Genomic DNA, 144,179 nt, shown 5'->3' on the forward strand with positions numbered 1-144,179 from the left:
TTCCACATCAATAATTGCTGTCTAGTGCATTCTACCCCCCAATTTATCTTGCCTCTATTCTCTTCTCTCCATTTGCCCTGCTACCACTTTAGTTTAAGCTCTCATCTCTTACTTGGATAATTTTAATAGCCTCCTAATTGATTTCTCTATTTCAGCTTCTTCCACCATCCATCTAATTCAGGATATAAAATAAACCCATACAAATCATCAACATTTCTATGTATTACCAACAAAACCCAGAAGGAAGAGAATGATAGAAAAATAAATTCCATTTAAAATAAATGCAGACAATATAAAATACCTGGGAGTCTACTTAGCAAGACATAGGACACAGGGACTATATAAACACAATTACAAAATACTTTTCACACAAAGATGGATCTAAATAATTCAAGATATACAAATTGTTCATGAGTAGGTTGGGTATTGATAATAAAAATGACAATGCTATCTAAATTTACTTATTCAGTGCTGTACCTATAAAACTATTAAAGATTTGCTTTATGGTACTATAAAAAAGTAATAACAAAATTCATCTGGAGGAACAAAAGGTCAAGAATATTAAGACAATCAATGAAAAGAAAAATGTGAAGGAAGATGGCTTAGTAGTACCAGATCTCAAACTATATTTTTGTTACTGTTGTTCAATTGTGTCTGACTTTTTATGACCCAATTTGGTGTTTTCTTGGCAAAGATACTGAAATGCTTTGCATTTTCTTCTCCAGCTCATTTTACAGATGAGTATCTGAGGCAAACAGAGTTAAGTGACTTGCCCAGGATCACATCCTTTATACCATAGTGATATTCCTAAAATACAGGTTTGATCATGGTACTCTTCCTTTAAGAAGATCCAGTGATTCACTCTCACCTTTGGCTTTCTGAATCTTTTACAATCCAGACACCTTTTCCAGATTTATTATTGATTACTCTTTCCCTCTCAACTCTACCTTGTAGCCAACTAGCTTGCATAGTAACTCTCTTTTGTACATATACAACTTCCCTCTCTCTGCTTATTCAAAGTCTATTTCCTATATCTAGAATGATCTGTTTCTCCCCTCTGCTTAATAAAATATTTACTTTCCTTCAAAGGTCAGCTTCATTGCCACTCCCTTCAGGATATGAAACCTGATATTTCCCTTTCCCCATCCCAGTTGCTAGAACTTTCCTCTTGAAATTTTTTTGGGGGGAGAAAATCATCTATTTTGTATTTAATTTTGTATCTTTTTTTGTACAGTGGTCGCTTCCAATAAAGAATCTTTGATTCATTTTCACATTGTAACTCCACAGTACCTAGTACAATGTCTGACACATTCTAGATTCTTTAAAAAAATGCCTTTATTAATTTTAAAAAATTTAACAAGAATTTTTCTTCTCCCCCCCTACTCCCAATTCAGAAAGAAAATAAGAAAAACAAAACCAAATATGCATAATGAAAATAAATTCCTTCATTAGCCATGTCCAAAAATATATGCTTCATTCTGTGTAATGAGTCCATTACACACCTCTATGTTAAGTAGTGGATCTCTCATTGCTGTTTCTTTGGAAACATCGTTGGTCATTGTGTTAATAAGAGTTCATAAGATTTCAAAGTTGTCTATTTTTACAGTGTTATTATTGCTTTCTCTTGGTTTTTCTTGATTCACTCTGCATCAGTTAAGACAAATTTTCCCTTAAAAAATGATAGAAAGGAATCAGAAAAGATCTTGTCCTACAAGGCAATTTTTAAGTTGAATGAAGGTTACTAGGACATTCAAAAGGTAGAAGAAAGAAACAAATGGCATCCAGGCATGAGAGACTGTGTATAAAAGCACTAAAGTTGGGAATAAAATAACCAAAGGACTCATATTCCAAAAATATTCATTTGGCTCTAACAACATTTGCAAGAGGGATAGTACTCACTATCTCCTTCCTCATCTTCATGTTTTGGAATTTCCTGGTTCCTCTCAAGATTCTACTCAAGTACCTCCTTCTGCATGAAATCCTTCCTGGTCCACCCCATGGATAATGTTATCTCACATCTGCTTTTCATCTGATCTATATATCCCTATATGTCTATTTATGGTCTCCATCTATTAGCATGTCAGCGCATTCGATCTATCTATACCTATATAGCCATTTATTATCTTCATTTGTTAGAATGTCAGCTCCTTAAACACAGGGACTCATTAGGTTTTGTCTTTGTATCTATTCCCAGTTCCTAGAAGAGTGCTTGGGGTCTTTTACAATCCCCCTTAATGCTAATGCTTTCTTTGTTGATTAGATGATTTAATCTATATATATTTTATCTGGACAAAGTTATTTGCATATTGTCTCCTCTTATAGATTGAACTCTAGACTTGCCCAAAATCACACAGCTGGTAAGTGTTTGAGGCCAGCTTTGGTCTCAGGAAGATAAATATTCCTGACTCCAAGTATGTCATTCTATCCTTTGAGCCACTTAGTTGCCCAATATTTTTAACATATCAAAAATAAAAGCAAGAATAAACTTACAGAGTAACCTCTATCTGCTCCCTCCTCACTCAAAACTCAGAGATAGATTATTAAATTGGATAATGGTGGGGGATTGGGTATTAGTGATAATCTAGTCAACTCCTGAGCAAGTTAAATGTTTTACTCAAAATCATACACACGGCAAATAATGGGACCTGGACTTGATTTTAAGTTCAGTGTCCTCTTCAGATCTGTTGATCAATAACTTCCCAGGACACTTTTCCATTAATGTAATTATTCCCGGTTTGTCAATTTTGATCCAGACTTAATGTTCTTGTCACTGAGGACAAACCTCTCTTTGAGTTTCATTTTGGGCACTCAAATGTTTTAAATTCAATCTCCTGATGCCATCTAACGTCTAAATGGTTGAACTGCAGGGAATATCAACTATGGAAGTCAAAGAATGGCCCTGGTTTATTGTTTATTTAAATTTGTGTCATTTGCAACTGAAACAACTTCTCTAGTATCTAGGAATGGTGTAGTGATAAATGTTTAACAAGCAGTTCTGAAGGAGGTAGAGGAGAACAAACTCACCACACACCTTTAAATTTAATCTTCATTTTTCCTCACAATCAACAAAATAATAAATCAAACTTTGACTTCTAGTTTGTTGATTTCTGAAGGGTAAATGCTCACATTGAAAATTGAACTATTGGCTTCAAAGCTGGCTAAAGCTGGATCCAGGGCATCCCTATGTGGATCACCCTTCCTAATGTTTTGTCTTTGGCCATTTCCTTTCTATCCTTTCTCCTCCATTAATCTAATCCATTCCCATAAGTTTGAGTATCATTCTCAAATTCATGATAAATTGAATCATTTATTCAAGGATAAATTGAATAAGTTTATCTTATTCAATATATAAAACTGACTTAATCCCAGTTCTAGTATTCTTTCAACTTCATTCCAAAATTCAATCCACTTCAGGAGAGCGCTCTCTATTATGCTTTTTGTTGAGCTTTGTTGCCAGAATACCAACCTTCTATTGGATAGCTTTATCTGTATATCTCACATTCATATTAAACTTACTATGTCCCAAACTGAAAGTCTTGTTTTCTTTATAAACTAACTACATCCTCCTATTTTTGTTTGTAAGATCCTTATTTCTACCTTCCCTGAGATTTTAGACCTCAGAGTCACTTCTGACTTCTCCTACCCATTTGGATTCCAGAGTTAATCCTTGCCTATAAACATACATTTATATTTACATAAATCCTATAAAGTAGACAATATAGATGTTATCTTCATCTTATTCTAATATACAAATGTAGCTATAATCTTATGGATTAAATACTTCCCTCCATTATTGTAGATCATAGATCCATGTCTTACCATAATTTCACCTATGGGGTCCCTTTCACTAGAAAATTTCCTCACTTTCTCCTGAAATCAAGTGAGTAACAGAATAATACTCTAGAAATCCATGTCATCCCTCAAGCTTATCTACTATATTCTTTTCCTAATATAAATATCCTCAATAACCTTTTCTATTCCTATTCTTCAAAGTTCCTATTTGGTTATATATTTATTGCAGCCTGCTTGCCCCCACTTACAATGATCCTTTCTATCAATCTTTTTTTAATACTAAAATGTCTGTTATAGTATATGTCTTACTGTCATATAACAGTTCTAGTAGAATATTGATATTTAAAAATAATTAACTTTACAGGGTCCTTTCTAGTGATTGTTTCATGTTTCTTATCTCCTAAGCAGAGGAAGCATGAAGCATTAGATACTATATTTGAAGTTAAGAAGAACTATATTTGAATCCCATCTCAGATACTAACTTCTTTGGGCATCAGTTTCCTCAGATGTAGCATGAGATAATTGGACTCAATGAATTCTTAGTTCCTCTCTACTTTAAAATGATAATCCTGTAAAATGTTTCTCACCCATACTTTACCCATATATCAAAGTCATTAAAAAAAATAATAGAAACAATCCTCTTTAAAATCCCTTGTTTCATAAACATTTGACAAATCACAAAGTAGGGAGATGTATACTTATGGATGGTATTACACATTGTAATAAAGAAGTTCTACCAAAAATTCCAAGTTGAAGAAGGTTTCTCTGTGAATGGTAAAGTCTTCCTTATGTCCAATTGGCATTATCATATTAATAGTACTGCTCATATTAAGCCCTGGAATATTGTCTCTGAAGAGACATATGTATTAAAAAGAGTTTGAAAGTCTGACAAAACAAACAAAAAAAAAAAAACAAAAAAAACCCAAGTGGATGAAGAATTCTTATTGGCCATATTATGACATATATTTGAATAAACATTGTTTAAAGTACATTTATAAATATATGTATATAGGACAAATAATACAGACAGACAACAATTTAGGTGTGAAATTGAATAGGAAGGAGTGAGCTGAATAGCTTTTAGCAAATTGCAAAGTTTCCTTAATTACCTCAAGTGTCCCACAAAAACAGAGTTCCACAGTCATTTTACAAATGATGAAATAGTTTCAAAAAGATAAAAGATCAATTGGATATAAGCATCTTAAGTTTAACACATCTAAAATAGATGTCATTATAGCCTTTTCTGCCCCCATCCCAATCTATCCTTTCTCCAAACTTCTTGATTTCTAGAGGCACCACTATCCTTCAAATAATTCTGGTTCACAATTTTAAATTGCTGTCATTGGCAATTTTTTAAGTCCTTCCTCCACCATCTCTATGACATATTTTTCTTTTTTTTTTTTTTTTCATATACTATCCTAGTTCAGGTCCTCATTACCTCTCAATTGTACCATTAAAACAGCCTCCTTATTGGTTTCCTTACTCCTAGTCTTACCTTTCTCTTAATCTATCTTCAATATAACTACCAAATTAATATTCTTAAAGCATTGGTCAGATTGTCTTAATCCCTTGTTCAAAAATATTAAGTGATTATTATCTTTGGGATGAAATTTAGGGAAAAATTCAAACTTCTCATCACACTATTAAAGTTATCCATATTAGGACACTGAACTTAAGTAAAGAAAGACTATTGGTTCCCATTAACCACGCTTCAGAGTTATATTATGTTTTACAAATATCTAATTTGAGCATCTTCTCAGACCTGTGAATTAAGATGTATACTAAGCTACCCATTTTATAGGTGAAAAATTGAGGCTCAGAGATTAAATGTGCTACCCATGGACACATAACTAGTAAATAGTGGAAACAAGATGTGAATCCAGATGTGCAGTCTTTTTACTCTCTACATTGATTCCCAAGAGACACAGGAATGGAGTATCTACTTGATAACCAAGAAACATATAGAAGTGGATAGAATCTCAGAAGTCATCCCCTCATCCATCAAAGGGAAAACTGAGGCTCAGAGGAGTTAAAGACTTGCTCAAAGTCACACAGAAAGTGAGTGGCAGAGCTGAGATTTAATCACACTGCAGAAGATGGGCAAGGCTTCACAAGTACTAAGTAGAATTCAGACAGATAGAAAAGAAGGGAAAGGGAATCCCAGAAAGGAAAAGAAGCATAAATTTCAAGCTCCAAAGCAGTAATGGGAACAATGGATCAAGAGAAAGGGAAGATAGACCTGGTTTCAACAATCAAATGACCATTAGTCAACAGCATTTATTAAACACAAGCTATCTATCTGCCAGTTATTACTTTAGAAAATGAGTATGTTATAAAAAAATAAAATTATAGTATGTCTTCAAGAAGTTCATATTCCAAGCAGTGAAGAGAAGAGATGCTTCACATTGAAGATTTGTGAATCATGACGTTAATCTATAATTAACCTGGGCACTTATGAGCCAACCCTCAGAATTAAACCCTAGGTCACTCTTCCAGAGGTTTTCCTCTTACATATATATGGGTTAATTTTCCTTCTGCCTGTTGTCTGTGGCATGAGGTGCTTTTTTTTTTTTTTTTTCTTCTTGGCTTTATTTATGTTAAATCTTGTCTCTTCAAAACACTCTAGGGTGATAAAGCTCAATCTCAGACAATAGCTTTATCAGTAACGAAGATATTTTAAATTTGAATTGTGTGTTATTAAACAACATATTAAATCCTTCCATAGACCCATTATTTTGGGCAAAGTAACCAAGTCAATATAAATACATAACAAAATAATAAAAATGTTTATATAGCATCTAACATGTGCTAAACACTTTATGATTATTATCTTACTTGATCTTGACAACAACCCTGGGAGGTAGATGCTATTATTATACAGACCTAGTCATGGTATTGCTGGATTAAAAAGTATACACAGTTTGTTTGCCCTTTATTCATAGGATCTGAATTACTCTCCAAAGTGGTTAGACAAGTTAGATAAGTGCACCTACCAATGATTCATTAGTGTCCCAATTTTCCCCATACCTTCTTCAACATTTATCATTTTCCATTTTTGTCATATTAGTCAACCTGAAAAATGTAAGATGGTGTCTCAGAGTTGTTTTAATTTGCATTTCTCTGATCAAAAATGGTTGAGAGCACTTCCTCCTATGCCTTCATCTGAAATTGTTTTTTCTTGTTTCTTTGTTGGCTTGATTTATTGAGTTCTGAGAGGGGGCAATTGAAGTCTTCCACTAGTATAGTTTTGTTTTTTTCTTCCTGTAACTCACTTAATTTCTTCTTTAAGAATTTGGATGTTATACCACATGGTACATGTATGGTTAATGTTTATATTGCTTCATTGTCTATGGTACCTTTTTAGCAAGATGTAGTTTCCTTATCTCTTTTAATTAGGTCTATTTTTGCTTTTGTTTTGTCTGAAATCATGTTTTTTTTTTTTTTTCTTTAACTTCAGCATAAACATAATAGATTCCAATCGATCCCACTTACCTTTATTCACTGTATATCTCTCTGCTTCAAGTATATTTTTTGTAAACAGAATATTGAGGATTCTGGTTTGTTTGTTTTTTTGATATACTGTTATTTGCTTCCATTTTATGGATTTACATTTATAGTTATGATTACTAACTGTGTGTTTTCCTCCATTCTATTCTTCCTCCTCTCCTTTTAGCCTTTTCCTCCTCACCAGTGTTTTACTTTTTTCTGTCACCTCCCGTGGTCTGCTCTACCTTCTCTCAGTCCCAACTCCCTTCCTTCCTTCTATTACCGATGAATGAAAATTAAAAGCTGAGGAGATTAAATAAAAGAAGTGAGGGAGTTTAGTCTTCTCCTTATGAAAGCTTGAAATCTCTCTATTTCATTGAAAGGCCATTTTATTTCCTTTGATGTATTATGCTTAATTTTGCTAGTAAGTGATTCTTGGTTGAAGTTCTTTGCCTTCTGGAATATCATGTTCCATGACCTCCACTCCTTTAGTACTACAACTGCCAAGTCCTGTGTAATCCTGATTTTCACTCCCCAACATTTGAATTGTTTCTTTTTGGTCACTTATAGTATTTTTTCTTGACGTGATTACTCTGAAATTTGGCTATAATGTAACTGGAAGTTTTTATTTGGGGATCTCTTTCCTAGATGATGGATGTATTCTTTCAATGCATATTTTGCCCTCTGCATCCAAGACATCATAGCAGTTCTCCTTAATAATTTCTTCAAGGATGCTGTCCAGGTTCTCTTTTTAATCAAGGCTTTCAGATGGTCCAGTGATTCTGATATCTCTCCTGGATCTATTTTCCAGGTCAATTGTTTTTTCCATGGGGTATGTTATATTTTCTTCCAATTTTTCCTTTTTTTAAATCTATTTGATTCCTGATATCTCATCAAATAATCAGTTTCCTCTTGCCCAATTCTTAATTTTAAGATGTTGTTTTTCTCATGTTAGATTTTGTACTTTTTTTTTTTCCCATTTGGCCAATTGTACTCTTTGAGCATCTGTTTTCTTCAGTGTATTTTTGTAACTCCTTTTCTATTTGGCCAGTTGTCCTTTTAAAGCAACTTTCTAATCTCTTGACTCTTTTTTTTTCACAATTCTCTTATATCACTTACATTTTTTGTACATACAAATTTACTTCTACTTCTCTTATGTGGTTTATAAGCTCCTTTTTCAGCTCTTCCATGAGTTATTTCTTAAAATCACTTCCTATTTTCCTTTGGGGTTCTGTCCACCAGTATTTTGACATTGTTGCCTTATTCTGAGTTTGTGTTTTGATCTTCTTTATCACTATAATAACTTTGTATGGACAGATTTTGTTGTTGCTTTTTGCTAAAAAAAAAAAAAAAAAAAAAGTGAAATGGGAGATGGCTGTTGCTGCTAGATGTTGTAGGGTTTTGGCAATTTATCCAGGGCTGAACTAGGGTCCTGATTGTGCTGGCTGACATGGGCTGAGGCTTGGTGAGGTATTTCTGGATTTGTCCAGTGCTACCCTGAAGTATGTAGTAGTCTGGCCTCTGAGGCTACCTGGAGCTATGCTGAAGCACATGGAGGTCGGACCATTGAAGGATGCCTGTTTGCACAGGGCTATGCTAAAACCTATGGAAGTCTGTTGGCTGAAGGATGCCTGTTTGCCTTGGGGCTATATCCAAGCCCATAGTAGTTCCAACCTCAACATTAGACTAATGAACGGATACTTTATAATTTTTTCTGCCACTGTCTTTCCTCCATACTTTCCAAAATACATCTTTTCAAGTTTGTCATCGTCCTAAGGAAGGAAAAATCTGAAACACAACTCTATGCAAGGGTCAATGTTGACAAATTATCTGTCCATATGTTTTGAAAATAAAAAGCTTCAAAATTAAAAAAAAAAGTTTCTCATCATCCATTGCAAAACCAGCATAGGGCCTCTTCTTTAGCCCTTCACAGAAGAGAAATCAGACAAAAATTATATTGAACACATTCGTAGAACTCACATTTTATTTAAGCTCTAGCCAACAGTTTAGTTATTGAATAATAATTCTTTCTTTAGTAGAGCATTATGATGTCTGATTCTGCATACTTCCTGTGAGAAACACTACTCCCCTCCCCCATCAACACATAAATGTCATTTAGAACAGAGGGACATTAGGTTACACAATCCATTCTTATTCCCTCATTAAAACAGGGAAAGGGAGATCAGTTAAGAGGAGAAACAGGTAGCAGAATTGTTTGCTTCAGTAAGGTTTTTTTTTTTTTTAAGTGAAAACACAAGATTAATAAATGAGCATTTTAATTTTGATTTGTGTACCCAAAGATCTAGAATTTTTCTTGATAACCGTATGAAATGATCAGAAATCTTTATATTAAATTATCTTTCCTACCAAAAGGAAAAAGATACATAAATTTTATTTGAATTAATCAAATCAATCAACAATCCAGGCATATATTGTCTTTCCTTGTCAGTATGAATGAAAATCATCTTCAGCTCTGATTAGGTTGAGAAATAAAAGGCATCAGATAGGTCTGAGAACAAAAGTGAGGAAGTCAAACTGAGGTTTATTTCTGAAATATTTCTGCCTCAAAACCTTGTGAGGAGATCATAGATCTAGGATAGGCAGTTACTTCAGAGGCCAAGATGTTATACTTCATCCTGAATTTATTTACCCAGCCTATTTGAAATGATAGTGAAGGGTATAATTAATTTTGATTTAAGCAAACAAAACAAAACAAAACAAAAATTATTTCTGAAGGTATGCCCCTCTCATTTCCTATTGCAAGATTATACTGCAATAGATAACCTTAAGTGGGCCTCCTAGCCTTTTAAACTCCAGTGGAAAAATACTCTTCCTTCTGTTCTTGTATCACCTTTACAATGTAGAATCTGTTCAGTAATAATCCTAAAATATAAATCAAATAAGGGAAAGTCTAAGCCATTGCTTGTTTGGGAGTCAAAAATTTTAACTTGCAATTTTCAAAGAAAGATGCTCCCCAAAGCTATAATTTTCCCATGTAGATCTCCAGGTAAAATCAAATATAAGTTTTAATGATCCCCAGTCTTAAGCCCACTGTAAATGAGCCAGAATTTATCCAGCCCCTAAAAAAGGAAAATTGTATAAGAAGTGCTGGGATTTTGTCATCAAAAATGTCTTTAAAGAGGATGTATTACCATCTGCTTTGCTGCCATACCTTAAGGAGCCTGAGACCTTTCCATTTGATTGCCGCGAAAATCTTCTGTATATATTCTCTTCCCAATTAGAATGTAAGGCCCTTGAGAGCCAAGGTATATGTTACTTTCCTCTTTGTATACTCATATACTTTGTATACTTATATATTTGTATATACTTTTTATACTTGTGTATTTGTATACTACTATTTTTTTCCTTTATGTATCATAAAAGAAAGCAAAAGAAAAGCTCCTTCATTATCATTAAGAGTGAGTATGATAATTTATTAGCACTTAACATGTGCCAATGGTAGGTTTGACCCTTCTGATACTTCTTTCCTGGAATAGCTGACAGCTTCATTTATTTCTCACATTAAACATTCTAATCAACCAAGCTGCTTCTCAAGAACTTCTCTCCCCACAACCAGGCTGTGTGTGAGCATGCTTAATAGTAATCAGCTACTCAGAAGAGTGAAATCTTTTATCAAAACTAGAAGTTCAAGGAGGTGGCAGCATTCTTTATTTCATAGCTGCCAGAGTTGAGAATACATTTTCTTCCCTTTCTCTCTTTATCTGCCCCATGAATGAAGGGAATATTAGGGAACAGGAAGCAGAGAGATGCCTTCACATCTTATTAGCCCCTAATAATAATTGATCCATTTCTGTGAGCATAGCAAATCTTTGATATTGTTGCATTTAGAAATAATAGAATGACAGAATTTTTATAGCCAAAAAAGGACTTTAGAGTTCATCCAATCACCTTACTTTGCAGATAAAGAGAGTGAGGTCTAAAGAGAAATGATGAAATGGATTGCCTGGATGGATAGGCAAGTAGTCAAAAAGACAAGACAAGAACCAGGGTCCCATGCATCTTAGAACTGTAATATGGAAGAGGAACTAGATGCAATATGTTTTATCCTCACAGAACAAAGCTAGGAGTGATGAATGAAGGCTTTAGAGGAAAAAGTTTAAGCTCAACATAAAGAAAACCTTTTTATAATTAGAGTTGTCCAAAAGTGGTATAAGCTGCCCTGGAAGATGGTAGGTTCCCCTTCACTGAAAATATTTGAGTGGAAACACCTGAATGATCATTTGGGAATGTTGCAAAGAGTATTCCTATTCAAGTACAGATTGGACTGCATGTTCTCTGAAGTTCTAACTATAGGATTCTGCAGCTTCCTTTTGTCTCTTCTTGCTCCTTTTGAATCAACAAGAATTTATTAAAAGTCGACTATGTGCCAGGAACTGTCCTAAATGCTAGGGATACAAAATAAAAATGAAGTTGTCCCTGCCCCACAACATTCTAAGAGTAGTCAGTTTAGAATGACCTAATGTAGTTTCATTTGAAAAAAGATGCATGAAATTACTTTCATTAACAATAACATCTTACATTTATGTAGCACTTGGTATTTTAAAATCATTTATACAAGGAAAGGCTAAAGCATTCTGAGCTTACATTCACTATGGAATAGGAAGGACTGACCACTTCTCCACAAGGAACCTTGCTACTTCTCCCACCAAAGTATTGAAGTTCCATGTTCCAAATCCAGGGCAGGGCTTTTCCCTCTGTCATCACACCTAGAAAAACCTTGGACAAGATGCTCTTCTTACATTCTCACTCTGGATCATTGAACTGAGAACCATAAGCCTTAGTTTTGGTTCTCGGTCATCACAGCACCTATTTATGACTTTTCCAACATTGCTAAATACAAGCTAGAGATTCCCCAATCCACTGAACACTTCCTATTTTAAAAAGGACTGAACTGAATAACAGTTGATCAGCTAATTAATGATTTCGAGCAGTTAAATGGCAATTAATTAGTAAGATCATCACTGATACTAAGGTTACTCTGAGGATGTTAAAAGATCTATGTAGTTGGCTATACATTCTACCAACATGTGTCACACACTCTACAACTTAGTGGCAGGTCTTTGGGAAATGTTATGGCTAAGATGTGCATCAGCCTTTGGGCAGCCTTGAAAAATCTCTTTAAATATAGTTCCTCCCTAAGGACTCCATACATACTTCCCTGCATGGGCCTCTACTCCATAGCCTTTGGGTTTTTTGTTTGTTTGTTTGTTTGTTTGTGTTTTTGAGACAATTGGGATTAAGATACTTTGCCCAGGGTTATACAACTTGGAAGTGTTAAGTGTCTGAGGCCAGATCTGAGCTCAGATACGCCTGAATTCAGGGCCAATGCTTTATCCACTGCATCATCTAGCTGCCCCTCCATTGAGCCATCTAGTCGCCCCTTCTCTCAGTTAGGTTTAACAGCTTTCTCTACTAACCATCTATAACTTAGTAAACAAGGTCCAGGAGTTATTTGAGATACTTAGACATTAAATGATCTACCAGGAGATTCACAGCTAGTAAGTGTCAGAGGCAAGATTTAAAATTGTTTTCCTACCCTCCAAACCCAGTATTTTATCCCCTATAGCATGTTTCCTTTCTTGAACCATGTAACTATACAAAATGAAGTCAAATCGACATGAACTTTATTTTTTTCTTTTTTATCAGCAAACAAAAGGCTGGGAGCGCCACTTTTTTTTTTTTTTTTTTTTTTTTTTTTTGCTCTTGCAGAATTTAGAACATCAATTCTCCATTATCCTTAAACAAAGGGGGATAGCTCAGAATTTCAAGGTCTGGTATTAGAAGAAGAATCTCTTAAAGGAAGATAAGTAGATTTCAGATAACTTCGGTCTAAACTGCTGGAGGTTGTAAGTCTTGACTGAAGAATCCAAGGAGGCAAACTTGTGAAGGTTGTCTAGAGAGATTTTGATTTTGGCATTAGTGATATTCTAAGCAATAGTGCTAAATTTACAGAAATTTTTTATAAAAGAAGCTATAGATTTTATATTAAATCTGATATAAATAAACATTACTAAATATTTAGTTACTACTATTGAGATCTTTAAGTTCTGAATTTTCTCATCACATCCGTTGTAAATCACATAGTAGATTAAAATCCTTTTAAATGTTCCATTTTCTTAATCCAGAGTTATGATGACCCAGGAATATTGTATGTTGTGCATTTAGAATCTTGGATCCCATGATAAATGTTTTCCTTCTCTTGGAGGCATCTTCTGCTCATCAAAGACTTTGCTCTGTCGACTTTCTTTTCAGACTCTCATAGACCATGGCTTGCAATTTGCTGGCACTTCTGTAACACACTACAGAGGAAAGAAAACAGTTGTTGACTAGCAGGGTCCTTGGTATGCCTCCTTCCACTTATCCTCACCCCCTTCACAACTAAATACTTCTCCTTTGTCCTGTCCTTTGGAACACAGTTCACACAGGCCACAGAACAGTGTGCTCTTCATATCACCAGATTTTTAGTAAATATCTGGATATTTAATATCACCAGCTATTAATCTGAATCAGGATTGGAAAATCTATATTCTATTGTATGGCTACCTCCCTGGATATGTTAAAATAACTAGATTAAAATGGATCCTTTAGAAAATGACCTATATGTACAAAAATATTCATAGCAGCTCTCTTTTCAGGGCAAAATTTGGAAATTGAGGAGATGCCCATTAATTGGGGAATGGCTCAATAAACTGCGGTATGTGTTTGTGATGGAATATTGTTGCTCTCTGGGAAATGATGAGCAGAATGCTCTCAGAAAAGAAAAACTCTGCAAAGTTCTCCATGAACTCAAACAAAATAAAATGTACTGAAATGTACTATTACAAAATAATAGCAATGTTCTAGGATGACTAACTGTAAATGATTTTATTACTCTCAGTAGTACAATCATCATAACTACTCTGAAAGACTTATGATAAAAAATCCTATCCATATCTAGGGTATATTAATAAATAACAAGAAAAAGAATGATTGAGTCTTAATACAGATTAAAGTACTTTCTTTTTCTCTTTCTTTTTCAACTTAGTTTTTCTTGAAGGTTTTTATTTCATTAAGGAAGGAGATCTATGTTTTCTTTCACAACTTGACATTTATGGAAATGTTTTGCAAAACTTCTCTTGTGGTTTCTTAATTGTGGATGGGGATAAAGGAGAGAATCTAGAACTCAAAAATTTTAAAAACAAATGTAAAAAAAGTGTTTTGAGTGTAACTGGGGAAATATTAAATAAATAAATCAAATTAAAATGGATTTCTTTATAGAGAATTTATGGAAGACTACAGATGAAAAATATGAGAAATTAGAGAGATCTTACAATCTTTATTAGTAAAGGGATTGTTGTTATCATCATCATCATCATTTCCCTATCTTTTTGATGGATTTCAGAAAAGATTCCAGCATTTATTAATATAGTCTTATTATTCTTCTACATGTATTTTTAAGGACTATTATGTAGATTGACAAAATGGTTGTGTTTTGTTATTGAATAAAACTACTAAGATAGAAGCCCATTTTCTAACTACTATTATTGCTGATGAAATGTACTTATGATTTACCTAGAGCAATCCGAGGGCTCTACCTACATGCAACTCCAGACAAACCCTGAAGTAAGACCTGAGTGCTGAAGTTCAGGTCAAAAAAGATGCCCTTCACAACCATCTTTTACAAGTTTTCTTTCAAATGCACCAGCACACAAATAGAATCAAATCAGCATTTCCCAAAGCAATGCCAATAAAAAGAACACTTTATGTATCATTTGTCTCTCTTCACAGAACCATGACATATTATGGTTTCTATAAATGTCGTGATTAACTCTGAAGACATGACTTTTCTGTGAATCTATTATATGTCTCCTTTATATATATCTATGAAAAGCACAGATTACATCCAGATATTGGAACTTTTTTCTTAGTTCTAAGAAGACTATCTAATATGTGGTCCTGCTACAAAACTGCTGTTTTGAGCATTAAATCATCATTTTATCACTCTTTCAGAGAGTCTGAGCCATCAGAGATAACTAGGGTGGGGAATATGGTACTTTGCTTCAAGGTAGGAAATTGGGAGAATACCAATAGACCCTGTAAAAGGTATTTCCTCCTCTGAAAGGCTCAACCTTTAATAGTGATATGTAAGGCCTTTCCCCCATACTGGTTAATAGTTTTAAAGTTGGAAGGGGATTCACAGGTTATTTGTTTTAACCTCCTAATTTTGGAGAGAAATAACATAAGGCCTAGGAAAATCAAATGACTTCCCCCCAATTTTAGCCCAGGTGAAAATATCACCAGTTATGGCTCTTTTTAGTACTATGTAATATAATATTATGTTATATTATATATAATTATATAATATAATATAGCTATAAACAACTACTCTCTCTATATAAAATAAATATATACATATATATAATACTCTATAAATAAAAATTTTTAGAGGTATAAAGGATCTTAGCTCAATGGAGGAATACCTTTTATTATCTTCCCAAGTGTCATCTAGTCTCTTAAACCCCAGTGGTAGAAAACTTCCCACCCAATGAGTCAAGCCATTCTACGTTAAGCCAACTCTCATTCACATCAAAAGCTTCCATGCGTCAAATCAATTTCTGACTTTCTATGGCTTCACAATTGGTTGTATTCCATTATATTGCTAATGGTTAATCACTGAATCTATGTTGTCCAACAGAAAAGGAGTTTCATAAAGCTTTCTCCTTGGTTTCTCAACCTTAATTTTCATAACAATTCACAGACAAGACTTCATTCCAAACCCTTTCCATTTTAGAAGTGTTGCCATTAATGCTGTGGAAATCATACCAGAGTGGTGAATTTGTCCACACAAGCATTACGGATTTTTTCTGGGGTGGCAGGGCTGTCCAGCCGGAAAAGCTCATTCTTCTTATAATCTGCATGCTGAACACGGGCTGCAGAGATGGCATCCTTGATGGCAAAGAAGATGGAGGAGGCCAGGAAGAGAGGGGGCTCTCCTACTGCCTGTGCAAACAGAAAGAAGGAGAAAGGAGTCACGCTTTATTTATTGTGCAAGAACCTGGATCCCATGAGGATAGAGAAGTAAGAAATGAGAGTCAGACCTGGAGCTTGAATCTCATCACTAGGCTATCATAAGAAGAATGGGCAAAGGATGAAGTGGATTGTTATTTGCCTTTAGAGTTCTATTGATCCAATTCTTCATTTATCTGTTTCCTCTTCCTGATAGATTTTTTAGTCAATGTCCTCCCCTTGAAAGGTTTATGTGTCATAGAAAACATTCCCATTTCCTTGTGTGTGGAGACACCTAAGGGAATGTCAAACTGTATGACAGATAATAAATTTGGGAAATGGGTAAACAAATTTTGATATAAGAATATAATGGAATATTATTGTGCTAAAAGAAACAATGGATATGTTGAGAAGAATAAAGCATAGAAAGATATAAACTGCTGTATAATGAAGTTGGCAGAGCCAGGAAAACAATATACACAGTGACTACAACAATAGAAATAGAAAGAACAACCTCAAAGCAATAAAAAAATGACTGTTGCAAAATTAGTAAGAACAAAGTTTCACCCTAAAGATAAGATATGAGAAGATAACTTCTCTGCAAGGGGAGAGGGTTGTCCACGAGTGTTAGACATTAAATATATTGTTGGATTTTTTTCAATGCATTGATTGGTTTTGCTGAATTTCTTTTTTTCCTATTTTTCTTTTAAAAAAATCTTTGTCATAAGAGATAGTTCTCTAAGAGGGATGAAGAAAGGCTATAGGGCAAATTGTAACTATAAAATAACAAAAGATATCTTTAAAATAATAATAGTTCATACTTATAGATCACTTTATAGACATTATCTCATTTTATCCTCACAATAATCTTGTGAGAGAAGTGCTATTAATATCTGCATTTCAAAGATGTGAAAAGCAAAACTCAAAAAGATTGAGGGACATGGCCATGGTCAGAGCAAGCAATTGAAGCTACATTGAAATCTATACCTTTTGATTCAGCACTCTATCCATAACACTAAGCTGACTAGTCTCTCATATCTTAGCCAATCCTTACAATACCCACTAGGAGAAAGTTGCCATGGATTATTAGCCACATCATTAACAAATAAGTAGACCAAGGCTTGCCTAAGACCAAAAACTGACAAAGTTGAGTCTACTTTTGTGTTTGGCACTTATGGAGTCAGACCAACTCAACTAGACTAATCTAGAAACCTTCCTAAACTGGTTCTAGACAAAGTGGATTCATATTCTTTTAAGACATTCCTTCAAACTCAGACTCAACTAAAAGCCTTGGGCAGAACACCATAGGACTAGCACCGAGAATTACTTGTTTCTGAGAGAACAGGATAATTTTAGACTCAAGTAATGGATAGCTGAAAAGACCACTATCTTTTACACAGACTCTGAAATATATATTTATTAAACCGAAATATACAGATCCCAAGTGATACCTTAGAAGCATAGATGGCTCTCTTGTTAGGACAATCCCGTAGAAGAGAAACCCTAAACTCAATAGGAATGTTGCCAAAAGCAGGGATCTTGTAGGTGCTGGGTCCCCGAGTATGTAGGCTCCCCTCAGGGGAATAATGCAGCTCTTCCAGAGTAAAAAGGCCAAGGCCTTGAACAAATGCCCCTTCTACCTGCAAGACAAATAAAGATCCCCTCATTTCTCTGGTTCTCAACACCAAGTATTAGATTTTTTTCAAAGGTGCTTTTCTTCCCATAACCAGAACCCAAATCTAATGAGACCTGTCTAAAAGATGAATGAATGGATGACAAGGTAATTTTATACATACATACATGCACATATATATCAACTTATCTAAAATATTCAGAGTTTAAACAATGGTGGATCTATGTTATCCCATCATTCTTCATTTACTTCCCACTTCCAGTCCTTATGGTGAATATTAGTTGTTGGCACTTCCACTAAGAGTTTGATCAAGAAAAAAAGATATAGAAGATCCCCAGTTATTACAATTATGTGGTTACTTATAAAAGCTTTTAAAGGGGAGGAATTTCATGCATTGATCAACATTTTTAATGACAATCAGAGTTTTGCTTTTATTAGCATAGGAAATGCTCTTTGAGAAAACTTTCCCTACCACTATATATTTGTAATATCTCTGTCCATCTTTTAGTTTTAGAGAATTTCTTGGGAAATTCAGAATTTTAATAATTTGTCCAGGGTTAATGCAACCTCTGTGTGAGCTCACCTCATTAGAGATGAGATTTGAACTTAGGTCTTACTGACTCTGAGACCCATTCTCTATCAGCTATACTAGAAATGTCAGATATGTAGCTCTGTAGTTCCATGGACCCAAATTCTACTGAATTGCTACAGAACCAGATTAAAATATAAATGGAAACTATTTAACAAAATAAACAAAAATACAAATGCACACAGATAATGTTAATAGGTTATTTTCTAAATAGATGTATGCTCTCAGAGATTTTTTGAATGGTTTTGTGGGATTGGTAATTGGTGTTTCTATTTGAGTTTGACAAAACTGCACTACCTGCTGCATTTATGTTAAAAATAAAGCCTGATGGGAAGAAGAAAAGGGACCTCCCTTTTATCTACGAAGAAGTGGAGATGTAAGGGAGAGAAATAGCTCTCTCAGCTTGCGATTCCCTACTATATAGTAAAAAAAAACAAGATTTCTCCCATATGGGGAGTTTCTGTTTCCCAGCTATGACATCACAAATAGGAGATTAATCTAGATGTCCTCCAAGGTCCCTTTAGCACTAGTGTCCTATTAATACACAAAGAGTCCCTTTGGATTCTATAAATCCACAATATCCTAAGGAGAAATGACCTGCTTCTTAGAATGCTGGATTTCTGCATGTTTTGTCACCACTGCTAATGTCCTATGAAATATGATTTCACTTCTAGCTTGCCTGCTTAATATTTCCATCTGGTCACTTCGTTTTGTCTTTCCCTAAATCCTAAATTTATCGATTTTACATAAATTGGTTACATCATTAGTTCTGAATAGGCAGAATTTTCCTTTCCACAATCCCCTCCCATTCTCCACCACCAGCTCTCTCAATGATCTAAACTTTCAATTCTTCAAATCTAATCTCTAGAATAAAATTTTTTAGTACTTCTTGAGGAAAGGAGGAAGCTATAATAACTTCTAAATATTCTCTGGGAATGGATCTGATGGCTTCCACTCCGTCTACATTATCTACTCCAAAAAGACTTTACTCTTGATATGTCTATGTATAAACAACATGTTTTATTGGTGACAGGGGGATGGATGTTAATCTAGACCAGTGACTCCATTGATGCAGAAAACTTCTTGGGGAAAAAATACCTCTATCAATTCAGGTTCATATTTCTCCAACTCATCATCTTAAAAAATTGCCTGAGGCATTTTAGTAGCTTATCTAGAGTCATATAGCCAATATATGCTAGAAGAAATATTTAAATCTATGTCTTCCTAATCCTGAGGCTAGCTCTCTATTCATTAGGCCATTAGACTTCTCACCTAATACTTTTTATTATCCTGAATTTATTTGGTTGTTTGTGTCACCTTCTAAAGTAGTTCATATTAGTGTTGTTTGTCTTCACTTATAAATGAACACTCAGCAGGTACCATATTGACCTAAAACTAAAACCACTGTACAATGCCTCATACTATGCTATGGAAAAAATGCAATTAATAAATAGGTGTTTTTATTTTTTTTTAATTGACAATAAACTTTTCCCCCTCCCTCCCATCTTTCCAAAGGAGAAAGAAAAAACAAAACCTTTACAACAAATATGCATAGTCAAATAAAAGAAATCCCTACATTAGCTAATTCTATACTGAATCCATCTACCTGCTTAGCTGGGGAGGAGGGGGAGTCTGAAGGTAATGACAATGAAGGCCATGGCAATTGAACCAGAAAATCAAAATGGAATAACTAGTATCTAATTGTTTTCCATAAGATCCTTACCTGTCCAATATCGATAGCTGGATTCAGGCTGGAGCCAACATCCATAACAATGTCTGTGCGGATGTTCTATAAAGGAAGGAAAAATTGAAAAATTGAAGAAGTTTGAAGACAGATCACTGTCAAAAATAGCACTCCGGATCTAGATTAGGTCAGGTTCTGGGAATTCCACTGTGAACACTGCCTTGCCACAACTCTACTATGATACACATGATACCCTATACCAATTTGATCCACAAGGGTAATTGATCTCTGAATTCTTCTATCCTAGCTAGTTTTACTGTTACAACCACCAAATTTAGTGTAGTAAAAAAAAAAGATTCCCAAAAATAAGTGCATATGATCTTACAGAATGATACCATTAGAATTATGTGATAGGGAACCAAGGTAATTGATTAAAAAAACATTAAAGAAGTGGTTTTCTATCATCTGATATTGACAATTACCAAATTGATATGCAAATAATGTATGTGGGATTATCATTTAGATCTATGAGAGGAGACTTTGGAAATCATTAAGTTTCCAAACTATGTCAATATTTAGTTGATTGAACCAACAAATCCAATTTTCTGGATAGTTTAAAATTTCAGGCACAATATGTGGACAAATGAACATATTCACTAAAAAATAAATGAACAGAGAGCAAGAAAAATGTGACTGAAAAATTAGTCACAACAACTTGATCTGATTTGCTTCCTTGAACCAGCACTTGGCTACTCAGAGACAGGATTTGAACCCACATCTTTAGTACTCTAAACCTACCATTCTATCCAAGCTACTTTTGTATTTCTAATAACTTCATGATGCTTAGCTGGCCCAAAGTAGGTACCAAATAATTAGTTAGTTAATTAATTGATTGATGTTTTTTGCTCTGCAGATATCAAATAATGAAGTTTTTAGAAGACAGAAAACTTAGTATTAAGAAATTAATAGTAATCTGTGATTACTAAGTTGCATTTTTTAGGTCATACAAAAGGAGTCTTGAAAATCAACTAGTCCAACCTCTTCATTTTACAAATGACAAAAATAGAAACCCTAAAAGTAATTTGTTCAAGGCCTATATGTAGTAAGTAGCAGAGCCCACTTACAAACCCAGATCTTCTCACTCCAGATCAAGTGTTCCTTCTACTATCCTATGAACTTAGGGTTCACTAAGTACATTTATTCATCCATCAATATTAATTGCCTGGTGTCCCATGGTATAGTTCACATTTTTTGAGTGTGCTAGGATCATGTAAAACTATCAAATTTTGAATCAAAAGATTTGGATTTGAATCTGTGACTTCCCTGTGACCTCAGACAGATTATCATCTCTATAGTTTCTTTATCTATAAAAGAAGGAAGAGGGACAGTTGAATTAGATTCTCTCTAAGATTCCTTCCATTTCTAGGAATACAATTCTGTGTTTTATCATGTTTATGGATTTTAAATCTCTCAATCCTAGGACTCAATAATTTTCTTAAACCAAGGATTTTTCCTCCTCATAGCATGTAGTGTTTGACTTTGGAGTAAGAGAGTTCCAAGTTTCTTACCTTATGATCACCTGTTAAACAGTCTATCTCAACCTCAGAGCAAGCTACACCATAGGAGAAGTAGTGGAAAGGATTTCCAGAATTGGTTTCAAAGTTATAGCCCAGATTGGGTGTTCTGAAAAGAAAAGATATCATGCATTTCAAAATGAATAGCAGAAAAAAAAAAAAAAGAAAAAACAAGTCTTCCCTCCAATAGGAATCAATGTCTACAGCACATTAAGTTCACAAAGCACTTCTTCCTCAATGACCTCATGAGATAGCGTTAAGTATTTTTATTGCTTCCATTTTACAGATGAAGAAACTGAATTTAGGAAAGGTCATAACTCCACAGACAGAGAACTAGAAGGAATCTTAGTCAGCCATCCAGAAAACTTTTTTTTTTTTTAAACAGGTTAGGAAACTTATAGATGTAAACAAAGCTAATAATCCAAGGGAGGTAAAGAGTCTTTCACACAGTCACTCAGAGAGAAATTAGTAAAGGTTGTGTGGAAACCTAAGTTCTTTGAGATTAAATTCATGACCTCCCATTTGCATCATACTACCTTCCAAGGAAATCTTGCTTTTCTCCTTGAGTTCACAAAGGTTTTCATTTTCCAACTATTCACCAGCAAAGTTCAAGTTGGACATTTTAGCTTGGCAATAATATATTATATATATATATATATATATATAACATTACTATATATATTATATTAATGTAATAATATATTATCTCTTCCAGCATAGAACAGACTGTTCTAATGGAGAAGATACGGATTTAAATGTAACCACTTTTTTTTTTTTTTTTTTGCTTCAATGACATGAGTCTATATATGTCTGTGACCCTTCTGAGTCTTTCTTTGCCTATGTAGAAAATAGGGGTGGATCTCAATTTACATAATGACTTGACTTATTAATTTTTATTTATTAATAGTAATATACTCATAAAATACATGATTATAATAGCGAGAAACAGAGATAATATATTATGAAATACCTGGCAAAACTATTTTTGAAAAAGTATATACATGTAGATAGAGACCCATAGGTTTCATACCCTAAAGAGGATATTAAAAGTAGATAAAACCCTATTGCCTATATTGCCTTTCAAAGAGGCAGTGTAGTACAATGAGTAGGATTCTAAATATAAGGGCCAAGAAAATCTGGTTTCTATCACTCTCAGCTGTGTGGACAAGTTATTCAACATCTCTAAACCTCAGTTTCCTCTGAAAAATGGGAACAATAAGGTTTATAATATCTACTTCACAGAATGGTTTGGGGACACAAGTAAAATACTATTTTATAAAGACCTTTGGAAAGTTTAAAGTCTACAAAAAAAGAATTCATAATGATGAAATTTTTCCAACAGTGTCTTTGTAATCAAATATGAATTAGAAAAGAATGGACAGTTACCTATAAAATCCTGTGGCAGACAAACTCACTGGTTCCAAGTAGGCAGCATTAACCTGAGGGAGAGAAAAATATTATGAGATATATGAGGAGGTTACATATCCAACTTTGAATCTTTGAATCATTAAGAAATAGCTAAATGTGCTATCAAGGGAGGCCATTTTTCCAATCATTCAAATTTCAGATCTCAACAATACATCACTGCCTCTTCTCTTTGCTTGTCACCAAATCTTTCTGAGTTTTCCTTTATAATGTTTCTACAATTATTCTTTTCAGTCTCAATGCAATTCTATTTCAGGATATCATTACCTCAGACCTAAATCTGCCTACTTAAAAATGCCATCCATTGCTTCCATTTCTGCCCCCTAGGCCCAAGGATAACATGACAATTTTTCCTTCCATGTGACAGTCTTTCAAATACTTGAAAAATATTCATCATATCTTCTCTCCACCCCAACTCCAAGACTTTTCTTTTTCCAACAAAAAAAAACCCAGTTCCTTCAATATAGCACAATCCTCAATCCCTTCACACAATTCTGGTCATTAATTTTTGAATTTGTTATTATTGTTGTTGTTGGGGATGGGACTGGGGTGCAGCCTACTGAGATAGAGAACTCTAAGTTGGGAAACTCTTAATACCAAATCCAAGACGGCTCTGATATGTTTAGTCTTAGAAAGTTGCCCAGGATACTGAGAGTGAAGTGTCTTGCTCAGGATCACATGGCCAGTATAGGTCATCAAAAATAAGCATGCCATAAATACTTCACTCATTCACTCCTCTACAAAATGTCTCTGATCTAAGAAAGGGAAATATCAGTCAACAATAATGATTACAATAGCTGACACTGATGTGACCTTTCTGGATTTACAAATCACTTTATTTACATCTTCCAATAGCTTCTCTTAAAATGAAGACACTCCTAAGAGGACATTATTAGTTAACAAATTAACACCTCATAAGAGGTTGACAGCCATCAGGGACAAAAATAGGGCCCTTTAGGATAGGAGGTAACTGCAAGGGTAAATGAGGACTTCAGGAATGAGGTATGGGAGGCAAAGAAAAGCTTGGTTTGTTTCTTTTCAGGGAAAGCCTAAAGGTCTTGAGGATGATGAGAGTATTGCCATAAATTTTAATGGAAATTGACTAAAATGAGAACAAAACTAAAGTTACAAAATTTCCCTTGGACCATTCTTCATTGGAAAAAATATCAAGAATAAGGGAAGTAAATCTTTTTGTTCCCTAATTATTTTTATCCTTTTTAGTTTCTATTTATTGATAAAATTCAGTTCAATTCCAATAACCTATTTATCATTTTTATCAGAGCATTTTGTCACAGCTAGAAAGAGATCTCAAAGGCCATCTAGGCCAAACTCTTCATTTGACAAATGAGAAGATGATGGGTTTTGTGAATTTTGTTGATGCCCCAAAATCTGCCCCTAGAATAATTCTCCAGTGAAGATCTTTGATGCTTTGACCAAGACTAGCCCATTATCAATGTAGATACACACAGTTCACTACTGGGGCTATGCCAGTGGCTTTCTAGCTTGGTAAGGACCTGCCAGAGCTTATTCCCTATTGGTATGGCTTTCTTGAGAACTTCAGTCACCATGAAAGTAGAGACCTTGCACAATAATAGGCACTTATAAGGGTTAAGGATTAAATGACCTGAATAAATTCATACACATCCCTCTATTATTATTCAGTAGTTTCAGTCCTGTCCAATTCATCATAACTCCATTTGGGGTTTTCTTGGCAAAGATATTGGAGCAGTTTGCCACTGCCTTTTCTCCAGCTCATTTTACAGAAGAGGAAACTGAGGCAGATAGGATTAAATGACTTGTTCAAGATCACGCAGATAGTAAGTGTCTGATGTCAGATCAGAAGGAAGTTTAATCTTTCTGACTCCAGGATTAGTACTCTATGTATTATAATACCACCTAACAGTCCCTTAGTAAATATCTATTACTATGCAAGGTCTCTCTACTTTTGCTGTGTACAAATGACCAAAGTTCTCAAGAAAGTCATGCTAGTAAGAGAGAAGCTCTGGCTTTGGGGAACCAATAAAATTTACAAAATATATCTACAAAAACATAAAGGAGGATGAAAAAAGTACCAATGGATGGAGCTCCCAGACCCGGGAAATCACAGATCCTGAGCATTTTGTACTACAAATATTGGCAAATCCTAAGTTTCACCATGTTTATCTTTAATGAGTGCAGACTTACCCAGTCTTCCCAGGAACCATTGGGATTTTTCTTTTTGAAGGGTTCCAGTCTTTGTAAGATGGTTTTACATGCTTCCTAAAGGAAAAAGCACATACAATGCCCCCCCCAACAAATTGGTCATTGGTCATGAGGTAAGAAATAGAACTAAAAAAGGACCCCAATGGTTACCAACTTCAAAGTGAGGCAAACAGAGGTAAAATGATTTTCCCAGAGTCACATAGCTAGGAAGAATCTGAGAGCAGATTTGAATTCAGGTCTTCCTGACTCCAAGACCAGTTATTCCTCAACTACACCTATAATAGTATATACATTTTTATTATTCTGTCTCTCTCCTTTCAGCATTTCCCAGAAACTACAAAAATACCCCCAAATCCTGGGCTGCAGACTGGAGTTGCCTGAAAAATAGGGACAAATACTGCTTTTCTCTATGAGGGGACACTCACAGTCCAAGGAGGCTATCTGAAATGATCACTATATAGAAGACAGGCTCAGAGATTAGATAATACTCAGAAAGCTGCTATATTGATTCCTCGTTCTCTTTTCCTGTAAATCTTTAACATGATTTAAGAAACACTTATTTCATTGAAATATATTTAAGGGGATCATTAAAGCTGTGTCTGAGATGATTTGCTCCTCATTTAGGTTAGGTCTCTTATGATAAGGATCCCAAAACAAACATCACATCTTTTGGCTTGATTATCTCACTTTGTCTCCACTGTCCCAGCTCCAGACATGCCAGCTAAATGCAAATATGTTAATGAAAGCAGTTATGAGTCTTGTGACTTTTCCTGTGCCCTTGAGCCTGGAGGAAAAGGGTCCTCCTTAATCACAGCATCAGGGAAATAAGAAGAGCTCACGATCAAATAGCCTTAGTAGGAAATTGCCACAGACATCCCAAAGAGACTGATTTGGCTAACAGGCCACCTCAGAGACCTATAGAGTCCCACAAGAATCTTACATAGACAGCCTGTCCATTGATGTCAGTGCTGACAGAAGCAGCTGTAGGAGAAGTGTTGGGCACTGTAGCCGTGCTTGTTTCACTGATGTAAATCTTGGAGGTAGGGATCTTCAAAGTTTTGCTGGCCACCTGCAAAATGAGGAGTCCGTGACTATAATCCATTGCTAGCAATACCCTGAGTCCTAATGGCACTGGGAAAGAATTTAGAGTCCATCTATTCCAACCTCCTATCCCATGCAGGAAACTTTGATAACACTTCTGGGGTCTGATTCAACTATGTTACCTTCTTGGGACTCCTCCCTCCCTGTAAATCAGTCCTACAATCAATATAATCAACTCTTGTGGAAAGGTCATTAGATATTAAAAAAGGACCTCTTTTAGACTGGATCCATGATTTCACTGTATAGAGACTATGAGAAGAGGAAGAATCTTCTACAAATGCAATGAGGCACCTGCCTCCACTACATCTCAGAGTTTTAGAGAATCATTTGCGGACACTGATAGTTTAAGTGACGTGATCATTATCACACAGCCAATAGGTGAGAGACTATAGGAATGAGAATGTCTTCCTGACACTGGTTCTCTATCCATTTAAACCTTGATGACTCTCAAAAGTCCTAAGAAATTATTTAATCCAACCCCTTTATTTATTTATTCAGCTGATGAAATTGAGGCCCAGAAAATTAAGATAATTTGTTCAAGGTCACTGGACCTTCATTTACTCATCTGTAAAATTAATGCGATGGATTAAATGATGCTAGCTAAACCCCATTGCTGTGTAACTTTTGGTACCCTCTCACTGCATCCAAATATTTCTTTAACATCAGAACTTGCAGGTTATATTTTTACATAGACTGTATCCTTCCTGGTGTTTTTCTATATTGATGAAATCACAAGTCCAGACATAACCCCCTCTTGTTTCCCCCCTGTACACAAAATATGTAGCACCTATCCCATGTTATGAATTCAAATGGGAGGAAAAGCACTTTGTGACACTTTTTATGACATATAAATATGTTATTATAACTACGAGGATTACCTGAGTGAGAATTTGAATGTTCAATGGATTACAAGGGATAGACTTCATCACAGATTATCATAGGTTAAGAACTAGAAAGGAACTTGGGCATCATTTAATCCATGTTATCTCTCAATATTGATATAATTCCCCATTTTACAGATGAGAAAACTGAGATTCAAAGATTTGAAATGACTTTTTCAGGGTCATACAGCTACTTAACAGGATTTTGAAACCAGGTCTTCTAGATGCCAAGTGAGGCAGACTATCCATCACGCCATATTGCCTTTCTAGAGGAAACTCCTTGTGCTGAGAGGATTATTCCCACAAAGTATTTCCCATAAAGTTATTGTTGTGCTCATTTAGGCTGCTTACTTGAATCATCTTGGTGTGAAGGCCTTGCCCCATCTCAGTACCACCATGGGTAAGAAGAACGGAACCATCTGTGTACACATGTATCAAAGCTCCAGCCTGTGGGAGGGAGATGAGACCACATCAGGACCACCACATGGGACCTCTTCAGTTTCGAGGTTTCTTTAGTCTTAGACCGGGTAGCAGTGCCCAATAAAGGACTTTCTGGAGACCACCATAAGCACCAGAAAGTTAAATACTATATCCTGGACCTTCTTTTCTTCTCTGTTTATATTCTCTCCCTTAATAGTCTCATTTTTCCTGAATGGCTTCAGTTACTACAGATGACCACTTAGCCAAGAGGAGCTCCATTTCAGCAACTCTAACATCCTACCATACATTTCTTTCTTGAAATCCTGCTGGAACCTCAAAATCAGAAAATCTCAGACTGAATTCATCTACTCTCCTCATCCCTGCCTCAAGCTTTCCTGCCTGCAAACTTCCCAACTATTGTCAATATTCTCCAAATCCCTCGAATTCAAAATTTAATCTTCAGTCTCTATATCCAATAAATTTCCAAATCTTGGCACTTCTCCCCAACATCTCACATTTATCCCTTCCTTTCCACATACACTGCCATCATCCTAGTTGGGGATCTCATCAACTTTCTGTTGGACTATGTGATAAATTCTTAACTGATCTCCCTCCTTCCAGTATTTGCCCTCTCAACTCTTTCACACAACTACCAAAATAATCTTCCTTAATGCATAGGAAAGACCTACTCACTCTCCATCTCAAAAATATTTACTTGTTCCCCTTCAGGTATAGGATAAACCTTGAAAATCTGGCTTTTAACCTACCTTTCCAGACTTATTTCACTCTTTTCCCTTTCATATCATCTAACTTTCCACCAATGTACACCACTAGGCATTCCCCAATTTTGTCCCTTTTGCCTTTAAACATTTGCATTGCCTATTTAATCATATTATCCTACTACATCCTTCATATTTATACCTGTTGAAAATCTTCTATGCTTTCAAGCTTTAATTCAGGGGTTCCATAATTTGGGAAGCCATCTCTTTTTCCCATCAGATAAAACAGAACTCTGCTCCCTTATATTTCTTAGAGTTCCTTAGTCTGGATCCTTCATCTCCTTTGTTATATTTCCTATTATTCCTTACTTACAATGTTCATCATGGTATCATCGGTACCTCACATAATGCCATAGCCATGACAGATACTTTATGAATGGTCATGGCAAACCCAGCTGAGAAAGATGTGCTAAAACCCATAAACCCCAGCTACTTAACTATATATATATATATATATATATATATATATATATATATATATCATAAAAACCTAAGCAACTCCTGGCTGTTCTCTCCAGTGAATTCAACCACCAACCAACAAAAATAGATATCATTCCTGGAACAGCTTCTAAACAATAAAAATGCAGGGATCACAGTCAAGTGGAAATTAAAGAGATAAGCACTTAATTACCTGATTCAGAAAGGAAACTGTGAAGCTGATTCCAAATTTGGTAGGAATTATACTCAAACCTCTCTTCTTCCAACAATTCTCCCTAGAAAAAAAGAGTGACATTTTTCCAAAGACCTCATTTGCCCATGTGAATCTTTTTTATTTTTTAAAAATTTTTTTGCTGAGGCAATTGGGGTTAAATGACTTGCCCAGCGTCACACAGCTAGGAAGTGTTAAGTGTCTGAGACCACATTGGAACTCAAGTCCTCCTGACTTCAGGGCTAGTTCTCTATCTATTGCATCACCTAGCTGCCCCACACCCAAGTGAATCTTGAACTTTTTTGTATATACGTTTTAACTTCCTTTTTAGACTGTAAGTTCCTTAAGGACTGTGACTATATATTTTCTGGGCCACCACATGGATTCATTTAGTCATTGTATCTCCCCCAGGTTTTTGGTATATTGACATATGTCTATAATATGCTTAATAAATATCTATTATAGTTTAAAAATTCATATTAAAAGATGATCAAGACAGAAATGCAAGATTATCAGTCACTGCCCTTTCCCCACCCTAACTCCTCTATGTAGAAAGTTCTTAGTTTCCTATTCTTTCTTTCCCAGGTCTTACTTGTTAAATTTCTCAACCTCTTTCCTTCTTGCATGATACTGTGAGCTTGCCATGCATTCATCCCAGCACCTGGGCACAGTGAACCCTTCCAGCTTCTGGTTAAAGTGAGTCAGGTCTCCTTCCTTGTACATGTTCATCCTTCGAACCTACCCAAACAGAGAAAGAGAGCTTGTGGGTGGTGATATATTCATCTAGATGGAGATTTCCATCTAACACTGCTCCTGGAGATAATTAATGGATCCTGAGCAGAGCAATGCAATATTTTAACCAGCAACAATAATCTTGATTCTTACTTCCTCTGGTGGAAGTTTACAGGTGAGGGCAACTTCACTCATCCAGTACTCAGCAATGAGCATGCCTTGGGGCCCCCCAAAACCCCTGAAGGCTGTATTGGAAGGCAAGTTGGTCTTGCATAGTCGGCCAGTACCCCGGATGTTGGGAATCTTATAGCAGTTGTCCATATGAAATAAAGCCCTCTCCATGATCTGAGGAAAAGATGCAAAAAGAAAGACATAATCCATTACTTTCATTGGCTGTTTCCAAAGATTTGTCCTGTTCAAATGTCCCAGCTTTAAATATGGGAAATCCTAATTTCATCAAGAATCTTGAATTTACTGGTCATGGGATATATAAGACCATAGATTTAGAACTCAAAGCAATCTCAGATGCTGTCAAATCCAATCTCCTCATTTTACATTTTACAAACTGAGGTGATTTGCCCAGGTTACACAGTTAGTAAGTGCCTGAAGTAAGATTTGAATTTTGTATTTCCTGACCACTTCACCACCAAACTTAGTAGATGACATATGAGAGGTATGACTAAAAAAAAATCAGCCTGTTGGCAGCCTGGTAAATTGAACTTAACTAGGCTAGTCTCCAAACAACAGGCATGCAGTCTGTCGAGATTCATATTTAAAACCTTTCCAGCTCCTGAAGACTTGTTAGAGCTTGTGTTCTCTTGAGATAGTTTTCAAATTCTTTTTGCATATTCGAATGGCGGCATTGTAGTAGGACTTAAGCTGAGAGTTATGTCATCTTATTTATGCTCATACTACATCTTTAAAAAATTGCCCAATATTTTTGGTCTCAATTAGTCCCCCAATTCTGCTTCCTTCACTTATCCATTCACCCATTGACCTAAGGGCTTTTGACTAATTCTTGAATTTTCCTGCCAAATCTATAGTTTCTCTGCTTACTCATGATCTATTCATGGTATAATTCAGGCACTGTTAAGAACAGCATCAAATGAACCCCCAAATTAAGTCAATTCAATAAAAGTAGGTGATTTCCCTCAGGGAATCTTTCCTCTGAGAAGCTGAGTTCATTTAACAGTTGATACTATTTTCTTATATGGTCATACCCCAAGTAATTTATTTCAGGTCAAAGATAAAGATAATTCAAGCTGTGTAGCATGGGAGATGCATCTCTATACTTATGCTCAGAAGCACTGTTAAACTTTCAGATAAGAGGAAAGGAGAAGAGGGGTTGGAGAAGATGGTGAGGCTGCATCTTACTTACACTCTCAGAGAGATCTAAAGTATTTCCTGCATTGCTGTAGTGTTCAACTTCAAGGGCCACAATCTTCCCAGTCTTCATGAAGCCAACCTAATCACAAAACAGATTTCTTAAGCCAAGGTACTTTTCCAATATCTCTTCTCTTTATACATCCCTTTGCCTCCCCTCTCTTTGGTCTTACAGGAGAAACACAGAGGAAACAATATACCAAGGATATAATACAATGAAGTTAATAGCCTTTTTTTTAAAGGACAACCAGAGTTTGGGAGGAAACTAACCTTGATTTCATAATCCATCACTCCAAGACTGTTTTTTAGACTGTTTTTGATTTTGGTATTTTTTTTACATCTTCAACACTCAGCACAGTTACAGTAGGTATTTAATCAAATGCTTATTGGATGTAAATGAATTATTTTCTGGTTTTCATGCAAGGGGTTAAAAAGGAAAAGTGACAGAGCAGAAAGATGTTGAACTAAAAAAGAAAGAAGTATAATGAAAGAAGAGAGAAGAAGAGATAAGGGAGGAGAAGGGAAGGAGGGCAAGGTATGACTTAGTGCTTCACAAAAGGCTTTGGTACACCAGGAGTGAGGATGTCAAATTCAATTTACTAAAAAATGAAAAATACACTCAACTAACTCAATTCTGTCTATCTGAAACATCCAGGAAAATATCCAAATGCTTTTCTAAGCATACAAACATGGATAAACAGGGATGGCAATGGCAGGATATATTGGAATTGATATAATACCATGAACTTTCTTCATGGTATTCAGCCATCAAGTAGTCACAATTAAACTTCTCCTTCATGCAATGTTCTATCCTTTTTAAAGCACATCATACCAATTTTAGGATTTGATCCTCACAACAGTTTTCTGAGGTAGTTATTATCTCTGAGGTAGTTATTATACAAAAGTATGATATGTGCTTAGCATACAAGCAGCTTCATAGCAGGGACTGATTCAATTTTGCCTTTGTATTCTCAGAATTTGGCATGGTGTTTGGCACATAATAGGCTTCTAATAAAGTTTGCTGAATTGGATTAAAGTAAATAGTGAAAAAGGAAGGATTGAAAATAAGATTACCTGATTCCTAATCCAATGTTATATCTACCAGAACATAACCAGGGCAGGGTGATCCAAGCTTATAATTAGGACACTAAAATTTAGAGAGTCTACTAGCATTTGTTTTAGCATTATAGAAACAATTCAGCTTAGCAATTAATCAGCAATAATAATAAATTAGAAAAGGAAACTATCAAATAGCATTGCCTTTCTATCATGTCCTTATTAATTCCCTGTCAATACAATGATATCAAAGAGGCTTCATCTCTGTCCTCTTCAACCAAACAATACTATCCAGAGAACTCTTCCCATCAAGTGAATTTTTCTTAAAAAGTTAAAGTGAAGACGTATTTCTTGTGGCTCACCATGGATATGTTTTGTGATGTTTTCTCTAAAGTCTGAAATCCTAGTTACAGTTCTGATTTATGGAATGCCATGCTTCCTTACACATATGGGGAAAACTTAAGAAATCTGATCCCATTCATACAATGTAGCCCATATATCTTTGAACTTCTGTCTTCTAATTATGTTACTAGACAGTGTAGCTATACCTGACTTTTTCCCTTTAAATTTGATACCTTATATCTGGCCATAAATGGGTGTCTCCCACCAGTTATCAACATGTCTTCATCTCGATCCAGCATGCAACGTACAGGGCGGCCAGTCCTGGGAGAGAGACCATTACCTTTACAGATGTAACAACCTCTTCCAAGGAAACTAGCTTCAGCAACAGGAAGCATCCTTCCCTCCCTGCCCCCAAATCTAACCCTTTGGCTTTGGAACTTACTTGTATGCAGCCAAAGCAACTGCTGTAGACAATACTGTGCTCCGGGTCTCCTTCCCTCCAAAACCTCCTCCCATTCTCTTCACTCGAACTACAATGCGATTTGTTGGGACACCCAAAACTTTGGCAACAAAACTCTAGAAAGAAAATGAGGCTGTGCTTCAGTATCATCTAGCATTTTGTTTAGGTTTAAATCAGTTCTAATAGACTCAGATCCCAAATGTAGCCAGTTCTGGTGACAACAACCTATTAATTCGCAAGCAAAAAGCCACTATATATCTATAACTGAAGTCTAGTTCAATTATTCAATTCAATTCAATTCAACATCTGGCACTGTACCTGGTTTTAGTGCAATAGACCAAATTTAGGCTGTTTTGTGCCTAATGGGATGTCAATAGATTCTAGCAAGACACAGGGGAATACTAACTCCATATTAATATGACACACAATAATCCTACTAGAGCAGATGAGGAATTCCACAGAAGAGTTTATTTATGTAAAAAAAAAAAAAAGATGGATCATGTTTTCAGTAGTGACCTCTGACTGAATTTAGACATTAAAATATCTTTATTTCTCCTTATATATTATACAACTCACTGGGAAACTAGGTAATACAATGGATAAAGTTCTGGGGCTGGGGTCAAGAAACCTCTTTTCCTGAGTTCAAATATGGTCCCACACACTTCCTAGTTGCATGACTCTTGGCAAGTCACTTAACCATAATTGCCTCAGTTTCCTCATCTGTAAAATAAACTGGAGAAGAAAATGGCAAACCACTCCAGCATCTTTGTTAAGAAAAACCTAAGTGAAGAGTTGAATACAACTGAAGTACAGCTGAACATCATCATTGTATAACAGCCAAGATTAAATTAGTGACATCTATTGTATAAGACCCAGTTGTTAAGCTCCATCTCAGAAAAAGAATATAATTTCATTTAGAAAGTATTATTCTGGCCTAACTCAGGGAGACTTCTACCAGGTTAACTAACTCATGATGCTGGGAGCACCCTCAGCAATGTTAATGGGAGAGGAAAGGGAGGGAATGTTCCTCCCTGCTATTAGAAGAATAAATATTTATGCCTCATTTATGTTTTCTATGGCTTTAATAAAACTGTTTTTGCTACTACATCATGGCTTTCATTGCTATAGTGTTCCCCATTGTCCCAAATTACACTCTACTCATTTTTTGTCCAGTATATTAGTTTTCTGCTTTCCCTCCTTTCTTCCTTTCTTTCTTTTTTCCTTTTTTCCCCTTTCTTTCCTTCCTTTTCGGTGTCTCTGTCTCTCTTTCTGACTGACTATCTTGATCTTGCTCAGGCTGAAAGTGCAATAGTCACTTATGAACCTAACTCCATTTGCTAATCGGTGTGGAAACTCTGAACTGTTCTATTTATACCCCTCACTGGTTCACTTCTCCTAGGCAGTCTAGTTCCCCTCCCTTCACTCCTATATTGGTGGTGAACTCTGAGCCAACACCTGAGCAAGCTGCTCAGAACAACTCAAACGATCTATCAGTCTTTTCCTCTCTTATTGGCAAGGACTATAGACGGAGACTACAGGCAAGACAAGGCTATGTTGAAACTAGTTTTTAGCAGCTGTTCAATTCTCATTTACACCATAGAAATTCTCAAAAGCTACACATCAGGGCTTGGTTTATTGTTTTGTTGATTGTGATGAAAAGTGATGAAAAGTGATGAACAAAATATTAAAAATGCAAATTAAATTTAAAAGTATGTTGTATATACATTTTTTCTGAGGGTGGGGAGAGACAGTTAAACATTTGTCAGTATAACCCTAGGCATTCACCATCCCATCTAGCCTCAACAAGGTTACCATTCACCTGAACGAAGCAGGTCACAAAATATCAGACCGTATAGGGACTTTAAAGGGTATTTACTCTGACCAATACTTAACCTTGACTTTGACCTTGAACAATAAGCCCTTCTCCAAATTACTTGCCTCACCATCATACATTCAAGTCCCATAACAAATAGACACTTACCAGTTGTGTGACCCATGGCAAGTCATTTCACCATTTGTCCCTGTTTTACTTTCCTCTTCTGTAAAATGAAGAGGAGGGGATTTGATGGCCCCCTCTTTTTCAGATCTAAATTGATGTTTCTCTATTTTTAATTCAGTGTTGCCTCTCAACAGTTTCTCTGCAAATAGGAATCTCAGCATTTTGCATATTTGTCAAATTCCCTTTCCTTATCCATTAACTCCTTAGTTGGTTACCTGAGTCTTCATTGTGTTCTGAGTGGACACAAAGAGCTCCATCTCTCCTGCTTCACCTTTTGGGACAGCAATGGTGCAGTGAGTCTCTAAGTAGAAGTGTTCCTGCCCACCAATATACAGCTCTCCTGAAAAGGCCACAGAAAGCTAAATGTTAGTAGTGCAAGGGAGAATAAAATCCTATGTAAGGGGAAACTATGTACAAACTAAGAAATCAGAAAAAGATCTCAGATTCATAGTAGACTGGGAATTAAGAAAATGAAACAGTAATAAAGTCAAGGTAAAGGGTTAAGGAATATAAAGAGATTAAAAGTAGTCCCTCCTTTCAAGGATCTCATAGTCTAATCAAAGAAACAATTATTTAATTTTCACTGTGAGCATTTAATACACCTAAGAAACCAGCAAATGCTACAAGTCAGGACTTGATTTATTATTTTATTCTTGCATAGACTTAATAAAGTGATAGAAAAACTATTAATGCAGATTAAATTTGAAAGTGTGTTGAAAGTGCATATAGTTTGGTTTTTTTGTTTTGTTTTGTTTTTTTTCTAAAAAAAGATGGCTGTTAAATATGCACTAGCACACTGCACAAGTCACTGAAGTTGACTGAATATGTAGGTAACATGGTCAGGCTTTCTCTTTAAGAAAATCAATTTTACAATTTGATGGAAAATGGACTAATTTAAATGATAATTTAATAAATTAAGAGGAATGTGTATACTGCAATCAGTGATGACAAATGAGGTCTTTGCTATTGTAAGATTATTGTACAATTCTGGAAAAGACAAAAGGAAATCAACAAAAATGATTAAATGCTATTAGTTAAATGACCTGAATTCTACTCCTTGTTCTGACAATAATTGGCTCAAATATTTCCCCTTTCTAAATCTTTTATTTTTTTCCTTATCTTTAACAAAGAAGGAAAATTCCCTTTAATTGTAAAATCCAGCAGTCCTATGACATACAAAGGTGACTTTTTTTTTTTTTAATAAGGAGGTTATAGAGCTTAGGAGGTTATAGAGCTTTTAAAAAGAGAAAACTAATCCATATTTAGTAATGTATAAGAGATCTAGAAAACAGTAGGAACATAAGACTACTGTAACAGGGACCTCAGAGTCCACCTAATTCAATTCCTTCATCTTACATATGAAAAATCGAGACCCAGAGAAGCAAAATGTTTTGAAAAACTATCATAAGTAGAATTTGAATCCAGAATCTTGTGTTCCTGAATTTGTGTTCTTCCCACTATACGATGATGCCACGAGACTATGAAAAGTAAGTAGCATTGCCCAAGTGTAAAGAATCTTATGTTCTGTTTTCAGGATTACTATAAACCCAATGTGTGAACTTAAGCAAATCTGTGGAATGAGTATAATAATCTTCTACTTACATTTTAGGCCTATTGGGAAGATCCAACAAGATTATGTGAACTGCTCTTCAAAGAAGTAAAAAATGTTATAAAATTTATTGGCTATTAGTTGGAAAAAATAGACTCCAATTGCATTAGGAGAGATTTAGTTTTTAACACAATGAAAATCTTCCTCATTCTAAAAACAGTAACTCACTGTAATATATGCCAAGATAGGGTAATGAATATCAAATTAACCCATAGCATGTATGAGGCTTTAAAAGGAAGAGAGATTCTAGAATATGTCACTAAACACATGGTTAGTGAATGCATAAGAAAGCAGGCACAAAGTACCATCAGGCCTTCAGCATTAACATTAACAGTGGCTCACATTTCTATACTGCTTTAAGATTGCCAAAAATTTACAGATATTATCTCATTTGAGTCTCACAAAATCTTTGTGGATTTTCCCCATTTTATTCATGAAAAAAACTGGATTGAGAAATCTTAAATATTTTTCCAGATTCAAATAATTAGTAAGTATATGAGGTCAGATTGAACCTTTTAAGGTCTTCCTGTCCTCTAATCTATCCCTCTGAAATAGGTGAAGCCAGAGAAATCATATTGCCTCCCTCTCTCCCTCCCTCCCTCCTTCCCTCCCTTCCTCCATTCCTTCCTTCCTTCCTTCCTTCCTTCCTTCCTTCCTTCCTTCCTTCCTTCCTTCCTTCCTTCCTTCCTTCCTAGGCAGCTTGGATTAATTCAGGTCCACCTGACTCTAGGCCATCTATTGCACCATCTAGCTGCCTCTATATTTACTTTTTTAAAGGCTCATTAAACTAGTGATAATAACAATAGCTAACACTGATGTCTGTCTCTTTGAACTTTTACCTATTATCTCTAATTTTGTCCTGTAAAACCAATGAATCTTTTTTAAAGAAATTATTTATTTTTATTCTAACTTTAACCAAGACCAAATAAAATGGACATATTAAAACTACATATTGTATATTTTCATATACATCAGAGGGATTTATACATAAAAATACAGCTCTATTATATATCACTTGGTTGCCTTTTAAAAATATAATAAACTCAAACTAAAACTTTCAAAAACAGAAAGAATAATTCCTTTTTCATATGATGACCTAATATTTGTACACAGTTAGCATATCTAATTTATAAATAAATTTGACATATGCTTATATAAATACATTGTATGTAAATTAAATAAATAAATCCTTCCAAATATGGTTGATTGGCAGAATTATCATTGCCTTTTTGGGGGGACACCATGCTTTTCTTAGTGAAGCGTGAGATGTTAGCTTTCTTGATAAACCAATCTAGCCTAAGTGCTTTTAGAGAAAGCTAAATGGTACAATGGACAGAGCACTATTTATAGAATGAGGAAGACAAGTTCAAATCCAGCCTCAGATAACAGTTTTATAAATTCTGGACAAGCCAGTTAACTTTGTGTCTGCCTCAGTTTCCTCATCTATAAAATAAAGATAATAACAACACCTATCTCTCAGAATTATCATGAAAATAAAATAGATAATACTTATAAAACTCTTTGTGAATGCTAGCTAATATATTAATAATTATTAAATCTTGAGGTTTTAAAAAAACATCCTTTTTGGTTATAAATCAAGATTAAAGCAATTTAATGATACCATGGAATCAAAATACCCCAAGATTCTGGAAATTACAAATCATCTTATTTGGAACAAAAATCTAATATTTAGTAAATATAGAGGCAACAAGGTGGTAGGGTGCATAAAGGACTGGACCTGAAGTCAGGAAAACCTCAAGGATTTAATATCTATGTGACCCTGAACATGCCACTTAATCTTTGCCTGCTTCAGTTTCCTCAATTGTAAAATGGGGATTACAGTAGCAAATACCTCAGAAAGTAGCTTCAAGGGAAAAAAGAAATTATATAAAATGTTTAGCAAAGTTCTTATCATATGAGACACTTCATAAATGTTTAATTCCCTTCTCTCCCCAAATTCTCCTTTGGTTTCTTCATCTTTTTTGTAATTAGTATTAGTATTAGAGTTTTGTAATTAGGGTATTAGAATAATTGACTATCTCTAGTCTAACTATAAACTGTGATATTTAGAAATAACAGAAAATTCTTTATGCCAAACTGTCATTTACTTTCTTCCCAAATGAGAGTGGCTACCCAATCCTCTCTAAGCACCATGAAGGGAAAAATTAGATGACTGTACCTGAAACAATATTATCAGCTTCAGCAAAACCTTTTTTCAGGTCTCCTTTCTCAATCTTGATCTCTGAACCATAGAAGGAATTGTTTTTTATTGCATCCTGAATGACAAAAAATAAGGCATAATACCTAAATCTTCAGGGAGTTAACAAAAGACAAAGAAGAGAGAAGAGGGGGGGTGTTTCTGACTTGGAATTGATGGTTGTTTTTTTCCCCCCAAGTTCATTTGGATGCAATCAGTAGATAGGTGATGGTGGGGAGGTATGTGACCATAAAAGTCAAGAAAATTCAAGAATTGTCTTCTAAATAAGCTATACAACATGTTGGAAGGTCTGTGTTTAATATCTGTATTTCAAGGACAAAGAATAACTCTACAAGGATACGGTCAGAGCTGAGGGTAGTTTGTGATAAAGGAGGGTTTTGGCAGGGGGAGGGAGAGTGCCAGGGTAGAGATAAGAAGACCATGGTCCAGCGGCAGTCACCTCAATTGTGATAATGGCTGGCAGTTCCTCATAGGTAATTTTAACAGCTTGAGCTGCTCTCTGTGCATGTTCTGGGGTATCTGTGACCACAGCCCCAATGATGTGTCCCACACAAGTGACCTAGGAACAAAGAACAATGCTGTTAAATCTAGATGATCTCAGTGAATCAACAACTTTACTAGCCATTAGTTGAACTTTCTATCCTCTCGCTGCCTTCCCTAAGCCACTGTCTCTATCAAAGATAGAGGGGCTGAGCAGCACAGAGAAGAGAGAGTCTCCCTTCCCCAGCTGGGAGCTAGGTCACGGGAGCCTAAATATCCAAGCTTTCAGTACTCTAGACAGCTCTCTGAGACTATAGCAGAGAAAGTCCTGACATGTATTCTTAGGAGTTTTATCACCTGCCTGGGAGATCCCTATATCAATGAAATCATGTCTAGTTAGTCCCTATAACTCAGAGAGAAAGAGAAAAGAAAGAATAAGCATACATAGCACCTACTTTACATATTTTGACTCAGTTATTTACAAATCGTTGTTGTTCATGCTTTATTCTTGAAGAAAACCAATGACATCTCAAGGATGAGGTCTTGATTCAAGAATGAATAAAATGGGAGGGAGGCAGAGCTGCACAAAATTGTCAATCTGACTCTCTCATCCAGTCATCAAAATCCATTGGCAAGACTACTAGTGATAGCCTGGAATGGAGTGGGTGACCTTGGCCTTTCTAAATATTGTTTCATTAGATTAAAGAACAAAGATCAGCCACAGTCACCCTGTAACTCGACTCTAACATAGTGAAGTCATTTTGGTCCTCTTCAAAAAGGTTTGTTCTATTTGTGATGAGTTTGTCTTTCTAATCTAATCTTTTATTATACTGGCACTAATATTATTACTATGATATTCCATTATAATACAGTAATGTTTTTTAAGTGATTATCATTGAGGGAAAAGGTATTCTACAGAACTGAAATTTCCAGATAATTGAATCTTATTAGCCTTTAAAGCACCATATAAATGCCAAAGATTATTGTTAGAGTTATCTTTGTGTCCCTGATAGCAGAGGCAGTTAGGTGGCTCAGTTATATAGACCACAGTTCAAATCTGATCTCAGATTTAACCCCAAGAAGTCATTTAATTGTTGACTACCTGATTCTTCATCTGTAAAATGGGTTTAATAATAGCACCTATATCTCAGAGTTATTATGATCAAATGAGGTAACAGTGAAAAACACTTAACATACACATAGTAGTCCAGCTTAATACTTGTTCCTTTTCTTCCTCTAAAAATCTATTTTCTGTTAATACTACATTTTATATGCAGTAAATAATGTTTCTTGCATATTAAAATGATAAGAGTATATATATGTACATATATATGTGTGTATATGTATATACATATCTTTGAAAGTTGTCTGAGCAATTTTTAATTTGGGTATTCAGATAGCTTTTTTTATTTTCTGCAAAGGTGAAGCTCTGCATAGTTGAAGTCACTAGAATATATATTTCCATAAATTGTGTTAATGTTGACTTACAATTTTATTAATTTCCAAGTAATTAGTGTATTTGTGATAAGATAAAATTATCATATTTATAAAGCACTTTACAAGTCTTAATGCACTATATAAATGTCTACTCTTAATAGTTTTATCATCATGCCTGAGATGGCATTGACAAAGTGTCCCCATAGTCTCCTATATTGTTTAAATAATTTCAGCCAATTAGTCTAGGCTTCTAGGATCCAACACAAATAATTCATCACATAACTTTGTGTCATCATCCTTCTGAAAGTGCTTGCCAAGATTTTTTTTAGTTTTCCCTAAGCTTGGAAAGAGAACTGAATGGTTAGAAATGGAGATCAATCAATCAATTAACAAATATCCGATGCCCTTTAGGTTGTGCAGGGTGCTTCTTTGTGAACACACAAATATGAATTGAAACCTCAACTGGCCAAAAAGGACCAAAATAATATCATTTGTTAGAGTCAAGTTATAGTGTGTCCAACTGTGGCTGGTCATCAGATTAATATAAGCTCATTATGCCCTGCCACAGGATGGATACAAATAGCCCATATGAACATTTGCATCATCATTATTAGCACTTAGATGATGGTTCCTGTTCTAAAAAGAGAAACTTAGAACAGTAAATATACAATTTTAAACATCATTGCTGTCTCTAGAAACTAAAGTGTAATTATAAGCACCATAACAAACCAATAATAAACCAATGAGAGTAGAAGTATAATTAAGGTAGCCCTACACATAATTCCTGCTTTCTGGTGGCATATCAATCAAAGGAATGTTGGCTATTCATCCACCTATGGAAAATGTGGAAACATGAACATTTGAGAAGACATGACAAAGACTGAAGTCATACCTTATGCTTAGCAAAGACAGTTTCATCATTAAATAATCCAGTTTCATTACTCCCAGGAATATCATCAGCTGAGAGAAAACAAACAAATCCAGGGACTTTCTGAGCTTCTGAAGTATCTACAGATCTAAAAAAATGAGCATCATGATTGAGAAGGCAAGGAAGTTAGAGCAAGCTTTGTCACTCAGTTGGGTCTCGTCTCCACGGATAAAATAAAAAGGGGAAATATTACGCAATGAATTTAATCACTGTTTTCTTTCATTTCAATACTTGTTTTTGTCTAAAATCCTTTACTCTGTATTTTTTCAAACATAATTACTAGATCAGTATGATTACATCCCCTCACCTCTACCCAGATATCAAGGGAATAGAAAATCACAAACACAACAGAGTGTGTTAAAAAGTTTGCAGAGTTGGAATTGGAAGATTTAGTTCTGTCACTTATGAACTATGTGACCTGTCCCATTCTCTCTTTAAGGCTCAATCAGCTCATCCATAAAACTGAGATAACAATACCTTCACTGCCTTTCTTAAAGCATCATCATAATTGCTATACTTTGGAAAATGCTTTAAGAAAAGCTACATAAAATTAAGTTACTATTATTGTTTCCCCAAACATGCAGAAGACTTTGCTAGACATTGTACTCCTGACACAACTGTGTGTCAGGGAAAAAAATGCTAACCCATTTTCTATTGCATTTGTGTTTTTCTCTAATATCACTAAAGTTACAATGTTTGGACCTCAAATGGTCCAGAATACTATGGGAGGAGAGCCAGATCCCACCAACCTACAGAAATTCTCTGGTCCTTTTGACCACCTCCTACATGGAGAAATGAGAAGATGTAAAAAGTGTTTCTGTTTTTTCATCCACACCTCCATTTAGATGTTATTTGACAAAAGAGAAAAATGCCTGAGATGGCATCGACAAACTGTCCCCATAGTCTCCTATATTGTTTAAATAATTTCAGCCAATTAGTCTAGGCTTCTAGGATCCAACACAAATAATGCATCACATAACTTTGTGTCATCATCCTTCTGAAAGTGCTTGCCAAGATTTTTTTTAGTTTTCCCTAAGTTTGGAAAGAGAACTGAATGGTGAGAAATGGAGATCAATCAATCAATTAACAAATATCCGATGCCTTTTAGGTTGTGCAGGGTGCTTCTTTGTGAACACACAAATATGAATTGAAACCTCAACTGGTCTTTAGAGTTCTCCAGCAATCTTACATCTAAAATTGGGTCCATATAACAATAAGATATTTGGTGGTCAGTCCTAGAAAAAATTCATCTAATTCCTAACTTCTAGGTCCAAGGGTCATTTCATTCTATTACATCTGATGCTATAACTCACTTGATTTTGGCATGAGCCTTGGTGCTGGTGACTAATCGAAGGCAAAGTTCGTTGGAATAAAGGGGGATGTCATCACAGTACACAGCTTCCCCTGAGGCCTGCATGGCAGCAGAAAGGTGGGGGATGGGCCGGCCCACCATGTCATCTTTATCCTGTCCCTTGGGAACTTCCTAGAGCAACAAAAGTGGCGGGTCAGACTAAGCCTCTGCTGGGGATGCCTTTCCAACCACTCAGGGAAAGAGGAGAAAAGTTTGAGCTAGGGTAGTAAAGGAGGCTGGAGAAATAAGATTGGGAGATACAAGGAGGCAAAAAAAGCTTATAAGGCACAGAATCAGAGAAGCAAAGGGAAGTGCAAAAGCCATTTAACCCAACCCCCTCATTCTACATGAGAACACTGAGGTCTAAGCAGGTTACATGACTCACCCCCAGTCACACAGAAGGCACCCGAGGAAGGCTTTGAACTCAGGTTTAGTTCCGCTTTATTATACTGCCTGCTAATAAGACTGGAGAAGACAGAAAGGCTTCAAGATTGAGTGCAAAAAAGAAGCAGATTTTGATGAGAAGTGAAAGCAAAACTGAGCATGATTAATCCCAGTTATGTTTACCAGCCCCAGAGAGGGACAGAAGAGAAAGGACAGTGGGGAGGATTTGACCATTATTTAAGGAACAGATAAAAAGTAGAAATTAAAGCTCCAGGGATAACATTAGGAGGAATAAAAAGAAAAAAATGTAATATTGATCTGAATATGATTCTGGGTTTCTTTACCTGGAGAAAAATTCTAGAATAATTCTCTGACTTTTTATTTTCAAAGGATCATTGTCCTAAAGACATTCAATGAGATTCCTATCTCTAACCCACATCAGTTCAGAAAGATAAAGTTAGGAGAAATCCTCTAGGTAACTCCAGGTGCTTTTCCACTTACTTGGAAGAGCTGAACATTGGTAGGAGGCTCTTTTTGAAAAAGTGCAGTGGCACTGACACAAGTTGGATCCAGTTTGTCACATTTCTGTGAAAGAGGAAAAAAAGAAATAAGCCTGACTGTACATGTTCACAATATTCCAGTCAGTCAGACAACATGCTAAGCACTATGAATACAAAAAGAGGCAAAAGATATTATTCACCCTCAAGAAATTTACAATAGAATTAGGGGAATAAAAACAAACAAATACATACAAGCAATGTGTAAACAGTCCAAAGAATAGGGGTTGAGAAAGACTTCTTGTACACAGGATAGAATTTTAGTTGGGATATATTGGTGGATACTCCTTGTTGGTCTTAATCAGTCCCCAGGGAAAATTTTTTCCAACTAGGAAAGGGGTCATCTCATTTTATATTCCCTTATATGCTATATAGGAATAGTCTGAGACAAGGTGATGAAGACATACAATCTGTCTCCCAGACCAGAGGTGTCAAACAAAGCTCCCACAACATGCCCAGGTGCAGAACCAGTTTAAATAGAATTGGGAAATATTTAACAAAATAGATAACAATACAATAGAACACAGATAATGTTAATATATGGGTTTCTAGGTCAATATATGACTGGCAGGGATCCTTATGCACAGTTTAGTGGACACGATTCTATTTGTTTGATGCCGTTATCCCAGACCACTATTCTTTGGGGCACATTAGCCAAAACCATTAGGAAGCCTTCCTATATAGTAGCCCTACCCAACTCAACTCGCCCACACTCACCTCTGTATTTTCTTCACTCAGTTTCTGAAGCACCGTCAAGTAGAATTTGAAGAAGAAGCTGAGAGTGAGCGTGCGTCGGAATTCTACCATTCCACCAGGGGCATCAGGCGCCAAGCTCAGCTCCTCGGCAAGGCTGGTACAAACGTCCTGAAGCAGCTCCTCATTCCATGCTCTGGCCAGAGGAAGAGCCAACCTGAGACCCTGGGACCCTCTGCCCTTTCTCACCCCTCCCCCTCAGCCAAGCCAATCTACTGTGGCCATTCTGTCCTTATTCTCTCACCTCCCTTGCTGCTTCCTCATGGTTTTCAGGGCTGGGATGGTTTTATCAGCCATGCCTCCAAAACTGATATCCAGCTCCTGGACTTGCAAGCTTTCTGGTTTGAATAAAACCCTCATTCCACAGGTTACTTTAGCGATGTCATCCTCCCTCCTAGAGGCTTGTTTGAAGGCTGAGAAATATTCCCCCTGAAAGCACAGAATATAGCACAGATCCTAAATAAGCTTACAGAATCCCTATAGACCAAATAGATTTTGATTATAGAAGAAATAATTGTTTAAAAACAAAAATTTATAAAGTCATTTTCCCCCTACCCCAATCATAGTATTTAAAATTTGCTGTTTCTCAAGGGATATGCAAAATGAAGTATCTCCCTGCCATAGGGACTGAGATACCAAATATGAATGGAAGAACAAATTGGGGAGGAAGAGAATAAAACAAAATGAATAAAATGTAATTAGAAAAGGGAGAGAATGATAGTAACTAGAACCATCAGAGAAAGCTTCCTGTCTTTCTCTGGAAAGTGAAGGAAGTGAAACCTGAGTTGGCCCTAGAAACAAGCTAAGTAGTGAGAGATGTAGAAGGAGAAAGAGAATATATTATAAGCATTCAATACTGTCTCATGAAATGAGGGATCCTTCCATCTAAAACAATGCATCAAATGGCATTACCCTCCCTTCCTTCTTTTCAGAGGATGTAGTCTTCCATATTCTGTCAAATTAAGTTGATATTCTGCATACTTTTGTTGATCTGCTTTCCCCTATTTTCCATTTAAATTTTTATTACAAGGGATGACTCTCTAGGAAGGAGAAACATGGAGAGAATACCTTGATTTCTGAATACAATGTAAAAATTAATTAATATAAGATTTATATATTAAAATTAATTCCTTTGAGAAAGAAATGACAAAGAATATCTTTGCCAAGTATCCAGTATCTTTACCAAGATAACCTCAAATGAGGTCTCAAAAACAATTGAAAGAATTAAACAAATAACAAAAATAATAACATATTTAAAAAACTAATAGAGAAAAGCTGTCCATTATTTCAAAGAACACTCATCCTATTCTCTGCTCTACATGGGAACAGAACAGTTTGCTCCAATCATGACAGGGAAATGAGTTCTTAAGTCAAAAAATTCATTTGCTAAGTCTATTTTAATGCCAACTTTCTTTTTAAAAAATTTTTGTATGTATAATTTTTCTTTTTCTTTGACCTCTTTGGAATACGAATCTAGAAATAGTATTGCAAAGTTAAAGAGTATGCACAATTTTATAACCCTTTGGGCACAGTTCCAAATTATTCTCCAAAATGGTTGGACCAGTTCACAACTTTAGCAATAATTCATTTTGTTATTGTTGCTCAATTGTTTCAATGGTGACTAATGCTTTGTGACCCTATTTTGGTCCTGGTTGGATTTTTAAAAAAAATACAGCTTTTACATTCCCATTCTTTCTGTTATTGTCTACTTGCATTTTTATTCTTCCTTTTAGGTTATTTTTACCTTCTTTCTAATCCAATTTTTCTTGTGCAGCAAGATAATTATATAAATATGTATACAATGTTGAAAAATTACCCATGCATAATTCTGTCAATAAAAAGCTATACAAAACCCCATAATTTTTAGGTAGTCCAATAATTTTTAATGTGTGTCTCCTCTATCTATTTTCCAGCTCAGTTGTTTTTCCAGTGAGATATTTCTGACCTGGCTTCTTTTTCCATTAGAATGCCAACTTTCAAAAAGGAAGTTGGTCCCTTTTTGAAACAGTAGCTGCTTTTATATGAAAGTACTTTTCTTTTAGGCAACCAAGCCCAGAGGCCATTACACAAGAACACAATATAGAGTGCTTTCCAGGAACAAAACACTAGGATTAAGGAAGCCCAGGACTAAATCAACACTGGAATGCAGCAGCAATGAGGCCTTCTTCTGCTGATTCTCCTTGTATCTTAGAAATTGACTTGAATTTATTCTTGGAAAGATTGCTAGATTTCAGTGTTTAGATCACCATATGTTAAAACCACATGGAAACACTAGGTCTAAGTTTCTAATTTAATTCTTTTATAGTATCTAAAAGTGTCAGAAAACAATGCTCATATACAGGTGTATACATATATGTGTATATGTATGTGAATATGTTTATATGTATGTATATGCATATATATGTGTATGTATATATGTATATATACACATATAATGTATATATATATATGTATATATACACATATAATGTGTATATATATATATACACATATTTTAAAAATGCTATATGGACATAAACTCTCTCTTAACCACACTATTGTTCAGTCATTTCACTTCTGTTTGCCTCTTTGTAGTCCGGTATGGGGTTTTCTTGGCAAAAATCCTGTAGCAGTTTACTATTTTCTTCTCCAGCTCATCTTATAGATGAGAAAACTGAGGTAAACGGAATTATTGACTCACTCAAGATTCAAACAGCTAGTAAGTATATGAGGCTGAATTTAAACTCAAGTCTTCCTGACTCCAGGTCATAGCACTCAATAATTGCATCAAAGGTAAAGGAAGAAGAAGAAATGATGGTTCTTCCAAACACTATTTAAATACTAACATTTCTAAAGCAAGAAATCTTCTTTATAAATTCCCAGGATCATAAATTTAAAGCTGAAAGAGAACTTAATAAGTCATCAAGACTCCTGAAGTAGTATTCAAACTCAGGTCTTCTTCACTCCAAAGTCAGCATTTTATCCCCCCCTGCCATACTGCCTCCTTTCCTCATAGCCACCACTTTTTAAAACTCAATCTAGGAAATTTGCTTTCAAATATCTCTTACAGTGTAGAGTTTCAGAAAAGGTGACAAATGGAAAGAAAGGGTGTCATGCTACCTGGAGCACTCAATCTCAGTGACCATCCTAAGGACAAGAAGAAACCACACTAAGCTTTCTGGACTATAAAAAAAAAATTTCTGGAAATGAGCCAACTGTGGGGAAAAGAAATTCAAATAGAGGATGGAGAATTATCAAATCAAGACATAAAGATTAGTGAACACTTGAATGGAAATGGACTACATGGACTATAGGAATAAGGATTAGCCTTAGAATTTCACTGCTATAACAAATTCCCAAACAAGGAAAACTATCTTTATTAATGCAAATTGGTCCTTTCATAGTTTTATAAAGTTGCTTAAAACAATAGTTTCTAATTCAAATAGAAATTAATTCCTGATAGCTGCATATTGACATAGAAAACCACAAATAAATGGTATGTACATTGTATTATATTTTTTATTAATTTTGTTAAACATTTCCTAATTACATTTTCTGGTTATCTCCTAGTTTTTGTTAGCTTTGCAGCCATAAGATCTAGAATACTGAGAAGGTACTGTCCAAGGTGCTGCCATGGCCAGTATGCTCAGAGATGGGATTTTGAACATTGGCTTTCCTGACTCCAAAGCTAACTCTTTATCTGCTCCTTGAAACCAAAACTCTACAATGTAGTCATAGGACTGTAGGAGCATAGATTTAGATCTGGAAGAAATTTTAGTTATCTGTTTTAATCCCATCTCCATAATTTAAAATCATCATCATCATCATCATCATCATCATCATCATCATCATCTTCATCTTCATCTTCTTCTTTTTCTTCTTCTTCTTTTATTCTTCTTCTTCTTCTTCTTCTTCTTCTTCTTCTTTTCTTCTTCTTCTTCCTTCTTTCTTCTTCTTCTTCTTTTTGGTGAGGCAATTGGGGTTAAGTGACTTGCCTAAGGTCATATAGCTAGGAAGTGTTAAGTACCTGAGGCCAAATTTGAATTCAGATCCTCCTGATTTCAGGGCCACTGCTCTAAGCATTGCATCATCTAGCTGCCTAAATACTTTTGTAAAAGAAAGACAAGTCTTTTGGTCTGACTCTAGAGGGCAGAACCAGAACCAGTGTGGGTGGAAGTTACAGAGAAACCAATTTAGGTTATGTATTAAGAAACAAACTTTCTAACAATTAGAACTACACAAAGGCAGAATGGGATGCTTTGTGAGAGCCCGTGAATCCCTTTATTGCAGATCTTAAAGCATGGGTTGGATAACCACTTGTTGGGTATCTCATAGGGGGTTCCTTTCTAGTTTATGTTGGACTAAAAGGCTGTTGACGTTCCTCCTAACTCTCAGATGGTGTTAGTCTGTCTTGTCAGAAAGTTAGTGAGTGGAAGAGTTGTAAGAAGTATTATATGGTCATTTGGAACATGAACTTTAAATGTGTTTTGCAGTAAATCAATGTATACTTGCAAATAACTGTCCAGGAGTGATTTGGGGTTTGTGTGATAGGAAGAAAGGAACATAGAAATAAATGAAAGAAGGAAAAAGAAAAGAAGGAAGCAGAGAGAAAGAAAAAAGAAAAAGGAAAGAAAAAAAGATATAAAGGAAAGAAAAAAGATATAGAGAAAGGAAAGAAACAAAAGAAGAAAGGAAGGAAGGAAGGAAGGAAGGAAGGAAGGAAGGAAAGAAGGAAGGAAGGAAAGAAGGAAGGAAGGAAGGAAGGAAGGAAGGAAGGAAGGAAGGAAGGAAAGAAGGAAGAGAGAGAGAAAGAAAGAAAAATTCCAGATGTCTTGGGTTATGAAGTATTCTATGCTTCCATGGAGATCATAGGATTTTAGATTTAGAATGGGAAAGAATTCTAGAGAATGTCTCTGGTCTAAGCCCCTTACTTTACAGTTGAAGAAACTGATGTTCAGGGAGGTAAAGTTACTTGCATGAGGTCATAGAGTTAGTATTTGAATCCAAGCCCTCTGATTCCAGAGTTAGAACTCTTTTTTTCTGAAGCATGTACCTCTAAGTATGGAAGTTAGACCCAGAATTAACCCCAACATCTCACCTTCCGGCTATAGGGAATCTCAATGGAAAGCAGTATCTCTTCCGGACTTAAAAGTGTCTTTCTGTAACTAGGAAAAAACATGTAGTCCATCCTAACAGTCCTCCTGGTCCCTGTATGGAGAGAAGGAGGAAGACTGAGTTCAGGGGCTATGTCAGAGGCCATCACCAACTGAGCACAGAAACATCTGGACACTGGATCTCTTCATCAGGTCAGAATTACTATGAGACTTTGAAACTAAAGGAAAGAGTTGGCATGGAGAAGGGGATAAAACTCAGACAGAATTTGGTCCATATCCTTTATCTAAAAATATATTCATTTGCTAAGAAATCATAAATAGGATCATGAACTTAGGGACAGAAGACACCTTAGAAATAATGCAGTCCAACTACATTTCACAAATGAAGATCACAGTTGTGATACTTTCGGTAAGTGTAGAACTGGGATTTGAGTCCTGTGATTTTAGATGTAGCATTCTTTCTACTGTATAATGACACCTTTAAAAAATTCATTTGCTCAATTTACCTTTTATCTTATTTATTTTTCATTCTTTTTTCATAATGAGAAGAGTGCACATTCCCTGGACATCATTCCAAAATTTTCCGTTACCATAATAATCCCCTTGACTTCAAACATTAGCCAGGCTGGATATCATGGTTTCTGAATGTCTCCCCACCCCCACCTTGACTCGCAATCAATCATCTGTTCTGTTTTCCTAGGAAATAAACTTTTTTGGGAAACACGTCCCTTTCAAATGCCTTCTTTCTCAGAATAATAGAAATGACAGCTTATATCTTAAGATTTGCATGGTCCTTGGCATATCTCTGAGTCTCAGGATAATCCTGTGAGATAGATAATTCTTGCTGTTCAATCATTTTAGTCATGTCTGACTCTTTGTAACCCCATTTGGTGTTTTCTTGTCAAAGATACTATATCAGTTTACCATTTCCTTCTTCAATTCATTTTATAGGGGATGTTACTTGCCCAGGGTTTCACAGCTAGTATGTATCTGAGGTTGGATTTGAACTGATTTGAAGATAAGTCTTCCTGACTCTAGACCTGGCCCTCTATCTACTGTTCCATCTAACTGTAGAGATAGATTTTACAAGTGTAAATAATCTAACCAATAAAGAAAATGAGGTCAAAGAATTGACATGAGTGCCATATCAGAGAGCTAATGATTTCTGGGTCTTTCTGATTCAGGTCCAGCCTTCTATCTATTTTATGTATACAACTACAGCAACTCACCTTTTGACACAAGAGTTGCTTTGGCTCCGCTGGCCATGAAAACGGGGTTGAGGTCAGAAATTGGGCTGGCATTGATGATGTTCCCCCCAATGGACTGAAAAGAAAGACATGTAACATGTAGTTAGAATTAGCCCACTCTCAGGAAACTTTTGCTCACTAATTCTTGGTCTTTGAAAAGAGAGCTGGTAGAGATAAGGAATTCTGATGATACCCCACTTCTATCCTCAACAGATGTACCTTCCACATTTCTTGGACTATCCTTCCATTAACTTTGAAAATGAGCAAGGCAAACAGGATAGCCAGTTTTATTTGAATCACCAAAGGGCTACTCTGAATAACCTAATTTGAGAACTAGACCAATGACCATTTGACCCAACCCATATCCCCAAAAGAATCCCCATTATATCACATCTGACAAATATTCTTCTCAAAGAAGAGTTCCAAAGGAATACTGAAATGGACCTTCCTATTTATGGATAGCTATAATTTTTAAAAAGTTTTTCTTATCAAGCCTAAATTTACCTCTTTGTGACTTCCCTCCATGGTTTCTAATTGTGCTGAATAAAACAGGCTTCATATCTTTTCTGCATAACTCTTCAAAGACCTGAGCACTGCTATCTTATCCTCCGGGCATTTTCTCTTCTACAATCTATATATCCCAAGTTCTTTCAACATAAACTCAAGGCTTTTTGATCATGCTGGTGGTCTTCCTCTGGACGCTTTCCACTTATCAATACTTTCCTAAAAACATGGCACTCAGAATTAGACACAGAATTTCATTTGTGCTCAGACCAGGGTGGAATTTAGGAGAAATTTCACTTCCTTATTCCTGGAAGCAATGCCTTCAAAATTCTCTTGGAACTTTTTCAAACTGTTCTATAATCATTCTTCTCCATAATTGTGAAGTTGTGGGGTTTTTTTTTAAATAAGTGTAAGACGTCACATTTATCTTTCTTATATTTAATCTTACTAGATTCATTCCAGTATTCTGTCCAACATTATTATGGGTCTGCTTGTGGAATTCTTAGCTTTCTTGGTTATTCTTTCTACGTTCATGTCAGGGGAGGAATGGGAAAATATCATTTATCTTATTCAAAACCATAGATCATAGATTTCAAGCTAGAAAGGACCATATGGGATCAATTCAACTCCCTAATTTTACAAATAAGAAAACTGAAGCCCAGAGAGTAACTAACAAAATTACATAGGTAGCAAGAAGCAGAACTAGAATTTGAACCTGTTTTATTAAGTGGAATTAGAAGAGCCAAGATGCAATGCTTTTTTTTTTCAATTTCAAGAAAACCCACACTCAAAGGGAAGGAGATGCAGTTGGCTGGAGGATGCAGTCCACATCAGCCGCAGAAACTAAAATACAATTATTCTAGTATCTCATAGAGTAACTTCTCCTACTTGATCAGCCTTTTCTGCTTTACCAAATGAATCTGACAAAGTGACTCACCGCCACAGACTTGACCTGTTTTCCAGCAAACCAGCGCAGTTGCTCCAGGACTCCTTTGAACACTTCAGTCTGGTAGGCTGGGAGCTCAGCTATGGCAGCAACTAAGGCTTTCTCCACTTCATTCAGAGGGCAGGCTGCCCCAAAGGAAATGCCTAGGAAAGAAACCTCTGGTATCCCTCCTATCAACTTTGACAACCACATACCCCTCCAAGATATCTATCTATCTATCCATCTATCTATATATTCATTTGCCATAGACTATGGCCAAATCCTATGAATACTCCCCCCTCCATTCTATATAGTTATTCATTCAGTATATCAGGTACCTGTTACTCATAATGCCCCTTCTTTCATCTGGTCCTGAGTCAATAACCTCATTAAGTGGTTTGCCCACCTCTAGTCTCTCCTCCTTCCATACTATTGACAGAAAGCACTGCATTGATCCTGTCATATCCGTCCTCAAAACTAAGAAAAATTTCCCCAGCCAATTTCCAACTGGCTGTTGAATTCCTTATACTAGCATTGAAAGTCCTCCATGATTTTTCTTGAGCCTACTCTTTCAACCTTATATTCTACTACTTTTTTGGTAGCTAAACTGAACTATTTTTTACTATTCCTACCGTTTTCAACATTTCTATCTCTGCACTTGTTCTTTCTTCCCCAGGAATACTCTCCCCCTTCGTTGTCAAAATCTTGTTTAGCTGAAATGCTACTACTTCACAAAATATTTTCTATAAACTTCCTACCTTCTATGATTAAAAATTAATCTAATATATATTTTAATAGCACTTATATTCTGCCCAGTTTTTAGTTATTTTTAAATGATGGGACATCCCAGAGAAGCTCTAGTCAGATCCATGGATAGTACTCAGATAGAAACATGCCTCAAAACATGCATGCCCAATGGGGGACTCCTTGTCTTTGCTTGAAGACATAGGAGGGGACACTCATTACCTTTCAATTCTTTCCATTTTTGGACAATAATAGTAGTAAGTAAATTGATTTTTCTACCTCTATATGATCCCTTCTCTCCACTCACACAGCTACCACCCTAGACTATTACCTAGTCTAATGAGATAGCCTCCTAATTGATTTCCCTGCCTCAAATCTCTCCCCATTCCAATCTGTCCTCTGTTCAGCTGCCAAAGTGATTTATCTGATCATGTCATCCATTCCTGTCCCCAATTCAATAAACTCCAGTAGTTCTCTATCACCTTCAGAAACAAATACAAAATTCTCTGTTAAGCATTTAAAGATCTATACAAGGTGATCCTTTCTATTTAGTCTTCTTACATTTTATTTTTCTACACACTTTCTACAATCCAACAATACCAATTTATTCATTTCCCTCATATACACAACATCCCACCTCTTGACTCTGTATTTTAAATGGCTATCCACCATGCCTCCTTCCTCTCCTCTGACTTCCACCTAGGTATCCTGGCTTCCTTCAAGACTCAGATTAAACTCATACCTTTTTCAGGAAACCTTTCTCAGTTTCCCCTGTTGCTGCTCCTTCCCTCTGGGATTACCTTTCAGTCTTTACCTGTCTTTACATAGCTTTTTCGCATGTTACCTCTCCCATTCAAATTATTTAAGGTCAGGAGCCATGTTTTGCTTTATATCTCCAGGGCTAAGCACAGTGTTTGGCCCATAATAAGTACTTATAAATAAGTGATGTCTTGACTTCTCCATACTCAATAAGGATCTCCCACTTACCTTCTGGGCCACGCTCCACAAAATTCAGTTCAGGAATCCAAGTCGGGCAGACTATTAGAGGGAATAGCTTGTTCTTAAATTTCATCTCAATACCTTTTTCAAAAAAAAAGTTAGAGTCAGATATCCAGTTATCATTGTCCTCATAATTATCACTGTCACTACTAGAAAAGTCAAAAACAACCTCAACCACCCTATCATTTTACTGACAACTCCTGTGGCTAATTAGACTAATTATGGAGTTTTAACTCCTTTTTCTGGCTAACATTTTTTGATAGGCTTTGGATCCTACTTTTAGCATTGTAAACTCCTTGAAGACAGATACGCTTTCATTTTTGTCTTTGTTTTCTCAATGTGTAGGGAAGTGCTTGGCACATAGTAGCTATTTAATGAATGCTTTACTTATCACTGACATGATGTGACAGAACCCAAACTAACTTTTCACACTAGATATTATTAAGTATCTACCATAATTATAAGGATAGATTCTAGACCTGTGCTTTTAATGGTCTATAGAATACTCTGTGAGGAAAATTCCTCTACCATTGCAGCTGCCATTTATAATATTAGAATGTTGACTAGAACAAAATTCAGATTTGTCAGCATGTTTCAGAGATAACACTTAATTATTGGTACTAGTACTGAGGTCATCTCTGTGCTCACTACAAAATGCTTCTTCTAAATAATACTTCACCACAATTCAACAAAAATTAACAACTATTATGTGCCAAGATCCATACAAAGGGCTAGGGACACAATTATAAAAATGATGCTATTCCTCTCCTCAGGGAGATTATGTTCTATATGGAAAGGTAAGATATTACTACTCATGGAAAGTTTGAATTCAACTAAATGTAAAACAATTTCCATTGGAAGCCTGGGTGGGGAGGGAAGAGGTGGCCACAAACAGGGATCCTCTTTAGCAACTATACATCAGGAAAAGGTATCAATTACCAGCGACCAATCAAGGGTAGCTCTCCCAAACCTGAAATATAGTTTTTGCTAAGGCACAAATCTCTAGTCGCTCTCCAAAGTACTATTTCATCAATGGGTGAAATGGTTTTGGTGAAAAGGAACATCCGATAATTTCCCTCTCTAAAATGTTACTACCTAAAGCAAGTTGTCACTTATTTCTACAAACCAGATTCTATATTTCTAAAATTTTAAATTTAGAAACTGGCCATCCATGATCCATCTTCATGCCTTGTGTGAGCATCTGAACAGACATTGTCAAAACCAGGTGAAGCCTAAGATGCCAGGGATCTGAGGGATCATGAGGTGTGAGTGAGAAATATCCTTAGAATTCAGTGTATTTCTAGGGTCACAAAGTTCTGAACAGTAAGGCAAACTAGAGTTTCACTTGAGCATCTCCTCTCCTTCCTATCAAAGTACTTCCCCAGGTACAAGATATTAGAGAGCACCTGCCCCTCTCAACCTATGGCTTTTGACATGATCAGGAAATAACCTGATAGAATAGAAGTTGCCAGAGGCTCCTCTGAGGCATCCAATTGATAAATCCTTGTAGAAGGACCAAAAGGAATTTAAAAAAACACCAGCTTTGGACTGTGCTAAAAGCAATAGAATGTTTACCTGACCCTGTGACTCCCCCTTCCATAGCATTCCCATTTACCAATCTCAGTGTTCCCCACTACTAGCTTGGCGTCTGGATGCTGGGACTTCAGTTCCAACAGTTCCTTCAGGCTGGCAACCTGGATCCATTTTACTCGCTCCCCTTGGAAACACAGCTGCTTCTGGGGCTCATCTTTCAGTCTCTAAGAATATAAATTTCAATTGTTTCTCTCTGGATTGGGGAAAAAAAAAACCTACTGCCACATCACCTCTTCCCTATTCCTATTTTCCTGAAAAAAAGTCATTTTTAAATGCATTGGAGGAATTAGCTGATTATTCTATGCTTTCTTAGGTATAGGAACTAGACCCTTAATTTCCCTGGTGTGGGGAACCTAGTTCTCATCTAGATGAGATAACTCTATCACAACAGGTACCAATGCCCCTTCTCTGTTTTAGTGAGTAGTCTACCCAGAGGACCAAGAGTTAAGTACCTTAAAACCACTATGTGTCAGCTCTTTCTGGACCAATGCTACTCCTTTTAATTCATGAAACTGTGATTCAGTGTTATAAAGTTTTTCCAGCTTAGTCATTCCACAGGTCTATGTTCTAACCTGGTGAAATCTAGCTATGATATTGTTTTTTTTTTCCTTATATTTTGAATTCCCTTCTAGCTCTGGCATTCTATAATTCTATGTTATTCCTTCCAGTTTTGAAATCTACAGTTTAACATGTTTATTATGTTTCTCTCAGATTTCACATTCCAGGGTCATTCTATGTTCTAAGATTCCTTTTAGCTATGATGTTCTACTTGAGGTCCCTTTCAGCTCTGATATTCTACAATTCAGTAGTTTAAGGTCCTTCTCAACTTTAAAACTCTCAAATCTGGAATTCTATGGTTCTATATTCTAAAATCTTTCTAGCTCTGGTATTTTATGCTCTCTATACTGAGTTCCTATCAAATCTGCTTCCAACTCCAGCTTCTGTGGCTCTAGGAACTGAAGTGAAATAAATCCACAGATAAATGATTTTAATATGACATCTGGTAGCAAAATTGAGAGACATCCAAGGTGCTATAAATAGAGGAAAGCACACTATGTTTTATGTGAAGAAAAAAGAAATTAAAGACTAAAAAGCACCCTCAAATAACATACAGGCAAATCTTTTTTTTTATTCTATAATAATATTCATGGAAAGTTGGGAATGAATTAAAATTTGAAAATCAAAGTATTTTTATTGAACTAGGAGAACTGAATTTTTAAAAAATCAACTTTAAAAAAATGAAGCAGATACACTGCTTCCTGACACTATACCATGCTATTACTTAATAAGAGCTAACATTTATAATGTGCTTTGCATACATTACCCCCAGAAGAGCCCTGAGCTCTGGGTATGGCTATTGCACACTAAGTAAATTTCAAGAATAGCACTTAAATCCAGGACTATTGGGTCTCTAACAATTACCTCACAGCTATCTCTGGTAGAGATAGTACAAAAATCAAGTTAAAAAACTCATTTCCCCCTTTGAGGCATCACTTACCATTAACTCTGGTGGGAAGATAGGCTCTTGGGTAGGATCTAATGGCAGAAATTCCTCTGGATTAAACAAAGATGATGAGAGATGTAACTGCAAAAAAAAAATAGAGGAGGATAAGATAAGAGGAGGAAGAGGAAGAAGAAAAGAAGGAAGGAGAGGAAGAGAAAAAGAAGATGATTAAGAATAGGAAAAAGAAAAAGAAAGAGGAGGAGGAAAAAAAGACATAAAGAAGGGAAAGGGACTCCCATATGTGCAAAAATGTTTGTAGCAGCTCTTTTGTGCTAGTGAAGAATTAGAAAATGAGTATACACCCATCACTTGGGGAATGGCTGAACAAGTTGTGGTATATGAAAGTAATGGAATATTACTGTTCTATAAAAACAATGAATGAACTAATTTTAGAAAGACCTGGAAAGATTTACTGAATTGATCCTGAGTGAAACAAGCAGAACAGGAATACACTGTACACAATAACTGCAAGAATGTGTGAAGATCAATTATGAAAGACTTGGTTCTCAGTGGTTCAGTGATCCAAAGCAATCCCAATACATTTGCCATCTGCATCCAGAAAAAGAACTAGGGAAACTGAATGTAAATTAACACATGCTATATTCACTCCTTTTTTCTGTTTCTTTTTTAATCTCTTCCATAGTTTTTCTTTTTTGCTCTGATTTTTCTCTCCCAACATGATTCACAAATCAAAGTGTATTAAAAATAAATACATTAACTAGAAAAAAGTAGAAAAAGAAAGGGAAGAAGAGGAGGAGGAGAAAGAAGAGGAAGAAGAAAAGGAAGAATGAGGGAGAACAGAAGAGAAGAGGAAGAAGTAGAGGAAGAGGAGGGTTGGGAAAGAAGGAGACTGAAGAAGGAAGAGAAGGAAAGAGGAAAAGGAGGAAGCAAGGAACATATGGAAGAAAGAAAAAGAAATGTGACATGCAAGAAATCTCTTGTAAGATTCCTTTCCTGCACCTACTGACAGAGAAACACAGGAGTGGAGATGAGAAATGACTTTGCAGTCGGTTTTGAAGTAAACTCAGGATATAAGGGCAGTGAGAAGCACCAAGCAGATGCTCCCAAACTTTTCAGTGCCCTTTCCCTTTCTTGCCCAGATGGCAATCCTTTGTTAGCTTTCAGTTGCACAAGCTCTGGTCACAGGAGGGGCTGGGATTGAGGGTAAAGGGCTTACCGTGCTATTTTCTTTTTGATTCATGCAGCAGTTTGGATTCTCTCCCTTTCCTCCACAGCATCCCCCATCCTAAGAGAATAAGGTATATTTGCTTTTACTCAGAAACTCTTTCAAGGCTAAAGAAAATAGATTCCCTTTCAGAAAACTTCAGGTTCTGTTACCTCTTCCTGGAGTAAATGAGTTTAAGGGAGATCTCCCATCTCATCTAATACAACCAATGGCTGTACTAGATGTCTATTGCTTGTTCTAATCTAATTACAAGACATTCCTAAATCAATGTGTATAAGCCACTTGTAATAGGCACTAAGAAGAGGTGATAGAAAAGGTCATCTCTTGCCTGGAAGACTAATAGAACGTCCGGATTGATTTTCCTACTTCAATTTATTCTCCATAAGATTACCATAGTGATTTTCCTAACGCAATACTACTCCTTTGCTCAAGAAATCCCCTCCTTTATTACTTCTAGTCTCAAACAAAAACTTTTCTTTTTTTGTTTTTTAAAACCCTTCACAGCCTGGTTCTAACTTGCCTTTCATTTGTGCTATGGTATAGTCAACTTGACTTTGCTATTCCTCAGATATTGCATCTCACATTTCATGCCCATAGTGTAATTTTTTTCTCACTAACATAACTTAGAATTCCTTGTTCCCTTTTTTAAAGCTCAGTTCAAATGTACCTTTTACATTGAATCTGCCTTAAACTTCTCAACTGTTAGTATAGCCCCTCTCCCAACAAATTGCCTTTTTTTAATATACGCATTTTTATTATACTTTATATATACTCAGTTTGTATTTTGTATGACTCATGTATGTTTTGTATATTTTGCATATGCTCAATCATATATACATGCTTTTTGTATATACTCATGTATACACATGTTATCTTCTCCTAAAGAATATAACCTCCTTGAGGGCAGGGACTTTCATTTTTGTCTTTGTATTCCCTGTGCCTAGCCCACTGCAGGACTTTATCAGTTGTTTAACTGATTGATATTCAAGTTTAACAACAGCACTAACAATAGCTGTCATATATATAGGACACACTATGCGTCAAGTACTGTGCTAAATGTTTTACAATTATTATCTCATTTGGTTTTTACAACAATCCGAGGAAGTAGGGACTATTATTATCCCCGTTTTACAATTGTGAAAACTGAGGCTGACAGAAATTAAGTGATTTTCCCGAGGTACACAGCTAATAAATGTCTCAAGTCAGATTTGAATTCAGGCCTTCCTGACTATAGGACTAGACCTCTATTTACTGTACTACCTAGTTGCCTCTTGGTCTGATCTAGTTTATTTAGTTATTTAGTTGCTGAGGAATTGAGGCTAAGTGACTTGCTCAGGGTCACACAGCTAGGAAGTGTTAAGCGTCTGAAGTCACTTTTGAATTCAGGTCCTCCTGACTTCAGGGCTGGTGCTCTATCCACTGTACCACCTAACTGCCCCAGAGTAGTCTATTCAAAAGAATCAACACATTCATAAACATTTAGTAACTATATGTAATGGACAAGGAATATTGGAGAGTAGATATAAAAATGAATGTCATAGACTTGCTCTCAAGGAACATCAATCAAAAATACTTACACAAATTGCTATGATTCAAGAGAAAGGAAAATAAGGATAAAGAGAGGAGAAAGTATTATGAGAATTTTAAGGAGGGAGAGATCATTATTAGTTGAGGGAGTGAAACAAGAAAGATTTCTGGGAGAAGATGGCCCCCATGTTGGTTCTTGTAGGAAGGAGGAACTCAATAGTCAGAGACTGAGGAGAAAGAGAGGAGATATTGGCCTATTCCAAGCATTGGGGAATCTTGTAAACAAAATCACAGAGATGAGAAATAGCAGAATGAGAAAAGAAGAATGGAAGAATAGGTGGGAGTTCAATTAAGCTAGACCAGGGCTTCTTATACTTTTTCCACTCAAAGCTCTTTTCACCTAAGAAATAAATAATAAGCTTGCAAATCAAGCATTTGCTAATAATAAACCAAAATTCTACAACCCTCTCTTTCAGTGGAGCTGCTACTACAGTTTAAGAAGCTTTGAACTAGAGTATAGTATAGATGAAGGGAGACTAAATAGCATGAAATAAATTTGGGTAGATAAGTTAGAGTATGTCTATATATGGCCTTGAAATCAGGAATTAGAAGTTTATATTCTATTTGTCAGGCAATGGGAGTTACTGAAGGATTTTGAGTCGACTGACATGATCAGAGCCAAACTAGATGATGAGGTTTAAAGGAAATTTCATCTATTATTTCACAAGCTGTTGTTCCCACTCTTAGAAAAGTCTATGAGGATTTTGTATCTGTATAGCTTTTCTGGGGAGAAGCAAGCCTCTCTCCTACCAAATTTTGTCTTCTCTACCATAGTCTCATTTTCTTTCTTGGGTGCAGTCTTTTGAGTGGTCTTATCTGTGACAATTCTTCCAGCTATTAAAGCAGCCAAGCACTTCCCCAATTAGAAAATCCACATTGTGCACATGACTTTGTTGCTAAATTTCCTGTAAGTTTCTTGCCAAGGATATCAGGTTCTATTCACTCAGAGTCCTGCCCTGTGCCCCCCAGATAAAATGTTGACACCTGACCACTGAGCTGTTGAATAATTTCCTTTGGAAAACTCTAAATACAAGACCCTATGCAATATTCTCATCCCTATTTTCTAGATGAAAAAAATAGGCTCAGAGTGGTCCAGTAGCTTGATGTTGGTCACAGAGCTAGTACGTAGCAGAAGCAAGATTTCACTCCATCTCCACTACCTACTTCTGTCTTCCAAGGCAGGGGCAAGCTACAGGTGGAAAAAAAAATCTAACTGCTCTTCCTTAGAAAGATAGTAGTCAAAAGGCTCAGGAATGTGACAATTAGCCCTAGGTTTATACTGAGAAACAAAAATAGTTAAAACTTACTCCTGATCAGGGACTAAACAAGATGCCTGATCAGGAACTGAAACATCTCAACAATAGCCAGTGGGGTAGAGGCAAGGGAGAAGGAGCATGATGTCATATCTAGCCTCAGAATCTAAAGACCAGGGCTCCAATCTCAACTCTGTTCTGTGACTTCCCCCTCTCTCAGTCTCATCACCTCTTTGGATCCACTTCTTTATAGTTTATTTTAGAGGTTGTGGGGTGAGAGCAAAGATAAGTGTTAGTCTAAGGGACTGAAGATCCCTTCTAGTTCTGACATTTCATGATTTAAATTATCATCTCCCTGAAGTTTCAACATATCTATTCTTTGATTTAGAATCAGAATCATCTCATGCACACAAAAATCATGGAAAATGGGTGAAGTCTCTGGGAAATTAAGATAAGAAAATCCTGTTAACCCTATTCCTAGAGCTATTACTAGAATGAGGAACTGGGGGCTTCTTCTCAGAATATTGCCATGTAGAGAGAGAACCCAGTTCTATTTAACTTTTCCCACTGTCCCCACATACCTGCCTGGTACTGCTAGCCACCTCTGTTGGTGGTATGTGGCTAGATTTTCTGAGAGAAAAACCTCTTGACCAGTACTACTTGCATCAGATCAGAGCCAACAAATCTCTATGTGTTTTCTCTCCCTTACCCAACCTACAATTTATCTTGTCTGCTAGAATTCTTAGATACAGCTCAGCTCCATCTTTGCTACACTATAGGTTTTGTTTTTGTTCTGTTTTGTTTTATGGGGGTGGAATTTGTATGAATTTATTCATATGCTTTGTGTTTCCTGACATAGTGTATACAGCCACAGGGATTCAAGAGCCACTGCTTTAGAGGGAGGATGTCTTAATATCCAGTCTTATAAATCCCACACTGGGACAATTACATACTCATGCTGAGTTCAGTGAAATTGGTAATCAGTATCATTTATATAGCACCTGCATACCTGACTGGTCTTGCTGAGTTCTAAGGAAAGCTACTTCCTGCATTTCTTTAAAGAATTAACTTCTTCGACATTTTGCCTTTTCCAGGAACCAGCTCAGGATGTGCCATAATTGGCCCATAGGAATGGAAAAACCCCACTGTTCTCAAACACTTCTCTGAATTGGGTTGACAACAGAGCAGCACAGTGTGATTTACTGAAAACTGACCTGGGCTTTTGGAGTCCCAAGAGGCTAATTTCAATCTCACTTCTGTTCATTGCCACAGTTATGACCTTGGAGAACTTATGCTAACACTAAGAGTTTTAGTTTCCTTATCTGCAAGATGAAGAGAGTATATTAGATGATAGCCCCTCTCAGTCCTAATTTTAAGATCTTGGACTCACTGAAAACTCAAGTAGAACTGGAAAACACTTTTTGAGTGAGCTAAACTGGGAGAATAATTTATACATGACATTATAGAGAAAAACAACTCAGAATGATAAATCAATGCAATGATAAACCAGCATTACAGAGGTCCAAGAATATTCACCCCCTACCAGAGACTGCATGAACTTAAAAATGAGATTGAGATATATATTTTGGAGGCCTGGCCAGTGTGTGAATTTGTTTTTACTAAACTATGCATATTTATGATGAGGATTTTTTTTTTTTTTTGTGAAGACCAATTTAGCACCCTGGATACCTTAGAATCAGCCAGAGTCAGGATAAGCAAAAGTCCTTGATCTTTATTCTTGGTAGCAGTCAGGGGAATAGATATAGGAATCTGCACATCTTCTTTCTCTCTCTCCACTGCCAAAAAGTGACTCCTGATTGTCTTACTCCATCCTCTGATCCCTCTCACAATTCTCTGTCTATACCCACAGAAGGAGCCAGCACAGAATAGTTGGGCAGGGCCATTCTCCAAGCATATGTTAATAGAGTATTGTCCAATTGGTAATTAGCCTTAAGTTCTCGGACCTCAGTGCAACTCAGTTTCAGCCCTTTACTTTTTTTATTTAATTGTTGATAAAGTAATTCAAGGAAGGGGGTGGAGCAGTAGAAGAGACAGATTATAAATACATATAAGAGAAATAAATAAGCTATTTATAAAAATAAGGAAACATTTCATGAGGGGTACAAAATCTGATGTTACTCCCATAGTGTCTATATAAAAAATGAACTAATTTGAGTAGATTTGGGGGGTAATTCCTCACCCTGGCCCAAGAGTATGTATTCCATCCTCCTCATGGCTATACCCCTTAATTTCTTTCATAGGTTGTTTTGTTAGAGGTGAGCTATCCTTATATAGTATCTGACCTGGGAATTTATGGCCTGGATGATTTCCAAATTCAATGAAAGAGATGTGGATGGGAGGAGTAGGATGATCAGCCATAAAGCCATGTACTAAACAGTCCTAACTCTCGCTGATAGTAAACAACCCTAGCTCTCTCTGGACCCGTCCTTCTCTGCCATTGTGATATGATGGGAAAAGCTCCTCATTTGGATGACAGCAGTTCAATACTGCCTCTGTAACTTACTACTTTCACTCAACTCATTTAAACTCTCTGTTATTCAGTTTTCTCGTCTATAAAATTAGAGGGTGAATTAGATGACTTCTAAAGTTCTTTTTAAGCTATAGACTATGACAATTTTTCAATAATCCTTGGGAAACTTATTTATTCATTTATTTGTTTGTTTGTTTGCTGAGGCAACTGGGGTCAAGTGACTTGTCCAGGGTCACATAGTCAGGAAGTATAAAGTGACTGAGGCCAGATTTGAACTCAGGTCCTTCTGACTTCAGAGCTGGTGCTCTATCCTTTGGGAAACTTTAAAGTTAACAAACCCTCTTCCAACCTAGATCACCTCTTCATTGCACATTCCTTCCATCTCCTCAAGCACTAGTTTCTTCTTGAAGACACCATTTTTCTTAGCATCCTCCCCACAGCTTGGTGCTCTTGCACTCCCTAAAATACTGGTTCAGGAAAAGAAACTAGAGAAGCTGGCACACTCCTTGCTTCCCACAGCCCTTTCAGACTCTCTTTCTGCCACCATTATTCAGTAATGACTCCTTCCTTAAAATTCATGTCCAAGAACTGATAGCCTGAATATAGACTGAAGCATACTGTATTTTACTCTTTCTTTTCCTTTCTTTCTCTCTTTGCTTTTTTTTACTTCTTTCTTCTTCTTTTCTTCCCTCCCTTCCTCCTTTCTTTTTTCTCTCATTCATTCATTCTTTATTTTATTCTTGTTTTCTTATACAAAATGAATAATATAGAAATGTTTTGCATGATTTCATATATATAATCTACATCAGATTACTCAGAATCTTAGGGAAGGGAGAGGAGAGGCAGGTATAGAATTTGAAATAAAAACTTTTTTAAAAATATTGTTTTAACATGAAATTGGGAGAAAATAAAATATTATTTAAAAATAGAAGCAATGGCCATCAAGGCCCATGCAAAAATAGATAGAGTTCATGCCATCTTGTCTTTGTTCCTTCCTGTTGTGGACCTCTAGGTCACTCACTCTCTCTTCTCTATAATAAATTCACTACTTGATTTATAATCTTCTCTATCACAATTTCTTATTCCTTTATACATTCTGACCTCCCTGTTTCTCAACCTCCTTAACATCCATGATGACAGCTGGTAAATGTTTAACAATTGACTCTCTGAAAATAGGTTCACATTTAAGTTTAATCAACATTATTAATATTTTCTCTATTACTTAAGCGTAGATAATCAAATAAAACAATGTCATGCCCCATTGTGTAGTGTTTGCATGTTTCTAAGATATAAAATGTTCACATTGAAAATTTAACAATAGGCTTTCAGGAATCAGTACAATTTGATTACAGCATGGCCTTGCTTCTTCCTCTAATCTACCTGAGCCTTTATCAGAAGTGCTTATACAGCCTCCTTTCCCTACCCACTCACTTTAACTCACTCAACTGAACTTGCCCCAAGTACCAGAATTTTTAGTTATTAACTGTATTCAGCAGATGTAGGTGTTTGTCATAATTATCAATAACTGCTTTCTATTGGGATGCAATTTTCATAAAGTACTTTCCTTATAACAACTTGAAGGCATAAAAAAAACATAAGTATTATTAATCTCAGTTTTACAGATAAAAAACTGAGACTTACATAAGTTTTAATAACTTTCCCAGGTCAACAATTCAATTTGATTCAATTGCACAATCATTTTCAAGCATCTACCAAATACCAGGTAAGCACTAGGACAGAAAAACACTAATTAAACAGTCCCTGCCCTCATAGAACTTCTTCTCTACTTGAAAGAGCAAAAGGGAAATGAACAATATGAAAACAAGCAAGTAAATAATATGCAAACATATATATATATGTAATACATACATATATGCACATATATATGCATACATATATATGCACATATATATATATATATATATATATATATATATATATATATATATATATATATATATATATATATATATACATATATATGTATAATAAAAAGGAATTTTGGGGGAAGAAGAAGGCCCATAACAGAGATTCAGGAAAAAGGTTTCTCATCAAAGGTGGCCCTTGAGTTGAATCTAGAAGGAAAACAAGAGTTTCCAATAAGTAGAAATTAAGACCATTCCAGGCAGGCCTGGAAAATGGCCACTTACTAGAACTAGACAATCCAGTTGCTACTTTGAATTTGTTAGCTCTTTCCTCCCCTGCCAAGAGCTAGGATAGAAGCTGACCAATGACACTTACCCTGGCAAATGTCCTATAGCCCTGAAGGATAGGTCTGTAGCCTGTACAACGGCACAGGTTCCCTGTGGAATAAAAGCAGGAAGAAAAAAAAAAAGCAGATTTGCCTATTAGTGGTGGTGTTCAACAGAGCAAAGAATTATAAAGATTTGAGGGTTAGGCTGGTGTAACTGGAGTGTCATGGGATCACAGATCTAGAGCTACAAGAGACCTTAAAAAGCATGAAGTTCATCCTCTCATTTTACATGTGGAGAAACTGAGGTTAAAAGAGGTTAAGTTGTATTCCAGAGCTCATAAGTATCTGGGCAGGATGTATCTATCTACTGTAGTCTCAGCGACACCATTTGGAAAGTTCACAAGGACAGATAGGACCACCCAACCCAGGGGGATGGCTACTGTATTGGGGTAGCTAGGTATCCCAGTAGATAGAATGTTGGGCCTAGAGATGGGAACTCCAGAGTTCAAATCCAGCCTCAGACACTTAGCAGCTATGTGAGCCTATCAGATCCTACTAAATACTCATTTGCCTCTGTTTCTTTATTTGTAAAATGGGGATAAATATAGCACCAACCTACTAGGGTTGTTATGAAAATCAAACTAGATAATAACTGTAAAGTACTTAGCACAGGGCCTGGAACATAAATGTTAGCTATTAATATTATTCAGGTACTTGTCCCCATTTGTAAGGACAAACCAAAATACCTGTTTCTTCTGTCTGCTAAGAAACATAAATATTTTCCCTCACAACTTAATATTGATCTCTAGCTTAATTACTTCCCTTAAGTAACAAACTTCCCTCTGCTCCCCTGCCCCCACTTACACAATATAGTGGAGGAAAAGAATAGACATTTGAAAACTCAAACACTGGCTGCTATTGAGTTTCTCAAACCAGCTCTTCATGGACTCTCTGCTTCCCACTGCTCCCTTCAACTCCCATTCTGTCTGTGAGCTAGGCCCACCAACTATGATGGAGCCAATAAAAGACTTAAAGAGAAGTCCCAGATGCTAGACCTTGCCTGCTGAGATGAATTTCCCTTAACAGTGTATGTGCTTTGACTATAGTATAATTTTTTCCCTGCTGTCTACCCCTATTAAAATGTAAGCTCTTGAGAGAAGGAAACATGGCGCCTGAGATCAGGCGCCATGTTTCCTTCTCTCTCTATATCCCGATATTTTATCACAATGTCTGATATATAATAAGTATTTAATAAGTGCTTGTTGACTAACTGGGGTGAATATAAGGATAGAATATAATCATAACAATGGTTAACATTTATATAACATTTAAAGATTTACAAAACACTTTTCAAATATAATTTCATTTTATTTCACTACAACCCTGGGAGAAAGACACCATTATTATTCCTAATTTTTTTTTCCTTTTGTGAGGCAATTGGAGTTAAGTGATTTGCACAAAATCACACAGTTAATGAGTCTCTGAGATAGGATTTTAGTTTGGGCAACTTATCCAGCATTCTATTACCTTTGCTTCCTAACTGCCTATCTCCAACAGTATAAAAAGATTTTCCAAGGACCTGAGTTCAAATCTGATCTCAGACACTTAACACTTCCTAGTTGTGTGACCCTGGACAAGTCACTTAACCAATTGCCTCATAAAAGAAAAAAAAAAAGTCCTTCCAATAGGAAAGGGTTTACATTCTGACAAATCTTAATCCTGATTCTTAAAGAAATTCTCTCTTTTACTGGAATCACAGACTCTCAAAAAGGGAAGGGATCTCATAGGCCAACTAGTCCAACCTAAAGCTGAAAAAGAATGCCTTCCATGACAACTCCAACAAATGCTCGAAATCATTAAGACTAAAAACAAGTCCTTCAGTCTTTGTGGGGGATTTCCAAGTTAGGGGAAACCTACTACTTCTTGAGGCTGTCCATTCCAGTTTGAGATAATTCTGATTCTTACTTAAGTGTCCCTCACTACACTATGTTATTAAGCCTAAAATTTCTTCTTTTGTGGCCTCCATCCACTGTTCCTTGTTCAAGAACAAGGCTAATCCTCCTTCATCATGGTAGACTTTCAAATTATTGAAGACAGCTCTATGTCCTGTCTAGATATTCTCCTTCTTCTAAACAGTGGCATCTCTTGTTCTACTTCTCTCAGCACTGCTCATTTTAAGAGACCAACCTTATATGTCTTAAATACACTCCCAGGCCTTTTTTTTTTCCCTGCAAGCTCTCCAATTCCAAGTAATCCTCTTTGATACCTCCCCAGATTACTTTGGGAGTCAGGGTGGGGATGGGGGACAAACCTTGGAAAGCATTCTCAATTTCTTCCACTGTGGGTTCAGGGTTGTTCCGAAGCAGAGTATACATGCTCATGACAATGCCAGGGGTGCAAAAGCCACACTGAGAGCCATGACTTTTGGAGATTCTCTCCTAAAAAAGTACAAATTTTTGAACCAATAAAAGAAAAAGAAGAAAAAAACAAAAGAAAAACAATGTTGAACCAGCTACCCCATCCCAAGGCTTTGACCAGATCTCAAACAAAGTCATTCATTCAGCCATTAGAATTTATTATGCTTATGGTAAATGCAGGGAACTGGAGGAGATACAAAGTTTAGTTAGATAAGGTGGAATTTCTGCCTTTATGGAGTTCCATTAGGGGAATGTAAAACAAATATAAACCACTATGATACAAAATGATACACCATAAATGCATGAGAAATTCAAAGCAATATGCTATGCTGGATGGATTATCTCAGAATAATTGGATTCCATCTCTAAGGATCTTTAAATGAAAACCCAATAGCTCCTTGTCAGATATAGTATACTGAAAATTTTTTTTCCAAGAATGATTGGATTAGTTGCCCACTTAGGTCTCTTCCAATTTTGATTCTGTCTAAATGGGAAAGTCAGTGCTGTTTGGGACATAAGGAAAAAGTGACAGTCAACTTTTGGAAGATTGTTCTACATAAAGTGACCACATATTCTAGACTAGCTGAGACAGTATTGATTTCAAGAAAAAAATATATTTTAAATATACTTTTTAAAAGAAATTTTCTTAGAAGACTTTTCTTAATTTATTTTCTCCTCAAAATATGGTTATACCCAATTATTCTTTTTGTTGTTCAATTGGTTTTCAATTGTTGAACTCTTTGTGACTTATTTGAGTTTTTCTTGGCAAAGATACTGAAATGGTTTGCTATTTCCTGCTCTAGTTCATTTTACAGATGAGGAAATTAAAGCTTTCCTACCTTATGCCCAACCAGTAAGTATTAAGGAACTACATCATTAGATTTTTAAACCTTAATTCTAATGCCACTGTCCTCTTAATTACAGTGATTCCAGAAAGATTGGAAGAAAGGTGAAAAATAGGATTTTTGTTAACAGGTGTTGTGATATGATTGGACTACCTTGCCTTTTGAAGAAGTTAGAAATAAGAACCTGTTTCCCTTATGAAAACAGTTAGTAAGCAGGACAAAAGTTTTCATTCTGCCTTTCACCCACTATTTCAAAATAAGCAGAAGTATTCATTAGCTCTTATATCATTCCTACAAATTACATAAATGAATGGCATGCCGCTTTTACTGTTAAAGAAATTAATATTTTAGGAAGTGAAGCAACATCTTCCTAGACATTCTGTAAGTCAGTGTCTGGCCCAAGGAATAGAGCCTCCTGAAAGGATGTTGGCTACAGAACAAGGGGTTTGAGGATTTTTAATGGGAAGATGGAGGATTAAAGGTAAAATGAGGCATATTAACGTTTTGGATCAAAGAGTTATGAAAGTCTGGAGGTTTTCTAGTGTAATCACAGTCGGATATATAGTAACTACTCAATAAGTGTTTTTTTGAATAACTTAGAATTATAGATTTGGAGAAAGAAATGACATTAGAATTCATTTGATTTGTCCACATCTGCCATTTTTACAGATATAAAAGCTGAGGCCCAGAGAGTTTAAGGGACTTGTCTAAGGTGGCACAGATTAGTAAGTGGCAGAACCAGGGACTGAGCTGCTCACAGCCTCTATTTCCAAATGCATCAAGTTTTCCACTTAACTGTCCTGTGTATCACATTTGTTTGGGTTTGCTTAATAGTCCATAAGGACAAGGACAAATGGTGGCTTCTCTAAACTTTGCAGCTTGTCCCATTGCCTAGCTCAGTGTTTAAAAAGTTTGTTGATTGGATAAACAATATTTTGTAAAAGTAATATCCTTTCCCAGAACATGGGCCTTCCTTTTTGGTTCAGAAGATAAGGTCAATATTGTGGGAGGCCTTGCTGCCCATAACTACCATAAGCACCAGAAGAGAAAAAAAGGTATCATTTCTAGCACCTAGCATAGTACCAATACTTAATGTACAGTAGATACTTAATAAATATTGATTAATTCATTTCCTCCTTTTCTTTACCTCTAACTTCTTCCTCCCACTAAACTGTTGGGCTCTCAAGATTTTTGTTCCATAGGGAAAAATGGACTCAAGTATGATTTCCTTCAGCCTCCTAGTACTCACAAGAAGCAGAGAAGAGTACTTTCTCTATTTTATAAATTCAGCCCAGTGGTATATACATCAGGAAGCAGAATTAAATACAAAGCCCAGTGTTTGTAATGTACTTAGACCTGATGTCAGTAAAAAGCACTTCCCTTACAGAGATATGGAGTGAGCTAAAGACCTCTGAGTTGTTTTTCAATTCTGAGAATCTGTCAAGACATGAGTCCAAGGTATAATTCTCTGCAAACTTGCTATTGACAAAAAGTCTGCTTTCTCTTCTCTGGTTTACCACCCTCAGCACCAGCCCAGCTCACCTGGACAGGATGCAACCTGGTCTTGGTACTTCCTATTCCTTCCACAGTTGTCACAGCAATGTGATGTAGGGAGCAGATAGGGGCCAAACAGGCATTGGCAGAAAAGTGGCTGGAAATCCAAGTAAAGGATGGTAGAACTAGACCTGGAACAGACCTCAAAGTCCACATACCTCAACTCCTTCATTGTACAAATGAGGAAACTGAAAGTAGAAACATTATATGACTTACCCAAGATCACACAAATTAATAAAGAGTCTGAGGTAGGATATGAACACAAAAAGTAGGTCCTCTTCTTTTCATGGCATCATATTCTTTAATATTCTCCTTTCTTTCCTCCTTCTGTCTTTTTCTTTTTTTCTCCCTCTTTTCCTCTTTATCCTTTCTCCCCCTTTCTTTCCTCTCTCTCTCTCTCTCTCCATGTCTTTCTCCTTCCCTCTCTTCCCTCCTCTTTATCTGTTTCTCTCTTTCCCTGTCTTTCTCTCTCCCTCTCTCCATTTCCTTCACCATCTTTCTTCCACTAGTCCCTCCAGTATTTGTCTTCTTCCTTTTCACTCTTCCTTCCTTTTCCTTACCCCTCCCTTTTTTCCCTTCCTTCTTTGCTTCCTTCCAAAGATCAGAGGTAACCCCAAAATAGCCTATAGCTATAGTATCTTAAAGTTGGAAAGATCCTCAGCAAACATCTAGTAAAGGAGAACCCAATATCTCCAAAGACAACCAACATCTTTCACTTTGGTTTGGCTCTAATTATTAAGAAGCTTTGTCTTAAGTGCCTCAGATACATACCCTAGGTCAATCACTTAACCCTGTTTGCTTCCATTTCCTCATCTGTAAAATGAGCTGGACAAAGAAAGGACAAATCACTCCAGTATCTCTGCCAAGAAAACCCCAGATGGGGTCACGAAGAGTAAGATGTGATTGAAATAACTGAATAGTAAAGAATCTGTTCATTTGTAACTTCTACTTTTTGGTCTTAGTTCCAGTTTCAGGGCCAACCTGAATAACCCTAACCCTTCTTTTTTATGACTGTTCTTCAAATGTTTAAAAATAGTCCTCATGTCTGACCCCATTCATGCTAAATATTCCAAGTTCCTTCAATCAGTCTGCATGCATGTATAATACTACAATCATAAGATCTTCATCATCCTTGTCCTTTTCTGTGGGGACACACTCATATATGAAATCATATCTAAGCCCTGGCAGTCCCATCAATAAGTAAAGGATACACAATTTTATTCTGGAGCCGATCATACTTGGACAGCATTACAGTGCAGGCCCCACAGCCACCTTCTCCACAGCCAAGTTTGGTCCCACTTAACCCCACTGGGAATACAAGAGTTAAGGAAAAGAAGTCTCTAATACAAAGGAATCCTTTCTGTGATTCAGCCCCTGGACATGCTTGAACAGAATAGCCCCCTGAGGAGTTATCCACTGAGGTAAGCAAAGCTGGAACACTACATTTATTAAGTGTCCTATCTTTTCTTATATAGCAAGGAAGAGAGCCAAACTTCCTCATTAATATTCCTGCTATTAATCTGGGATGACTCACTATTTCTGGAACACAACAGGAAAAGGCCATCCCCATTTCATAAAGGAAACTGAAAGAGAAAGTGTCCTCATCCAGTTCTGTAGAACACTGGTGCAATCTCTCCAGATCTATTACCAGATGTAGGCAGTTCTGTAGCTCCTCTCCACATGAGTTTGGATGGTCCCAATAATAATCATTATAGGATAATACATTAAGAGCTAGAATGGAATCATTTTAGTAGTAGGCTAAAGGAGACCCCCTTTCTGATCTATTAAATTAAAGCCATCAAATTTAAACCTTTACACCCATAGAATCATGAACAATTGGAGCTAAAAAAAAGATTTTAGAGGTTATCTAGCCTAGGCTAATTATTTCCAAACCCAGTGTCCTCTACCTCCACCATCTGGCACTTTTCAGGACAAAAACAGAAAGGTTTTGCTCAAGGACACATAACTAACCAATAGCATAACTGGGACTAGAGCTAAGGTGTCACCCCTGCCCCATCCTGCCTCCCCTCAGAAATTTGCTATCATCCTCTGAAAGCTAAGTTTCTTCTTCAAGCTCTGAGGATACATTTTCTTCTCAGATAAACCAAGAGTGTTGTCTCTGGATCTGCATTCTTTTCCACCACCTAAAAAAGAGGGGAAAAATGTATCACATTGAGCACTTAAAAAACTTACAATGTTTTTTTTTGTTGTTGTTTTTTTAATTCAACAGCAATTCAATATGTATTACTCTCCTATTTTGTATAAAGAACTGTGCTAATCACTAGAGATAGAATGGCAAAAATGAAATAGCACTTATTTCCAAGAAACCTATGTTCTATTGATAGGATATAATATGCAGATCTAACTAAGAGAAGAATTAAAGTGAGTGAATGTACAGAGTGGACAAGCAACATTAGTGAGAGAGGAAGGAGAGAGAGAATTGGGAAGGCTTCAAGGAAGAGGTGCAAATAAAATAAAGCCTTAAAAGAAGACAAGAACTTTGAGGGGCAAGATGAGGAAATCATTCCAGGCAAGAGCTTGAGGCATAGAGGCATGAGAAAGGATACTGATTTGGGGGAGCTTCTGGTAGTCTAGCTAAGTTGTAAAGCAAAGTTTGCAAAATGAATTATTGTGAATCAAGGCTGGAAATGTAGGTAGGAGTCAGAATGGGGCAAATCTTCAATGTCACACTGAGACTATTTTAAGCCTATAGGATATGGGGAGCATCCCTTTTTAGTCAAGGGAAGGACCTGTAGGAAATTACAGGACTAGCATTCAGAGATTTGCAGGAGACAGACAGAATAGTTCATGCTAATTGTTAAGCTACAATTCATGGTTTGAATTATTTTTTATTTGATTGTCTAGACTTAAAGGGATAAATAAAGTATTAATAATCCAGAATAAACTTTAAAGTACATAGGAGAGCCGGTTGTTAAACATTTATTATTACACCTCTGCGGAGAAATGTATGGAGAAAGGTTAAATTGCAGAGGTGAGAGACTGGATGCAGGGAAACCAATTCAATTGCAATAGTGTAGGTAATTGGAGCTGAATTATAATGGCAAGTCTATGAGAGGGAGAGAAGAAGAAAGGGCAATGATGTGAGAGATTAACAAGATTTGGCATTTGACTGGATATGGGACAAGTGGGGATAAGGGAAAGAGTCTGCTGTCTCTCATAAGAGTTTGCAAAGATCTTTGAGGCACAAGAAGTCAAGCTAAAACTAATAGAATGTCTCAAAAGAGTCATAGAAAAATTAACATATAAAATAAACCTTAAATTCTTAATGCCAAATTGAGTCATGATGCTGAACTTTCTGCAGCATTTACAAATTATGATATTCTGCTCTAGACTTGCTTAAAGTCCAGGTTCCTGCTAGGCCACACCTATAAATTGCAGGGGTGTCAGATAGCAACACTGGGAAGGATGCCAACCTAGCACAATTATAAAATCATGGGTTTAGAGTTGAAAGAGATCTTAGAGGTCACCTAGAATTATACCTTCATAATTTGACTTTAATTCTCTGGTTCTGTAGGAAACAGCCAGGCTTCTGGCCTATAGAAGTACAGCTTTATTAATGATTAGATACTACAATCAAACATAAAAATTCACTAGATTTTAGGGAAGGAAGTTTAAATCTAACGTTTTGGGAAGGGTTGTGGTAGAAATGCTTAATAAGCTCATTCTAGGGAAACAATTTGGTTTGTCTTGTGTTTGAACTCAGGAGGTCCAATACATAGTCTCTTATCAGCTCACCCCTGGTCTACTACATCAATACCCTCTTGAATAGTGATCCAATCTCTTATTCATCCTCCCCACTATTTTCAGATTAATCTTCCTAAAGCACCATTTTGATCATAATGCCCTGCTCAAAAACCTTCAATTGCTTTCCATTTTACCATTCAAATCCAAATTCTTTAGCCTGACATTCAAGGCTGTCTACATTGGATCTCCAGGTTACCTCTTCTGACCTAATTTCCTACTACTCGATTACATGAAAGCTATATTCTAAAACCAAGGTCTAACATTCTCTGAGCACAATTCATACTATAAGGCTTTATTAATGTGGTTCTGCTATATGAGATATCTTTTCCACCTAGGAAATTCTTACTCATTCAAAGTCCAACTCAAACTATCTCTCTTCCTTTATAACTTTTCTGAATAATTAAGCCTGCTAAAAATATTTTCTCCCTTCTCTGAAAAACTGTACCATTCTGTAACATTCATCACATATTGCTTTTACCATTGTGTCCAAATAATATAGTCAACAAGACTGGAAACTATATCTTTTAGATTTTTCTAGATTTCACTAGCACAGAGATACACATAGAATAAAAACTCAGCAAATTAATGAAGGAGGAATCTGAATTCAGCTCCAGCCTCAGACACTAGATATGGGCAAGTCCTTGGACTTGTTTTAGGAACCTTTACCAATCTGACCCCAGTGCACTATAACTGATAAAAAAAAAAAGATTTCTAGTTCCACGACTCCCCTCAAGTATCTAAAACTCCATTAAGGAGAAATATTGACTATTTAGAATCATATTTGTCCTGAAATTGCAGAATTTGTAATTTTATCACTGTGAATACCCCCTAATCCTCAAATTATCACCTCACTTTTACTTAGCAGTCATTGAAAGTTGCTGTGGCCAAAAAAATCTCATCCTCTTATCAGCAGATTCCTTGACATTTCTTCTCTGAATTTAACTAGGCAATATGATAAGTGACTGTCTATCGCCCAGTCTGACCTTGAAATAGTTCCAGTTTTATTTTGGGAATTTTGGGAAGGCTTTTATTTATAAATAGATGGATAAATAATTCTTTGTATTCCTATGCATTTTGTTTCATAAAAAGAGTTCACTAGACTGCAATGGAATCCCTTTGTACCTAGGGCACAGTCATAGGATAACCTCTATGCCATATGAGATCAAAGAGTGGGACTTTGGTTGAGGAATTAAAGCAGCAGCTGGCTCTTAAGACATGTTTATTGACAGACAACTAGGATAGCTTTGAAACTAACTTGTTAAAATTATTATACACTTTAAAAGTGTATAATATATATGTATAATATATATAAAATCTATAAAGTATAATAATAATAAATTGTTATATAGAATCATAGTTTCATATTTTTTATATTCTTTTTGCCATAGAAATGTTTTCTTCTTTGATGTTCATTAAATACAGAATTTTACAAATTATTCTTTATTTTTTAATGTGTAGAAGAAAACAGAAGGAAGGCTAAAAGGAAACAAAAGCAAGACAGTTTTGAAAATTATCCATTGAACTTATTATATATTTAAAAGTAAAAACAAGCTGTATGTAATTCCACTTCACACTAGAAATGTTCAGTTCATTTGGTGCTTGTTACATTCAGTATTTTAAAAAATTTTAAGTTAAAAAAAGAAATTTTAAATTAATTGCCCTGGTCAGACAACACCTGGAATATTGTGTTCATCTCTGTGTGCCTTATTTTAATTATGGCAACCATAAAAGATGCTCAGATGAGAATAATCAGGGTATTTACAAGGAAAGAATACTGTGCCATGCAAGGACTGACTAAATATTTGAATTAAGACCTAGGAAAAATACTTAAGAGAAGAAATGATAACTGTCTTCAAGTATTTGAAAATTGGTCCTGGAAAAGACAGTATGTAAAGGGAAGAGAACAAACATTTTATTAAGATATTTCAAAGACTGTGTTAAGATCCTCATGACAACACAGGAAAGAAGATGCTATTTTTTATTCCCATTTCATAGTTGAGGAAACTGAGCAAGCAGAATTTAAGTTAACTAGATGATCTGAGAGGTTCCTTCAATCTCCGTGATATCTAGACATGCTTATAATCTTTCTTCATTTGGGGATGAATGAAGGAAACCAGGAAGCTATGTGTCCCCAGAGAAGCATTCTCATTTACCATAGTGAGGCAGTACATCTTCACATTTAAAAAGCAGGATTACTTTGCATGTGTGATTACAAACAAGGCTGCTGTGGACATTTTATTTTGTAAAAAAAAGAAATAATAGAATAAAAATATATGTGTATGTATTCATTTTGTGAAAGATTTCTCAATATTAGCTATTATCTATGGCTAAAATATTGCAATGTATTTATTATATAATACATATTATCACATTATTTATTAGTATTTACACATGTATATGTACATATATGTATAAATGTGCATGCATATATACATATATTCACATGTGTGAATATATGTATATAAACAAGACAGTACATTTCTTTTCTTGGAAACAGCAAAGGGAGCCAAGTATCCCTTGCTTAGAATACCCCCACACCATTCCCTCTCCTTTAAATCCTACATTTCCTTCTCAAATCAGTACAAGAACTACCTACCTTCTACCTTAAAAGTTTCTCCTCCCTCCTAAACCTGGTATTTAACTTGTAATAATTCTGTATATTCTTCATATATGTAGTGACTCTTCTAATAGGAATATAAGACCCTTAAGTATAAGGATTATTACATTCTTTTCTTTGTATTTCTAACACATAATAAGTACTATGACAAATATTTGATTGCTGTAAAACAATACTTACAACACTGGGTTTATGGGTTTTATTATGATCCCCATTTTACAGTTGAGGAAACTGAGGCAGACAGAGGTTGTGACTTGCACAGTCATATAGATAATTATTTCCCTTTCAATATTTGAATATTTTCAAATAAACACTAAAACATAGACTGTTCCCAAAGGTTTTATGTGTGTAACACTCCTGTATTTACAGCTATATAAGTAAATATAAAGAGGAAATTATTTCAACAAAATCCACATTTTCTGACAGATGTTCTCATCTGTTCAGAGAAACAAATAATGAATAAACTCTATGAAAAGTAGTGTGAAGTAATGGAAGGAACAAAGGATTTGGAGTCAAGAGAACTGGTTTCATTTAGAACTCTGGCATTGATTAACTGGATAACTTTGAGCAAGTCATTTTTGTAAAAAATAAGAATTTGAGATAAGATGATTTCTAAGGTATCCTCTAGCTCCAAATCCTATGATCTTCCCCCCCACCCCACCCCTTACCCCTCAAAGAGAACAGATTAGATTTCAGGCAAAGGACCCATGATCTTTCAGCTATGATCTCTCAGTCTAACTCCAATCCTGAGTTTTCCTAAGTCATGGTCTAGTTCTGATCTTGGGCCCATCCCAACTTTTTCTACCAATCAAGGAGCTCATGGTCCCTAAAGCAGCAGAAGAATCAGTCTTTGAACTTGCTGGCATGTTGTATAAGTGGGCAAGTAGCAAGAAGCTTGTAGTTAATGGTGATTCTCCAAAAGGGAAAAGTTAGTTAAACAGACCTGCACTGCCCTGCAGTAAGTTATGTCTAATGGTTGGCTAGGACTCCGCTCTAAATGTTCCATAGAGGGTCAGGCTTCCTAGTTCCTTTGCTTTCGTTTTTTGAAAGCAAGGACAATGCTCTCAAACCCAATCTAAGAACCTTCTCTGCTCCCCCTTCATTTTATGCATCCATAAAAATCTAATACACACACATATACATTCACATGCATACACACACATAACCTGTTCAGGCCACCCGCCTCACAAGTCTAGAACCTCTTAGGAACGTTTAGGATTTAGAACTAGAAGGACTCTAAGGAATCATTTTGTTCAAATCTCTCTTCTTACAGGTGGAAATACAAAGGCCCTATTGCTGATGAGATTTGTTCAAAGTCAAGTCAGCAATAAGGGGTAGAGTAAGGATCTGAATCAGGATCCTACGAGTCTCACGGGATGCAACATCCTTTCCCACTACCCTGACTGCACAACAGATTTATTTACAACATGTTCTTTCCTCCCAAAACAACTTCCTGTTTTTATCTTATTTTCCCCTCCCCAACCTCCCCCAATGTTTTCCCTGTAATGCAACCCAAAAAAGTTAGACTTATAAAAACAACACCAGTTCTGTAAGCATGAAAAGAGAGAGGGAAAAAGTTCAACTGAGCTGGCTCGCTAGAGCATACACACACTTTCCTGATGAGAAAACAGAGCCAAAGGTCAGAGCGTTGCTTACCTTTTTGCCGTTGACAAAGAAAACCAACTCACTGGGTGCCATGATCATGGGCTGAGGTCCCTGTGTGCTTGCACCTTCAAGTCACCCCTCACAGCTGTCTCTGCTGGGTGCCAGCAGAGATACCCTGTCTCCAGATGTAATTTAATTTAAAAAACGAAAAAAGCAGCCAGCGACGAACAGGCACAAAAAGTCTTTGGCAAAAACCTCTCCAGTTTGCATAATCTCCACCAATCTTACACAGCCAATGACAGACCCGTCCGTGTGTCAGAAGAGTTTCTAGGAGACCACATACAGAAATTACCAGAACAAGCTGCCAGAACAGGGCAGATTTCTCGCTTTCTGCACACACGTACCCCGCTTTATCCTTCCTCATTAATTTCTACTGGGGGGCGGGGCTGAAGGTGGGGCCAAAGAGGTCTCCCGGACGTACGAGGCTCTTTCAAACGTGATTGCCCACTCTTGCCGGCTCCTTAGGAAGCACAGACTCCACCCCAGTGTCAACTCGAGCTCTCCTTTCCCTTTTTATTCTCAGGCACGAAGTAGATGTTTATTAAAAGGTTGTTCAGTTAAAGAGATGATACTGGGAAATCTAAACATTTTTAAATAAGTTGTTCCTCTGAAACCTGAAAGGTATTGTGAGGGGAGCAGAAAAAAGAAAGAAGGCTCCCCCCCGCCCCCCGAGTCTGAAGCAAATACCTTAATCTCACTTGGGTTGTTGCTCTCTCTGTAAAAAGAGAATGATACAAATACTTCCAGTAAAAATCTCGTAGAAATATAGCGATCAAATGAGATACATGAAGTACTTTTAACTTATACATGTGAAATATTGTTTCCAATTTTTTTTTCACAAGGTTTAAAAACCTTTTTTTTCCCACAAGGTTTAAAAACCTTTTTTTTTTTTTCACAGTGGTTTAAAAACAATGCAAAACCCTCAAAAAAAAAAAAAAGTCAAACCAAACCTCAACAACTAGGGATATTGACATGCTATCTTTTTTCCTCCCCTCATCTGAATTCTACGTGGGGAATTCTTTCATGTGGAAGTTACTTTTGCCAATATTGAATATCAATTGTTTGTAATTTATCATGTGGCATGGGGAATTGGAACATCTTGTCTAATAAGTGTGGCAGAGGCAGAATTTGAATCCAGTTCTTCCGGACCGAAGGTTAGCTCACTATCCTGTGTATCATGTTACCGATACCACATAAGAGAAGAAATTCACCCAAATTGGCATCACATCTCCGCTATATGCAACAAAAGGCTCTCCTTCCCCTGCTCTACTTGGGATACACACCCACACCCCCCCACACCCCCCACGACATATATATTTATATTTATATGCACATACATTTATATTTATATATACATGTTTACTTATGTTTACATTCATGTATATATATATATATATATATTTTTTTTTTTACATGTATGTGTATATACACATCGATACATACAGGTATAGAAGGAACACCCAATAGATGTTCCTCAGAGTAAGTGTTAATCTGCATTGGCAAGATGAGTTCCTTACTGAGTTCTCCCTATGCAAAGAAGATCACATTATATAATTTATGATCCTCATTATTGCTGTTGTTATTCTTCTTATTATTATGTCCAAACCTATGATTTCATCTGTGTAGGGAACTTCCAGTGCAGACTGACATCTACCCTATCTATTTGGGGAATATCAAATAGACCAGTTTGAATGGAACAAAAAATATGTGAAAGGGACTATTGTGAAATTGGTCTGGACAAGGTAGGCTGGAGATAGGTTATGAAAAACTATAAATGTCAAACTGAAGAAAGAGGAAAAAATTATATAACATATATCTGGACAATAGATACTATACATGAGTTAATATTAGCTGGTATTACTATTATTGCTGTTTTGGTAATTATTAATATTATAAATATATATCTATATCTAACAATTATTAATATATACAAATACTTATATATTATAGATACATATAGGAACCATATACGGAGGAGAATAGAGAAAGATTATCCACCAAATGTCCCTAACAGCTTTCACTAAATTATTGTGACTAATAATTCACCAATAATTCATTAGTGGCTAATCTTCTGATAATGAGCCTTCCTGTACTTAGCTAGGCCTGACCTTATTTGATAGACAGGGATCATCCATTAACTGGTCTATATCTGAACACTTTCCAATTTTTTTACAAACTGTCCAAACTTGTATTCCACTAACCTAGCTTTTAAGAATTTAAGCTCAATTCCATTCCAGGATGAAGCATGAGAATAGAACATGAATGGAATTAGAATTTTATCAAAACCATCATCATCATTACATAATAAAAAGATTAGCAACTTTCATTTGCACAGAACTTTTATAAGGTTTCCTAAACTCATCTACATCCATTTCATGTGATTCTCTCAAAAAACATTTCTGAGGTTAGGGAAGGGAATTATTTTTAGCTCCCTTTACCAGAAGGGAAAATTAAAGAGTAAGAGACTTAATGTGGTTCTTTGGGGTGTGGTCACTCTCATTCAAACTTCCTAAGCTTTCTGTTGATACTTACCCTCTCTCTAATTAAGGACCACAAAGATATGGCAATGGAGAAAAAAGGCCATTTTTTTGTACATGTTTATTATTGGGTTAATTTATTCCAATTAAGGTTCATTCATATTAATTTACATATAATCAATAACTTGTAATAGTTGGGACAACTATATTGTTTTATTGAGCAAAACAATATAATATTATAACCAGTAGAATGTAAAGTCCTTGAGGACATGAATGGTTTTGTTTCAATGTTTGCATCATCAGTGCTTCAGTCATAGAAGATTCTCATATAACAAAAGTTTTTTAATTAAATTGAAAAAAAATTGGTTGAAATGAAATTTGTCCATTTGAATTGCTTAGAATATATTTGTTCATGACTCTGCATGAAGGGCAAACAACAACAGTGATGAGAATTTGACCTCCTAGAGAATAGAAACTGCTTTTCATTTTGTCTTTGTACTTACAATACCCAGCAAAACTGTACAATAGGTTTTTTTTTCAGTAATTATTTGTTGTATACTACATGGTTTTCTTCACTACCATGTATTTTCTTGTATATGTTCCAAATATATATGTATGTATATATAGTAGTGTTTCTTCCCTAAGATATATTAACAATATGTCAATGATTTCAAAGTCTTCTGGCCTTAGAATAGTCTTATAAATATTACTGACTGTTGAATATAATCTGTAATTACCAATCTGTAATGACCAAGTTCCTGAGACAATAGCGAATCCATAAAATTAGCCAATATAATCTGTTGATCAGTAATGACCAAGTTCCTGGAATAGACCATCCCTCCAAAACCTATTTGTAAACCATAAGATTAACAAATAAGTAACATGAAGCTCTGATACAACTTTGTATAAATCTATTCTCCTTCTCTCGAACATTTACTAAACTCCCTTCTGGAATCTAGCCCACTGTTATCAGCGTAATAAACCTTTTGCCCCCTTAACTTGGAGACTGGGTTTGTGAATTCCTTCACCATACCTGCAACACCAACTTGGGATCCCCCAAATGCTTTGGAGATGCCTTATCCCTCGACATGTATATATATATATATTAATTAATCCTCCACTGTCTTTCAACATCTGACATAGTCCTTTGTATTTTTCCTTTCCTCACCTCTAACATTTTTTATATTTGTCTACAATAATGTTGCCAACATAATGTTTCAGAGATATCTAGGCAAGGGACACAGAAGCATGATAGGTAGAAAGGATGAAATACAGGCTGTTAAAAAATATTCTTCATTTAAAATCTTTAGATCCAATTTGTTAACCCTTCACCTAAGGGAAGAAATGGGAAATAATGTATCTGATAAATATTTGGCATTTTTAAAAAGACTATGTTCTCTTCCTTGCTAATCTCTCCACAGGGACAAAGTGAGTACAGCTCATAGCAAGCAAGGATTGAGAAATTAAAGTGTGTTTCTTTTTTATGTGTGCTTTTTCACTGTTCAGAGCAACAAAATCTGCAAGATTTTGAAATGGAATATTTCAAGTGCACTGATGCACAGACTTTGAAGTACACTGAAAGTCAGAAAGAACAAAAGGAAGCTAAAGAAAAGATAAACTTGGAGCTCATAGAATCCACGGTATCTCAACCAATGAGTTGATTGTGTTCTATTTTTCCAAAAAAATTTATAAGGACCTTCTGGTAAAATACATCATCAGATGATAACAACAGTATTTTAAAGACAAACAAATTTGAAAGACTAAGATCTCTGATCAATACAATAACCAACCCTGTTTCCAGAGGACTGAAGATGAAGCATGATACTCATGTCTGAGAAGTTATACTCAGTATGCAGTATATGATATGCATTTTTGGACAAAGCCAATGATTGAATTTGTTTTTCGTGGTGATGCATATATATTACAAGACTTGTTTTTTCTTTTTATCCCAATGTGGAGTTGGGAAAGATGAAAAGATGAGAAAATTAATGCTTTTAAAAAAAAATAAATTGATAATGAAAGTTACATAAAAATAAAATACATTTTCAAAGCTTAACAAGCATAGGATAACTAGGACTTTTCTCCAATGTACTAAATCAAGAGAGATTTGTATCTGTATTAATACAGTATTTATACTCCTGTAGCATCAGTAAAAACAACAGTGTTTAACTCCTAGTTAGAGAGAATAATTCACTAAAGTAGGAAGCTATCAGATAATTGTGGTATACTCCCCCAGTGTCTAATGTTGTGTTTTTACAGGCACTTCATCCTACTTGGTCAATCCCTCTTTTCACAGTCATATCCCAGCATCTATGTGTCTCCTTCACATTCAACTGAAAGTGTACTTTATATTACTGGTCCCAAAAATGGCTTGTGGTACTTTCTCAAGGAACAAAAACTTCTGGTCATAACTCTGCCTATCATTGCAAGTTACCTTGGGGATGTGCATGGTTTGATTATGGATCCTTCAACATTAATAATTGTAAAAATGAAAAAGAAGGTGGTCTAGACATACTAGATCTCAAGTTATATTATAAAACAATAATTATAAATACAATCTGGTACTGGCTAAGACATAGTGATAAATCAGTGGCATAAATTAAGTACAAATTACATTATAGTAAACAACCATAATAACCAAGTTGATAATAAATCCAAAAATCCAAGCTTTTGGAACAAAAACTCATTATTTGATAAAAAAAATTTTTGGGGGGGAAAATGGAAAACAGAATGGCACAAACTAGTTACAGGTCAACATCTCACACACAACTATACCAAGGTAAGCTCAAAATGGGTATATGATTTACACCTAAAGGGTAATACAAAAAACAAATTAAAAGATAATGGAATAGTTTATCTGGCCAATCTATGGACAAAGAAAGGATGTGTGGCCAAAGAAGACATAGAGAGTATTACAAAATGTAAAGTAAATAATTTTGATTATATAAAATGTAAAAGTTTTTGCATAAACAAAACCAAGGCAACCAAAATTAAAGCAAAAAAAGTGGGGGGGTATTTCACAAGTATCTCTGATAAAAGTCTTATTTCCTAAATATAAAGAGAAATTTAAAATTTACAAATATACAAGTCATTCTCCAATTGATAAATGATCAAAAGATATGAACAGGAAGTTTTCAGAAAAAGAAATCAAAACTATCTGTAGTTATATTAAAAATACACTGATCATTTGTTGATCCAGAAAAATGGAAATCAAAATAGCTTTGACATACCACCTCACACATATCAGATTAGCTAATATGACAAAAAAGGAAAATATTGTATGTTGAGGCCACGTGGGAAAATTGGGACACTAATGCAGTACTGATGGAGTTGTGAACAGATCCAACCATTCTGGAGAGCAATTCGGAACTATGCCCAAAAGGCTGTAAAACTGTGAATATCCTTTAATCTGATAATACTACTGATAGGTGGTATTCCAAACACAAGAAAAAAGGGGAAAAGGGCCTATTTGTTCAAAAATATTTATAGCAGCCCTTTTTATGGTGACTAAGAATTAGAAATCAAGGAATTTTTAACAACTGGGAAATAGATAACTGTTAGGATTACTAGGTGAGAACTCAGGTTGTCTGGACAGTGACAAAGTGAGAATTCAGGTTGTCTGGACAATTACAAGGTGAGAACTCAGGTTGATTTGATAGAAGGAGCAAGCTCATTGGCTGAAGTGGTTCTTCCCAGAAGCCCTTGCATTATCTCACGCCCATTCTCTGGGAGGAACCACTTCAGCCAATGAGCTTGCTCTTTCTATCAAATCAACCTGAGTTCTCACCTTGTAATTGTCCAGACAACCTGAATTCTCACCTTGTCACTGTCCAGACAACCTGAATTCTCACCTAGTAATCCTAACAGATAACAATTTGTGGTATATGATTGCAATGGAATATTATTGTGCTATATAAGAAATGATAAGAGCATGCTTTCCGAAAAATCTGGAAAGAATTACATGAACTGATTCATAGTGAAGCAAGCAGAATCAGGAAAACATTGTACACAGCAACAGCAATATTGTATGATGAATTGTGAATGATTTAGCTATTCTTGACAATAAAATGATCTAAGACAATCACAAAGAATTAATGATGAAACATAGAGAAAGAACTGATGGTATTAATTGAATACAAACTGAAACATGATTTTTTTTGCTTTCTTTCATTTTTTTCCTTTTATTCAAGTCTTCTCTTACAAAAATACTAATATGGAAGTATTTTACATAATTAAACATGTATAATCTATATTGGATTGTTCATCATTTCAGAGAAAGGGTAGGGGAGAGAGAAAATTTCAGATTTAAAACTTTAGAAAAAATGTTTTAAAATTTAAAAAGTAGTTGTAGCTATGGTTACTGACACATACACACATATATATGTATGTGTGTATGTGCATATATACATGTACATCTTTAGCATTTACAAAGTGGTTTGCATATAGTATCTCATTTGAGACTCCTAATAATCCTATAAGGGATATATTACTGATCTAATTATCCTTAGTTTACAAATAAGAAACAGAGGCTCTTATAAAGCACCCTTACTATTTTCCCAGTATAAATTTATACTAAATATAATAATAACAAAAATAATAATAATGATAGCTAACATTTATATATTACTTACTATGTGCCACACACTGTGCTAAGTGCTTTGTAATTATTATTTCATTTGATCCTCACAACCACCTCAGGAGGTAGATGCTATTAGCATGCCAGTTTTGTAGATGAGGAAACTGAGGCAAACAGAGATCAAGTGATTTGTGTGGTATCACACAGCTACTGAGTGTCTGAGCATATATTTTAGTGATATTTTATTTTTTCTAAATACATGTAAAATAGTTTTTAACATTCACCTTTGCAAAACATTTGGCTTCAAAATTTTCTCTCTCTCTTTTCTCCTCCTTCTCCTTCCTCCCCAAGAGAGCAAACAAGCTGATATAGGTTAAACATGTGCAATTCTTCTAAACATATTTCCATATTTGTAATGCTGAGTAAAAAAAAAGTCAGAACAAAAGAAAAAACAAGAAAGGAAAAAAAAACAAGCAAATAAATAACAACACAAAAAAGTAAAAATATTATGTTTTGATTTACATTCATTCTTTATAGTTCTCTCTCTGGATATCGATATCACTTTCCACCCCAAATTATTGAAATTGCCTTGATTTACTTCACTATTGAAAAGATTCAAGTCCATCATAGTTGATCATCATATAATCTTGTTGTTGCTGTACACCATGTTTTCTTGATTCTGCTCTGAGCACGTATTTTGACTCATCTTCCTAACTCCAAACCCAGTACTCTATTTATTGTATCATATAACTGCCAATGAATAATGAGTAATATGACTCCAAAAGACTAAATCAAGTATTTATTACACTCCTACTATATGCTAGGCAATGTGTTTAGTGCTGGGGATACAAAGATAAAAGTGAAATAGTTCCTACCTTCAAAGAACCTTTATTTTAATAGACAAATTATGAAAAATGAAAAACATCCATATTCAGAGATAAAAAAGCCACTTTGATGTTGAGATTTTTGCTAGTGCTAAATTTGACATTTATTGAAGAAGAATCATGGAATTTTATTGAGTTGTTATGAACCGTAGGGGTCATTTAGTCACATCCTCTTAATTTATTAATAAGAAATCTGGACCAGAAAAGTAAAATAACTCACCTAAGGCCAAAATCCTAATTAGTAATTCATTAAGATCTAGTCAGATCTTCTCAGTCTTAAACCAACTTCTTTTCCATTTCTCCCTTCTTACCTGCTTGATATGCCCAAGACAAACAAAACAACTTGAGATGGTTTGGGGAAAATATGAAGAATACTATAAGGAAATGTATGAATTAAGAAATACTTTACAACATTCAAGAAAGAATCATGAGTGACTGACTATTGGATCTGTATCCCAAGGAAATCATAAAGGAAAGAAAAGGACTCACATGTGCAAAAATGTTTATAGCAGTTCTTTTTGTGGTAACAAAGAACTGGAAAATGAGTACATGCTCATCAATTAGGGAATGGCTGAATAAACTGTGGTTTATGAAGGTAATGGAATATTATTGTTCTATAACAAATGATTAACAAGCTGATTTTAGAAAGACCTGGAAAGACCTCCATGAACTGATGCTGACTGAAATGAGCAGAATCAGGAGCACATTGTTCACAATAAGAGCAGGAATGTGCAATGATCAACTATGAAAGACTCGTTCCTTCTCAGTCGTTCAGTGATCCAAGGCAATCCCAATAGACTTTGGACAGAAAATATCATCTGCTTACAGAAAAAGAACTATGGAGACTGAATGTAAATCAACACATGCCACGTTTACTTCTTTTTTCTGTTTTTTAAAAGAGAGAGAGAGAGAGAGAGAGAGAGAGAGAGAGAGAGAGAGAGAGAGAGAGAGAGAGAGAGAGAGAATATGAAAGAAAGAAAGAAAGAAAGAAAGAAAGAAAGAAAGAAAGAAAGAAAGAAAGAAAGAAAGAAAGAAAGAAAGAAAGAAAGAAAAAGAAAGAGAAAGAGAGAGTTACAAAACCTCAGTTACAAGATTACCAAATGGACACAGGTCAATAAACCTCTGAGAATGCTGGAAGAGGCTGATAAAATTACAAGAATTAGAGGAATTCTGGGGAGAATCTGAAATTTTATGCTGCAAGTTCCCAGATCTCCAGAATTACTGTAAAGGCATATGGAAGGCTTAATAGATTACCTAGAAAAAGAGAAGGAGGAAAAGACCAATTTAAGAAATGGGTTCAGGACCTACTTTTCAGACCTAGACCAAAAAGATTCTCCCAAGTATGAAAGTATAAGGAGTCTAAACTGGTGAGTGGGAGAAACATGTTCAGACATAGAAAATATTTTAGGGTATATTAGGGCCCTTATAATAAGTTTGGGAAATTCTTCCAGACGAAATGACAGCTCAGATCAAATTTTAGAACATCTTCTGAAGACTGTGAACAGGAAAGACAGGTTCTTTTCTTATTCCTCCATATTCTATCTTCCCTCCACAGTTTAACATCTAAATTGCGATTCTTAAGTGAAGAGAAGAAACCAGAACAATTTGCAATGGGAAGTGCAACAGGGAAGATAGAATGGGATTGAAAGTATCTATAGCAAAAACTTGGTTACTAGAATTTCCTGGATTTCATAATACAAAATTTTGCTACCAGCAAGAACATTGAAGATACCACACCTTCTAGGATTAGGCATTTTATCAGGTGGGTGGGAAAATTTCTTATTTCAGGATCCAATGTGAGCAGAAATCCAACATTAACTCAACAATTTTCTCTACATCTAAGTTTATATTCACAAGGGCTGACACTATCATTTCCTTAAAAATCAAGAACACAAAAACAAAACAAATAGGCCAAAAAAGTAGAAGTTGGTTCTAACATGAAATCTGATCCCTGGCAATTGATTGTGCTTGTCAGTAGAGGGTATTCATCAGATTCTCCACCTTCACTGTGAGGATAGGCTCTCTTTCTCCTCAAAATTGCTGCTATGACTCCTTTTCTCTCTGGGATAAAAGGAAAACTCTTCATTTGACTTTCACAGTCTTTGTGAGTCTTTCATTGAGTCGTTCGCAGTTTAACTCTGGCCTCTCCTTCAAAGCTCACTGCACACTGTTGTCCTCCCATGTTGACCTTCTTGCTGTTTCCCCTGTCTCCAAATTCATTCTCTAGTCTCCAGGCCTTTGGACAGATTTAAGATAAAAGCTCTACTTATCTCTGGCTTATAGAATCCCAAGCTTTCTGTAAAATGCAGCTTAAGTTGTACTTCCTATAGGAAGTCTGTCTTTATCTTCCTATTTGTTATTGCCCTTCCCATGGGAAATACTTTCTATTTTAAATATATCTTATGTTGAATTTTTTGTGTACATGTTATTTCCCCAAAATAGTGTATAAGTTCCTAGACAGCAGTTAGCATTCATTTCCCCCTAATATATAGAGCAGTACCTAGCACAATGTAGGTACTTTAAAAATGTTTGTTGAGTGAATTAATAATTTGTTACTCAGAAATCTGGATGCCCTAACAAGACTGTCCTCTTCCCCTTTCCCACTCCTGTTGTAAAAATAAAGCCTGGTGTTCATCTAGACTCTAAAATCCTTGTCTCAGATGATTCACAGAAAGAGAAAAGAGAAACAAGTTTACAATACTCTCGTCAGCAATCTTGATACAATATGACTCTGTAACTGCAGAAGCACAAGCTTAATGTTCTTGGGCTGAAAGATACCAACAAAAGCAACAGCTAGAAATTCAGGAACCACACCCAGCAGGAAATTGGATATTTTCCCGGACTCATTCCTGTCTGCCTCTACTTGGGTAGAAAGGTGCCACTCCCTTGTGTCCCACTAACAACAGGCAGAAGAGCCCTGAAGGGCTCTACTCACCTACCAAGCTAGTTAAGTTATTCACTATGTGCCTACTGTTCATGCATAGCCCTCAATTAGGAACCTAGCAACATGCAGTAAGAGGAGCAATATTTAAGAAATAGACAGCATGACGTCTTTGTATCCATCACTTCCCAAACTTAAAATTTCCCTTTCCCAAAGTTTTCAACTATCTGCCATGGCCTTGTGCCTTGTGCATCAATATTTATACATGCACAATACATACTTGTACATATATGTATTTTAGGAAGTTCCCCAATTAGTCTTCATTTCACTTGGATCTAGATTCTTTCTTCACATTTCCTCTACTTCCCTTCTCTGTTATTACTCTACCTTGGAAAAACTTCTACTCCTATTCTAATTCATAACTCTCTGGAACCATTATTTTAGATGATTCAAGCCTGATATCTGGACTTTCCAGACTCCACTCTAACTTATCATATCTTCCCTTACAGGTATCTTTTCTTACCTAACTCTCACCTTCTTCCAGCTCCACTTCATGTGTTATCTTCCCCCATTAGAATATAAACTCCTTAAGGGTAAGGGTCTGTCTTATTTGTATTTGTATCTCTAGTACTTAGCACAGTACCCTGCTATAGCAAGTGCTTAGTAAATGATTTATCTATTTATATACATATCTTCTTACTTCAACATCTTTTTGGTGAGGTAATTAGGGTTAAATGACTTGATCAGGAAGTATTAAGTGTCTGAGATCAGATTTGAACTCAGGTCCTCCTGACTTCAAGGCCAGTGCTCCATCCACTTCACCATCTAACTACCTCCTTACATCAATATTTCTAAGTAACAGTAGCAATAATTCTCAAAGAACCATAAACAGTATAAGTAAATGCCCATCTATTGAAGAATGTACTAGTCAAATTATAGTTCATATCTTTTCTCTTTTCAACAATGAGGTAATTCAGACCAATTTCAATAGACTGATGGAGAGAGGCATCTGCATCCAGAGAGAGGACTACAGAGACTGCATGTGGATCACAGCACAGTATTTCCATCTTTGTTGTTGTGATTGCTGTTTGCTTGCTTATTTTTCTCTCATTTTTCCCCTTTTGATCTGATTTTTCTTGTGCAGTATGATAAATGTAGAAATATGTATAGAAGAATTACACATATTAATCTATATTGGATTACTTACTTGTAGGAGAGAGGGGAGAAGGGGAAGGAGGGAGAAAGATATGGGACATAAGGTTTTGCAAGGGTGAATGTTAAAAACCATCTTTGCATATATTTTGAAAAATAAAATTAAAAGCTATTATAAAAAATTTGTAGTTCAATAAAGATCTGAATTTGCACAATTAGATATAATAAATATGAAGGATTCATAGAAACATAGGAAGTCTTAAATTAGCTGGTACAAAAGGAAGTAAATATAATCAATAAAACATCATATATTATCACCAAATACATTACAGCAATGAAGATGGAAAAATAAAAATATAAAACTGAATGTTTTATAAATATAATAATTAAGATGTTTGGCCCCTGAAAAGAATTGAGAAAATGCATCTCTTTCCTTTCTTTGATGACTTATGTGACTAGGTTGTTGTTGTTATTGTTCAGTCGTTTACTACTCTTTGTGACCCCACTTGGGATTTTCCTAGTAGAGATACTGTAGCGGTTTACCATTCCCTTCTCCAGCTCATTTTAGAGATAAGGAACCTGAAGCTAACAGGGTTGGTTAAGTGACTTATCCAGGGTCATATACTTTGAAAGTATCTGAGGTCAGATTTGAACTTAGGGAGATGAGTCTTCCTGAAACCAATACCAACAGTATCCACTGTACCGATCCTTAATTTTCCATTCCTTCACCCATCCCACATCACATATTCCGCTCAGCTTCAACTCTTTAAAATATTAAATGAGCACTAATTTGGAATCAGAGGACTCAGTTTCAAATCTTGGCTCTGTCACTATTTTATATTTTAAAATAATCAAGTAACAAGCATTTATTAAGGGCTTAGATACTGGGGATATAAGTACAAAAAATGAAATAATTCATATTCTTGAAGACCTTGCCTTCTAACAAGGGAGACAAGTACATATCTAAGTAGATTAAGATAAATGTAAGGAGATTTAATTTTTAAAAGATGGTTAACTACATTCGAAGTAGTTTGAGAGGGAGGGCACTGGTAGTTGGAGGGATCAGGGAAAATCTTCATGTAGAAATTACATTTTGAAGGATGAGAGATTTTATAAAGCAAAGGTAAGGAGGGAATACATTCCAAGCTGGTGTTTGACTAGTGAAAAAACATAATGACAGTGATGGAGAGTCCGATGAGGAACAAGGAGACAGCCAATTTAGCCAGAATATAGTTTGTGACGAGGTGGGGTAACATCTAATAAAGATGGAAAAATGAACTGGGTTAAGGTGGTTAAGAGTTTTCAAAGCTAAAGAGGAATTTTAAAAATTATTTTATTTTAGAGGTCATAGGAAGCCATTGAAGCTTATTGACTAGTGATATGGATTATTAAGTTTTAATTTTTTTTTGAATGATCTGGTTAATCAATCACTTACTTTAGTAAAATCATTTTGGCAGTAATATATAGAATGGAGAGGGACTTGAGACAAGAAGACCAACTGGAAAGTTATTGCATTAATCTTGGTGAGAGGTGAGAAGTAAGAGGTGAAAAGTAATAAGGGTCTATACTAAAATGGTAGCTGTACATGTAGAGAGAAGGAATCAATTTCTTTTTTTTTTTTTTCCTGAGTCTGGGCTTATGTGACTTGCCCAGGGTCACACAGCTAGGAAGTGTTAAGTGTCTGAGATCAGATTTGAACTCGGGTCCTCCTGAATTCAGGGCTGGTGCTCTATCCACTGCACACCTAGCTGCCCCCGAGAAGGAATCAATTTGAGGAATATTGTAGAGTTAGAAATTACAAGATTTGGCAATTGATGAGATATGTGGGGTAAATAATAGCAAGGAGGAAAGAATAAAACTAAAGTTATGAGCCTAATTGAAAGAATATTGTTGTCTTTGATGGGCACCTATTTAATGAAGTCACCAAGAGAGTGTATGTAAAAAAAAGAGAAGAGACCCCAGAATAGAATCTTTGAGAATATCCACAATTAAGGGACATGAAGTGGATGATGAGCCAACACATGAGAACAAGAAAATGCAGTCAAACAGATAAGAAAATCAGGAGCAAGCAGTGCCAGGAAAACTCAGAGAAGAGAATTTTCAGAAAGAGAGTGTCAAGTATAATAAAGAGAGAAGCTTAAAGACTGAGAAAAGACCATCCATCAGCAGTTAGGTGATGCAAAGAATAGTGCTTTGTGATGTGGTTAGTGAACCAAATGATTAGGTTAGTGGTAGTGCAGAGAGTTGTGGGAACCCCTCTTTGGCAGATGCAGGTCCAATGTGAAAGAATTCACAAACCCAAAATATTATACTGTCAAAAGGAAGTTTTTGCATTGAGAAGTCAGCTTTTGCTAGGAATCTGACTTCTTCAGTGGCAAGGTCCTGACAGAGAGATAAAGGTTCTAGCAGAGAAATCCTTGCAGAGAGATAAAGGTTCTAGAGGAGAAATCCTGGCAGAGAGATTAACTCTGGATTAATTCTGGGTTTTTTTTAATATCTTTTTATTTACAAGATATATGCATGGGTAATTTTACAACACTGACAACTGCCAAGCCTTTTGTTCCAATTTTTCCTCTTCTTGCCCCTGACCCCCTCCCCCAGATGGAAGGTTGACCAATACTTGTTACATATGTTAAAGTATAAATTAAATACAATATATGTATGTCTGGATTAACTCTGAGAGAAGAATGTCTTCACAGTGGGCAGGGGTTCTGGCAGGCAGCTATGCCAAAGAGAGGTTCCTTGGCTTGGCATGATTCCTGATTTTAGGCATCTGCAATAAATGAACCCCCAAATTGCCCTTTAAACAGGAAATTTGAGACTGAAGTGTCAATAGAATGAAATTACTGTCCCCAGACCTAGATTTCCAGTATAATGAGACCACTTAAATTCAAGCTAAGTATTTGTGGTCCTGAACTAATTTTCAACTCAATAAAGGGTACAGCTAGTCAATAGAGATTTCAGGTCCAGATCTCCAGCTAAATGAGACCACTTAAGTTTGAGCTAAGTAGAAAGTGGTTCTGGTCTAATCTTAATGAAACCACTCAAGTGCCCCAAGGGTGAGTCTCTGTCAGTGGAGAGTTTCAGGGCTCACCCCCAAAATCAAGTAGGACAGTTTCAGGGTCCCCTCCACCCCCACCCCCATCATTTGGACTGGCAGTTAGGATTATCTGAGTTCTAATCCTGCCTTAAACTCTTATTATCTGTGTAATAGTGACCTCAGTTTCCTCAATTATAAAATTATAAAATAATCGAATCTACCTGTCATGGTTGTATTAAGAATTGAATGAGATAATATTTGTAAAAATGTTTAGCCCAGTGCCTGGCACATAGTATACACCATATAAATGCTAGTTATTATTAAATCTGGCAAGTAATGGGCATTTGGGAACCCAAGGGAGCCAGTTGCCTTGGTGTAAGGCAAATCATATAAATCATGAATTAAGCTTGGAAAACTATTTCTGAGTGACAGAAAAATGTATTATATAGGATGTCATAATTGGATCCAGGAAAATCTAGGTTTGAATCCTTCCGCTTATATTTAGTCAGTCAATAAGTATTTATCAAGTTCCTATTATGTATCAAGCACTGTGCTAAGCACTGGGGATACAAAAAAATATAAAACAAGCCTTGTCTTCAAGAAACTCACAATATAATTTATTAAACACATAACCTTGAACAAATCACCTATCTTATCCATGTCTCATTTTTTTCATCCATAAAATGAGGAGGTTCCTTCAGATTATCATCTACATTTAATGAACTTTGGTTAAAGGTTAGCTGACACATAAACTAAGACTTGTGCTAATCTGTGTAGAAGCTTGTGTATACACTTCTGAAGTTATACAACCACATTCTTTTCTTTTTCTTTTTTTTTTTAAATTAAAGCTTTTTATTTTAAAAATGCAGGTAATTTTCAACATTTACTCTTGCAAAACCTTTTGTTCCAATTTTTTCCTCCCTTCCCCCATTTCCTCCCCAAGCAATCCAATATATATATTAAACATGTGCAATTCTTCTATACATATTTCCATAATTATCATGCTGCACAAGAAAAATGAGATCAAAAAGGAAGAAATGAGAAAAAAAATAAAATGCAAGCAAACAGCAGTTTTTAAAAAGTGAAATTACTCAGTTGTGATCCACACTCAGTACCCCAAAGTCCTCTCTCTGGGTACAGATGGCTCTCTTCATCACAAGATCATAGGAACTGGCCTGGATTATCTCATCAAGAAAAAGAGCCATGACCAACAGAATCGATCATTATATAATCTTGCTATTGCTTTATACAATTATATTCTTGTGGTTTCTGCACATCTTTTCCTTTTGGAATTATTTCAATACTTCCAGAATCTCATTTCTTTGGTGTAGGATCTGTTTCTACCTGTACAGATCTCAGTTCTGTAGCACCTTTAGGAAATGTTCTTTGTGAGCTGCTATGCCTGAAAAATTCATCACTTTCTAGCCAAATTAGAGATGAGCTTCCTCTATTTAGATAATGAATGTTGGTTTTCAACTCATAACCCAATCTGTACTCAAAACCTCTTTAATTTGAAAGAGTCAACTACAGTTTGTATTCTACAAGTAAAGCCCCTGAAAATTCAGGGTCACCTGAGCACTACAGTGGGTCATAGAGGCAAGAACACAGTCAAGGAATTCTCCAGATGACCCATATAAACCAGAAAAGATTCTTGTGTAGTCTGTAGTGCATGGTAGCAGCAGTGAGACAGAAAAATTGGGTGTTAGGATCAACCACCTAAATTGTTAAGGACCATGCCTAAGTGTGAGGGAATGAGTCAGATCTCCAAAACCCTCATCACTGTGAATCATAACACCCTTGAAGGAATTGCAAATCAGTCTCTACTGACACAGATGTTGCTTGTGAATTAGGAATGAAATAAATTGGAGGCAAGAGAGGAGAGAGGTCAGAGAATGTAACTGCCTCTCAATCTCCTTGTATCATTATCATCCTTTCACACGAAGGGATCTGTTCTGCTGGTCAGAATTAGATCCCCAGCAGCCACTAGCAGGTGGCTCCCATAACACCAAATAATTTGATAATAATGGCCAAAACAGAGGAAAAGGAATATAGGAATAAATAACAGAAGTTTTCTGAGTCCAGGAAGTAAAACAGATGCAGGGATCAAGAAAATTAAGGGAATAAACACATCTAGATATTCCTAATAGTACTTTTTGTGATAGCAAAGAACAGAAAACAAAAACAAATTAATTAGGGAGTGGCTAAGTAAATTATGGTACATTAAAGCAATATTATGGTGCCATAAAAATAATAAAAAAGAATTCAGAGAAACATGAGCTTTCTACAAACTGGTTCAGAGTAAAGTTAAGTAAAATCAATAAAACAATGAAAAGGAACAGCGCTGTAATTATAGCAACCAACCTTGGCCCTAGGAAAAAAAATTGAGAAAAGGTGAGGGTGAAGAGTATAGGTGTGGAATATTACATGTGCTATGAGATTTTATTAATGCATTATTTTTTTCTGAATTTTCTTTCTTTTAAATCTTTGTTCTGAGGCACAAATCTCTGGTATGGGGGAAATACATATTGAGAAATATTTAATAGTAAAGGTGATATAAAAATAAGATACAAGTAAAAATAAGATTGTTGCTGGTTTGTTGTTGTTTGTTTTTGTAAAGAAATTCAAAACCTTTTATGCCTTAAGACAAAGTTTAGAAATCTGAAATATTTAGGAAGTAGTGAAAATTGAAAGCTGTAAATTTATTCAGGTCATTTCCAAGAAGGAACTGTAGCTGAGAAAAGCTGATGCAATCTGCAAAGTCTCCAGCCAATGGCACAATATTTTATATAACCCTTGGGTCAGAGGTTCCTTCCTGACAAGATGGTCCAACAGTCACTTTTGAAGACCTCTCCTCCTTTTGTTCTTTGTCCCCAAGTACATTATTGAAGAATTTGAGTCTGATTCTCCAATTTCAACTTCCAGATCACAAAGTTCAAAAACACAAACTGTTTTAATTACAAGATAAGGGAAAAGTTTTAAAAGAATTGATATCAAAGTGGGCAGACAATAAATAAGCAGTCCTTACTCCAGAGGACTGTGCAATCTCAAAACAATAAATTCATCAACTAGACATTAATGAAGCTTTGCTTTGGGCCAGCTACTGTGCTAGGTTCTGGGGCCTCAAAGATAAAAATGAAATAGTCCTTATCCTTGAGGAGTTTATATTCTATTAGGAGAAACAACAGGTACATAAAAGCATGTACAAAATGCAGACTGTTCCAAAAATCTCATTGGTTTTAAGCCTTCAAAGTATTAAGATTTTTGGGATACCATGTATATACAAAATAAATATAAGATAAATTTTCACTTTCACTTTTACTTGTACTCTGAGGACCTCCCAAGATTGGATCTCCATTTTCAGAGCCTTCTGGGCATCGCTGTCTTTTCACAGAATCTTAGAATTGTAATTCTATGAATTATGCAATGAATTATCTCTATAGGAAGCCTGAACAAGTAGTCATCCAGCCTTTTCTAGAAGGCATCCAATGAGAAGATATAGACAGAGGGGTAGCTAGATAGATATAGACACATATATACATGCAATTATATATATGTGTGTGTATATATATATGCATATATTACAGAGAAAGACACACACAGAAATATATGTATGTGTGTATATATATATATGTTATATATGTTTACATATAAACCCATGTATATATGTATGTTTATGCAGATACATGTATATAGCTTTAAGGTTTGCAAAGAGCTTTTACCAATATCATATTTGAGTAGTTCTTTAATTCATTATCTCCTCTGGCAACTGGGCATGAGGGCAAAGGAGACAGGAATGGCAGGTGGGACTGTGGACTGAAGGTAGAAGGTGATGGCAGTCTGTCCCAACCTCCAACCTGACAATAAAGAATGCTGACTATGTTTATTGGTAGGCACAACCTATGCCTGTTTGAGAACTATGAGAAAGCTTTTCCAACTCCCTTTCTCTTGCCACTTACTTATTGGTTTATAGGCATCTGTTGGGATTTGTCCCTTTGTTATATCCTGTTTCTCTTTGCATAAAAGCATTTGTGGTTAATCCAGAAATGAGCATTTCCCCAAGCAAACTTTAATTGCAATCAGGAATTACAAGTAGAGTTGTAGCTTTGGTACTTGATGCTACAGAACATTATTGACTAAGAAGTTTCCTTTCTTGCTCATAAAAGAAATCAGTTTCTGGTCAATTGTTAAAGGATTTTTAATCAGAGGCTTGGTGACCAAGATTGGTATTTTTTCTTTTTTTTTATTAATAACTATAAATTCTTCAAAAGACCAAAGAAATTATCCCAAATGAATTTGACCCTATTACCTGTGCCCATTGATTGTTGAATGTAGTAAAAATCTCCAACTCTAATTCTAGCCAGAAAGAGGGAGGGAAAAATGAAAAAAAAGTCACTGAAATAAAAATTCTCCATCCCTTCCCAAAGCTTTTAGAGGAATGAGGGAACAGGAAGTGCTCAAATGGAAGCTCCACTCTAAGCCAAGCACAGTGAGGAAAGATAGATATGGTCTGAAAGGATTTAGTCCTCTCACTCCCAGAATTGTGGGACAGAGAAAGTTCTTCTAAGCCTAATTGTTCTTCATTGTGATACCTAGAGGAAGGAGAGAAGGAAAGAAGCAATTATTAAGTAACTACAATGAATCAATCATTATGCTAAGTGCTTTACAACTATTTCATATTGTACATGTTTAACCTATTATTGCATTACTCACTGTCTGGGGGGGTGGGGAGGAGGGAAAATTTTTGGAATAAAGTTTTGCAAGGGTATATATTGAAAACCATCTTTGCATTATGTGTATTTTGAAAAAAAAGTTATTATTAAAAATCAAATATCTCATTTGACAGTCATAGATAACTCTAAAAGGGTTGTTCATAGTTAAGAAAACTGAGGCATACAGTAGTTAAATGACTTGCCTAAGGACATACAGCTAGAAAGTCTTAATGGCTAGATTTAAAATCAAGTCTATTCTGATTGTTCACCTAGCAGAGGACATACTTATCAGCTCTATTTCCTTCCATCTATGTTCAGATGTCATGAATTGTAGACCCTTCATCATCCTTGCCTCTCTACAACATTTTACAACTTATCAATGCCCTTTCTAAAATTGTTCCTATAACTGGACACAATATATCTTCTTACACACAGATGAAACTGATAAAGAATGATAAATCTAGAATACACAAGATTTATCACCTTTTTATTCTTAGAAGCTATCACCAATCTTAATACAGCCCAAGATTTTAATAGTTTAGGGTTTTTTTTTTGTACTATTCATAGGTACATAGATTTAGCATTGGAAAGGACCTCTGAGCTCAGCTAGTCCATCCTATTTTACAAATGAGAAACAGGCCCAGGGAATTTATATGATTTGCCCATTGTCATACAGGTAGTAATCAGACAAAACAAACATTTAATCTCAGTCCTTTGACTTTTGATTCATATATATCCTGAAGGCCACTAAAATCTCCAAAGAAAATTTTCAGAGAAAGTATATTCTAACCATATCTTCCAATCTTGTACTTAGGAAATTGATTTCTTGAACCCCAAATATATTTATATTGAACCCAGTTGATTTCTTGAAGCCCAGTATATTCATATTTATCTCTCATAAATTTTCTCTGATTAAATACAGTTTCTAATCTCTTCTCCTTTCCAGCTGTCTTTCTTTTGTAGTTTTCCCTAACCTCTAGGAAGGAAAGATCAGACTGTTCTCCATTATAATCTGGTCCCTAGTATCTGGTTTCCCAGTATGATTCTCCTTAGCTTCAAACAGAATACTCTAAACAGCTTTGTTTTGTCAAAATACATTTACAATTTCTAAAAAGTAAAAGAAAATTCTCTCTAGATACAGGTGTCTTCTTTATAAGTTGATTGCCAATGCCCTGGGCACCACAGAAAAGATATCTCCCTAGGGCAACAGGGAACCATTTACCTTTGCCTATTTAAGCATGATTTTCTAGCCAATTTCCCGTTGGCTCAGGATTGTTTGTTACACTTTCAGTCCTTTCTTGCCCAGGGCTCAGGTGAAATGTCTGTTGCCTGCATGGATATTTTCCTCCTTAGAACTGGGGGTGGAGTGGGGAAGAGTGGGGAAAGGAATGGGGGAGGCACACACTCACTATCTTTCCAATTATCATAATCCTCTTCTCCCTGGGAATTTATTATATCAAGTGTATGTATGTAGAAAAATACCTATATTACAGGTAGTATACTAATTACCTCAAGCTACTTCCCTAAACATCTCCCCCTATGTCCTGAGTTTCAGATCCTCAGAGCTACAGTGAAATTCAGAGAGATCAGAATTTTCATTCTGGAGAAGTAAACTCAAGCAGAACAATTTCTATAATGACTAGAGCAATGTAAGGAAAAACACTAAAAGATTTAAAAATTTTTTCAATGTAGAGTGAGAGAATTGATTGATAGTGAAATCTAGTCTTGGCAAAAACAGAAAGCATGAGGATGGGCTATTTGTTTACAAAGTTCAGAGGAAAGGTAGTAGAAAGGGACTAGGAGGATGTAACTGGGAAGTGACAGAAAAGGAAGGAAAGAAGGAAAGTAAGGAAGGAAGGGAAGAAGGGAGAGAAGGAAGGGAGGGAGGGAAGGGAGGAAGGGACAGAGGGAAAGGAGGAGAGGAGGGAGGGGAAGGAGGGAAAGGAGGGAAAGAGGGAGGGGAGAGAGGGAGGGGAAGAAGGGAGAGAGGGAAGGGATGAAGGGAGGGAGGGAGGGAAGGAATGGAGGACCAATGAAACTTTTTAAAAATTAAATCTATTTTGTTTTTAAAGTATATTTAAAAATATGGTCCTGAAAATAGAATTGTGTTCTGGGCTTGTCCCGGGGTTTGTTTTAAGTAAGGAGAGGACAACTAGTAAAGTTTTCTGACATATATTAGGACCAAAAATGTCACAGGATTATAGAATGTTAAATATTGGAAGGGACCTCTGCTACTTCTACCAATATAATTAGGATTCAGTTTTTTCATCTGTAAAATGAGGCAGTTGGACTAGATGACCCTAAGTCTATGATCTGTGATCTCCACTGTTATGCCACAGTCTCCTTGAGCTGTTCTATCTCAGTTTCCCTGCACTAGTTTCCCTTATTGTCCTGACTGAGTTTCCCTGAATTGTTCTATCTCAGTTTCCTTAACTGTTCTGCCTCAGTCCCTTAAGTTGTAAACCCGCCTTGGTTCATTAAGACTGAGGACCATTTGCTCTAAGGTTATAAAATGTCAATGGGAGATGAGGAGCAGATCAGACTTCCTGGCTCCTAGCTCCTTCTGCCCTCAAGAATTTATGACACTGCCCCTCTAAAATATTCCAAAAGATAAGACTGTCTCGGATACTTCACTGACATCTTTACTTCTGTTATTCAAACATTCTGACTCTGGCTTTTAGTAAGAATTTACAGCCCTCCCCCCACCCCCATCCTGACAGAACCAAGTGGTTCTAACTTTTCCTGCTCTTCTTCTTTTCTTTGTCTGAAAAGCTATAAAAGGGTTTATCATTCCCCCATTCATTACTGGATACTTTGAGATGAGAGTCCTGTCCAGTCAATTAAACTCTCCAATTAATAAAAAATTAAAAACTCTCTAATCTCTATCTTGCCTCAGTTTCTCCGGCATTACACTACCAAGCCTAAATCTGCCTCTCTCCAATTCTTTTAATTCTACCCTCCCAGTGATGTGGTTTATAATTGGGGGTACCTAAATGAAATTAGGTTTAATTGAGGTCTAGTGACAGGTTCAGGGTACAGGGAGTCAAATAGAGCTCCCCTGCAACCCCTTTGGATTTGGCACAAGGATACAGAGTTAAATGAGGTTGAGTAGCAGCACAAGAGTCCCTTGTAAAGGAATTTACAAACCCGAAAACCTAGATTGATAAAAGAGGTTTATCATGGGGGGGAAGTAAAATCTAGTTAGTAAAGTTGAAGGTACAGATAAAAGGCACTGGAACCAGGGTTCCAGTGGGCAGAAATCCTTTGACATGGCAGGCATAAGGCTGCCATGTTTGGGACCTCTGCAAAGAAATGACTCCAGCTTGGCTCTTTTATAATAGAGGGCTTTGGCTACAAGCTGAAGGGGACTAGTAGGTAGAGTCCCAGGTTGGTTTCAACCAGGGTTAGAATTTGAATTGATTTCAATGGCTTCTGGACTGAGCCAGATGACAAAGATGAAAACTGTTTGTGCTTAGGGTGGAGTCCCCTCCCTGAGCCAGAGTCCAAGGAGGTTTTCTTTTTTAAGAGTTTTGGGGTTTCCTCATCACCAGGACCTAGCAAATCTAATTTAATAACATTCCTTTATTATAATTGAATTCAATAATTGATTATTATGAACTTACTAGATAAGTATAGTTACTCTTTATTTACAAAATAGAACATATAGTTTATAAAATTCTTTCTTCAACTTTCCCCCTTTTTATTATTTTATTTTTATTTTTCCCTCCTAAGAGAATTGAAGGCAAAGAAGGACCTAAGGAGACATCTTATATCACACGAGATTCATTCATTAAGAGGCAGTGTCCTAGAAAAACACACATTGCTAATTTGTGGGTTATAACTCAAGCATTTCTGAGAACAATGAGGAGCAGAAATTGGGAGAGAAAGACAGGAAAGTACATATCAGACTAGCTCACATGTATATTGTGTGGGAAACAAATTAAATACACTTCTGAGATGGTGTTTTTTTAAAAAAATCCTTATATAGTTTTCTTAAAAATGAAACCTGAGCTGCCTTCTTGTCAGGTTTTCTGTGTATTGTGTGAGAAAAGCAATTTGAGGGTTTCTTTATTTCATGCAGTGTAGCAAAAATATGGTGTCAGATAGTGACAACTTGTGCCACATAGTGTATTATTATCTGCACTTGAAAGATGATAGGACTGAAGCTCAGAGAGGTTAAGTCACTGCCTGTGATCAAAGAGAATGTAAGTTTCTGAAGTTGGATTTTGATCCAGATTTTCCAGCTCCAAGCCCAGCCTTATACCTGTTAACAATAGCCTTTTATAGGGGAAGACAAACTCACCTCTGTGTTATTGGAAGTTGTGAAGTAGCCCACCTATTCTGGAAAACAATTAGGAATTATAGTACAAATTACTAAACTATAAATAGTTTTTGATCCAGTGACACCACTGTTAGGTATATACCCCAAGAGTCAAAGATCAAGGAAAAGATCCTACATAAAAAAAAAACTTTTAAAGAATTTCTTTTGTGGTTATTAAAAACAAAGGGAGTGACCATCAGTTGAAGAGTGATATATTGGATCATAGAACTAGTGCTGGAAGAAACCTTAAAAATCATCTAATCCAACCCTTTCATTTTACAGATGAGGAAACTGAGGTAAACAGGGTTAATTGACTTGCTCAAAGTCACATAGCTACAAAGTGTCTGAAGACAAATTTTAGTTCAAGAAAATGAGTTTTCTGATTTCAGATCCAGAACTCTGTCCAATGAACTACCTAGCTTCTCTCGTTGCAGAGTAGAGAGGAGCTACCACTTTTGTAGGCCTCAAAATATTTTCAAAGTAGGGAATGAAAGGTGAGGGTTGGGGGAGGGCAGGAGGAACAGCAGAGCCATAGGCAAGAAACAGGAAAAAAAATTCAAGAAATAAACACAAGAATACACAATAAATAGGAGGGTATCCTAGGACACAAGAGAATAATAGCTAGCATTTATATAGTGCCAAGTATTGTGCCAAATAAACACTTGGCAATTATTATCTCATATGATCCTAACAACATCCCTAGGAAGTAGATGCTATTTGGGGGAAGAGGTTCATTTTTTCATTTATTTATTTTTAATACCCATTGCTATATAAAATAGGAAAGAAAAATCAGAGCAAAAGGGAAAAACCATGGAAGAGAAAAAAAAAACAGAAAAAAGAATTTTACATAGTATGTGTTGATTTACCATTCAATCTCCATAGTTCTTTTTTTGGATGCAGATGGCATTTTCTGTCCAAAGTCTATTGGATTGCTTTAGATCACTAAACCACTGAGAAGACCCAAGTTTTTCATAGTTGATCATCACACATCTTTGCTGTTACTTTGTACAATGTATTCCTGGTTCTGCTTGTTCCACTCAGCATCAGTTCATGTAAATCTTTCTAGGCCTTTCTAAAATCAGCTTGTTCATCATTTTTTAAATATATCAATAATATTCCATTTTCTTCATGGACCACAACTTGTTCAGCAATTCCCCAACTGATGAGTGTCTATTCATTTTCCAATTCCTTGCTACCACCAAAAAAAAAAAAAAACTTCTCCAAACATTTTCAACATGTGGGTCCTTTCCCCTTCTTTATGATTTCCTTAGGATACTGACCCAGTAGTGGCAAAGGAGGTGCCCAGTTTTATAGCCCTTTGGACAATTTCAGATTGCTCTCTAGAATGGTTGGATCATTTCACAACTCCACCACCAATGTATTAGTGTCCAGTTTCCCCACATCCCCTTCTAGATAAAATTGTTATTCCCATTTTACAGATTAAGAAATTGAGGCAAGTTTCAATATTGAAATTCAAGGGCTCCTGACTGTAGGTGCAAAGCTCTATCTACTATGCTACCTAATTATCCTTAAAGAAAAAGGTCCTCACTGCCTGGCCAGGGGGAATTATTTCCCAAGAAATGAGGTGGGAAAGAGTATGATAATTGTGCCTACTCTAGATTCAGTGACACACCTGGCAAAACCTGGCTCTGGGGAGCTGTGGAACTACAGTGGCTCTGGCTTTGACAGGGAAAGAATGATGCAGAGACTCTCATATCAAGTCATAGGATTCTAATGATAAAGATAGCTAGACTACTGTTCCTTATACTCTGCTATCAATTATTATAACCTAAAGTTATAATGTTGGGGTAGCCCTGCTATATTCCCCCTGACCCAGAGCTTTCTTTTTCTATTATAATCTGATCTTTGTGTGGTTACCAAATTAATATTCCTTAAGTCTGTCATATTATTCCTAACATTCAACCACCTTCATTTGGAATTCAAGATCCTCCACAATCTGAACCCACTCAGCTTTCCCAGACTTCTCTCATATCACCTGTTCAAGTCTTCAATGTTCCAGCCAAAGTGCATGTTATTTGTTGCCCATGCCTTCCCCATTCTCTCCATATAATTATTTGTCTTGTGTTCTTATTATCTACATGATGATCACCTAGGGATTTTGTCTTATTGAAACTTAACATTTTCTCCAGAGACTAACATTGTTGTCTCTATACAGTAAGCACTTAATAAATGTTTGCTAGATGAATGGATGGACACTGAAAGTTGCTCTGGAAGTATTTAAATAACTTCCACAACATTGTCTAATTAAAAAGTGAACATATTGAATTTTTTTTAAGTTGTAAAACACCTAGCATCTGTCTTCCTTGAAATCTCATCTCCAACATTAGACCCTTCCTGATTGCCTTTCGGCCAAAATTACCTTTTATTTACTTGCTATACATTTGTAAATATAAGCTAGTATTACTGAATGCTAATTCCTTCAGTTCAGGGACTGTTTCATTTTTCTTTTTGTACTCTTAGCAATGAATTTGCTGTCTAACAGTAGGTATTTAGTACTCACAATTGATTGATTAGCCAATATCATTGATTTCTTATAGCTACCCTAAGAGATGAGAACTATTATTGTTACTATGTCCATTTCACATAGTAGGAACCTGAAATACAGAGAGACTATCTTTCTTACTTATAGTTATACAACTAGTAAGTTTTACTGGTATGATTTGAACCCAAGTTATCCTAACTCTAAGACTAGCATTTTCTCCATTACAATGCCAAGGATGGGTGACTACTTTAGCTGTGTCATTTGTGACAATTAGTGGTGACAGGCTTAAGGCTGAGGAAGGGAACAAAGAAACAGGAGGAGTAAAAGGAATCTAAGATGAAAATCATGGAAAAAAGAGAAAGGAGGGAAAGGAACGTGCATTTATTACACATCTAGTAAGTGCCAGGCACTGTGCTAAGTGCTTTCCAAATGTGATCATGTTTGATCCTCACAACAACCCTGGGAAGTATTTGCTATTATTGTTGATTTTTATAGATGGGAAAACTGCAGGGAAAGATACAAACAGTAAAAAGCAATAACAATGACATTTTAAAAGAACCTCTTAATGGTACTGAGTCTTTGAGTTCCCACCCATGATCTAGTGAGGACCCTAGAGCTAGAATATCTGAATTTGTATTCCAGTCCTAACAGTTCTGTAACACATGAGCAAGTCTCTGCTTCTGTTAGCATCCTACCTACTTGTGCATAGGAGAAGTATTGAGGGGAGAGCATTCTGCAAATATCAGCATGCTATAGAAACTTAAGTTATTATTTTCCACCTCTTGGACCCGACTTGAATAATAGTCATCATTGACAACACGGACTCTGTAATTTTCTAGGTTTGATCGTTATCATTCCAAGAGTTTGCGGTCACCTGCCCTTATTCATCTTTTCCAGCTTATCATCACAATCATTCTGAGAAAACAACATGGAAGTAGGATACAGGACTGACAAGAATCTGGTTACAGCCTCAGGTAGGTGAGTCAGATAGGCTAATAATAACATCAGGGGCTTCAAAGAAGCAGTTTCCCCAGTGCCTTCCTAGGGCTTTCTGCCCAGTGGCTAAATAGGAATCTTTCAATAATAGTTCTGCAGGAAAAGTATAAGGAGGAAAATAATCTTTCCAATTTCAGATCAAGTAGCTTGCCCACAGCCCAGTGTTCCTTGGTAGTCTTGTGGAATATCCAAGTAGAAAGTAAGGTGGCAAAGAGTATAGTTTGCTGGGTCTGGTATCAGGAAAATGAGTTCCAATCTGCCCTCAGATACTAGCTGTGCGATTCTTGAAAGTCTGTTAATCTCTGCCTCTCAATTTCTTCACCTGTAAAATGAGGATCAAGGACAAAATGAGTCCCAATCTGGAGATAACACCTGTGACCAGTAATTCCCCTTTTTCCCCCCTCCCTTTCTCCTCCCCCAGGAACTATTTTGTTTTATGAAAACATCATTAAAAACTATAGGTGCTGTAGGGCATTTTTGACAGGACTCTAATCCAGCAGCTCAAACCCATTTGGGAAGTCTGGTCAGAGCTTCACTCCCTCCTCCTGATCTCCTGCACCCTCCTGTGGGGGCAGCTGGGAATGGATCCTGTTCGTTTCTTTTTTCATTCTCAAACCAGACTTCGTCCCCAAGAATCTCATTCCAAGTACTTTAGAAATGGGACTCTGCAAATATAAGTTATTATTTTGCCTCTAAACAGTGTGAACTCCTTTTGTCAATCTCTGGGTAGAACAGAAAATAATAACCAAAGTCTTTGGTTAAAAGTAAGTTTATAGCAGAGATGTCCCCAACTTCTGTTTGCTGCAGGGCCATTTTCCCCTTGATGGAAGGATTAGAGGCCTCCCTTCTAAAATATCTTATATTTTACTAGTTTGTATTTACTTGTATTGATTCTCTTTATATTTATTGTGTAAAATTATAAATGAACCTGCCAACTCCTGCATTAGAATGTAAATCCTTGAGAATTGGATTATTTCATTCTTCATATTTGCTTTCATAGTACTTGGTTTATATGTAGTAAGTAATTATTAAATACTTATTGATTGATTGACTGAAAACAGTGATGATATAATGAACAGGTCCAAACAATAGTATAGTGGTTCAAAAGTATTCTTGAAGTATAATTATGATTATTATTAGGCCTATTTTAAAGGAAATACCATTAATATTTGAACTACACACTCCATTCTGAAATGACTCACATATGCCTTATTTTCATGTGTGCATGTTGTTTACCTTGAATAAGAAGATAACTCCTTCAGAACAAAGAGTTTCTTTTTTTTTCTTATTCCTGATGCTTAGCAAATAGTAGGTGCTTTAAAATTCTTGTTAAATTGAATTAAAATAATAATATATCAATGATAATAATAGCTAGCATTTATGGTGCTTTAAAGTTTGTAAAGCCTTTACAAATATTTTCTCATTTGATTCTCACAACAACTCTAGGAGGAAAGGCAATAACTTCCTCAAAATCACACAGCTGGTCAATGTCTGAAACTGGAGTGGATTTTAGCCTTTTTGCTTCTAGTTCCAGTGTTCTATTGAGAGAAAGAGAGAAAGAGAGAGAGAGAGAGAGAGAGAGAGAGAGAGAGAGAGAGAGAGAGAGAGAGGAGAGAGAGAGAGAGAGAGAGAGAGACCCCTAAGGCAAATAGCCAGGGGCATAACTGGGCTGTTTCTTGACTCCTAGCCCAAGAGTCTGTCCATGACTCCCTGAATCCCAGCAACAGAAATCTTTCCATTTTGGGTAAACAGGAGACTGATGGAGCTTGGCTCCCCTACTATAGTTTTTGAGCACTTCAAGTCCCAAGCTTCATAATAGAGCACATTAGTAATATTGGTATCATTATTACTGAATGAAAAGACATTGTGTTAAGAAGTTTTGTCCAGTGTCACACAATATGCCTCTAAGGTTGGACTTGGGCTTAGATCATCATGGCTCTGAAGCCAGCTCTTTGTCCAGTACAAAAAACATTGCTTCTTGATCAATGAATAGGGCTTACAATTTAAAAAGCTAAAAAAAGAATAAATAAAAACCCCAATTAAATACCAAATTTGAAAATAAAAGGAGAAATTAATAAAATTAAAGAACATTTTTGAATTAATAAATAAAACCATGAGTTGCTTTATGAAAAAACAACAAAATAGATAAACCTTTTGTTAATTTGATTAGAAAAAGGAAATAGGAAAATCAAATTGTTAGTCTCAAAAATGAACTTTCCATCAGTGAAGAGGAGATTAATTAGGAGTTATTTTGCCCAACTATACATCAATACATTTGATAGTCTAAGTGAAATGGAAGTATACTACAAAAATATAGATTGCCCAGATTTACAGAAGAGGAAATTACTTAAATAGTCCCATTTTAGAAAAAGAAATAGAACAAGCTATTAATCAACTCCCTAAGAAAAAATTTCCAGGGCCAGATGTATTAAATGTGAATTCTACCAAACATTTAAAGAACAATCAATTCTAATACTATGCAAACTATTGGGAAAAATAGGTAAACTCCCAAGAAATTATTTTACAGATCTAGAAAAACATAATAACAAAGTTCATCTGGAAGAACAAAAGATCAAGAACTTCAAGGGAATTCATGAAACAACCTTCAAATGAAGATGGCCTAAGTGTGGCACATCTAAAACTATATTACAAAGCACACCACACATATACATTGTGGGAACTGAATGTAGATCACAACAGAGCATTTTCACTCTTTTTGTTGTTCTTTGCTTGCATTTTGTTTTCTTTCTCATTTTTTCCCTTTTTGATTTGATTTTTCTTGTGCAGCAACATAATTGTATAAATATGTATGCATATATTGGATTTAATATATTTTTACCATGTTTAACATATATTTGATTATTTGCCACCTAGGGGAGTGAGTGGAGGGAAGAGGGGGAAATTGGAACACAAGGTTTTGCAAGGGTTAATGTTGAAAAATTATCCATGCATATGTTTTGAAAATAAAAATCTTCAATAAAAAAAGAAAAGAAAGAAAAAAAGAAAAGAAAAAAAGAACAAAATGTTGCTTCTCATTGTTGTTTATTTTTATTGTCTCATTATTTCATTGCAACCTATAATGTTATTAATTGTTGTAATATTATTATAATAATAGATAATGATTCTTCATCATCTTAGGACATATACAAGGCTTTGCACATAATTTCTTATTTGACCTTCACTACATCTTTGAGAGGTAAGTAGTGAGAATAAGCATTTTGCAGAGGAACAATAGGCCTTTATCACCTCACACCTGGACTACAGCAAGAGTCTGATGTTGGTTTCATTGTCTCAAGTCTTTACCCACTCTAGGCCATTCTCTTTTCAACTGTCAAAGTGATCTTCCTAATTCACAGGTTTGATCATCTCATCTTCCCCCTCAATAAACTCACCTAGTTCCCTATTACCTGTAGGAGAAAATATAAAATCTTCTGTGTTTTAAATATTTTGTTTATTTAATTTTTAATGTATGAAATAGGCCTTTCCATATTATAGCATAATTTAAAAAATACAATTGAACATGAAACTGCAAATATTTGTTAGTCCCTTTAAATTCATAAAAAGTTATCTTGTAAATCTCCCCCTTTTTCCCTCTTCCCACTTCTACCATTAGACACAGATATGTATTTGTGTGTGTGTGTGTGTGTGTGTGTGTGTGTGTGTGTGTGTGTGTGTAAAATCATTCCATACATACCTCTATTTATCATTTCTTTCCCTGGATGCAAATAGTAGTTTCCTTCATATGTCCTTTGTAATTAATTTGGATATCTATAATCAAAATGACTTATTTGCTCAAAGTCATTCTTAAAACAATATTGCCATTACTATATACATTGTTCTTTTGGTTCTGCCCATTTTGTTCTTATTCATGCAAGTATACCTATGTCTTTCTAAGATAACTGAAATTTTTTATTCCCTGGCCCATCCTACCTTTCCTTTCTTTAAATTTTTAATAATAACTTTTTTCTTTTTTTATTATTATAGTTTTTTATTTACAGAACATATGCATGGGTAATTTTTCAACACTGACCCTTGCAAAAGCTTCTGTTCCAACTTTTCCCCTCTTTCTCCCTCACTCCCTCCCCTAGATGGCAGGTAGTCCAATATATGTTAAATATGTTAAAGTATATGTTAAATACTATATATATATATATATATATATATATATATATATTACATATATATATATACACATATATATATATATATGTATATGTATACATATATACATATTTAAACAGTTATCTTGCACTAGAAAGAAGGTAAAAAAACCTGAGAAGGAAAATAAAAATGCAAGTAAACAATAACAGAAAGTGGAAATGCTATGTTGTGGTTCACACTCATTTCCTATACTTCTCCCTCTGCATATAGCTGATTCTTCATTACTGAACAACTGGAACTAGTTTGAATTATCTCCTTGTTGAAGAGAGCCACCTCCATTAGAATTGATCATCACATAGTATTGTTGTTGAAATGCATAATGATCTCCTGGTTTTGCCCATTTCACTTAGCATCAGTTCATGTAAGTCTCTCCCGGGCTCTCTTAAATCATCCTGCTGGTCATTTCTTACAGAACAATAATATTCCAAAACATTCATATGACATAATTTATTCAGCCATTCTCCAGTTGATGGGCATCCATTCAATTTCCAGTTTCTAGCCACTACAAAAAGGGCTGCCATAAATATTTTTGCACATGTGGGTCCCTTTCCCTTCTTTAAAATCTCTTTGGGATATAAGCCCAGTAGTAACACTGCTGGATCAAAGGGTATGCACAGTTTGATAACTTTTTGAGCATAGTTCCAAATTGCTCTCCAGAATGGTCGGATCTGTTCACAATTCCACTAAAAATGTGTCAGTGTCCCAGTTTCCCCACATCCCCTCCAACATTCATCATTATCTTTTCCTGTCATCTTAGTTAGTCTGAGAGATGTGTAGTGGTAGGTATGTCAGAGTTATCTTAATTTGCATTTCTCTGATCGATAATGATTTGGAGCACCTTTTCATATGACTAGAAATAGTTTCAATTTCTTCATCCAAAAATTGTCTGTTCATATCCTTTGACCATTTATCAATTGGAGAATGTCTTATAAATTAGAGTCAATTCTAATTATTTTTGAAATGAGGCCTTTATCAGAACCTTTGACTATAAAAATGTTTTCCAAATTTATTGCTTCCCTTCTAATCTTGTCTGCATTAGTTTTGTTTGTACAAAAGCCTTTTAATTTAATATAATCAAAATTTTCTATTTTGTGATCAATAATGATCTCTAATTCTTCCTTAGTCACAAATTCCTTCCTTCCTCCTCCACAGGTCTGAGAGGTAAACTTCCTATGTTCTTTTAATTTATTTATAATCTCATTCTTTATGCCTAGATCATGAACTTTTTATTTTCAAAATACATGCAAAGGTAGTTTTCAACATTCACGCTTACAAAACCTTGTGTTCCAAATTTTTCTCTCTCTCCCTTTCCTCCACACATCCCCTACACAGCAAGTAATCTACTGTAGGTTAAACATGTGCAGTTCTTCTAAACATTTTTCCTCTTTTATCATGCTACACAAGAAAAATCAAAAAGGAAAAAATAAGAAATTTTTAAAAAGCTAGCAAACAACAACAGCAGCAAAAAAGGTGAGAATATTGTGTTGTGATCCACATTCAATTCCCATAATCCTCTTTCTGGATGCAGATCTATTTTCCCAGGCTTATAACTTACTCCCCTCCACTCTGTCATCCAAAAACTGGGCTTCTTTCTGTCCCTTTGCAGAAGACACTCCATTTCCCACATCACTGGGTATGCTGTTGGTCTGTAATATGCTCACTCTTTTTATACTTTCTTTTAGATTTTTTTCTGTAAGAGGCCTCTCTCCCAACCACTACTAGTGTCTCCTCTTGAGATTACCTCCTATTTATCTTGTCCTTATATTTGTATGGACCTAATTGTTTGCATGCTATTTAATCCAATATTATGTGAGCTCCTTAAGAGCATGGATTGTGTTTTTGCCTTTTTTCCTGGTACTTAACACAGTGCCTAACACATAGTAATTGCTAAATAAATGCATTCTGACAAATTAATTTTGGAAAATCACAAAGTTTTTTAGTGACTCTAAACCAAAAGACCTTCTTTTACAAGACCAATATTCAATCAATACTTTTGTGTGGCTATAAATCAAAGCACATTGTGTGCATAGACAAAATAAATATTATCATTCTTGAAGACAAGGGAGACAGTAATAGAGGAAGGAAGGGTAGCTTGCAATACATTCCAGAAAAAGAGAACCAGAGTAAAAGACATCATCAAAGAATTGTATGAGATGCAGTTTGCAAAAGCAATGGAATATTTAGTCATTTCAGTAGTATAACCCCATTTGGGATTTTCTTCAATAAGATGCTGGAGTAGTTTGACATTTCCTTCTGGAGCTCATTTTTACAGATGAGAAAACTGAGGCAAATAGGGTTAAGTAACTTGCCCAAGATCACACAACTAGTGTCTGAGGCCACATTTGTACTCAGGTCTTCCTAACCCTAACCTGGGGCTCTATCCACTATGTCATTTAGCTGCCCAATGGAATGTTACAGTGCTTGAAAAAAATAAAGAAGAATTCAAAGGAAAATGAGAAAATTTGAATGAACAGATTCATAGCAAAGAATCAGGAAATTAAAATATACAGTGACTAAAATAAGAAAGTGAAAATAAGATAAAGGCAACAGAACTCATTAAATTGAATCATCAGTTATCTCAGAGAATAGCTGATGAGAAGCAATTCCTTCTCAATTGATGGAGTGAGAGAAGTACTATAGAGATAGAACATTGTGGATACTGACAGACATGGCTGAGATACCGGTTGTTTTTGTTTGTTTTTTGGTGACTTTTTAATCCTAAATTCAATTACCAATAAACATCAACATTTCAATATACAAAACAAAAATATTGCTTGTATATGAAATTGTGAACTTTTTAAGCTACGGTTGTTTTTTTTTTAAGTTTAAAGTAAATTTAGTAAATATAGAGAAGCAGTGTAACATAGTAGAGAGAGATCCTTTATGGAAGTCCTACCACTGACATATGTCAACCATGTGACTCAGGGCTCATAATCTCTTAGGGCTCCAAGAAAGTCTCTAAGCTTCTAACTTTCAGAGAAAGTACCAATTAATATCAATAGAAGGGATTTTCTCATCTAGGAGTTCTCTATATTAATGAAATCATAGATATATTCTCTATTCTTAAATTAAATATAGCACATTATTAATAACAACATTTATTTAACTATATTTTATTATTGGAAGGTTTCTGAAATAAAAGTGTGGCAAATAGGAAAATAATTATTATAAAAACAAAGAGCATGCTTTTCTCCTCTGAAGCAATTAAATGACTTACCCAGGATCACACAGCTAGGAAATGTCAAGTGTGAGTGTCAGGTCCTCCTGACTTCAGGGATGGTGCTCTAAATACTATGCCACCTAGCTGCCCCCCCCACGCATTAGTTTTTTAAACTATTTTAAACTATTTTAAAAATAAAATAAAATAATTAAATGAATTGCTAAATTAAATGAAAAGCTAAAAGTACTCCAAGCAGCTAATTTATCATTAGCATCGTTCATTATGTGCTTTGGAGAGGATTCTTTCAGGTGTGCCCCATTTATTCTTTATCTGTTGAACTATGCACTTATTAGCCAATGCTTTCTGTGAAGAAACTCCTTTTTTAAGCAATTCTACTGCTTTTTTCATCATATATTTTTTCATCACATCATTTCATCATGTATTTTTGGTATTGCAAAGATTTAAGCAAGTCATTGTTTCCTTCACTGAGGACAAAACTGTTTATCACAAATGAAAAAAGGTTTCTATAGCCAGAGAAGAGAAAAAAATTTCTGTTTCTTCAGATTTTTCTGACTGTGACTAGAATGGGAGGAGCTCTAATTTTCATAATAGTGCCAAAAGCTGACTCTCCGTAACTTCCCACTCATTCTGCCTATGGGACCAAACAAAGTAAATTGAACTCTCCTGATGGATAATCTTTCAAATATTTGAAGAGGAAGGAAAAGAAATAAGGATTTATTAAGCACCTACTATGTGCCAGTGACTGCACTAAGTACTTTAAAAATAATATCTCACTTGATCCTCACAACAATAATGGGAGGTAGGTGCTACCTTTATTCTTATTTTACATTTGAATTCCAATTACAAATATCTGAAGCTGGATTTGAATTCAGGTCTCTCCTAAATCTAGACCCAGTACACTATTACCCCACCACAGATTCATATGCACATACCACCCAGACACCTCAAGTTTTCTTTTAGTTAAATACCCCCAGATCCTCCAATGATCCTTATTTGCTTATCTCAAAAGTTATTAAAGAAGACTTGGAATGACAGCTTCTAGCTGTCAGAGAACTATTCTGTCAAAGAAATGGAAACCCAAATGAAAATATCATTATCAGGAGTATTCATCTATCTATCTGCATATATACATACATGCACATGCATTTACATACATATATGTGTTGGCTTATATGTATGCGTGTATATGAAATTCAAAGTAGGTTGGTGCTACAATGCATAGAAATTGTCTTTTTCTTTTTTTCTTTTTTTTTTCCTGAGGCAATTGGGGTTAAGGGCTTGCCCAGGGTCACACAGCTAGGAAGTGTTAAGTGTCTGATGTCAGATTTGAACTCAGGCCCTCCTGAATTCAGGGCTGGTGCTCTATCCACTGCACCACTCACCACTTAGCTGCCCCTAGGCATAGAAACTTAAACTTAGAATCATGAAGACCTGAAGCTTCAGATACTTCCTAGCTATAGTCACTTAATCTCTGTCTCAGTCTGACTCTTAAGTCTCTTGGTCTCAGTTTTTTTGATCTATAAAATAACTCTTACAGGTAGTTGCAAAGACTAAGTGAGATATTTTTTAAAGTGCTTTGAAAACCTTAAAGTACCATAAATGCTAGCTATTATTAATTTCCTTGGTTTTTGTTTTTAAATCCCATTTCTTTTCCATGTTGTTTATGGACTTTAGGCAAGCTACTTAAGCAATCTCAATCTCAGATCCTCTTTTTTTTTTTTTTTTTTTTTTTTTTAGGCTGGAGTTAAGTGACTTGCCCAGGATGTCACACAGCTAGGAAGTGTTAAGTGTCTGAGACCAGATTTGAACTTGGGTCCTCCTGAATCCACTGCGCCACCTAGCTGCCCCCAGATCCTCTTCTTTAAAATGAGAGGCTGAAATGTTCTGGAATGACCAGCTGTAAATGACTTTGCCATTCTCAGCAATACAATAATCCACAACTACTGAAAGACTTAGGATAAAAAAATCCTATCCATACCCAGAAAAGAAGCTGATTGTGTCTGAATACAGATTGAAACAAACTCTCTCTCTCTCTTTTATTTTATTTTTCTTGACTTTTTTTTTAAGAGTGGCAGATCTATGTTCTTTCACAACATGACTTTTATTAAAATGGTTTGCATAACTTCACATATGGTTTCTTAATGGGGGATAGGGTTGGGAATAAGGAAAATAATCCTGAACTCAAAAGTTTTAAAAATAAATGTAAAAAATATATATAATATAAATATAACTAGGGAAAATATTAAATAAATAAATTAGAAGTAAAATAGCTTGCAATGTTACTTCCAGCTTCAAATCTATGATCATATGATGACAGGATGCAAACCCAGGTTTTCCTGGCTCCCTATCCAGCCTTCTATCTGCTACCCCATACAGCTGCTTCACCATGGATTTTGAAGTCTTCCAACTCTGCAAGATGTAATTTCACAAGAACCATTGTCTAGCAACACCACCACCTAGTTTATGCTTATACAGATAGTATTATTTTTTAATCCAAATGTAGTTCTTTATCACTGCCAAATTTCATCTGATTAAATTCATCCCAATGTTCCAGTCTAAGATCTCTTTGGAGTTCACTTCTATCATTTTACACATTTAACTAAAGCGCTGAGATCTGTGTCTTCCTCAGAATAGGATCAGTATGACATTTATACCTTTGGCTAAATTACTAATAAAGATCTTTCTAAGGCAGTGTGTTGCAGTAAAATGATGGCTCAATTTATAATAATCTAGGTTTTAATTCTGCCTCTGCTACAAAGAGTTGTATGGAGAAAAGTGATTTCTCCATCCTCAGCTTCACTTTTGTTGTTGTTAGTTGTTTTCATTTATGTCTCATTTTTTGTGATCCCATTTGGAGTTTTCTTGGCCAAGATATTGAATAAGTTTGACATTTCCTTCTCCAGCTCATTTTGCAAATGAGGAAACTGAGGCAAACAAGCAGAGTTAAAGGGACTTGTTCAGAGTCCCACAGCTGCTAAATGTCTGAGGTCAAATTTGAATTCAGGGTTTCTTGATTTCCAGCCTAGCACTCCAATCACTGCACCACCTAGCTTTCCCACCCTCATTTTACATGTCTGCAAATGCTGCAGAATTACCTGATTTCAAAGAATCCATGCCTCTCTCGATCCTATATTGAACAGATAGTTCAGTGGATACATTGCTGGACCTAGAGTTAGGAAAACCTGAGTTCATAATCCAGCATGATTTCAAATACTTAACCAGATGTGTGATGCTAGAGAAGCCATTGAACTTCTATTTGCTTTGGTTCATCTGTAAAATGAAGATAGGAACTATATAAATACTAGTTATTGTTATTATGATGGGCAGAGATTTAACTCTAAGATGACTCTCCTCTTGACATCTATCTGGCTTAATATTGATTAGTGCTTTAAGCCTGCTAGTTCAATCAGTGCTTAACCTTATTGTCATATAGTTTGCATTTCTCTACATCATCCATAAGGATGCCATGAAAGATTCTGTAAAATGCTTGGCTGAAATCCAGGCAAATTGCATCTCCAATAGTTCCTTGTCCAACCAGTCTAATTACTAATTACTAATCTATTCCCTCCTCCCTAAAAAATTTCACATCACCTGTTGTAATTACTCTGGATTACCCCATGGTACTCATAGCAATCACTTTGTCCCTTTCTAATTGCCCACAAATCATCATTTTGAAAATGGGGTTTTAGCAATCTGCCAGGAACAAAATTCAAACTTTCCAGGTTGGATATTAAGACTCCACTTTTTTTGAAAATTGGAACAGAACATGCCCATTTGCAGCCAGATGACACCCTTCCCATTTCCCCCAACTTTCCAAAGATTTCTAACAGCTGCAATCATTCAGCAAATTCACTGGCATCCTGAAATGTTTTTTAATCATGCCTCGTGACTTAAATTTTACTGTCTCCTCATTTATCTTGAGTGTTAATTCCTGTTGACCATTTTTGTTCTATGTTTTATGATCTGAGGATGATTCTGCTTGGTAGAGAAAATATGCTGAATGAAGGTTGAGTCATTCTGCCTTCTCTCATCTATTGTCATTGCTTTATGTAATCAAAAAAATAACCTTATCCTTCTTCTTTTTTCCCCTGTGGAATGATAACATTCTATCTAAGTTTTAGTTCATTCTGGGCTTCAAGGTTCCTGACATTTTTACAAGACTGTCACTCTTTTACATTCCTCTCAATTACTTTCCCTTGCTCCTATCCTATGTAGCCGTCTTTTAAAAATCCAAATAAATTGATGAGTACTTTGGAAAGCATTTTACACAACTTTTTCTTTCCTTCCTTCCTTCCTTCCTTCCTTCCTTCCTTCCTTCCTTCCTTCCTTCCTTCCTTCCTTCCTTCCTTCCTTCCTTCCTTCCTTTCTTTCTTTCTTTCTTTCTTTCTTTCTTTCTTTCTTTCTTTCTTTCTTTCTTTCTTTCTTTCTTTCTTTCTTTCTTTCTTTCTTTCTTTCTTTCTTTCTTTCTTTCTTTCCTTTCTTTCCTTTCTTTCTTCCTTCCTTCCTTCCTTTCTTTCTTTTTTTTTCTATTTCTTTTTTCCCTCAATTGTAAAGGGCTGAAACTCTTGAGTTGATGCACTGAGGTCAGACAACCAAGCACTTAAGGCTATTTACTAATTGGACTATACTCTATTAGCATATGCTTGGAAAATGTCCCTGCCCACTATTCTGTGCTGGTTCAATCTTTTGGTGTATACAGATAATTGTGGGAAGGATTAGGGGGTGGAGGAAGACTAACTGGAGTTCCTTCTGGGCGGGAGATGAGGAGGTGAGGTCGAGAAGATCCTACATGTCCATTCCCTTCACTTCTACTGCTAAAGACCAAGAATAAAGACCAAAGAATTTTGCTTATCCTGACTCCAGCTGATTCTAAAGTAACCAGGGTGCTAACATGGTCACCACATTTGGTGCCCAATGTGGGACCAAGGACCCTAATTTCACTGAAGAAGCCTTCAGGGGCCAAGAAATAGGGTGAGTATTTTAATAGACAAACAGGGAACTTACTTTGTTAAGGGCTAAACTAGTAATCTTTTCTAGCTGAAATGGGGCAGATGTTAAGAAAAGATTCTCCCCCAGCCCCACTCCCACCCTCTCCCTGAGGGGCCCCTATAGAAAGTATGCTTAAGTTGATAAAGGGATAAGGCTTAATTATAACTTGGTTGAAGATCACTAGACTCTTGGGTACATTAGAATGCATGTCCCCTTGGCTCTTAAAGGAAGAAGAAATAGGATCAGATAGCTAGAAACTAGTAGGAGATCAACTATGTGAATACTACAATGATAAAGGTCCTAGTTCAATTTCCAAGGAAACATTCCATATATACAACATAATACAATTGGCCTTAAAGAATCCTGCAAGTTATAGAAAAAAGAAAAGTTTAAAGAACAGCCAAATGAGGAAGTGTGAGGAAAAAGAGGAAGACAATAAACAGATTAATAGCAATAGCATTAGAGGGCATGTGGAGTTAAGTGAGGATGATGGGTGTGGTGAAGGGCATGGCAATTCTCCCTCTGACCAGGCAGCTTCAACCCCGACTAAACCGTTACTGGTTCTTGACGAATCCCCATCAACTTCACCTTCCAGGATGGAGGGAGGAGGTGTAGTGGGAGGGGCAGTGATATCATCAGCACCTCCCCTCCCAGCAATCACCCTTTCCTATGACTAGATTGCAAAAGGTACTACTTAAAGCCACATAAGGAGGCCAGGATTTAGCTGATTTGAAAATCAATATGTATCCTGTGATTCAACAGTTTAACTCTTCAGGTCAAGAAAGTAGAAGATTTGCTCCTTTTGATATAGAAATCCTCAAAGACCTGAAAAAGGCTTACACTCTTTATGGGGCTACATCAGCTTAAGTTAAAATGTTATTACAGAATTTGGCTTATGAAGTCATGACCCCTAGGCACTGGAAATCTATAGCAAGGACATGCTTAGAACCTGGACAAAACTTGTTGTGGCTTTCTGAATATAGTGAGCTCTATAGGATATAAGCCCAACAAAATAGTCATAGTGGAGTTAATCCTCCAATTACCTGTGACCAACTAACTGATGTAGGTTCTTATGCAGACATTTCAGTACAAATTAATTACCTCATAGCAGCATATGAGCAAATTGCTGCTGCTGCTATCAAAGCATGGACTTTTATCCCCAATAAAAACGACAAGGGCGAGACCTTTACAAAAATTGTACAAGGATCAAATGAACCCTTTGCTGATTTTGTGGGACGTTTGCAGACAGCTGCCATACAAACTAATGGTGAAAATACAGTAACAGACACTTTGGTAAGGCAACTTGCTAAAGAAAATGCTAATGAGGTTTGCAAAAGAATTATACTAGGACTACACAAGGATGCTCCTTTAGAGGAGATCATCAGATGCTACCACAGTGGGAACAAATGCCTTTTATAGCCAGGCTATGATGCAGACTTCCCAAGATCCGAACATGGGAATACAGGTCCCTTTTGGCAAGGGACTTCCAGAGAGACTCATCAAAGCTTTCAACATCTGAAAGCTCAATGTTGGCATAGAGACAGAGTGAGAAAACAGGGTGGGAGAATAAGACCCAATACCCCATGTCCAAAATGCAACAGAGGCTTCCACTGGGCATCAGAATGTAGACTGATTCAGGGAAATGGGATGAGTGGCCCAGCCCCAGGGCCCAAGGCAAAAAACACTTGGGGCATGATGGCAGCCAATGCCACACCCAGAGAGTGCCAATCTATGCTCACTATCTATATAAATGGCATACCATTAGAAGGACTGGTAGACACAGGTGCAGATTGTACTGTCATTAGAGGTGCCAACTGGCCCAGTCACTGGCTAAAGATTAAGTCAGACATCTATATGTCTGGCATAGGAGGATCAATAGTAGCTGAAGTTAGTGCTACCCCTTTGAGATGGATATTTGAAGGTGAAAAAGGAGTTTTTTACTTCTTTTATAGTTGAAAAATCCCCATCAATCTGTGGGAAAGGGACATTTTACAACAATTAAAATTAAAAATGAGTACTTTGTTTTTTTAGGCAGGGCTGCTGTTGAAGACCTGCCAACACTCTCACCTGTTCCTATCCAATAGAAAACTGATACACCAATGTGGATAGAACAGTGGTCCTTAGGTAGTGATAAAATTCAGGCTTTATTAGATATAGTACAGGAGCAACTTGACCAAGGACACTTACAACCTTCTCTAAGTCCTTGGAATTCCCCAGTATTATCCAGGAGATATAAATATAATATCTGATTCAGCCTATTCAGTAGGTATGGTATGAAGAATTGCCACAGCTCAAATAAAATTTGTAGTCTCTAATATATATCAGCTCTTTAAGGAACTTCAAGAGCAAGTGAAAAAGCATCCAGGTAAGATTTATATCTTGCATGTCCACTCTCATAGTGGACTTCCAGGTCTTATTTTTGAATGTAATTCAATGGCAGATAGCCTTCTAACCATGTTAGCCAATATTCCTTTTTTTCAGGCAGCCCAAGAATCTCATTTTAAATATCATTAGGCTGCTCGAGCTTTACATTTACAATTTGGAATAACAAGAGAGGAAGCTAAGAGCATAGTAAAAGCCTATACAGCTTGCATCCCTTTCCACGCTCCTACACTCCCTCCAGGGAAGAACCCTCGTGGTTTGAGACCTAATGAAATTTGGCAAATGGATGTGACCCATTATAAATGTTTTGGTTGTCTGTCTTGTTGTGGTGGACACTTTTTCAGGATTCACTTTCGCAATACTAGCAGCAAAAGAGACAGTCTGAGTGGTCACTGAATTCCTTATACAAGCATTTGCAATTATGGGTGTGCCACAAGCAATAAAAACAGACAATAAACCTGCATATATTTTTAAACATTTTGCACACTTTTGTGCACAGTGTAAGATTTTACACTCCACTGGCATATCCTTTAATCCTCAAGGACAGGCAATAGTAGAAAGGAGAAACAGGGACATTAAGACACTCCTCCAAAAACAAAAGAAAGAGGGAGCCACAAGTAACCCTAGAAATTTCTAAATCTAGCTCTTTATACTATTAATTTCTTGATTTTTGACAAAGATGCACTGGCTCCAGAACACAGGTTTTATAACCCACCAGAAGGGCAGTGTCCAGTGCGAGCAGCTCCACTATCTTTAGATAATTGCCAGGTCATGTGGAGAGCTCCAGAAAGCGGTGAATGGAAGGGACTAGATAGGTTAGCTGCTTGGGGGAGAGGGTTTGCTTGTATCTTTACAGATGGAGAAGGAATCAGATGGGTGCCAATAAGCCATATTTGCCCTGTCCATTGGAGGGAGACAGAGCAGATCCTTGAAACAAAGGAGAAGATTCAAGAAACACCAGGTGGTTCTATTACTGACTGTGCCCACCACTGAAAGAGCCTGGGCCAGAACTTGAAACAAGGTGTTAATGCTTATGTACTTAGTTCATACCTTAAAAGGAGTTCACACATTAGTTCACATATTCACACCTTTAGAGAGCATATATAAGCTAGGAGCTTCAATTATCATGGACTTTGGGAGATTCACAAGTCAGAAGCCCATAAGCCTCTTGGATATGGAGTCAGATTCATTCCAACTTCCACCTTTGTGCTGGCTGGGGACTTCCGGAGATTCAAAACCAGGATTCAGTCGAGGAGATTCACAAGTCAAGGAGATTCACAAATCCAGAAGATTCACAAATTGAGGAGATTCACAAGTTGGGCAGAAAGAAGGAAGACAGAGAAGTGGTGGCAGGAGAACACTGAACCCAAGATCCAAAAGGCCTCCAGAAAACTAGCCAAGCCCCAAGTGAAGGAGATAAGATTTGGAAAGAGACAGTAAAGGATCTAGACTTTAACTCCTGGCTGCATTTGAAGTAATTATTGAATTGAACTGAAATGAAAGTTGCCCCCAGAAGCCTCCCAAGAAACCTGCTCCCATTTTGGTGCCTGAATGTGGGACCAAGAACCTTCATCTGTGACCCAGAAATTAGGGTGAGTACAACAAGGAAACTTTGTTAAAGAGCTTTCAGCTGAAATGGGACAGATGTTTAGAAAACAGTCTGCTTTTCCAGTTCAAGGAAAATGTGTTGAAAACTTGGTCAGACTGATAAAAAATCAAGGCTTAATTGTAACCTTGGAGGAGATCACTGAACTCTTAAAAACTGTACAGTACACATCTCCTTGGTTCTCTAAGGAAAAAAGAATTGAACCCAGATGAGTGAAATTTGGTAGGAGAGCAACTAGGTGAACACTACAATTACAATCCAAACTCAATTTCCAAAGATACACTTCATATATACAATTTAATACAACTGCCTTTGAGAAATTATATAAGTGTTAGATTAAGGAAAAAGAAGAAAGAGCAGGAGGATGAGGATCCAACTAAACTACATGAAAAGGATGAAGAATCAGATAAGAATGGAGTTATGTACAATTTTGAGTGTGAAGCTTCACATCAGGAGAAATTAGATCATTCCCAGTCCTCTGAATTACCTCCCTCAATTAACCCTTCATAGGTGGAAGGAGAAGGAGGAGGGAGAGAGGCAAAGACACAGACAGAATCGCCTATTAAGCAGCCTATGACAAAGATTACAAAAAGCACTGGTCAAGACAAAAAGTGAAGGACAGGATGTATCTGATTTTATAAATGCATACCTGTGATTGAAGAGCTTGACTCTTTAGGCCAAAAAAGGAGAAGATACACTCCTTTTGATTTGGAAAAAATCAAGTATTTGAAAAAAGGCTGCACTCTTTATGGGTCTATATCATCTTATGTTAAGATGTTACTAGATAAATTGTCTTATGAAATCCTAACCCTAGTTATTGGAAATCCATAGCAAGGACATGTTTAGAATCTAGACAAAATTTGTTGTGGCTTTTGGAGTATCATAAATTATGTAAGATTCAAGCACAACACAATAGGCAAGGAGTCAATGTACAAGTCACTCTTGACCAACTAGCAGTGAAAGTCAGTATGGAGAGTATTCAGCACAGATTAATTATCCGATAACAGTGTATGTGCAAATTTCTAAGGCTGCAATAAAAGCTGGCGGTTCTCTCCCAGAAAAAAAATGAAGATAAAGCCTTCACAAAAATAGAGCAAGATCCCAATGAACCCTTTGCAGATTCTGTGGGACGTTTGCAAACAGCTGTCACAAGAACCATTGGAGAAAATGTAGCTACAGAAATAATTACTAGACGTCTGGCTATGGAAAATGCCAATAAGGTTTGCAGAAGAATGATATGGGGACTACACAAAGATACTCCTTTAGAGGAGATCATAAGACACTGTGCCACAGTGGGCACAAATGCTTATTATACCCAGACTATGATGAACATGGAAAGACAGGGTCCCTCTTGGCAAGGGACTTCTAGAGAAAATCATCGATTGGTTTCAGTGCAGAAAAATAGGACATCTTAGAGCTCAGTGTAGATATAGAGATAGAGTGAGAGAACAGGGTGAGAGAATAAAACCCCAAACTCTATGTCCAAAATGCCACAAGGGTTTCCACTGGGCCTCAGAATGTAGATTGACCCAGGGAAATGAGAAATGGAGCCCAGCTCCAAGATATCATACAAAAGATAAGTGGGGCATGATGGCAGCTGAGTTTACATCCAGAGAGTCTTTAGAAGTTAAGGACTTTGATGTGATCTATCAGCCAAAAAGCAATCAAATAGCAGAGAGGGATTACCTGATCAGTTAGTCAAAAAGCAATGAGATAGTAGAAAGGGATTATAATTGGGGGGGAATACACACCTTTTAAACCAATAGGGCAGTGTCCAGTGCAAGCAACTCCAATGTAATTGTCAGATGATCAGGAGAGATTTAGAAAGTGATAAATAAAAGGGACTAGATAGGTTAACTGCCTGGAAAAGAGGGTTTGCTTGTATTTCTACAGACAGAGAAGGAAACAGATGGAGAAGGAAACACCTGGGTGGCAATGAGCACCTGGAGAGAGACAGAAAAGGAAAAAACCTCAAAACAAAGGACAAGATCTAAGAAACATCTGACACTGAAAGAGCGTGGCTGATAATGAGACTGTTGCAGGACTCAAAAACCATCAGGAATCATTGGATTCCTTGAGATGAAAAATTGTTGATAAAGACTGTTGCAGGACTTAAAAACCATCAGGAATCATTGGATTCCCTAACACAAGATGAGACTATTGCAGGACTTCAAAGCTTGAAGGAATTATTGGATTCCTGGCACATGAACTAATGGACAATGGATTCCTTTTGGACTATTTCTAGGACTTAAGTTATTTTTTACATCACTACTAGCCTGTGTTATATTGCTATGTGCTTATGTATATTATGTAATTATGTGTAATACCTCCCATATTGATGGATTTATGTATACCTGTTTTAAGAGTGAGCCCTTTCAGAAACTTGCTAATCTGATTTGATTTCCCATTTCCTTTGGTGTTTTTATCTCTCTTCCTGAGAAGTCAGGGAGGGCATGATCACCTTTTCTGGGGTTCTCACCTCCTTGAGAAGTCAGGGAGGTCATGACCATCTTATGTTCTAAATCAAAAGAAAGTGTTTCACTCATGGACATCAAAAATTGTTGGACTTCAAAATCCTCACGAATCATTGGAATCCCTGAGACATGAAAAGATTGTTGTAGAACTTGAAAACCCTCAGGAATCATTGGATTCTCTGAGACATCATAAGATTGTAATAAACCTTGAAAACCCTCAGGAATCACTGGATTTTCTGAGAAATGTTAAGACTGTTGCAGAACTTCAAAAACTTGCGGGGATCATTGGATTCCCTGACACATAAAGCAATAGATAATAGACTGGTTTTGGACTATCTCTTTGCTGCTGAAGAAGGCGGATGTGTGATTGTTGTTTACATACCCTCCGTCTAGAACTTCTGGAAATCTTTTTACGAGACCATGTTGATTTATATTGTTTGTTATATCACTACTTGCATGTATAATTCATGTTTGTTACACCACATTGAGCCTGCACTAACTGTAGGGAAAGTTACCACTAATAGCCTGTGCATTATTGCTATGTGCTTATGTAATACCTCCCATGCTGATGGGTTTGTGCATACCTGTTTCTAATAAGATTCTTCAGCCCAGAAACCCACTGGTGCTGTTCATCTCCCTTCCTGAGATGTCAGGGAGGGCATGATCATCTCCTTTTTAGTGTTTTCACTGCCCTTCCTGAGAAGTTGGGGGGGGTAATCACCTCCTTTTTGGTGTTTTCACCTCCTTTTCTGAGAAGTCAGGGAGAGTGTGATCACTTCCTTTTGGGGATTCTCACCTCCCTGAGAAGTCATGGATGGCGTGATCACCTGTGTTCTAAAACAAAAAAAAAGCAGGAGATGTAAAGGGCTGAAACTCTTGAGTTAATGCACTGAGGCTGGACAACTGAGCACTTAAGGCTAATTACCATTTGGACAATACTCTATTAAGATATGCTTGTAAAATGGCCCTTCCCACTATCCTGTGCTGGCCCAATCATTTGGTGTATAAAGAGAATTGTAGGAGGGACTAGGGGCAGAGTAAGACTAGCCAGAGTCACTTCGGTGGGAGATGAAGAGGTGAGGTCTCGGAGATCCTGCATGTCCATTTCCTTCACTTCTACTGCTGCTAAAGACCAAGAATAAAGACCAAGGACTTTTGCTTATCCTGACTCTAGCTGATTCTAAGGTATCTGGGGCGCTAACATGGTCATCATACTCAATAAAGGTTTTTTTTTTTTTTTTTTTAATCTTGCTATAATTCTGATTTCTTACCAGACTAAACTCATTCTGAGCTTTAGTAGTTCTAATTCTTGCAGGACTAAGCAATGCTTTTGTATTCGTCTTGTTCTCTGCCTTGTTTCCATCTCCTGTGCATATCTTTGAAACATTTTAAATAAACCCATTTGTGAGTCCCCTATGCATCTGTATCACTTCAGGCAAGTCTTAGAAGTATTATTTCTCTTTGAGTCTTCAGATTTTCATCTTTCCTGGGTTGACTTCACTAATAGAATTTTGTTCATGGAATATTATTCATCCTTTTGGTGAATCTTTTGAAATCTATGTTTCCAAAAATCTAGGGTACATTTCAAACTAAGCCTGACTTCCCAACTTCCCATACTCTACCACAAAGTCTGAAAGGAAATGGTCACTTCCACCCAGTATTGCCATTATTTCCACCCCAATCATTAGTTTCTTCCTGAATCAGTGCAAATTAGATGCAGAGTAATATTTCCTATCAGATCTTCATCTGTAGATGGATGAAATTATCATTAAGGCAAGTCAAATAATTATTAGCTATTCTGCCCTTGGCAAACACAAAAATCTAGTAGGCATCCAAATAATTGATATTCTCTCTTACTATTGTAGCTCACCTAAAATTTAGGTTATACTGTCAAATCACATGTAAGGCTTTCTATCTATTCCCTGAATACATTTATTTCTATATTTTCTGATGACAAAATCACTTCTATTTTTCCCACAATTGACTTTCATTTAAAAACTCTCCATCATAATTCCTTTTATTTGGTTCCTGGGTTTTTTATATGAATATACTAATAACAAGTTAACATTTATGTAGCCTCTACTATGTGCCAGGCAAGGTGCTAAGTGCTTTACAAACATTATCTACTTTGATTGTCACGACAGTCCCAGGGGGGTAAGAGTCATTATTATCCCTTTCTTACAGGTGAGGAAATTGAAGTAGATAGAGGTCAAGTTATTTGCCCAGGATTACACAGCTGGCAAATACCTGAGGCCAGATTTTAACTTGTTTTCCTGATTCCAGATCTAGCACTCTATCCATTGCAGCATCTGTCTAAATAAACAATTGTTCCTCCCCCAAATCCTTACCTCATTCCACTATGCATTAGTTCAATCATTTTCAGTTGTGTCCCTTCTCCAGTTGATTTCATGAAGAAGAAACTCAGATAAATAGAGTTTAAGTAATTTGCCCAAAGTCACACACAATTTTTTTAAGTGTCTGAGAACAGATCTGAACTCAGATCTTCCTGACTCTGGGACTGGAACTCTATTTATGGAGCCATCTTGTTTTCTGCTTAGCACATCATAATTCCTATATCCTAATTCTAGCTTCATAATCCTTAATGTTTTCTACCTCCCAGAGGAGAGCACTTGTGCATACATGACTCACCAGAGCTTGATATTTATCATAAAGAAAAGTCTTAAAAGCTTCTCTGTCAGGACAAATATGGACAACCAAGAGAAAATAGTATACTTCTCAGTTATCCATATTGGGTCAAAAATTGGCCACCTCACCACCACCCTTTAGCAATGAGTTGCCAACTCCCCCAACTTTCCTTTTCTTCTTGGGGTCTCTACTAAATGTTCTGTCTTTCTGTGAGCTGGGGGCATCATATCTTCAGTGTACAATACAGGGGAAACTCTTTCCTGTATGATTCAGTGGTCCTTTTCCTCTTCTCTTGGCTGCAGTTTTCTACCTTTTAACCTTATGATACATACTTATAATCCCTCTGAATCCTAGGATTCTTTTTTCCTCTTTTAAATAATTTTTTCTTTTTATTTTCTTCACAACAAAATACACATTAGAGAGGATTTCTTCAACCCTTTCATTTTTTCCTCTAGCATGAAGACCAATCCTTATTTATTAAGTAAATATAGTTATCACTTGGCCCTGGGAGAAATGCAAATGTAGACCAATTTCTTTGATTACTGGAATATTTGCCTCACCAAAGGAGGAAATAATAGGGTCACTAAATCATCACTTCATAACTGGGAGGACCTCAGAAGTCATGTAATACAATTTCCTTATTTTTAAAAACAGGGCACCCAAAGATTAAAGAAAAAACTTTCTCTCATTCTCACTGCTAATAACAACCCCGAGGCAACTGGGTGGTGCAGTCATAGAATCAAGAAGATGCATCTTCACAAGTTCAAATCTGACCTTGGACATTTATTAGCTCAGGCCCTGGGCAAATCACTTAAACCCTGTTTGCTCAGTTTTCTATGTGTAAAATGAGTTGGAGAAGGAAATGACCAAGAACTCCAGTATCTTTACCAAGAAAATTCCAAAGGGGTTCACAGAATGTTGGTTTCAACTGGAAACTGAGGAATAATAACAAGCAATCAGGGTTGTCTGATCCAAGTCTATTCATCTGTCCACTTCATCAAACTGGTGTTCAGGGAGATTTTCATGAGAGATCAATTCCTATTTCTTATTTTTCTCAGTTCTCCACTTTACTCCCATCCCAAAGGTGAGGAAAACAATTTCCAGATTAACCTCAAAAATAGATCAAATTTGTGCCTCAGGGCAGACATAGATTGGTGAAAAATCAAGAAGAATTGGGACAGAACAAGAATCCTCCTGATACAACCCCAAAAGATCCAAGGAAAGACCCAAGATTGGAGATTAACCCATGTGAAGTGTTTGTATACCTCTAAGATATCTCCATAGAAACACCAAGTGGGAATCACTGGGACTAATTGGATGTTGCTAGAGCCTCAACAGGAACCACAGGAACTTTCACCTCCTGCACACCTTGAAGAATTGAGGTCTGAGTGTTGGAGGACTGAGTGAACCTCAGCTGATTGGGAATACCAGGTCCAGCTCCAGGTCTTGCAGAAGAGTGGAGCTCTTGGTTTGGGCTTCCTGGTCAGAGGGGAGAGCTGAAGTGAAGCCACAGACACCATCCCCACCCCCCACTCTAGTATTAGAGGTACTTACACTAATACCTCTTATTAAAAAAAAAATGAACTGGAAAAGAAGAAAGAACTCTACCATAGAAACATACTATGTGAACAGGAAAGACCAGGGCTCATCTTCAGAGGAAGACATTGAAGAAAAAAAAAAAGCTTCTACCCCAAAGAGTAACTTAAAATGGTTCCTTGCCCAGAGAGAATTAATAGAACTCAAAAAAGAATTTAAAAATCAAATGAGAGATATTGAGGAAAAACTAAAAAACGAGTAAAATAAAAAACCATCCAAGAAAAACAAGATTATGAAAGAAAATTAACTAAATACAAAAGGAGATAGAGTCTCAAAGATGAAAATACTCTTTGGAAATTAAAATTAGGCAAGGGGAAGTCAGTCTTCATCTGGTCTCTACAAGAAACCAAGATATAACAAAACATTATTAAGAATGGAAAAATAGAACTGAATGTGAAACATCTTGTAAGAAAAACAACAGATCTGGAGATCAGATTAAAAAAAGAAAATATAAAATAATAGGATTGCCTGAAAGTTGTGACCAAAAAAATGGACTTTGACACAATAATGCAAGAAATAATCCAAGAAAATTGTCTTGGAGTGATGGAACATGATGGAAAAGTAGAAATAGAAAAAAATCCATCAATCACTACCTCAACAAGATCTTTTGTGGAAAACACATAGGAATAATAATATTGTCAAATTTCAAAAAACCCAGATTAAAGAGAAAAATTTTACAAGAAACAAGAAAAAAAAACAATTCAAATACGGTGGAACTACAATTAGAATTGTACAGTATCTATCAGCAGTCACAATAAAAGAATGTAGGTCCTGGAATCTTATCTACCAACAATCAAAAGAATTAGGCTTGCAGCCAAAAATATCATATCTAGCAAAATTATCTATAATATTGAACAAGAAAAAATGGACATTCAATAAATTTGCAGGTTTTCAGGACTTTCTATCAACCAAAGCTGAAATTAATAGCAAATTTGATATATAAGAACCAATATCAAAGATAAATTTCAAGGAACTCAACATGGACAAATTATGTTGTTGTTTTTTTTTTTTTTAATATGGGAAATGAATACCATGTTTAAGATTGACATCAACAGTAGGGCAGCTCAAAAGAAAGACTGAGACAGAGTTTTTAATTATTTCATACAAATGAGGTTCAGAAGAAGAATAGACACAGAGGCATTACAGGAGAGAGGAAGGCTCATAGTTTTGAAAAGCCACTCGCATTGGGAATGGGTTAAATAGGCAATACTACATATATACCATGAAGGGTATAGCAAAGGGTGTGGGAAGAAGACAAGGGAAGGATCCATAAATGGAGGAAAGTTAAGTAATACCAAGGTAAGTTAGGAACAGGATTAAAGCACTGTCAACAGAGATAGGAAAGACATGTATATGGGGGTGATGTGTCTATGTATGTATATATCTACAAATGTATACATAAATATATCCTTTTTAAATTATAGCTGCTTGGGATTGGGGGGGCAAAAGGGGGAAAATGAAGAATAAAGTAAAAAGTTGAGAAGCCAAGAACAAAAAAAAAATTTACAAGGAAGTAAAGAATAGATTTTCAAATATAATTTCTTCTATTAATATTATACTTTCTTGATCTTGTAATTTGTTGTTATATATTTTGAATCCTCCCTGATGTTCTTCTGAGCACATGACAATGTTCTCTTTTGTTTTGCATCATTTTGTTTTGTTTTCCTTTTCTGTTTTTATTTTTTTAATAAAATAAATTTTTAAAAAATTACAATCAATATTTACTCAAGAAAAATTATCACTAAGAAACCAGGAAAAAAAACATAAAAAAATTACTCCCCTCAAAATAATATTGATGTCACCAATGATCCAATATGGTGTATATGGAAAAAAGTATTAGATTTCAAATCAGAAAAATTGGGATTGAAGGCAGACATTTTCTTATTATCAATGGGGGCTTTGTATAAGTAATTTAATATCTCAGGACCTCAGTTTCCTTAATTGTAAAATTAAGTGGTTGTACTAGACAATCTCTAAGCAGTTCTAGTTGTAAATCTACAAATATCCTCTGAAATAATCTGTTGTTCCTTATTCAATCATTTTCCAGTCATACCTGACTCTTGCTGACCCTGTTTAGGGTTTTCTTGGCAAAGATACTAGAGTGATTTGTCATTTCCTTCCTTAGCTCATTTTAAGGTGAGAAAACTGAGGGAAGGAGAGTCAAGTGACTTGCCAAGGCTCACATAATTATTAAGTGTCTGAAATTAGATCTGAACTATGAAGATAAATTTTCCAATTCCAAGCCCAGTGCTCTATCTACTATGCTACCTAGTTGCTTTTCCAATAATAATAATAATGGATTATAATGATCATAAATCTTAGATGAAAAGTTTGCAGATCAATTTAAGATTTTAGAATACTTCCTCCCAGCAGAAGTGAATTTTGTAAAAGACTACCAAAAGATAAAAATTTCCTCTGGACAACTCTCACAGCAATATGCTATTACTAGAAAACACACAAGACATGGTATTTTATAATATTTTTGAAGAGTTTTTAAAAGGGCTTGGTTTAGTAGGTGCAAATTTGGAAGGTCCTGTTGAAATAAAATGGAAAAATTGGGTAGTAAGTTGGAAGAAAGGAAGAAGAGGAAGGAAAACAAATGCTATCAGAAAAGAGGTCTGTGCAGAACATAAAGGAAAAAAAAATCTAAGCAGAAAAGAAATAAAGCAACTAACATACCTTTCCATGCATTTTGGTGGATTTGGAAGGCACGATGTCTAGCAAATACTAAATGTACTATAATATGAAGATATCGGTCCAAAACAGATTTCAGTGGTAAATTAATCCTGTTGGAAAAGATGTATTAAAAACAATAGTTAAAAAATAAATAAAATTTAAAAGATACATGGAAAACAATAATAGTCAATATTTATGATAGCAGTTTAAAGTTTCATTAGTGTAAGATGCCATTTTGATCTCCATTTTCAGAATAAGGAAATGAGATAGACAGAAATCATTTGATTTACCCAAAGCCCTATGTTCCTCTGAATGGAAAAATAAGCTTTCTTAGCTAATATCAAATTGAAGAATCCTCTTGATACTGTCTCCCTCTACACTATTCAAACCTTTTTTAGGCAAACTACTATTTAGCTACACTTTTTCATCTTTTATTTATGGAATTGGCTTTTTGTACTCCAGTATGAGAAGGAGGACGAGGAGGAGAGGGAGAAGGAGAAGAAGGAAGAGGAAGAGAAAGAAGAAAAATGTCAGGAGAAAGAAATGAGGAGAAAAAGAATTCCAAACATGGAAGATAGACTTTTCAAGAACAAGGAGAAGGGAGATGAAGTGCCATATGTGATGAAACAAACAGTCCAATAAAATTGGACTACAGAATAGGCAAAGGGAAATAATATATGAAAAGAATGAAATTGTAGAAAAATGGAGAGACTATAATGAGCTTCATATGCCCCACAGTAGATTTTATATTTAATTCTGAAAGTACCAGGGAACTACTAGTTTATTGAGTGTGTGTGTGTGTGTGTGTGTGTGTGTGTGTGTGTGTATGTGTGTGTGAAGAGATTATGACTAATCACAATTACACTTTAAAAACACTACTTTCACAGGTATATAGAGGATATAGCGAATTGAGGAGAAGTTTAAAGCAGAGATGTTAAGGACCATGCCTAGGTAAAGGGGCAGGTCAGTTCTCCTAGAGCCTTCACAACTGTGAATCATAACATCTAAAGGAGTTGCAAGACAGCTTTTGCTGATGCAGATGTTCCTTGTGGATAAAATTGGAGACAGAGGGAAGAGGAGAGAGGTCAGAGAACAGCAACTGCCTCTCAGTCTCCTTGTATAATCATCATCATCCTCATCATCATCCTCATCCTCTCACATGAAAAGATCCATTCTACAGGTTTGAGTTAGATCTCTAGCAGTCAACAGCAGGTGGCTCCCGCATTACAATACAGAGACATGTTAGGCTTTTGCAACAATTTAAGAGAGGTAACGAGGGCCTGAATTAGAGTGCCAGCACATATAAGGATTAGAGAGAAAAAGGCATATATGACCCACATGCTGTGAATGTAGGAAATTTGGCAACCACTGGGATGAGCAAGAATGAGGAGTCGAAGAGGATGGTGAGATTTCTTTAGTGTCTTCAGAAGGTATTTGAACCCAGTTATTTGCTGCCCCTAAAATCCAACATAGTGTTTACTGAAACTATGCTGCTTCTTGAGGCCTTTGGCTGTCTTTTATGATTTAGGAAGGGGCAGCTTTCTAAAGTTATTGCATCAGAGAATGAGGTCAGGATAGATAGGAACTTCAACAAAGATCAATTGTAGAAATCTCAGATCATTATCAACCATCCAGCAAAGCTGCCTCTTGATGGCTGGGTTTGGGAACAGCTGAATGATCAATTTGAGAGACAGCTGGTAAGAGTGGGTGGCACCTGTCTGAGACTCCGGTGCCTGTGGCTGCCTTGGCTTTTGCCTTAATGACAATTCATGAGAACCGTTAAAATACTCTGCAATTAGCAATCAAAAACTCCCCTCAGGGAACAGGTCTGGTTAGAGCTTCCAAGGCAACTCCAAAGCAGCTTTCTTCTTCTACATGCCAAATGTATCAACATGGGGCAATTGTAGATTTTACATTTAGCTGAATAAGCAAATCTGATTAGCCAGAACTTTGTGTCAACACACTTTCTTAGATGCCTCCTCTTTTGAATCTTATGAGGTAGGTCGTACAAGTATTGCATACATTTCAAAATTAAATCCACTTCCATTTTACAAATGAAGAATTTGAAGCTAGGAAGGTCAACAATTGATTTATCTACCATTAATCAGAAAATAAATGGTGCAAATAAGATATGATCCCAAGTGAACAAGGTACATAATCTTCATGGACCTCAGTTTTCCTTGCTATAAAGCAATGTAACAAATTTTAGAGCTGAAAGGAACACTCAAAATCCTAGATTAGACTTAATTCAAGTCACAGATGCCTACTATGTATGAAGTCCTATAATGGACTTTTCAGGTCGAGGTTCTTATCCTCAGGTCTGCGAACTTTTTAAAAAAATATATTTTGATAACTCTATTTCATTTTTCTTTGTAACATTATGTACTTAATCTTAAGTGTTTTATTTTGAATATTTTTAAAAACACAAAAAAATTTAAAACTCTTTGTTAAGGATACAAAGACAAAAACAGAATAACCAGTAGCCTCAGAGAGCTCTCATTCATTTTTGGGAGAGTCAGAGGATGGGACATGTAACAGGAACACAAGTAAATGTAAAGCACATAAAAAGTAATTTCAAAAAAAGAGAGAGCAAGCTACTAATTGTATGTATAAGGAAAGGAAAAGGAAATGACACCTGTATTAATCTGCTTTATAATTATTAAACCTGCATTATTGATTTTCTCCATCTCTTTCTTAAATCTAGAAAATAAACAAAAATAACCAAGTCCTGATTTATATTATTTACCAAATTCCAAGGTATAAATGCTTATTCTGAAAATGAAAAAATTGGAGAGAGTTTAACCTGATTCTAGCACATGTCTAGGATTCTCAGATTTAAAAAAGAATTATAGTTTCACAAAGGAGCCTGAAAAGGTACCATATCAATAGGTCAGAATCAACAGAGAGTGATACAATAGAAACAAGGAAATGTCCTTAATTAAGAGACCACCAAGGAGAAAGCCAGGGTTCAACAATGTCAGAAGTTTCAGAGAGGTCAAAAGAGAGAATTCAGAGAAAAGACCTTTGGATAAATTGAATGTTACTGTAAGAGACAGTATCTTTGGACTAAACAGTTTTATTCCAAATTGGACTGACAAGTGAGTGGGAGGTAGGCAAATGGAGAACATTGTTCAAAATGTTCATCAATGCCTTCTTCAAAATATCAATCAATCAATCAATAGGTAGCCTTGGACTATATTGCTTTCACTAATTTTATTTTTGATCTATGTCTAGATACAATACTTTGTCAGAAATTCAGGAAAACAGGACTGTACCTATTAGACTACCTTTATCTCTTCCTAGAGGGCATGATTACATCAACATCAAATTGTTCCTATTAAGTTGGGTAAAATTTTCATGATGTCATTCTGCAAGGTGCAGCTTCCAGGACTGCCAAGGATGAGATATGGTATGAGAATGTGGGAGGTGAGGGAGGATATAAAAACATAAAAACAATGATTTATTTTTTATGACAAAGGGATATCCTGAAGTTGAGATATAGTGCTGGAGTTCTATCAATGGCAGCAACTGTGCTCCCATACTCCAAGAAAAGTACAGATTGTACTCATCAGGCAATCAAAAATATTTACTAACTGCTCACTCTGTGCAAAGTATTTTCAGAAGATAAACATACCAAAGTTCACAGGGGAAAGATGCTCTATATGTCTTTAGGCTATTTTAGGGGACAAGAAAACACACAAAGATAGTCATAAATCAGATTTTCAGGTAACTATATCTATAGTTTTAGGGTTCTGGTCATCTAAATATTTTATGGAGATGTTATGGTCTCAGAGAATAGCATTCCCACAAACTTCAATGGCTTGACCCATCACTAGAAAAGGGGTCATAATTTTGTAAGAAAAGTGACATAGCTGTTCATATTTTTTGACCCAGAGATCCCATTATTAAGATTATCTTCTCCCTTCTTCCCCCCCCCCATCCAATGTGAGTGGGGAATGGCAAAATTACAGCCAATGGACATAATGGAATGGTATAATACCTTGGGAAGGTTCATTATGATCTATTACCCAGTGAAATAACCAAAAGGAAGTAGGGGGAAACAGTATACACAAAGACTACAAAAATGTAAACAAAGAGAGCAAGAAATAAGTGAAATTACTGTAATTATAATGACCAGTCTTAGTTCTGGGTAAAAGATAAGAAGATGCTATGCCTTTTTTTTCCTTGAAGTCTTGGGAGGCTGGATGATTTGAAAAAATATTTGTTATAGCAGTATATCCTGTTTGGATAACTTTTTAAAAGATTCATGTCGGTGCCTTTTGTTTTCACATTACTTCTTCTTGCATTGCCCCTTGCCCATTCTAGAAAGACCAACCTTATAAGAATAATTTTTTAAATAAGAAAAGTACTCAGTACAACAGCTAAGTGTTGCAGAAACAAATAGAAAAAACAAGACAGTCCCTGGCCTCAAGAAGCTCATGCTTTAATTAGAAGAGTCAACATATATTGATGAATTCAGTTGAAGAGCAAATGGACAGCCCCAACAATCTTATGGGATGTTTCAGGAGATCAGGTGATGGTACCCACAGTATAATAAGACCATTATATATCTAGGTTCTTCCAAACAGGGATTACTTCTCCTTAAAAGGCAATAAAGCTGTACCCCAGAGATGATTAGCTTCTGCTTCCCTTAATCACAAAATGACACCTACATGAAGTCAGGCTTCCTCCAACTTGGCAGATGGAGCATTATCTGAAGACCATGCAGATCAACACACCCTGCCCTTCTGAACAGACTTGTTCAGAGAGACAAAGGAGTTGGGCAGTATCTATAAAAATAAAGTATAACTGTATCATTGTTTCATTTCCTCCTACATTTGGGATACATTTTGTTAACTCTTTAGTGATATATTAACAGCATCAAAGCTGCTGCTAGCACTGGGTTCTAAAGGGCACAGTAGCAAGGGAGTAGGTTAAAGCCTAGAGGAATTTAGGCTGCAGATAAAAACTAATCATCTATCAAACTGGTAATTTACCAAAAGACTGATTTAGTTGGTAACTAACTCCAGCTCTCCCATGAATAACCATGTTGCATCTTCCTACTTATCTACCTTAGTATGGATGGATGGGATCAGGAAGGGCAAAAGGAAGGCCTAGGGAGAAAAGCAAAATGAAGGCACAGTGATCTTTTCTACCAGGAAGCCCTCCCTTCCATCAAAATGGACTTTATTTTTCTCTTATTCCAATAATAATCCAATAGTTATTTAATTCAACTTTGCACTGTCTTATACATTCAAATTTCTCTTTTTTTACCCATCTTCATTTCTGCTTTATTAAATCCCCATTCTCTATTATTCCCACCATCTGGTTTGACTCCTGTTGTACTAACATAGTACTGAACAGACTGGAGAAAGACATATAATTGTGCTAATTGGATCTACTACAAATTTATGTTGTCCACATTCAGCTGTGACCTTATTCCCACAAGAGTTTTTTTCTTTTCCTTAGTTGACCTTATATCACATTACACTCAGTAGATGTTCTAAATCTCTGCTGTCTCAGACTTCCCAAACCTCTGACTAGAAGCCATCGGTTTGTGCTTTACTATAAAATGAAGGCCCTTCACCACCAACTATATACTTCCCTATTTCTTATCTCTATAGTTTTAAACTCCTTGTATCGTGTTCCATTCTTTTCTTTTCTTTCATCTTCTAGAGATTCTTCTAGTTCTTCTTACCAAGGCCAAAAACTCCTCTTGGCCTCTCCTCTCCTATTTCTTTTTTAGATTGGTGACATAATAATTGCCTTTCCCTCATATGAAATTTCCTTTCTACTAACTTGCCTATGAACATACCCAGGTCTCACTCATCCTTTAAAAACCCATTAATCTATCAATCATCCTATGTCACTCTTCCATTTTACAACCAAATTTAAAAAAATTGCTTTCATTCCTTTCTCCTTATTTCTCTGTATTCACGATTTAATCCCTTTGCGATCTGGCTTCCTACTCCATAATCCAAAATATTTATGAATTGAAGCATAATCTGGAAACTAGCAGCATTGTCTGAATGCATTCAATGCCCACCCTGACAATTGATGTTAATCCTTATTAGCATTCCACATCTGGAAATCCATTGCCTCATTTCTTTTGGGCTTTCTATCCAAGGGTTTAAGGCTTAAATTTCCTTATTGGTGTCTGTGATCATTTAGATTGTAAGTCATTAGGCCAGGACTCAATATCAATTATGACTATAAAAAATAGAAATTTACTCCAGATGCTGGGGATCAGTTTCATGGGGGAGTAAAGAAAGCATGAGTATTCACCATTGCAGTGAATCACCAAGTTTAGTGATATATCAATAAGAGCCAATTTAAAGAGTAGCAGGAGGTAGGCAGCCCTTTTCTTTTAGAGGAAAATGGCTGTTTTTTTCCCACTTCTTTGGGATTTTTAAAAAAGCCAAGATAGGTATAGGTTGGACTAGAAGACCACCAAGGTCCCTTCCAATTCTGAGGTCATGTAAAGATATCTAAGTATGGAGAGAGAATAATAACATGCTGAATAGAATGCTGGGCTTAGAGCCAAGAAGACTTGGACTCAACTTTCCCTAGTATCAATGTACTAAATTATAAATGGGTTGTTTTGACTTGCTTCAGTGGAAGAAGCTGATGAAATCACAAATTATTTATGTAATCTAGACCCAGTCATAACATAGAACTCCCACAACTATTTGACTTTCAAAATTTGCTCCCTTAAAATAGCAGCATATATAATGATTTTTTAAAAAGACTTTATAAATTGCCATATTTTCTTGGGCTAGAATTACACTGAGAAAAAAAGCCAATGATCATTTTCTCTTTTTGTTTAAGAAAATCTGCCTTCAGTACCTTTTTCACATGTACTTAAAAGCAAAATAAAATGTTATATCAGTCCTATGTCCATAGTTACAAAGTTCAGAATTTGTGTTCTTCTCACATTCTACATAATATACATTTTAATTTCATTTAACTTTTAAAAGTATCAGCCCATTTGGTTTGGCTGTTGGTTTGGCTTTCCCAAATGAAGAACTAAGATTTTAAAGAAATATATCCATTCTTCCACACTTTGTAATAAAGGGAGATGAAAGAAATGAACTTGTAATTTCATTAACAGAGGGAACTCCCAGGTGAGGGAATATCCATTACCATGGTATATTAATACATTCTCTACAATTCACAATCTAGTTTTAGTTACATAAAAAGAAAGTATTTTAGAATTCTAAATTCAATGGACAAGTTTGGGAAGTGGATGAAAAATTTATTGATCATTATGCGCTTAATTTGGGTCTAGTTTCTACAGGAATGCATTTTCTTTTATAGTTTGTATATGTATATGTATGTATGTAACTATGCATGTTTGTATTCACTACATATGTGGGGTTCTTTGGCTTAGGGAATTCCTGTAGCTTTTCCATAAGTTTTAGTTCTAGAGAAATTCCTTGAACATGAGAAGTTAAATAACTTATCTAGTGTCACATAGCATGTTTATCATAAAAATGAGACTTGTTTTCAGGACTTTCTGACTCCAAAGTCAGAGGGAGGGAAAGGAAAGAGGAGAATATCAAGGGAAAGGAGAGAGGAAGGGAGGGAAAAAAGAAGGAAGGGAGGAAGGGAGGGAGGAAAGAAGGATGAAAGGAAGGAAGGAGGGACGGAAAGGGAAGGGGAAAGGGGAAAGGGAAAGGAAGGGGAAAGGGAAGGGAAGGGGAAAGGAAAGAGAAGGAAAAGAATCAAAACAATAAAGTGAAAAAAATATGTTTCAATCTGCATTGAAAATTAATCATTTCTCTTTCTCAAAGTGGATAGCAATTTCCTTTGAAATTGTTATGAATTGTATTAATTAGAGTAGCTAAGTCTTTCACAATTGATCATACAGTGGATTAAATATTGCAGTCATAATGCAAAAAATATTTTACCAAATATATGATTCAAAATGGTCTGAGAGTAGAGAAGACAAGTTATAGAGAGTGAGATCACACACAGAGAGAAACCAAATCATATCAAACATATATAAAGCTACAATCTATGGATCTGTTGGAGTTATGAACAAGAAATGAGTGGTCTGACCATAGTTCCCTCAGGTATGGAAAGGTATGAAGTATATGTCGTGGAGTCTTCTTGAAAGAATTCGAGCTCAGACTGACTTCAAGCCAAGCGAAGATATTTATTAAAAGTAATGCTCCCAGAGGGCTCTGCTCCTTAAGGGAGCCTGCAGCCCATCGAGGACAGAGAGTACTTTGTGATTGGCTGTTTTAAAGGTGGTAAGCCACAAGGGCAGAAAGTGACAAAAAAAGAGTTCAGTGTGCAGGTGATTTCCCAGAAAGCACTTGGACTGTCTATCAAGAAAGGAAACTGAGCTGGCTATTACATCAGAAGTTTTGCCCACATACAAACTTCTACATGTAAACTATTCAGGTTCACACATCTCTGAGTAGTTTGTGGCATTTCTCTTAAATAGTGGATTACTGACTTAATAACCCACTAAATTATACCTGAATTCAAAACTCAAAACAATATTGATTACAGTCCCAAGAGATTTTATCTCTAATAGCAAGTTTTGCTAATCATAGTTTAGGGCTAGATGCAGTTATCTTTACTTTTATAAAGTTTTAATAAGCAATAAAAGTTTACCAAGACTCATGCATGTAAAAGATTTTACTTGTTTTCTTCTTGAATTTAAAATTATCCTAGTATAAAGGTCAATTGTTAGAAATCACTTTTATATAATAAACAAATTTGTTTATTCTCAGCAAAGCTATTCCTTGTTTGGGAAGTCTATAACCCAAACTATCTCATTTCCCAGGGCTGATGACTTTATCCATACAAATGGTTTCAAGAATCCTGGAAAGTTAAAAATCAAGGAGTCAACAGAGACCCAAGAGAAGGGCTTAAGACTGTTGCCCCTACCTTTCTATACCATCTACTTTTAAAGCTGATGTGGGTTGTCTCTCCCTATTTTGCTGCACAAAGTGGAATAAGCAGAAGCAATCCAGGTAAAATTTTTACCTCAACTTCTCCTTTCCACATACACTGATCAATTAATGGTTGTTTCTCCTTTTCCCATAATTCATCCAGTATTTACTGAGTCCCATCACTCAGTAGAGGACCCAGTTGGTAGGACTATTATTCCTTTCTCTAAGCTACTGCAGCTCAGGGAATTCTCAGGAGCACTTGGGCTTCCCCTTCCTTTTTCTTTAAATAAATTCCTCTTTTTTTAGGAAGGAAAGAAGACAATTCTTAAAATTCAGATAGAATATAATCTGTCACAAAAATGGAAAGGAGTCTCACAATTTACAATCAAGTTTCCAATTTTAACACACACACATACACACACATATACACCCCAACCAATTTAAAAAGTATTTTAAAACTGACTAGTAATTTTAAATTTAATTTGTCAGACTTCCTAAATTCTAAGTGTTCCAGTCAAACTCAATTATTTCTTGGCTGTTTCCCAATTCACACTAACATTTTCTCTTTTTGTAAGCCAAAAAAAGGATAAATGCCAGTTCTGTCCCAAAGTGTAGACCTTTTCACTTTGGAAATTTCACTGATATAGCCCCCAAACTTGCCTCTTGATTATCATGCAAATGCATGGCATTGATGTCAGATTTTTAAAGTGACAGTAAGCTGGTTTGTTTACAAAAGTTTCAAACTCTCAAATCCTCCTGTCAATACAGATTACAACTTTCTGCCCATACTTCTCTCATTACTACAAACTTACACTTTCTTACTTTCCTTTCTATAAACCTATCCTTTTAGTGGACTTTAATTAAAGCCACTTTAAAACTATTGTGTCTTGTTCCTTTCCTATTCTGCTCTGACATCTCTACCTTCTGCTTGCTTTTATGATAATATCTCAACTAATCTTCACTGCACTGAGTGTATTTTCTTTTTCTCTTTCTCCTGTCCAACCACTCCCCTACAGGTTGCTAAAAACAGGGAAGATAGGAGGAGGAAAAAGAGTAAGAGACAAAGACTCTCTTATCCATTACCCTTCTTTCATGTCTTATTGCCCTCCTTTTTACATGCTTCATTCCCTTCATCTGGACTATCTGGCAAGTCAGAGATTCCATTTTCTCTGCTAAATCCCCAACCATTATAATTGTGCCTTTTTTTAAGTCCTGGAGGCCAAATTTTCCAATTTTGCAAAAGGCATTTTAGCATTGAGTTCCATGGTAGAGAAGAGGACAGTCCTATTTTGCTGTAAGCCCAGAATGACCAGACTCTCCCTTAAGCCAATTATCTCTACATATGATGTTCCTTGGGGAAAGAGGAAACACAAGATTCTCAAATGAAGTATCCCCTATCTAGGAAAAAATTCAAAGATTAGGGCACAGGGGCCCAAACATGCCCCCAGTTTCTCTGTCCAGCTGCTGGGGTGCCAGTAAAAAGGGAACAAACTTACTTCAAGGTGGAGTGGGACAGAGCCAAACATCTGTCCCCATATGGACTGCCAAAATGTTGGCATATCAGGCATGTTTCACAATGCCGCCTTAAAAGAATTCAGTTTGCAAAGGGCTATCAAATTGCATACCCTTTGATCCAGCAGTGTTTCTACTGAGCTTATATCCCAAAGAGATCTTAAAGAAGGGAAAGGGACCCACATGTACAAAAATATTTATGGCAGCCCTGTTTGTACTGGCAAGAAACTGGAAAATGAGTGGATGCCCAATAGTTGGAGAATGGCTGAATAAGTTATGGTATATGAATGTTATGAAATATTATTGTTCTATAAGATATGATCAGCAGGATGATTTCAGAGAGGCCTTGAGAGACTTACATGAACTGATGCTAAGTGAAGTGAGTAAAAGCAGGAGATCATTATACATGGCAACAAAAAGATTACACAATCATCAGTTCTGATTGACATGGCTCTCTTCAACAATGAGATGTTTCAGGCTAGTTCCAATGGTCTTGCGATGGAAAGAGCTATCCATAACCAGAGAGAGGACTGTGAAATTGAATGTAGATCACAGAATAGCATTTTCATTCTTTTTGTTGTTTATTTGCATTTTGTTTTCTTTCTTATCTTTTTCCTTTTTTTTTTTAATTATATATATATATATTTTTTATAATATTATCCCTTGTATTCATTTTTCCAAATTACCCCCCCTCCCTCTATTCCCTTCCCCCGATGACAGGCAATCCCATACATTTTACATGTGTTACAATATAGTCTAGGTACAATACATGTGTGTGAATACCATTTTCTTGTTGCACAATAAACATTAGAATCCGAAGGTACATGCAACCTGGGCAGACAGATATTAGTGCTAACAATTTACATTCACTTCCCAGTGTTTCTTCTCTGGGTGTAGCTACCTTTGTCCATCATTGATCAACTGGAAGTGAGTTGGATCTTCTTTATGTTGAAGATTTCCACTTCCATCAGAATACATCCTCATACAGTATTGTTGTTGAAGTGTACAGTGATCTTCTGGTTCTATTCATTTCACTCAGCATCAGTTGATTTAAGTCTCTCCAGGCCTCTCTGTATTCCTCCTGCTGGTCATTTCTTACAGAGCAATAATATTCCATAACCTTCATATACCACAATTTACCCAACCATTCTCCAATTGATGGACATCCATTCATCTTCCAGTTTCTAGCTACAACAAAAAGAGCTGCCACAAACATTTTGGCACATATATGACTCTTTCCACTCTTTAGTATTTCTTTGGGATATAATCCCAGTAGTAGCGCTGCTGGGTCAAAGTCTTTTTCCTTTTTGATCTGATTTTTCTTGTGCAGCATGATATTTGTGAAAATATGTCTAGAAGAATTGCACATGTTTAACATATATTAGATTACTTGCCATCTGGGGGGTAGGGAGAAGATC

The 144,179-nt window shown here is 36.0% G+C and overlaps 1 protein-coding gene across 1 annotated transcript; it reads right to left on the reverse strand.

Annotated features, from left to right (window-relative positions):
- Positions 1-12,906: 12,906 nt before the first annotated feature.
- On the reverse strand, positions 12,907-79,431 carry XDH (xanthine dehydrogenase). The gene is made up of 36 exons (XM_074288129.1): positions 79,085-79,431; positions 73,133-73,190; positions 72,258-72,354; positions 71,035-71,143; positions 68,542-68,668; positions 66,278-66,339; positions 58,697-58,765; positions 57,514-57,600; positions 56,038-56,179; positions 54,411-54,503; positions 52,692-52,843; positions 51,233-51,326; positions 49,988-50,097; positions 45,155-45,339; positions 44,875-45,046; positions 44,102-44,185; positions 43,179-43,348; positions 41,830-41,953; positions 39,460-39,579; positions 38,982-39,078; positions 35,409-35,533; positions 33,177-33,310; positions 32,968-33,055; positions 31,332-31,418; positions 30,107-30,298; positions 29,814-29,959; positions 29,204-29,285; positions 27,725-27,820; positions 26,332-26,460; positions 25,374-25,448; positions 23,151-23,203; positions 21,759-21,873; positions 20,230-20,295; positions 17,736-17,924; positions 16,102-16,278; positions 12,907-13,598 (listed from the first exon to the last, which is right to left on the reverse strand). Exons 1-36 carry the CDS (start codon positions 79,130-79,132, stop codon positions 13,548-13,550), a joined length of 4,005 nt encoding a protein of 1,334 aa, XP_074144230.1. The 5' UTR covers positions 79,133-79,431; the 3' UTR covers positions 12,907-13,547.
- Between the last annotated feature and the right edge of the window lie 64,748 nt (positions 79,432-144,179).

This window comes from Sminthopsis crassicaudata, chromosome 2, assembly GCF_048593235.1.
Source record: "Sminthopsis crassicaudata isolate SCR6 chromosome 2, ASM4859323v1, whole genome shotgun sequence".
Classification (NCBI taxonomy): Eukaryota; Metazoa; Chordata; class Mammalia; order Dasyuromorphia; family Dasyuridae; genus Sminthopsis; species Sminthopsis crassicaudata.

Excerpts from the sequence above, each read along its gene's own strand:
- XDH (XM_074288129.1), bottom strand. The coding sequence starts at position 79,132 with ATGATCATGGCACCCAGTGAGTTGGTTTTCTTTGTCAACGGCAAAAAG. Across the intron at positions 57,601-58,696 it reads ATCAAAAAGAAAATAGCACG|TTACATCTCTCATCATCTTT; the intron begins GTAAGCCCTTTA and ends TTTTTTTTGCAG. Across the intron at positions 29,960-30,106 it reads GTAAACTTCCACCAGAGGAA|GTTCGAAGGATGAACATGTA; the intron begins GTAAGAATCAAG and ends CTGTTTGGGTAG.